The sequence below is a fragment of the Gambusia affinis genome, linkage group LG13, assembly GCF_019740435.1.
Source record: "Gambusia affinis linkage group LG13, SWU_Gaff_1.0, whole genome shotgun sequence".
Taxonomy (NCBI): Eukaryota; Metazoa; Chordata; class Actinopteri; order Cyprinodontiformes; family Poeciliidae; genus Gambusia; species Gambusia affinis.
The window spans coordinates 15,983,199-16,113,368 of record NC_057880.1 but is presented as its reverse complement, the minus strand read 5'-3'; the positions used below and the strand labels follow the sequence as shown (position 1 = coordinate 16,113,368).

Here is a 130,170-nt window from a genome sequence, read left to right as displayed (position 1 = left end):
ATCTGGCTTTTCTATTTTTTCTGCTAATGTGATAAATACCACCCTTACAAAGTTAGGATCCTTGAAATCCCATGAAAGGAAAAGAAATTACACAATAGCAGGTGGATTTTAGTAAATTGCACACAGCATGATACATTAGTTAATTTTTATTGATTTAGAACATTATTGGTTACAGGTAAAAAAAAAAAAAAAAAAAAAAAAAAACACATCATGTAGCTCTTGTGAGGTACTAAGGAAACCCAGCCTGTTTTAATAGTTGTTTTCAGTTTGTCTGCTTTGAGTTTGGTGTTTCTTATCTTCCTCTTAATTCCCAGTTTCTTAATGGGGTTCAGGTCAAGTGAGTTTATTGGTCATTAGTGCTCTTTACTGTGTGGAAAGATGCCAAGACCTGCTGAAGAATGAACATGTCTACATAGCTTGTCAGCATGAAGTGCTCTAAAATGTTCTGGTAGTTGGCTGACTTTGGACCTGATAAAACGAAGTTGTCCTACACCAGCAGGTAAGATGAGTCACATCAACACTGACAGTGGAAACTTCACACTAGACTTCAAGCATATTAATTTCTGTTCTCTCCACTCTTCCTAGACCCTTTCAAGTGCAAAGTTTAGTTTGATCTGAAAAGATGACTTTGGAACACTGAGCAACAGTCCAGCTCTCTCTATCCTTAGTCAAACTCTAGTACAAGAGTGGCTTAACACAAGGAATCAGAAGCGAATTTCTCTTTAATTTTTGAATGACTCGTTGCCCTTGTTGCTTGTGAACATTTTTCTTCCAATATTTTTCTGCCGTCTCAACTTTCTATTAATGTACGTGGATATATCATTGACCTTGCGAGACTTATCTCCCTTGTGGAGCGTATCGGCGACCTTTCGCTGGACAACTGTCAAGTCAGCACACCATGATTGTGAAGGGCATAGCATCCAGATTACTGTCAAAAAAATATCTGCAAAATTTCCATAAAAATACTTTTATTCTATTTTTCCAATTAAATCTTGGTGTTTAACCACCTAAATTTCTGTGGATAAGTAATTTAAATATATCACTTTGTGTAAAAAATGTCTAATAAGTTTCAGTTTTTAGTTGAAATTAATAAACTGTTCTATAATATAAATTAAAATGTACCTCTATTTGGAAATTTCAAACTTATTAAATTCAAAATAGTTAAAAGAAATATTAAAAATATTAAACTGTAAAAAAATTACTTTTATCTTTGTTGTTTGTTTTACAAAATAAATGCATTTTGGACTTACCTGCAAGTTTGGAAACTATTGAAAGTGGGTTCATATTACGCAGGTTACAAAAGTTACAAGCCAGTCTTACAGCTTAGGTTAGTGTGTTGCTTGAATGACTTGTTTATTTCTGTTTATTTCTTTGGTGATATCAGCAAGAAAATCACAACCCACATCCTACACTTTTTATAAGAACACAGCTTCACTATTAACAACAAATTTAAAGTGCTGCAGTGGAACAAGTCACACTTGTGATTTCTTGTAGGGAATCCATGGAAACACAGGGGACTATGGAAACATTGGTGAGACAGGACCAAAGGTGAGCTCCGTTTCTATACCTGAGTGCTCCACTATTTTGCTGTCTAATGCATGAACTGAATTAATGACGACTTGTGCACATCCTTAGGGCGAGCAAGGAATCAAAGGAGAAAAAGGGATGAGAGGACCCTGGGGACAAAGGGTAATTTATTGCTTCTACTCATCCTATCATTTATAATGAAACAGTACAAGTGTGCATGAATGAGATGTTGTGTTTGCAGGGAGAGAGAGGTCCACAAGGGCTGAAAGGACTAAAAGGAGCTGCGGGCTTTAAGGTATGCTTGTTGCTGCAGTTGCATAATTTCAAAGCTAACTTTTAATTGGACTTATTTGTAATTAAAGGGAATTCGTGGACTTCCTGGAGACATTGGAGAGGCTGGGAAGCCAGGAGAAATGGTGTGGTGACTTGTTCAGTTTCAGGAGTAAACCCTTTCAACACAATCATATAGCTACTGTATTAATTGCTCTTTTATCTCTTTTAAGGGTAGTAAAGGGCTTCGAGGATATCCAGGGATTCCAGGGTTTGAAGGAGTGAAGGTATTTGTGTGTCTTTCCAATTTAGATGATTTGCTTCTCATTTTAAAACATCGGAACTCATCACTCTGGATTTTCAGGGCCAAAAAGGGAATTCTGGGGCTACGGGGCGGCCTGGACCCAGAGGAAAGCAGGTGGGTTGTGGTGGGATTCCCTGTTCCATTATCAACAGTGGGACATGGTTAATGTTTTGTTTCTATGTTCGCAATCCCCCATGTGACCACAGAGGGCTATTAAATCATCTCTGACAGGGTAAAACACTGGAATCAGACTGCAGTGGGTTTTTGGCTGATGTGTCGTTTCCATGAACAGCATTAGTTCATGTGGTTGGATTTTGGCGCAGATGTAAAGGCCTGAACTGCATTAACATGAGCGAATGAGTCACTGAAAGAAGAGCCTAGGCCGCATTGATAATCCCCTGTGCTGTAAACAAAAGAGGACTTCCCCATTCATTATGTCGTCTTATGGATGTTGCGTTCAGAGCAACTTTCTAATCGGTTTTGTTTCACATGCTGACTTGACAGGGTATTGTAGGGGATCCTGGAGAAAGGGGAGCTCCTGGAGAGAAGGGCAAGCCTGTGAGTATAAAAAAGATATCAAAAATGATCAGAGAGAACAAATATATGTAAAGTGAAATTAATGTGATTTCTTTTTTTTTTTTTATTTACAAAATTTAGGGTATCCAAGGACTTGTAGGCAGAGCTGGGACTGTTGGATCAAAAGTAATGATAAAGCTGACACAAACACTGCATTACATAACACAATGGTTCTCACATTTTGCATCACAAGTATGTCAAGAAATATTAGGTTTTCTAAGTACCACCATCTTCCCAGATGTTTTTAAACGTCCTAACAGGAGATGGACATTTTCCATTTGGTGAAAGAAATGTATGTGCTTAATTGGACAATTTAAATTTCCTTTCTTCTGCTGAAAACTTTAAATTTTCCTAGTATAGAAAATGATGAGATAGGTCCTTAGAAGTTGGAATTCTGAGGTTAAAAAGTCTCTCAGCTCTAAACTCTATATTCACTGTGGTTGTCTTGCTTATAAAGCATTTATTTGCACATCTAACAGTTTCTCTCATTAGGTCTTCTGTACATTCATTACTTCTTGAATTACTTTAGTAAACATGATACTGCAGAAAACAAAACGTGGTAAATATGTTTTCATAAGTCTTTGTTGATGTTGTAGTTAGCCTGATCACTGAATCTAGTTGGGTTTTGAGTCATTTTCATATGTAAGTTCTAAATTTAGAGGTTGGTGGAACCCAAGTCATTTCAGCACCATCCTTGGTCCAATTCTGAGGGCAAATTATTGACTACATTGATAGTTGGTTTACATTCAATGTTTCTCTCTATTTTAAAGAGTGTGGTGGGGGAAAAAACTTGTTCTTATTCACTCTGTAGTGTGACATTGTCAAGTGTTCCTCAGAGTCACCTGCTAATCAGTCTCCTTGTTGACTCCTCCTTTTCCTACAAACGTGCTGAAGTTGAGGTTTGAGACGAATCAGAGAGAAAAACAGCAAGAAGATCCAGGCCAGATCATCTGGCCTTAACTTGCCAGATTGAGCAGTAATAAATGTTTTTATTTGCAATCCACTCTTTCCATCATTTATTTAATTTTTGTGTGAATGTCCTGCACAGATATAAGTTGTCCTTGCATACTACAAACAGGCTCAGCATCGCTTAGTGACCTTCCACTGAGTCACATTTAAAATACTTTGTTGTTGGGAAATCGAGCATATCTATTATTAAAACAATTCTTGATTACATCAATTCTGAGTTGCTGATGGGTCTTCCTGTTGTAATCCTTAACTGAAGCATTATCATTTTAGTAATGTGGAATAAATCTAAAATCCAAAAAATATACTAAATCTCTTTGCTTCTTAAACTCTGTTACAAGAATCATTTTATAGCACACTTTTTTTTATTTAACTTTACATTTTTCTTAGATTTGTATTTTGCCTTATGCTACTTTGCTTTTAAATAGCTTGTTTACAGCAAGTATCAATGTGTTTGAACAAGTCATCATTATGTTGTTTAAATTATTTGTATTTATCATGTAAAAAATTTATACTAAGACATTTTTCTTTTCACCACCAATGGCAGCAAAGAACCACCAGTCTGAGAATCGGGACACTAATATACATCTGAAATTCTTAGTATACTTTTTACTAATGGTTTGGACATCTCTAGGGTATTATTGGGGATCCGGGTTTACCTGGCAGAGATGGTGATCCAGGAATAGAGGTATTAGTTTCTGTTTTATAAATTTCTCTTGCGTTCTTGGAGTGTCCTACCATTATCCTGTAAATGTCATCTTTTTTCTTGCAGGCGTATCAAGGACCCCAGGGTCTCAGTGGAAAAACTGGGCGTAGCGGTGGAAAGGTTTGATCTTTTTTTGGTTCCGTAAATAAATGTGAAATGGAGTTGTTTTTGGCAGATTAATTTATAGCCATTTGTGTTTTTGTACAGGGAGAAAAGGGCACCCTGGGGCCAGCAGGAGAAATGGGTCCCCAAGGCCAAACTGTAAGTCACATTTTCAAGCCCTTCAGTCACTGCAGACAAGCATATAATACATTTTGTCTGTAAAGTAGTTTGCCATATTAAAGGGAAGCGACAAAGAATAAAGCAGACTCTCCATTGGTTTATAAATGTCTAATTCCCAAGGGGCTGAGAGGTTACAAAGGTTCTGCAGGAAAGCCAGGAAGACCTGGATTTATTGGTCCACCTGGACCTATTGTAAGTGCTCCCAAAGAAATTTCTTGACTCTTTCAAACACCAGTTAATTTTCCTCAATCAATTAAAGCATGTCAACTCTTTACAGGGTCACGTGGGTGTACCTGGAAAACCAGGAATCAAGGTAAAACATCCTCTGACCATTAGTGAGAGAGCAAAATGTTTTGTGGTGGCTACTCAGGATTTATTTTCTGAGCCACTGAGTCACAAAGATTACACGTTTTGCAGATGTACTTTCTTTCCAAACTGATACGTTTTACTGGTTTTGAAAGAAATGTTGCACTTTTAGGAATTCAACTAAAGATTCACTGAGTTAATATACAGTCTACTTTAAAGTGTCATCTAAATTTCTGCATGCAATGCAAGCAAATGGTAAATACACAGCTAATGTTGAGGTTTTATTATCCTCGCTTGTAATGAGAGTGCATAATTATCAAAGTGCCCCTCTGGGCCTGCTCATGATATTTACAGACTAACTCAAGCCAATGAAGATGACAGATTTTCCAGAAAGCACAAACAGTTGTTTGAGTTTCTTTGGCATACTATGCCAAAAGTAAACAAATCTAATCAGAAAGAACTGACACTTGAAACAGAAAGTTGCCTCTACATATACATATAGAATATAAATCAACAAAAATATATATTTAGAGGCATGCAAGTCTGAGTTAATAAACATTAAAGTGAATGAGAATGAACTGGACTGTTCTTTAGGGATTGAAAAGTATGCCAAATTTTACATATGAAGATTAGCACTTGTCAGTGAAAAAAATGAAGCTGATACACTCTGCAGAGAGAAAATGAAAGGAATTTTGTTGTTTGTGTTCAGTGTTACTCCTCCATGAACTTGCAGCTTTACAAAGTTGATGGTTTGACCTGAAATCTCGCACTTTGTTAAGTTGAGCCTCAGTCCCACACATACTGGCTTCAGTAAGGTAGAACATCTGTTAAGTGCTTTTTCTGCATAAGATGCAGGACTGAGGAGTTGAAACACCATAAAATCTAATCTCATCGTTGCATTTTACAATAATTTCCAACAATTAGTTAAACTTGTGCCACAAAAAGTGAAATTAATAAAAAGAAAATTGTGAGCCCGAAGTTTTTCTTTTCTCATTCCTATTTTTTTTTCAAAGTAGGACACACAGTTTCCCTGATGGAGACCTAATCTACTGACAGTTACACTTTTTGGAGATTAATTGAATTAAAATAATCCATTAAAATTTGTATCATTAGCTTTAAATCATGATAAGATAATGAATCAAATTGAACAGTAATATACGGTCTAAATTAGTATTGTAACTATCCAACTTAATTCACAAACCAATGACTTCTAGACACTATCCTGTGTAGAATAATGATTTATTTGTAGTTTCTGCAAGATGGCTTTCTTTTTATAAGCCTAAATACTACTTGTTACGTTCAGCTACGATTTTTAGTTCACTCAGATTTTGCTCCGAGAGATGATGTTTTTATCTGGAGCAATTACCTCAGGTAATTGGTAAAGTCATAGTCTTTTCTGCTATGACTTGATAATTACACCAATAATATTATTTTTCTGATCATACAAGTGCGGGTTTTTGCAAATAATGTAACCCCTAGCCAACATGGCTAGCTGAAGTACGGTAATATTATGCATTTGGATTGTGACACTCTTGAAATGAAGCCTGACCCACCACATTCACAAAACATTTCCTAATTTAGGCATCTATAGAGAGGCAAAGAATCAACATTAACATCCAGTGTCTCAATATTACCCATGTAGCTAACAAATGTGTCATTCTCTCATTTCATTTGTGCTCAAACATGTAAACAATGCAAACCCTAACATTGTAAAAGTTGCATGTTGCAAGTTTTGGGGGGGGGGGTTTAGATATTTTTACAAAGGTACTTTTAAAAGTACTGTTAAAAAGTTCTGATAGTTGTTTATTTATTTTTGGAATATTTAATCTACAATCTATTATTAGCAAGTTCTTATATTTAATTTGTTTTGCGCAGGGTGACACAGGAATCCAAGGAATTAAAGGAGTTAAAGGTGCAGAGGTAAGCCTTCATGTATTGAATATGTTCTTTTTGTTTGACATTTTTTCTCCTACTTCTGTCTTTTCAATACTTAATTACTTGTTTTTACAGGGAGAAAAAGGAGTGAAAGGTCTAAATGGAAGGGTGAGCTTCAGCCTAAACTTCTGACAATAATTGTAATAGAGTGAACAATCTCTGAAATTGTTCATCTTATCTCTTTATTGAAAGAACAGAACTCATCTAATATAAATAGATTATAGCCAGGCGTACAGCCAGAGTACTGACCCATTGGAAATGATTTCAGTTTATAAAAATAAAATAATCATCAGTTTTCAGTGATGAGTTCGGTCATTCACCAGAAAACTCGAGCAGGTGTGTCATATTTAAATATGATACTCTTGGCTATATTTTGGTTGGGATCATCTCAATTTATTCGATGGCACTCGCAAAGTTAATAGTTGGAAAAGTCCAACATGAATCCATCAAATAACATTCCTTACATATCTAGAGCATCTGCAGATGCGATAGGAGCAGAAACGCCCACTGCTACAACAAAATGAGTCTTGCACATTTCTCAAATGTTATCTATCACATTTGGTTTCTGTTTTGAAATGTTCATGCAAATCTCCAAACTTGTATTAAAAAAATACAACCAAGCTCTAGTCTATGACTATAAGATCAGGATTTTGTTTTTATTGTAAGCAGGTTTGTTTTATTTTGGCTGTGATAGCTGTGTTGTAGAGGCCTAAATTTCGAGCTTACTTTTTTTTTTTTTTTTTTACCTTATGTGCTGCTCTATCCTCTCCCTGTGCAATTAATGCTCTGCAGGTTGGAGATAGAGGTGAGCCAGGTGCTCAGGGAGGCAGGGGGAAGCGTGGCACTGCAGGCCTTCCTGGTCGTACAGGTCCTGTTGGAGGAAAAGGGATTCGAGGTGAAGGAGGACCTGATGGCTTTCAGGGACTACCAGGTCCTCCAGTAAGTAATGAAAGCACAAAATATAATTTCTTTAACACAATAATGTCATCCGCTGCAAAGAGGATGCATTTTCCATGATTTACCAAATTTGTGGAGCATGGCATGGAGTTGATCAGCTTGAGGTGATCTAGCTTCCTTTAAAAGCAATCTTCAGCTCATCTGCAGTCCTGAGTCTATTGACCTTCATAATCTTCCTGACAATATATCATAGATTTTCAAGGTGGCTCAGGTCAGGTTAGTTTCCTGGTTAATAAAGCAGGAAACTATAATATGCAGGAAGTTATAATATGTTTATTGCACCACTTATTACACCACTTATTGCTACTTTGGTACAGTGTGGGCTGGTACCGAGTCCTAGTAGATGGTTACATTGATTTTGGACTTGAGAAAACACAGTGGAACAACATCAGCAGATGACATAGCTCCTTAAATCATCAACAATTGAAAACTTCATACTAAACCTGATACAAGACTTGGATTTTGTACCTCCACTCTCTTACCCCAGACTCTAGGACATTGGTTTTATAAATGAAATTAGCCACTGACCGCAGCCTACTATCCATCCATCCATTCATTTTCGAACACTGTTGTCCCAAGTGAGGTCGGCAGGAGTGCTGGTGCCTATCTCCAGCTAACGTGCCGGGCGAGAGGCGGGGTTGCAGCCTGTTAATTTACTCAAAACTGTTTAATGGGCTTCTCTTCCAAATCTTCTCAGGACTGCAATTATCTCTATGGGTAGTGTGTTTTTTTCCCCCACCAGAACTTAATTCTCTAACTCTTTTTTTCCTTACTATGTTTGAATACAGTCCTCTGGCAATAGACTTTGTTCTTTGCAATAAACTTTTGTAACCCATTGGTTAGTGCCTGTCTAATGGTCAAATGTCAAATCAGCAGTCTTTCATTAACATTTTATTCAAGCTGAACTTTGATTTTATTTTTAGCTGTGAAATGTAATCATCCCAATTAACAGACATAAATACAAGAAAAAATTACTCTTGTTCTAATGTTTTTTTTTTGTTTGTTTTTTTTTTTTGCAAAATACAAGTTTCATTTTCTGAACATTATTACTGAAATAAATTTGCCCTCTGATGAAATTTTAATTTGTTGAGGTGCAGTTATACTAGTGATTCAGTCTGTTCTTGTGTAATGGCACCAAGAGCAACAGAGTAGTATTTTTTTTTGTAATTCTATTGCTATCAAGCCCACACATTTTTTAGTAACACATTTACTGTCAAGAACACATGTAGCCAGTTTTTCGTTAACGCAGAGTTGTGTGTGAGTCACAGGAACACTTACATTTAGTGTGGCCGTAAACTCGCTCACTAAATCTCCTCAGAGACACAAGTAATTGCTCCAAATTGACCTGTTCCGCAGCCAAGTGACCTACAGGATTGTCTGTAGTAATGATTTTTCACACAGGGTCCAACGCTTCCAGCCGAACATGTGATTGAAGTCTGTAAGAAAGTGGTCCTGGAGCAGATGTCCACCTTTGCCAACTCAGTAAAGAGGACGTGTGCTGCAGTTTGTCCTCTATATGGGGACGTTCCCATGGGCGCCACTGGTCCCCCCGGACAGAAAGGACCCCCGGGGCCTCCTGTAAGTTTTGCTGTTGTTGATGAAGCATCATGCTGAACTCCTGTAGACCTTTGGCATCAAAGCTTTGTCTTAATGTTATACATGTATGCATTTCTCACTTTTGACTTTTGTTCTTCCAACGGAACCACATGCAACCACATTGCAAGGGTCTGGACTGGACTGGGAATGCTAAAGTATTTGGCAGAAAAACTCGGAATGAAAATTTTGCAATTTTCCACGTCTCCATGAAGACAAATAAGGAGTTGCAGACAAGACACTTGGTCTGTGTTGAGTGGTTCTTGGCTGTCTGTCCATTGGACAGCCTTCCTCACATTATACAATGCAGAATCAATTTATGTTCCACAGCTCTTCACTGCAGGAATTCTCAAGCTGAAAAATATTTTTGAAGCCATGACTCCATTGAATTCTTCAATATTTATAATTATGCTCAGTAATCTTGATGTTTGGCTGGTCACTGGCAAAATGCACAGCTCTTAGGTTTTTTTAAAGAAATGTATTTAAACTTACTACAATTTTTTTATAGATTTTTTTGTGTCATATAGTGTAACTAGCAGCTTGTTTTGTGATGGTGTTTCCAGGGTGACCCTGGTACTGATGGTGTTGCTGGGGAAATGGGCCTTCCAGGATTCTATGGAGAAGGTGGTGAGCCAGGTCGACAAGGAGAATCAGGTACTAAAATCCTGTTCTAGGAATGCAACTTGTTTATAGCAAAAACTATAAAACACTGTTTTCAATACAGTAAATCTCAGTTTCAGACAGAATGCTGGAAAAAAATATGTTTTTAGCAGTGAGTAGAGGAAAACAAGCTTTTGGTGCACTATGAATGCACAGTACTGTCGCTATATCACATGGATAAGTATTTTATAGATAAACACCCGTGGGTCACTTTATAAGGTGCACTTGTTTTTTTTATGCAAAGACCATCTCAGCTAATTACATGACAACAACTCAGTTTAATGTGTCACACTTGGTGGAAGCATTTGGGTTTATCCAAGTATTTTAGAAACTGATTTGTAGTAAATGGCCTGTACTTGTATAGTGCTTTATCTAGTCCAGAGGACCCCAAAGTACTTTACATTACAATCACAATCACACTTTGAAGGTGGTAAGCGCAACTGCGCTACCAGGTTCTCTCACCACAGTCAGCAGGCAAGGTGGGTAAAGTATCTTTCCCAAAGACAACACTGGCACAGACAGAGCAGAGGGGCTAATCTACAGGGACTGTCATGCACAACCCCTGGTCAGAAAAAAGAGCAAATATCCAGTAAACAGCAATTAATACCTTTTTGAGCTCAAAGAACACCATGTAACAATTTGCACATTGGAGGTGTGTGCAGTTTTCTCCACTCAGAAGACCTGTTAGATGAAGAGCTTAGTATTTAGCCAACATGTGGCTTTGTGTAAGGGACCTTATCATGACACTATGTTTAATGGACTATTTGCTCCATGGCAAGAGAGCCAAAACAATGATGGTATACTATACTATCTACAATGTCAGTGTTGCCTCTAGAATTTCAATAAATTACTTGGGGCTCTAAGGTTAAATCACTGTTTCTCATTTAAATATTCTAATCTACACTTGTACATGTGTGGGTCACCTATTATAAACAATTTTTTGATGCTGCTATCAGGCTTCTCTAGGTCACTTACATAAGGTGACCATGAAACTCACCATGATCTGTATAAGGTGAACTACCACACCATCTTCACAGAAATATTCTTTATGAACTCAGGTCACATAAAGGTGTCAGGGACCCTGGGAAGACCATGTTTGTTTAGCATGAAAATCTGTGAAAAGTAATTCAGCCAATGTCAGCTCCTCATAATATGAGACAAAAATGTGAATCTGATTGAAACATGAACATTAAGATAATGCCTGCAGTTGTTTGGGATGTTGTTGCTTCTGTGTTTTTCAGGAGAGAAAGTCATAAAAAAAAATATTTAATAAAAATCTACTACAAGCATTTGAAATGTGATTTAAATACCTAAAGATGCTTCTCAGTGGTGAAGTTCCAGCTGTAGATAATACATTTCAAAGTATGTTTTCACAAGCATTTTAGGTTCTTGTGCAAGCTGTTGAAATAAATTATTCCCAAACTGTACCAAGACATGTATCTGACAGTAATCACTGAAACATACTTTCTTTCATCATCATGAATGATGCTGATACCCATGTTTGCAGTTGGTCCCTGCAAAACATTTAATACTTTTGGATGAATTGCAGGTGACAGAGGAGAGCATGGTGATAAAGGAGTCAAAGGTTATGGCATTCCTGGCTTCACCGGTGATCAGGGGCCAAAGGGTAATTTAAGCTTTTATTGAGTCTCGGTTGATTATTTAGCTATAAAGAAGAGATATTAAATCATTTCCAGATTTGGGCTTGTTGTATTTTTCAGACTGTTTCCTGGGCTTTAAGTTCCAGGAAAACCATGTGGAGGTTTTTCGCAGAAGTGTTGTTACATCACAATGTGTTGTTTGCCAAAACAGAAATAATATTTCTGTGGAAGTTTTCTTTCTCTGGAATCTGTAGAAAAAACATCTTTACTCAGCTAAACGAACATTTCTGCCCCAATCACAGGTCAGCGTGGACGTCCCGGCAGAGCCTTTAATGGTCAGTCTGGAAAACCAGGTGAAAGGGGACATGCAGGCCGGCCGGGGCTCAGGGGCCACCCAGGTCTCAGGGGCCCCCCAGGCATCTGTGTGACCTCTGGATGTGCTGAGCAGAACTCACTCAGTGGGACACGCCAGCCAGCACCACAGACGCTGAGAAATCGCTCCTAAAAGGACAAGAGGCTAATTAGGAGGATAAACCTTTATCAAAGTCTTCATAACAAAGTGGTTACTTTTTGTCTCTTGTTGGGTTGTTTAATACATTTTAATGTAAATATTCTAAATAAACCTTTGCTGTTGTCTTGAAACAAATGTCGCCAGGAAACATTCAGTGGGACAAAATATGATTGTTTGAAAAAAAACAACTTTATTTGACTTATTTTGGAGTTTTATATAAAATGTTTGGTCACCTCTTACTAATCTTTAATCATCTAGTTTTTTTAAATTTGTATTTCAAGACAATGATAATTGAATCAATGCCATGGTGTGTCATAAAAGGGGAAACACTAACTCCTGTTGGGAGATGTGAAAAATGTATACAAATATTATGCCATGAAGTTTGACGCTCAAGTGAATAAATAATTATGAATAGTTAAACAGCTTATAGTGTTTGACATATTTTCCACAAATATTTGACAGACTTTTGATAGTTTATTATTCAAAAAGGCCATTTTTTGGAAGGTTAGGCTTTGCAGTAGCACTTCAGTGAAAGTGATAAAATGAATGAATCATCAACCTTGTTGTATTTACAGTTTAATTCAATGAAGTTAAACTCCATAAATTCTTTTTTTATTCATAGCAAATGTCATTTCACTCTTAAATCAACTTCTTCAAAATCTCACTGAGCAGTAAACAGGCTCACTCTGAGCTAAAACAAAACAAGGTAAGACATCCATTGACTGGATTTCTCAGTGGCTGTCCTTTTCAATGCTGTTTTAATTTTTCCACCATTATCAAAAATATATTTACTCATTAAAAAGACTTTCACGATAACAAATTATTCCCAAAATGTACCAAGACATGTACAAATAACACATCTTGTCCCAAATGTGTTATTTGGGAACTATATTAAATGCAGATAGCTATCCTCCTATCATTTTGTTACTGCTGCATCATGTGTGCCTTCCTTGCAGCTCTCGTTTATTCAACCAGAGTATCCACCTCTGTCATGGAAACTATTCCTAATTCATAATGCTAAATTTGCATTTTGGGCTCAGCAACAGACTTCAGACCTGCTCACAACTTTTTTCTGTGGTGAACCAAAAGAGCTCATGATGAACATAACTTGATTCTTAGAAAATGTCCCTGAGCAGTTGAGCCTCAAAGTAATAGCGCTAAATCAAAAGTTATTTGAGGTTTTATGCCATCCACCAGACAGTTATTTCAACATTTAAGAGTGACCGCCACACCTTGTTCATGTAAGCTTGTGCAAGTAACAAGCCAGTAGATTTTGGTTTTGTTGGCGTGAACGTGAGAGCATTTTGAGGCTGTTACTGTAACTGCAACTGGAGATTTGTCTATTTATACTAACAAAAGCTGCACCGCATCAACCAAGTAAACATACAGGCAAAGCATGATGTACCAAGTAAATGCATAACAATCTGTCACAGATTTAATTTACAATTAAACATAATGTATTATGCGTGAGTTATATGTATGTTTTAGACATTTGTTTAATTTTTCTTTTTTGAACCTCTATGCTGGTTAAGTTGTTTTTCACAAAGACCACACATGATAATAAAGTCAAGTAGAGTTCAGTTTTAGCTGAAAAATGTGATCTGCTAATGATCATGAGGAAAGTAGATGGAAAAACAAGAATTGGAGTTAAATTACTTTTACATGATTCTGTTTAAAGGTCTTGATGAAGGTATTTTGAGGCTTAGAAGCAATGCCAATCTGCGGATCATCATTGCTTCAAGGCAGCTCAAATGCATTCTAAGTGGATAAAGGTACAAATTTTGGGGCCATCAGTTGTAAGGATGTTACATGATTTCATTTAACATTCTATGTGCTTATCATCAGAGGGTGACACTCTTCCAATCTCTAAAATATCACTGCATTGCCTTCTGAATCCGAAACAGTTCAGTAAAGTATGGTGACTTGCAAAATTCTTTATTTATGAAGTAATGCATTATTGTGTTGCATTATGCAACACTGTTAAAGTTCCAAGTGCTTAATATAAAGAAACTGATAATAAATCAAATCACAACATCTTCCATCTTTAATGCAAAGGAATCTTGTTCAGTTTAACCAATAAACATACAAAGATGTTGCAAGGAAATATACATAAAAAATAATGTATTAACTTGATTGCAAGTCTGCATACCCTAAACAAAACTGTTGAAGCACATTTTGATAGGATTTTAGTTTAGCGTTCAGCCTTCTCCAATATGTGTCCTCTCTATATTCTTCAAATTGTTTAACCTTTGTGGACATTTCTTGTGCAGAGCCAGGGTGAAAACTATGCCACAATTCAGACAAGACTCATCTTTTTATTACAAAATGTGAAACTGCATCTGTACACTAATCATGTCTGTTGAGGCATGTCCTTTGGTAAGGAAAATTATATCTAGGCCAGTGATTCAAAGGTATGAATCAGTCAGAAGTCAGGCTTCCGTCCTTAGTCTATTCTGTGTCAAAACTACCAAAAACAGACTATGAACAAACAGCAGCAGACCTACACAAAGTACATATCCAAAAGTCTTCGGCAAAAAGAAAAGCAGAAGGATGTTACTTCTAAGCAATATTATATCAGTTCTGTCCTCCCACCATGAAATATTGTGGTGGCAATGTCATGCTAGAGGAAAGATATTTGGCAACAAGCATCGATCCTCACTCATGGAAAGGCAGATGGAGCAAAATAGAGGGGAAACCCCTGAAGTAGGAATGTTATGGTCAGCAAATCTGTATTACCTGTTTTTGCTCCAGTTGCTTGTTTGGTGATTATGTCCCTGGCATTGCTTGCCTCTGGCAAATAATTGATTTTGTGATATAAGGATTTAACCAAGAGGTTTCCATCTAAAAGAATGCAAGCTGAATGTATTTTTGTTTCAATTCAGAATACGTGGCTTCTTTGCAAAAATATAATATACCATAAGACACAATGTTATTTGAGGAGCACAAATCATTCAGCAATCTTTGCAATTACAACCCACCATACCATCTTGGAATGTTTTTTCTTTTTTACTGACATCCATGATCTTATTATCATATAAAAGTTTTTTAAACCTGACATGCTACTTTTGGAATTTTTGTTAACAGAAAATGAAAACTCTTAGATGCTGCAGAAGTCTCCATGCTTCAGGAGATCTGATTTCTGTAGAAACAGATGCCAGAGCAACAAGGAATAGTTAAATAAACACATGTGCATATGTTAGAAGGGCCTAGTTGAAGTTCAGACCTAATTCCAATGCAGACCTAAGACTAATTTTGAAACAAAATCAGTATATATAATTGGAGTGACTGATTGAGTGACCAATTTCATGAATATATGCATTATTTCCATATACAAACGATCAACATTAGCATTATTGTTTCTAAATGAATATTAACTGGTTTTCTTTGTATTACTTGGGGTCTTAAAGCATTGTATCTTATTTGTTATGTTATGTCTTTTTATTTTCTGCAAATAAATACTAAAACTTTGCTTGGAATTTCAGAGGCATGTTGTTAGTAGTTCATAGAATAAAACAACAATGTTCATTTTACTCAATTATATATCTATAAACCTCAAAATCAGAGAAACTGATAATTTTGCAATGGTCTCTTAACTTCCAGAGCTGTAAGTGCATATTTTACCCTGCACAATATGGTTCCCACTTCTAAGCAGTTTTGCTAATGTTCCTTCCTTCTAACTAACTGCTGTATTCCATTAGAAGTTTGAGAAACGTGCAAGATGGAGAGCACATAAAAAGCCACAAATTCATTTGAAATCATGTCTCTGCTCAAATAGTCATTAGAATTGGGTTGCACACAACTTTTTGATTTCTAGTCTCACTTTAATTTATGTATGTTCTTACAAATGAACATGGTGGCATTAAGTTCCAAACAAATGTCATCTAATTACAGCGGTTTCACTGAAATATAATTATGGTAATGTCTTCTTGCTTATTTCGTTATCGTCATGTTTCCAGATCTGACCTCAAAACTCCCATTGGCCATCTCAGTGGAAATGAATAGACTGGTTCTCAGCAATGTCGCTTCCTTTGAACACATGCACCTCCTTCAGAGAAGACAGAAAATTACTCAGCATCGGAAAGTCTGGTGTGTCAAACAGAATGGCCACTCCCAGGATCCAGGATACCAGCCCAGTATTTGCATTTGAAAGCCGCCAGAGTGTGCTGAGGCTCAGGGTCAACAAGGCCATTGCAATGAAATCCCTGTCATGCTCACACAAAGGGAAACGCTTTAGGAACATCAGTCTACAAAACAATTTTGATTCATTTCAGAATGCTTGATAAACAAGGTGCAGATCAAGTCAAGCGATGGTTTTACTTAAATATGCAAGGCGTATAGTTTGGTCAAAGCAGAGAATTACTGGCAGAATAATACGTTGAATTGTAATATTTTTCTCTGAAATGTAGCTGAAAATGACCTGAAAAGAAAATTTTTAATAGTAGGCCACCAAATATTACTTGGGAACCTGATATCAGGACCTGGAAATTTTCCTCTCTTACCTTGCCTATATAAAATTTTATTAAAATTTCAAATAGATAAAAAAAACAACATTATTATTAGGAGTCTTCTGTCTGTTTCTGTGAACTGTTCTGTTCTTCGTTCTAAATGTGCTTGGAGCCTTTATAACCAGAGTCCAAGCGTGATAAGACATGTTCAAGAGGATTAAAATGAAATCTGCCTGCTCCACAGATAACAGCTGCAGATCGGCTTTTCTAATGTCTTCCAGCTGTTCATGGAAGCCTCTTCACACCTTGTCCGCTCCTAATTCATCCAATGTAATTTGTTGTTCCCTCCTAATATCTTGTGAAATTGGAGTGATAGAATGTAGAGCAAAGAACAACAGATGCCGTTAAGTTTTCCCAGTATAGCAAGATTAGCCTGTTTGTCAAATAATTGTTCTGCTCAAGAAATAATAAAAAAAGAAACTCCCTGTTCTTTGATTTGCTCTCTGTCCAGACCATCAACTTTTGGAAGAAGATTGTGTTCATTACTGCTATTTTCCTTTTAGGTTGACCAACACAGGCTTTCTTCTTTACTATTTTTATGCTCCCCTTATCAGCTTCTCTTTCCACGCATGATAATTGAGTGTGGCTGTTGGCCAGTAAAAGTTGGGAGTAAAAGCGGGGCGTCGGAGGGTGGATAGCAAGACATAGAGCAACAGAAGACAGAGAGAGCGTCTACAAAGGGCAGGCTCTCATTCAGTTAGAAACATGTGCGCTTCTTTCCAGGTCCAGTTTCTGAAAACGCAGGGCTCCGACCAGTAATGATCACTGGCTCTTAATGAGAGGATTACCAGGATTCCAGTCAAAGGTTTGGACACTTAATGGTAAAACTTGTTCTTCTTTGTGCAATTTATTCCATTTTTATTTTTTATTTTTAAATTTGTAAGATTTTTTTTACAGTTCTGCAATGCTATTCTCGTGTTATTATACAACTGTGATGTAATATATACAATAATGTTTTAGAAAGGGTGCAAGCAAATTATTGGTATGAATTTGATGTATTTTCCTTTTGCTATTTCTTCTTAAATGCTTTCCAATACTACATATATATCTTAAGATTTTGTTTAGTGAGTAAGATTCTGTAGAGTTTTTGCAACACCTCGATACATGAGGGAGATATTAGATCTGTCATCACCTCTTATTCTATCACCATGCAGAGAATGAATGAAATCATCTGAATATTTTTCTGCTATTCCATTTCTTGGAATTAGAATGTTTTTTTTGTTTTTTTTTGTGTTAAATCTGTCCAAAAGATTTGCATCACAACATTGCATGACTAATATCAGTTTGTGTGTTTTCATACAAAAGTTCTGCATCCAGCAGGACCAATTTGACAACAGAAAACATTTACTTGCAAGGATGTTTTGAGAAAAGCTGTGAAAGCCAAGTACCTAACAAGATAATGTTTCACATGGCACTATTTAGCTGCTTGGACATGTTGAACAGATTTGGCAGCATTACATCCCCCTTGGTCTTGGCAAGGGTTCCACATGCTGAACAGCAGTTGTTTCTGGAATGGAACAACGTTCTCCTGCCAGGTTTATAACAGATTATGTGTATATATGTAACTTTAGTTGTCCAAACAGAGTTCAAATCTTCAGTTTCATAACATGAAAACCTGTTTTAGTGTGTTGTACTTTAGTTGCACATATTGTAATAAAGCTACTGGCAAGTGGAACTAAGTATCAGGTCTGATGCAGTCTTAAAATCAGTGTGATTGATTTCACTCATGCTGAACAGATGCGACTTTCTGTGGAGAAGTTTGGTCAGCAGTTTCCTGAATGACATCATTAGCAAAACCAAAATCACTACTAAAAAATAATCCAAAAGATTTTAATATTTGTGGCTTGGCATATGGAGAATGTCAACCACATTTCCATAAATTGTAATTCTGCAATTATTGTAGCTTTTACCAAAAGTTGCTTTGATACATTTTATAGGTTCTAACTTAAAACACAGGTGTGCCTACACACCTCTCTCATGTAAGCCTCAAAACACTGCACCTGCAATATTGCATTGGGTGTTGTTATGATTGGATGAAGAAGGAGTCACTTCACCATGACTACATGTGTTTAGTTACTGTCGGCAGCAGGAATTTTACTGTCCAACAGTGTAAATTAATTCCATGTGCCTCAAGTAGAGACACAGAAATACTTGGTTTGGGGAAAGTCAGTCGAGGAGAAACTCATCCCAGAAGCTGGATGCTGCCAGTGAGGGGGTTTTCCAACAGCCTACTCCAGGTCTCTAGAGGGGGAAAAAATTCAGAGGAAAATGACTTACACAACTACAGCAGCTGAACGCCTCCCCCTGCCTTGAATGTGTTGCTACGGATTTACATGGTGGAAAAATGCAGTCATGTTGAAGTGTCTGACCCCTGTTTGGCTACACTGGAATAGAAGCCTTTGGGAAGGGCAAGGGTTATTCCCTGGCCACCGTTTTGGTGATATACGAAGACGTGTCATCATTTAAAGAAGGTTGACTCCTTTCCAGTAACTTTCTTTATCCTGTGTTTTATTCTGTGTGGCATATCTGGTCCTCATTTACAAATGCTTTCGTTTAGGGAAGTCAGCAGTTTTACAAACTGGAAACCAGTAAGAAGTATACAGCCAAACAAACAACTTTAAAAAATAAGTGCTTTCTGCTGACTGAGCTCTCCTCTACAAAACTTTCCATTATTATTACACATGTTGGTTGCAGCACAACCAGGAATTACAGTAGTTATGCATGTAAGGCAGAGTTTTCTTTTTTAATTCATGTTTTCCAAATTGGGCATTGTGTTGTATGCAAAGGTTTTCTTGCCACTGCACTTTTAAACACCCTTCTCACATTTTAATGTGAAGTGATTGGTTGAATGAGAGGCAGGTCACTGCTAAGTCAATAGAGAGACACAATTGGAGGAAAACTGAAATTTTGCTTTTCATTTCTAATCAAGGCATGTTATTCTCTCCCACACCCTTTTTTTAAATGACAAAAACTGATCTGTAAACGGTTACTTCAAGACATGAAGTTGTATAGTTAGTTGTCAATTCATCCACCTACTATACCCACTTTAGGGGATTAGAGCCTAAAACCTTCTTTCTGTGACAGATACTTGTTATAATAACTTCATTTTCTGAAGATCACAAAGTCCTGCAAGTGGTTTTCTCCATCAGAGAAAAAAAGCCTGAGAACAGTTTCCAAGTAAAGAGTAAGAGCAAAGTTTTCCTAGAGTGGTCTGTTGCCCCTGGGTCAATAACAGACTGATTTGAGGAAGCAGATAGTAAGCTAACAGAAAACTATAAGATGTTTATTAAGTAAGACTGGCACTGCCATCCATCCATCCATCCATCCATCCATCCATCCATCCATCCATTTTCTTCTGCTTATCCGGGATCTGGTTGCGGGGGTAGCAGCTTCAGAAGGGAGGCCCAGACTTCCCTCTCCCCAGCCAGTTGTTCCAGCTCTTCCGGGGGAATCCCAAGGCATTTCCAGGCCAGCTGAGAGACATAAATAGTCCCTCCAGCATGTCCTGGGTCTTCCCCGGGGCCTCCTCCCGGTGGGACATGCCCAGAAAACCTCACCAGAGAGGCGTCCAGGAGGCATCCTGACCAGATGCCCGATCCACCTCAACTAGCTCCTCTCGATGTGAAGGAGCAGCGGCTCTACTCTGAGTCTCTCCCAGATTACTGAGCTTCTCACCCTATCTCATAACCAGGACAAAAACCACACTGCTCTTCCTGAGTGTGGGGCTGCTGTGTATAGTAGAATTAGGGAATAAGTTAAAGAGAAAAGTTGATCTATTACAACTATTTCAAGCTTGTTATTCTGTGATCTTGTGGAGGAAAATATTTGAATTATTTGTATCTAAATATCCATCAATATATATAGACACTTCATTTGTACTCTACTTTGATATGACTCGTAAAAATTCTCCCTGTAACTTAACTTGGTGCAGCTCAAGTTAATCGTGTGTGGGCAAAACCTTTAGAAAAAATTGTTCCTCCCTTTAAGGTACTTGGCAGTTTTATTTTGAATGTTATAATTCTCAATAACAAGGGCTTCAGCTTCATTCTGTGCAGTGCTTTCTCATACACTGAAAGCTCTCTTTGGAAATCTTAGTGCAGTGGGGAGCAGGTATATGTGATTGGGATCACATATACCCAATATGTGATTGGGATCACATATACCTGCGATTGGATCTGGGAGTCCTTAATAATTGCTGTCAGGAATGATTCACACAAAAATTACATCTGACATCTTTTTCTCTTTTCCAAAACACACAGTAGTATCTATCATGTCAGAAATAATAAAAATCACATCCTAAAATATATGATACGTCTGTTCTTTATCCTTGGAACTGAAAGCATAATTTCCTTTTTATTGTAGGTGCACCGTTAAAAATCAAGACAGCTGTATGATGGGTTGCAAAACGCGTAGGCTCCTAAGATGCCTGTGCTTTGTGCTTCTGTCTTTGATCAGCGCAGCGCAAGATGAAAACTTGAGAAGTAAGAGAACTTCATTTTATTGCACTTAAATATACTTATTCATGTGTATTAAACAGTCGATTTTATTCATTTAGTAAAAAAAAAAAAAAAAGCACTTTGAGTTTGGCAAACTGATCATAAGTCACATTTATTCCTTGGTGCTTTTTTTTATTGATCAATTTGTTCTGTTTTATGTCAGGCTGCAGGACCGCTCCATGCGATCTAGTTTTTATTTTAGATGGCTCATGGAGCGTTTTGGATTTCAACTTTGAAATTGTAAAGCGATGGCTTGTCAACATTACAACCAGCTTCAACATTGGACAGAAATTTACTCAGGTCGGTGTGGTCCAGTATAGTGATGACCCAATCTTAGAAATACCGCTGGGGAAGTTCTCCTCAAACAAAGATCTCATCAAAGCAATGCAAAAGATTGACTACATGGGAGGAAACACCAGGACGGGGACCGCCATTAAGTTTGCCACTGATAAATTGTTTGGACTGTCCGAAAGGGGCCCAGCAGGCATTTCCAGAATTGCTGTTGTCCTCACAGATGGGAAATCTCAAGATGAGGTCATGAAAGCAGCAGAGGAAGCAAGAAAAAAAGGAATAATTCTGTTTGCAATTGGAGTTGGGTCAGAGACAGAAGAGAATGAGTTGAGGGACATTGCAAACAAACCTTCCACAACTTACGTGTTCTCTGTGGAGGACTACAAAGCAATTACCAGGATTATACAGGTCATTCGTCAGAAACTATGTGAAGGTAAGTATCTTCTGGTCAGGTGATTCTCATCATGTTGTAACCTACTTCTTTGCTAATTCATGGTGTTTTTCCTGATACAGAAACAGTTTGTCCAGCAAAAATTCCCATAGATTCCCGTGACGAGAAGGGCTTTGATATTCTGTTAAAATTAAATTTAGCTAAGAAAACCAAAAAAACACAAGGACCATCTTATGGCACTAAAGCATATGAAGTCACATCTTTCGTTGACTTGAGTGAAGCTACAAGGTAATAATAGCAACAATTTAAAATTCTTTTTCATCTTCATCTGATAGTTAACCACTTTCCTCTTAACTCACACAGGAGCCTTTTTCCTGATGGCTTCCCTCCATCATATGTATTTGTGGCCACATTGAGGTATAAAGGATCTGTAGCCGTGGAGAAGTGGGACCTGTGGAGAATACAGACTCATGACGAAGATCCTCAGATGGCAGTGACTCTAAATGGTCTGGATAATACCGTCATGTTCACAACTACCAGTAATACACCAAATGCAATTCAAACTGTCACATTTTCGCAACAGACTGCAAAGGTAAGTCACCACTGCTTATATTCTGAAATGGCTTCACAGTTTGATTTAAAACTTTTAGAAAATCTGCTAAAAGAAAAAAAGCAACGACTGGAACTCTTATAATAGATGGTAAATTGCTAAAACTAATTGCTAGATATTAAAAGTTCTGGTTGTTATGGATAAATAGGCAATACATCTTTACTCACAGGACATCTAAAGAACTTTTTCAATTAAAACATGCAAAAATATCCAGGCGGAAATTTGAAACTGAGGATTCAAAGGGTAAAAGGAAGAAAATCTAAATAACTCCAAAGTTCCCCCCCTCTGCAGTACTGTAGATATTGTGGTTCACATAGACCCTCTGTAGTGCCATTCACTCCTGTTGACAGGTAGTTTTCTCACATGTCATTTGACCCTGAAAAGTCAGTTCAACATACTGCAGCAAAGGTGGTGAGTGGGAGGGAAGCTAAAATGATTATAAGTAATCAAACAGCAGCTGCAGTCAACACGCCCTCATCCTTTTTTGGCTTAAACAGTGTGAAAATATGACTTTCTGCTACATCCAATTATCATGGGTAAGATCATAAAGGAGAAAAATTTGAAAGAGTAGTTAATGCTTTTCTTATTTATGTGAATTGGATGTAACTAGATATTATGTACTGACAGATGGCACATACAAAGCAAAGTTTCTTTTAAATAATACTGTTAGACAACGTAGATGGTTTTTCTGCATTGTTTTTCTTTTCCTTTTTAGCAATAGGTGGTAAAGATATTTCATTTTCAATCAATGTTGATTTGGGCTTTGTGGTTCTAATTGATCCATCACTTTATGCGTTCAGTAGTACAAGTTCCATATTATGAAGCGATAGCTTTATTGAATGTAAACAAAACAAAAAAAAAAGCTGTTCTTTTTACCTAAAGATGTAGAAACTATGAAAACAATACAAAGCCCCTGACTGGCATTTGTAGAGGAAAAAGGTCCATGTCCACAAGTTAGTAATGAGTGGCTTTTGTGATGTTGTAGCTGACCACCTAATCAACAACTTACAGCCACAAATCAATAAAGTCTGAATGTGGCCCTCTGGTTTTGATAGTATTTTGTGGGCTTTGCTTTTAAGACAAAGTTAATCCACATACTGAATAAGAACGTATATGCATTCGCCTCACTCTGAAACAGCTTAAAGGCTTAGCTTGTTAAACCTCCTTTCTATGTATGCATACCTTACACTTATAAGGACAGCAATCTGATTTTAATTGGTCTATTGCAATTGTAGAGGAAACCTGTTATCCATTCGCTAGTAGTCATATTGTCTCCCAGACATGTTTAACCATAGCTTGATATATATATATATAAACTGGTGTTATGTGTTCTGTCTACCTGGTTTTAGTGAGAACGCGAGCAGCAACATTTTGGATCAGCTGCAGCTGTTTGATTGATTTGTTGGACAGACCTGTGATTGAGACTGAAGATAAACGCATGGATGAGTTTCTCTAGATCTGGCTGAGACATTAGTCCTTTAATCCTGGAAATGTTCTTCAGGTGATAGGAGGCCGACTTTGTAACTGTCTTTATGTGGCTCTGAAGTTCAGGTCAGAGTCCATCAAAACTCCCAGGCCTGATCGCTGGTTTTTAGTTGTAATAACTGAAGCTGTGCATTGACTCTAGATCGCTCCTCTTTAGGTCCAAAAATAATAACTTCAGTTTTGTTTCTTTTAAGCTGGAGAAATTTATCTGTTCTAAGAATCTTTTCAGTGATTGGATGGGTTCTGAGTCTCCTGGTGACATTGTAATGTCATCTGCATAGTTATGGTTGCTAATATTATTTTCTGTTACAACCTGAGCTAGTGGGCGCATATATGGTAAATATCGAATAAGAGGGGTCCTAAGATTGAACCTTGGGGTCTCCCACATGTGACCTTTGACCTCTTTGATAAGAAGTTTCCAATTGAAAACAAAGAAATCCCTGTTCTTTATGTAAGATTCAAACCAGTTAAGCACTGCACTGTGTTTTTTATGTGTTTTGTCTGAACAAAGAAGCTGTTTGATGAAAAGTGGCACCAGTTGAGGCTACTGGTAACCGAAGAGGATGTTACTCTTTATGTTGATGACCTGCAAATGGAGACACAGCCTCTCGAGCCCTCTGTCGGCATTTTCATCAATGGGAAAACCCAAGTTGGAAAATATGTAAACAAGGAAATAACTGTGCCTGTAAGTGTATCCTGATAATTTTTAACTTGATCAATTACCTAAATTATTATTAGTTAAATCTTCTGTTCACAAGATCTTGGTACTGGGTGTTTTATTGATTTAAATTAGCACAACCTTTTCAAAAATAATGCGTGCAAATGTTCAGTTCTCCAAATATTGACTGTTGATCATTACAGCAGTAAATTGTTCAAAAGTGCATGATCTTGTAGCTCAGGGTTGTCGAGTTTGATGATGTGTTAAGTAATTCAAGACATTTAACAGAGTGAATGCACTTCTGTAAGAAGATTATTGTAATTGGATGCCAATTTTTACTTAGCCACTAAATAAATAAATTATAGATAGAGTATAAATATTAACAATAAAATAACCTTTAGATACAGCTATCTCTACCACATTGAGACTGATGCTTGGATAAAATTGTAACTACTTTGCTTTTTTGCTGCACAATACTGTATTGTTTTATTCCAGACTGATTTACATCCCTGATAACACAGCTGTGTGTGTTTTTTATGAGGCTAGAAATTTAACAAATGGGGCTTATATGAAACAGATTTTCCGGAGCCTTTTTACCACCAGCATCGTCAGAACACCAAATCATGGAAGAATGGTGTAATGTTGCTTGAACACCAAGGGAGGTCTGGCAACAGGAAGCAGTCCAGTGCCTGAGGGCACTTATTTGTTTCTTTAGCTCCTATAAAATGGTCATTTCAATTCATTGGTGGCACTGCTCGAATAAAACTCAGTCTAATGTTACACAATTACTTCCCATGTTCAAATCAGCTTCTTTTGCATAGACTTCTTGGGATTCCCAAAAGTCAAAGTTTTATATTTAACACTTTTTTTTCCCCTAAACCATTTATGTTTAGTTTGAAATCCAGAAACTTCGCATTTACTGTGACCCTGAGCAGAACACCAGAGAAACTGCATGTGAAATACCTGGAGTTGTGAGTACATCTTCACCTACCTATGACCTTCTCTGACCTTTTCTCTGAGGTATATGGCCTATAAGGATGTCAAAGCATCTCAGGATGTGTTAAATTCTCAACTTCCACTGCTTTACACAGCATGGCAATTTCTTGCTTTATATTTCATCTCTGTGGGATACTGACATTCTTTATAAGAAAGTTGTAGACTCGCCATGTAATCCTAAAGCCACATCTGGCATGCATTAATTGATCTGCTGAAGGAAGACTTATGGCTTAGAGTCAAACATGCTGCACTCTGTATAGATAGAATTTTATTGCTTCTTGGCTGTGAATCTTTGGGCTGTTTTTATTTAGGCTTTAAACTGATAAAGACTCAAAATTATTGCCAAATTACTATTTCTAATGTGAAGATGTTCAAAAGAAAGATCAGCAGAAACAGTGTAGAAAGATGTAAAAACAAAATCTTCCCATTTATTAACAGCTTTTGTTTCCGGTGTGTTTTCTATTGTTTATAGCCTGTTTAAAGTGTGTATAATTAAGCTTTCAAAAATATAATTCATTTTTGGCAATTCATGATTAAAGAAGATTTATTTACTTTTTAACAATGACTCAAGTTGATTTGTAAAACATTTTGCTTGCCTGTTACAGTGCTCCAACAATGCTGATTTTACTGAACCAACACAGGAACCTTGTTCTTGTCCTCCTGGACCTCCTGGACCACCAGGAACAGCAGTCAGTTTTTTCTTTTTTCTTCTTCCCACGCCCCTTTTATCTTGTGTTGTGAGGATGCTTAATTGTGTGATATTTAAATGATGCAACTGTAAATACAAAACCTTGAAAACAATTTTGACCTTTCAGAGCAAAGGATCCTGATTGTTAAAGTGGTACTGACATCATGCACACATAAACTGAAACAGAAATCTTTCAACTGTGGCAGATTTTGGGAATGATTAGCATTATATGGCTTATATATATATATATATATATATATATATATATATATATGATGTATTGGTAAGCCTGGTAGAAATCAGGTCTCCAACTTCTTTATGCTCACAGGGTTTGAGAAAATTGTGTTAATTCCCAGGAGTTGTCTAGCTGCTGTTTCAATCAGACAATGGGTCCATGACTTTACACTTTGCAAATAGGTCAAATTAAACGGCTGCAATTACAGTAATTATCAGACTTAGAACAGTTTGAGAGGTGTTAGTACTTTAATGTCTAATGGGTAAACAGTTCTCAGCAGTGAAATTGAAGCTGGCGATTTAAAATAACGTAAAGTTCTTTTCAGATCAAGATGTAATGTATCCATTCCTAAAAAATGGCAGACCACTTGCTTAATAAGGAGCACTTGAAAAAGAAAATGAGAAACAAAGTAGAATAAGGCTTGAGTATTTTCCATTTTTTCCTGATAGCAGATAATAGTGAATTACAAAAGTAATTCACAAGATTCTTAGATATCGCCAAGAAAAAAAAAAAAAAAAAAAAAAAGACTTGTTAAGTAAAACCTATGCATGGTTTCAGGGAGCTTTTTTTATAAGGTTACAAAGTCTGCTTTTACAACATTTCCTAATAGATCCAAAATGCCTGGAGTGTAGCTGGCTTGCAGATGTTCCATGTGGCTCTAAACAGTAAATCTTACATTAGACAAACCCTCTTGATCAGCAGTTGATGGATAAATAAACAACTACTCAAGCAGAAACATGTTGACACCATTGATGTTTGTAATAGTGCCATTGTACAAAAAGGTTGTTCAATAAAGGACAATAGTTTTAGTCAAAATGACTAGAGCACTTTCTTCTTTTTCTTTTTCTTTCTTTTTTTTGGCACTTTTTTAGGGGGAAAGAGGAAGCTCGGGTATCCCTGGACAACCTGGACCTGCTGGTGCTGATGGTAAGCCTGTGAGTACTACATAAATAATTATACAAACACACAGCAAATAACCGGTAATAGTTTGATTAAAAATAACAAAAAAAATGTAATATGATACTATTGTGATAATATTGTACAAATGAGACAATTATATTGAACATATGAGATAATGACATTTTGCAAACATAACAAATATTTTGTACAAATATAATAATACATTGTGCCAATGTGCTTATTATATTGCATAAACACTATTTCTACCATATGGTGGCAGTAGTATGCTTTTAGTTTGCATTGATGAGACATCAATGGTTAAAAATATACTTTGTTGTTATTCCTTAGGACACCATACCATACGTCACAATAAGTATATTGAAACCTATCATGTTTGTACAATTTTCAAGTTTTACTCCGAATTCTCAATTGGTTTCAAATTTTGAATTTGACTTGACCATTCAAGCAAAGACGTTTTTATCTAAACTCTATTGTACCTGAAGTTTTGTTCTTAAGACCTCTGTCCTGTTGGAAGAGAAACTTCACCCTAGTCTCCTACTTCTTACAGGTTTTTGTTTCAGGATTCAAATGTATTTACTCAATCTACCTTTAAACACTAAGCATCTGACCTGCCCCTGTGGAAACAAGCTTCTCCTCTCCATGATGTTGCTACTTCTATCTTTTGCCAAATCTCTTTTGTGCTCAGGATGGCTTAAAGTGTCAGATCATGTTAAACAGAATAAATTATATATCAATTAAACTTCACCTCCTGCTGTTTTGATACCCACTTTGCCTGTCATTGCATCTGATCTATTTCAGATGGTAAACTCATCTCCTTCGTCGGGTGTTTTTTCCCCAGGCTTAACAACAGCTTTTGTCAAACCAGTGATAAAAAACAGCAATCTAACAATTTTTCAAAGTATGTACATTTATCACATACTGCGGTTTCTACTTGATTTACATAGCACCAATTCACAACAAATGTTTTCTTCAGGCATTTTACAAAAAAAGCAAAAACATTTTAGTTCAATCACATACATCCCAATTGACCCTAGTTATACAGTACAGTAAGTTCAGTTAGATAGAAGGAAACAACTGTCTAAGAATAGATGGTTAACCATCTACGTAGATCTTTGTCTTGGTTATTATGTTATGTTGTCTTGTAATGCACTTTGAACTACCCTTTTGATGGAATGTGTAATACAAATAGACTTGACTTGTTGACTAATTACTGTCCTGTCCCCAGTACTCCCACCTAAGCAGTAGATCTGTGCAGCTCCTCCACTGATACCCCTGCTTGTATGAGTAGGAGCAACTCGTTCCATATCCACATAAAATACTAGACCAGGGAAATCCCAGGCAGTCCCAATCCTCGAGAGTGGGTTTCCTGCAACTCTTGGTTGTGTTCTTGGTCTAACACACTTCAATTAAATAGCTGAATTATCTCCTCAGTGCAGTCAAGTTCTCCACAGTTCTGCTAATGACCTCACTATTTGTATTGGAAGGAGAAATACATGTAAAACCTACAGGACACCAGTCCTGGACTAAACCTTTGAGTATTGTTATTAGTATCGGATATTGTTTTATAGACTAATTTACGTCTCATGATGCTGTTTGTTCTCTTATGTTCTCTAACAAAACTTTTGATGCCTTCACAGAACAGTTGTATTTATACTGACATTGGATGACACACCAGTGGATTTGCTAATTAAGTTTAATTCTTCAGGCAATTGGTTTCACAGGATGTTATTTGTGGTAGACATAGGCTATAAATAAATTGGTAACTGACTGCAATTATCATTAGCTTTGATAAATTATTGCTACCTTAATTCTCCAATTTTCCAATTGGAGATGTAAGATTGGAGAACTACCTAAAATAAAACCTTATTTAAATGATACTTTCTGTTAGCTTTCCCTCCTTTGCAAATATCAGGGTGATTAAAAACTACCAACGTTGCATGTTGATCTCATCAAGGTTCTTATAAAGCAGTTGAGTGTCCATGATGCTAATCTGAGAAGTGGCTCCATTCTGCTCTTTTGTAGGAAATTCCATTGCATGAACGAAACTTGCTGCCTGGTGAAGAAAATGAAAGTGTTCAAGCACAATTTGTATTGCAGCCTATACAACTAAGTCCTTGCTAATCAGAATGTGTTTCTTATTATAGAAAATTAACATGTATACAACTTTATCTAAAGTTCAGTGGAAGAGTTTAATATTGTCTTGCCTCTGAATAGATGCAATTAAGTGTTTAATCAATAATGAATAATTTGTTAAATTTGAAGGGTATTCCTGGCCTTAGAGGACTTCCTGGGCTTCCAGGTCCACCAGGACTTAAGGTAAATCAGTATTTTGTTACTGTACCAAAAATATTCATTATGTGATCACTATCCTGAAATAAAGGTGCCTTTTTGTGCCAATTTCATTAGGGGGCACAAGGAGCAGATGGGTACAAAGGCGAGCAAGGGAGACCGGGTGTTTTGGTAGGAAGGTCAAAACATCATTCATGGCACAGTTAATTGAGTAGAAATGTTCTACCTTCTGACTTTTTAGTGTTTTAGTTCAAGTCTGCTTTTTCTTTTGCTTAGGGCGAACGGGGTATGCCTGGATTACCTGGACTGCCAGGGCAGCAAGGAGAGAAGGTGCTAACGCTGAATCATTTACCCAAATTAACTATATTTCTGCTCATTCATAGATAAATAGTCTTTATCTATAATCAGACTCAAACATAGACATCATGTATGCAATCTGACAGCACTGACCAAACAGTTCTGAAAAAATAAAAATAAAATAACTGATCTATATAGTTTTGTTGTTCACAACTCTATAAGCAGCTCTTGTTTAAGTCTAAGTCAAAAAATATTTTGAAAAAGAAAAAATTATCTTAAAGATGAGACAAAAAACAAGGGAAACATCTCAAATCATGTTATATTCAATACAATATTATATATATATAGATATCTATATATATATAGATATCTATATATATATAGATATCTATATATATATAGATATCTATATATATATATATAAATAGATCTATATATAAATATAGACATATCTATATATATATATATATATATATATATATATATATATATCGATATATATATATATATATATATATATATATATATATATATATATATATATATATATATATATATATATATATATATATATATATATATATATATATATATAATTTCTGGCCAGGGACAAACAAAAAATGATTTTAATTTAAAATAACAAAAATTACACACACATACATATTCTATCATGAGAACATCTGTACTCTGTATTTTGTCAGTGCCTTGTACTGTTTTAATGTCAGACCTCTTGTTTGCTGTATTCTGACTGTTGAAGTAAGAATGGATATACTAAGATCAAAAGAGATGTCTGAGGAAATGCCAACCTGCCCAGATTTAGCAAACCAAGCAAGTTTTGCCTGGAACCAGACCACAAAATGTAAATGAATAAAAATAAATAAATAGAAGTGAAAATAAATCTTTTAAATAGCTTCGTAAAAGAAACAGCACTACAAGATTCATCTCCATTCAATGAACAGTAAATTGTATTTCTGGAAAGACCAAAACTATATTTTTAACTGTCAAGGCTTTAGGAGATAAAAGAGACAGGATTTTCTCTTGATTCGCACATCACTATTGATTTGAACATAGTCGCATCAATCGTAATTGTGTCCAAGATTTCTTGAGATTTTTAAAAGAATCCATTTGAAGTCAAAGGCAAATTTCCATATGTATTTCTGGACAATGACAAATATTATAATTAAAATGACCCTTTTTTGTTTGTTTCCTTTTTTGAAAGAATGTCAGTGTCACCGGTACATATACTTGGTATCTTCTTTGATGCAAGTTTCTTGGAGCAATACACGTAGTGTTACATTTAGTCCAAAAAGAGGATTTTCCTTTTTCCTAAGTTCATTTTTCTTCAAATGACACAAATCTCCATTAATAGCCATTTTATGAGTCAGCAATAAGAGATGTCAAAAATGTTTGGCTCAATCAGAACAGTAGAACAATAAAACATTTTGATAGCCTGAAGATTATAGAATAATAATAAAAAAATCATTCAACAGTATTTTTATTAAATAATGAAATTTTATGATGGTTTGGATAAAAGCTAAATCCTTCAAGTGGTATTCTCTGAGCTCGTGGAAGGAAAGACATCCTGAGAGTGTCTTGGGATTGATAATATAAAAGAAAGTTATTGTCAACCCTTGTTTATTGACTCATAAAGTTGGTATGCTGTCTTGTGTTCAAGATCACATATGTCATGGAACTGTGACAAACAAGATTATTTTCTTTTACTTAATACATATTCGGTTTCTGCATAGCACAATTTGAGGGCTTTGTCTTGTGATATTTGTTTTTTGTCAGCTAACTAACAGAAATAACGATTTAACAAAAACTAGTTTGAAGGAAACTGGAGTAAGACTTAATAAAACACAAACAATTTGTGACCAAACTTCTGGGTTTGTGGCTGTATTGTCAACATGGATGGACATTTCTCCACTTGAAAACAAACTCCGTCTACTTAATACAGAGTTATACATGGTTCCTCAAGTCTCATTTCAAAAACTTTCACTTATAAGCAGGACCAGACTCCAGTGCTTTTGGGTCCTCCACAAATAAAATTGTGGCCAGCTGGCAATCAATTTTTAAACTAGTCTTCATAGGTGCCAAGTGAAAAAGAAATATTTGAATGAGAAAACTGATTTTCCACTTGTTCAATTCTGTTTGCCCTCAAGAAAGAACTTTCATGATGGACAGAATAATAATAATTTAAAAAAATCAAAAGAATCCAAGCGGTACTCAAACTTGATTTTTCCAAACAGCAAAGAACCATTTAAGTTTCTCTTTATGTTCAGAGGTATTTTAAGGTAAAGGCTTTTCCCTTATATCCATACACATTTGCATCTACCTCTAAAAGTCTTAGACATTTATAATGCTGAGTAAAGAAAACATTGTCATTGTTGTTCACCAAAGAAAACCATGTTAAGGCATAATTCAAAGCCATTTGTATTTATAATATTACCACTTTTATCTGTTTAATGAATAGTTTATGGGCTCTCCATCTATAATATAATCTCTGTGGTTAATATTTATTTTTATCTTTAAAGAAACAGCAAACTCTCTGACCCTCCACCCATGACGTTGGCCAAGTTTTCAACAAATATTGTCAGCTAATGAAAATATCAGTTGCTGAGTTTCCATTCCATAACATTGAATGAATTGATATAATAAAAATACATTTGCTTAATGGAAACAGGTTAATGAAAAAAAAAAAAAACCTCCCTTTTTTCTACAAAAAGTTTTTGCACTTTAATAAAGAGGTTTTTCAGTCATATCAAAATAAGTGTATTTCGCAAAAGTGTAGCAGAATGACTTTTTACGCATTAGATGATCAATAGCTGGCCATTACTTCTGGCAAAAACGACGACAAGTAGTAGTAGGAGGATGATTTTTTTTTTTTCTCGAATCACAACATTGCCCAGTTCATGATTCTCTAAAATCATGGTCTACAATTTCCCCAAAACATTGCATACGTAGCCACTCCCAGATATAAGCGGTCGTTGCTCCAAAGGCTCATTGAGATACTGACGTCTCCTCTGATGGCTGATAGATGATGAACTCTAGCACTGTGGTTGAATTCTGAATATATGTAATGTAACTATTCAGATCCGTCACTGCCATGATTTTTAATGACTTATCGCACGAACAAGCTTATTCACTGGTGATGTTAATTTTATTAGTTATTTAATGGAAATGTAGCAGTTGTAAAATTGTGTTTCCTCATTATTAGCCGAATACAGACAGATTTGCGCACAGTTGCAATGGAAAGCTAATGATATCTAGAATATGTCACTAAGTGAGATTTTCTGATAGTTTTTCAATTCACAGTATACTTCTTACATGCTCAACACTATTTGCTCCATGCGCTAACTAAAGTAGCTAAAGTACAGTCATATTAATTGAATGGTCATGGAGTTCAAAAATGGGCTCATCTATGCAACTATACAGAGATTTATCTATGCAACACATCTAATATTTATTTTTAATCTTTTGCCCTCATTCAGGGTGCAATAGGTTTACCAGGAATTGCAGGGTTGCCTGGTATACCTGGTCATTTGGTAAGAATACAGAATGTCCTAATGGCTTAAAAAAGCTCAGATGCTACATGGGTTGTCATATATATTTTTTTTAACTGGATGTTATCTTTCTAGGGTGCAAAAGGAAGCATAGGACCTCCTGGGCCACCAGGTGTTCCTGGAAATCCTGTACGTGTGCCACATACAGAAGTATAAATCCAGATTCCTTGTGCCTGTATTGTATAAAAAAATGTCTCTGTGTAATTTCAGGGATTTCCTGGGAGAGAAGGAAAAGATGGAATTCAAGGAAGTCCTGGTCAAAAGGTTTGGAAGTGTTGACAGTGTTGCATGTTACAAAGATCATTCTGATTTGAGGGGTGTAACAGAGGCATGTAGTTGGAGAACAGTGAACACAAATGAACTGTTTCCAAGAAAACAGCTGTTGTTCTTAGGCAACTCAATCAATTGGAAACTCATGTCTTTGTTCAGAAGGACATCTATAATTTTTTTTCATTTTATTTTCATATTTAGATAAAATGTTTAGTGCTTCATAAAGCATTCAGAAATTCACTACAGCCACATGACTTGATTTTCAACCAAAACTGATGTTTTTTCTCTATTAGGGTGAAGCTGGAGCCATCGGCATTCCTGGTTCAGATGGAAGACAAGGCCATCCTGTGAGTACACATGTTAGCCATATGCAGTACTTTGCAAAAGCATTTGTAAGGCTTGAAGTCTTTATGTGGTTTTTGTTTGCAAACACACACTACAATGTTTTGGATTTGGATTTTAAGAGAAAGACCAACACAGATTAGTGCATAATTATACAGCAAAGGAAAGTGAAAACAAGGTTTTCAAAATATTGTAAAACTAAAATCTGAACACTGAGTTTATAATCCGAATTCAAAACAGACTGATCTGGATTTGGATATTTAAAAATTAAATCAAGTGCTACAGTTGCCTAAATCTTCTGGTAAGTAAAGAGTCCACTTATGTGTTATTTAATGTAAAAAAAACTCTTTTGTGAAGGTCTGTTAGGTTCTTTATAGAATGTTTGTGAACAAGCATAGCAAGGAACACACCAGACAGGCCAGGAAAAACACTGCGTGCGTTTAAATGAAAGAAGTCTACAGTAGAAGCTGTAGAGATCCACAGTCCAGGTGAATTAATCTGTGGATACCACAATTAATTGTAATGTACAATATGGTAATATGGTACAGAATTAATTCTACAAGTCACCTTGAACACATCATTCCCATTGAACTATAGTGGTGAAGGTGACATCATCAGATTTTTTTTATATAAAGTGATACAAAAATAATGCATCCTTCCATGTAAAATTTAAGCAATTGTTGTGTTCTATAGATTTTAAGAGCAATCATAACTTAATTCAAACTTGCAAACATGACAAATGTGATGTGATTGATTTCTAAAACTGTTATTTACCGTGTTGTTGTTTTTCGACTTTAGCAAAAATGACCTCTTTGCTTGAATGATCGCAAACCCATTTCAAACATGATTACTAAGACCAAGTTTGAGATTCATGTTTTTCAAGTTTCATGAAGTATAGAGTGTCATATTGAGACCATAGTGTATAACCATCACCACAAAGACTGACCGTGACAGCCAGTAAATCAGAAGTGCTACTCCACTAAGTCACTCCAGGATAATCCTTATATGGCAAAAGCGTGCACTTTGTTAAAGCTAATCGAGAGACTGTTTGTTCCTAAAACTGAGAACTTCATCACACAAATTATAATCAATGGTGATGTCAAAACGTTTGCAATAGGTTCACAAAACATGAGTCAATAGTTCCAGAAGCTTGCTGACCATTTGTGATCTAAATCAGGGAGACAGACTTACAAGATGGACAAGATCACACTGAATGTTTTAAAGTTGAACATTAGACATTAGGAAAGCTTACTTTAAGAAGGAGAAATCATTTTCCACCATTTTTAGAAGACAAAACTTGACCAAACAACATCTAATGTCTTATGTTCTCCTTTTGTAATTCTTGTAAACTTAACTTCCATATCCGACTGCCTCCAGGGTGTTCCTGGTTTGCCAGGAAATGCAGGCCTGAACGGACAAAAGGTAAAATTGTGCTGTTGTGCAAAAATTAAAGCATCATACATCGCAATCCTCTTTGACTGGAATGATTCTCATTCAAGGGAGAAACTGGTGAGCCTGGACCAAAAGGAATCAAAGGATCAGCTGGCCCATCTGTGAGCGCAAAGTCCCTTAATTACATTCATGGTCTGGTATGGATTATTTCTTAAAAATAAATTCTCTTGCAGGGGGAATTGGGCTTACCTGGTGAACCCGGCATGAAGGGACCAATTGGACCCAAGGTAAATAATTTAGAACTGCTAAAAAGCAAGATTAAACTTTTCTGAAATTGTTAGAATTTGAGGTAAATTAAAAATGCTGTAAACGTACTTTTAAAGAGAAAAACAGTCCGGTATATAATGACCAGGATTGTTGTGCGACATTAGCATGATCCAGAGATTCACATCACATGCAAACTTTTGCAGCAAGAACATGGAAACTAGAGTCATGTCTTAATTTCATCTGACTCTAAGCAAAGTGCATAGCTACTGCCTAGCCGTTCAGATTGACAGAAAGGTTATTTCACAAACAAATGTTTCTTTCTGAGGTTTCTATAACATGCTCAAGTTTTATAATTAACATTTCATCAAAGTTTCTAATCCTTTGTAGATCAACATTGATAATTCAATAAAATAATAAGAATGATCTTATTGTCAGATCCTACATATTTCCATCTTGAATATATTTAGCTTTGTTCTTGGTCTTGTTCATACTCACTTAGTGCCAAACTGTAACTTTGCCTATAAAAGCTGTCACATCTCTCTGCTGGCATTCCTGAGCCAGGGTTGCACTGGTGGCAACTTGATATCTTAGAGAAAAATGCTTGGGAGATTCCATAGGGCCTCCACAGGCTGAAGTTGTCCCAAGTAGCTTATTCTCAAAATAAAAAAATAAAAAATGCAAAAAAAAAAAAAGCTAAATGGCAACATTTTTGGTTTAGCAGGGACTTTGGAAATTAAGTTATTTTATACTTCTAGACTTGTTTAATTGTGCTCAGTTGTGCTTATTTGTTCAATAACTTTTAACTAAAAGTAAAAATGTTCTTCATTTATTTGCAGACGTGTAGTTTTAAAGTCCATTTAAGTGGCAATAAAAATAATTGCAAATAATAGGTCCAAGGGAATCATACCATCAATATAACTGCCTATGAAGAATTTATGTTGGACTATCACATTTATATATTTGGGGAAAGCGGGCGGGCACGACAGTGTGTGCTTCCTGATCATGTTAGATAGAGAAATTCTCCACTTCAAAGCAGACATAACTAAGTCAAAAGCACCAAGTGATGTCAGCCACTTGGCCCTCACTAAGTCAATTATTTTAACTAACAATTAGGTCTTTCCAGCGATTGTAGCAAGTATTTTTGAGGCAGGATTAAAACTCAGTTACAAAAGACCGTTTCACTAATTGTGTTCGACTTTGTAGGTCATTACATATAAACTGGCTGACATAAGAGTTACGGTGATTTCTGGCACTTTCACTTTCTTGCACTGCAGCAAAGTACAGAGCATCACAGTGTTAAGTGAAATTATATTCTAAAAGTAAATGTTGCATAGCCTTCACAAAATCCAGTTTAAATTACTATTAGGTTGGATATTTTTGGCGCTTTCTAGGGGTGCAGATTAAAAATCTGTGGAAAATAGTGTGGTTCAAGAGCATTACATGTTTTGCTTGGTCAGGGGTTTAACGAAAAGAGACCGTAACAAAAAGCACTCTTAGTGGAACAAAACGTAACAAAAATCTGGACCCACTTTTCAGGGTAATTTTTAGTTTAAAAGCAACAGTTTTGGTCTCTTCTTGGGTTCATAGTCTGTCTTCTAATAATTTATGGCTGACACTAATTACTGGACTGAGGGAAAAAGCCTTTAGCTTTGCACATTTAATATGTTAGGCTTCAAAATCAACTAGATCATATTGGTCAAATGTAATTATGATTACAGTCATGTATTGCCTGTAACCTAATGATTTTCTGCAAAATAATTGATCTCTGGTTTAACAAATCAAGGGCAACAAAGGTGAAAGTGGAAAACCTGGGATGAGAGGATCACAAGGGCTTGTGGTGAGTTAATTTCAAAACATTATAATTCATGCCTAATTTGTTGTTCATCTAAAAAGAGCAAATAAATAAAATTTATTTGTTTACTAAATTAGTAGCTGTAAGTATTTTATTTATGTTCTACTTCCCTATTTTCCAAAAACATATGTTTAAAGGGAAACTCAGGGGAACCAGGAGTTCCAGGTCAACCAGGACACCCAGGCATGCCAGGCCTGAAGGGAAACAAGGTATCAATCAATCAATCAATCAATCAATCAATCAATCAATCAATCAATCAATCAATCAATCAATCAATCAATCAATCAATCAATCAATCAATCAATCAATCAAGTACATTTTTCATACAGACATTACACAATGATCAAAAATTATTATTTCATGATAGTCTCCTCGCCCTTTCTTATTCAAACACCACTGTTAGTAGATTTTGATCCTTAGAAATCTCCAGCTTACAAATGTATTCTGTTTTTCCTTTTCTGTCACGTCTTTATTTTCTTCAGGGAGAAAGAGGAAACACGGGTGAAACAGGAATGATGGTAATCTTTAACCATGACTGCCTAGCTCTGCATTAATATTTCACATCACCACCGACTCCTTTTTAAATATTTTGACAGCTACTATAATGTGGAACTCTTGTTTACACACAACAGTCAATATCCAGTGCAACATATTTGAAGACTCCTCCATGGGAAACAAAACCTTTATTTTTTTTTTGTCACATTTCACATTTAGTTGATTTGTATCTTTAACTCTGCATTATATATTATCTATTAAAATTGCTTCAAATACATTTGAGAATGTATTACCACAGAGTTTATTCTACCATGAACTGTAATTTAGACATTAATTTGAATCTATACATTTAATCTCACCAGGGAATGAAAGGTGATCAAGGAGAACATGGACGACCAGGAGTTCCGGTACGTGTTTTTTTTGTATAATTGTTTCAGATAAGAATACAGAATTAAAATGTTGGCTGGTGAGATAAAATAAAATGTCAAAACAGAACAATAACATCGTTATAATCTATTACAATTTAGTTTGGTCCGGTCTTCTAAAACATTACAAGCATATACACTAAAATAAAATAATGTTTCCAGTTTTGGGGGGGTATATAAATGAAACTTGGTTGGCTTTTAAATCCAGAAATGGCATCTTGAGCTACACATGATACAATGTAAAAAACAATTTCAATAGGGTCCTTTCTTGTCTAGGGAAAAAGAACAGGTGCTCTAGCACCTCCTAGTGGCTATCTGTGCATGACTCTGAGGTAACCTATCAAAAACCTACAAAGCAATGACATCATAATCTGAGCTTCCTTAATGTCCAAAGGCATAGTAATAGTAGCATATTTATCTTCTAAAACAGTGTAAAAAAATGTTTCTTATTATACTCTATATTGGCAATTAGAACACATTTTCAAACTGATGTAAAACCAAAAAGGTTTTTATTTAATTTAATGTTGGTCAGGAAGAAAAAATGATTTTGCATTCGCCTATGTAGTGTATGTAGATATCTGAGTTCAAAAGTCAATACCAAAGCCGACTTAAATCATTCATTGATGCTATACAAAATATTTCTTAAGCATCAGTGCATTTGATTCATCAGAAAGATTTCTTTAAACATGATCCCACTGTATGTAGTTATGAATGATTTTATTATTTTGACTCGGTCCTATAATCAGTATAATGTCGGTTGGTGTGCATTTTGAAATAGATTGAATTTTAATGTCTTTGATGACTTATTCTGATTACCAGGGATCACCTGGCCCAGTGGGATTCAAGGGGGAGGTATGTTGAGATGAAGAACATTTTAATAATATACATCAGCACCACCTGTGTAAATGCATGCATTTCTAACAAGAGGGTGGTATTATTGCCAGAAAGGGACAGCAGGGGATCCAGGGCAGAGAGGGCCAGAAGGTCAAATGGGACGGCCTGGACAACCAGGTCAGTCAGGGCCAACTGGGCCCCAAGGAGTGCGAGGGGACACAGGCCCCCCTGGGCCACAGGGGCCCGAAGGCAGATCTGTAAGTTTGACACTTTCTGAAAACAGAATGTTTTTTTCAGTCGTTGTGACATGCAGTAATGACCAACAAATCATATTGATCTACTATAGACGAGTGAAATGTCAGACAGTCACATTCGGCAAATCTGCAGAGACATTCTTAGAAGTGAGTAGCCTTACAAACTAATCAATGAGCTGTGTCTGCACAACTGCACCATGTAAAATCTCTTTATTGTCTCTGATTCAAGGTGAGCTGCCTTTATTACTGCTAAGCAACCAGCAGAGTAGCTGTACAAGATGTCAAGGCCAGCCGGGGTCACCTGGTGCACAAGGTCCAGCTGGTCCCCAAGGACTCAGAGGTCTTCCTGGACTTAGTGGTTCTAGAGGACAACCTGGTCGTCCAGGACGTCCAGGGGTTATTGGGCTAAAAGGTAAAAGTAGAATAATATGTGCTGTACAAAAGCTATGTTGTACATTTGTTCTAAAGGTAGAATGGTGTTCGTAGGAGAACCGGGTTACAAAGGTGAGAAAGGGAACCCTGGTCAAGTTATGGTTGGGGATCAGGGACCTCCTGGGCCACCAGGTAAGAAAATGTTGCTTTTCATTCAGTAAAACATTATTTACACAATAGCTTGGAAATATGCTTAGGTTTCGACACCTAAAATTTATATGTTAGCTTGTATATGTGTTTAGTCTTAGAACTTTTCCTCAACTGTGCACATAAGGTTGTTGTTTGAGACAGCTATCCACTTTTAAACAAAGACTGGGAAGAGATCACAAAGATTCACATTTCTTGAGGTGATCATGGCCAGATTTTATGTACATTTTCAAAATGTAAAAAAATAGAGGAAAAATAAGAAAACAAAGAGAAGACAATATTAAAACAAATTCTATTGAAAGTGTTTGGGATGGACTGCAAGGGTGGTGAGCAAAAATGGAAGACAGTTCTATTCCACAGATGCCCTTTGCTAAGCTATCTTCACCTCATGGATCAACATTACAGTTGGAAAACTGGAAACACTTACATCAAGCATGTCTAAGCATATTCTTGAAGTGAGGGTGCCATTCACTACTGAGTTTATTTTTGATATTTTTAGCTATCTCTTTGGGGTGTGAAACTTTTTATCAGCTGTGCAACAGCCTGCTGAAGTTTAAATGTCATTTTCAATAAAAATGCTTTTTCTGGTTTTGTGGTTTACACCTGCTTCTTCTGCATTTAAAGGTGAGCTTATAACCTGATTTCAATTCAGCAGAATGACAAACAAATACTTGCAACTTTTTTCTCAGTTTTAAGATCTTTCTTAGATGTTTATTTTTTTCCATGCTCCAAATCAAGAAATATGAAAAGAAGTGTGAAAAGCAAAAAACAAACAAAAGTGAGGTAGCCAAGGAATGCTTGTGACAATAACTATAAATTGAAATCACTTGCGTTCTGGAGGCATTGAAGTTATGGTGTTGCAATTTTTGCGTTGGTTCTGACCAGCATTGTTGCCCTGATATCTGTGTTCATCAGTCTCCTATAGCAACTGTTATGGCTCAATGTTTTTATCTTGACAGGGCCTGTTGGTCCCCAGGGGTACAGCAAACCAGGTCCTCCTGGTAAGCCTGGATTTCCTGGTCAAAATGGAGCAGAGGGTAAACCAGGTAATCCCGGTGTGCCTGGCCATCCCGGGGTATGTGACCAATCCCTGTGCTATCCTAGCATAATGAGAAGGAGTTCCTTCAGCAAAGGCCCAAACTATTGATGGATTGCAGTGTCACTAACGCCTCAAATCTCAAGCTGATGTGGATCAAACAGCCATTCTCAGGAAGATTTAATCTCTGCAGTTTCTCTCTGTCATGAAAACTAAAAGTACCTCTTCAACTTTTTTGTGATCTCATTCATCATTGTATATTTTTTTAATATGTGTATTGAACATAATGAATAATATTATTATTCTTTGTCTTTTAACATTATTCTTGAGGTTTTCAGGGTGTTAGGTGAACTGAAAATTGGCTCATTTGAATACCTCCATCTGAGCACCTTGAAATCTTGTATGTCATTGTGGCTGGTACACTTCCCTTTAGTGCCCCCTGGTGTTGCTTCAGTGCATGACGCTTTCGACCAACTTCTCAACACTGTCAGTGGGTGCTATTTAAAGTTTGAAACTAAATAAAACTGTTATATAAATTACATGTTTTGTTTTTAATCTTGACATACCTTTTCTGTAAAACTGGCATGTTTTGATTTTGTCTTACTGATTATCATCTCCTGTGAGCATTTCTTAACCTTTTCAAGCAGCCATATTGTGTATTTTCTGAGATAAAATTAGACTGTCCCCCACAACAGTTAGAAGTCTGTAAGACTTCTAACTCTAGACTTCTAAATATCCTAGATATTTCCATCCTATATCTAGGATGGAAATAAAAAGATAAAAAAACAGTGACCTTTTTGACATTTTACTTAATTTACTCTCCACAGGTTCAGTTTTAATTTCTGTATTAGGTATTGTATTGTTATTTATAAGAGTCATATCTGTGCATTGCAGAAGTGATGCATCTTTAACACATTTGTAATGTAGATATTTTGTGACTTTTGTACGTTTTTGTCATTTAAAAAAAAAATAGAATTAAAGTTTTAGAACAATTTGGGAAATTAATTTGTCACACACATCCACCCATACACACATATATGTGAATGTTAAAGCTTAAAAGGAGGAAGTGTTACTGGCAAACAAGCTAAAAACAAAATGCTCACCATCTAATATTTCCACTTAAAACCCTTCAGTCAGAAAACTGGACAAACTCAACTGCCAAAAGTGCATTTGGTGTTGTTGACTATGGTGTCTTATATACACACTCTCAGAAGTTTTTGCAACTTGTCAGGTTACAACCAAAAACGTTAAAACATGTTATTAGGATCATATGCACCAACACAAAAAGATGCATGATTGTGACATGGAAGTAAAAATGCAAGGTTTTACATTCTTTTTCATTAAGTGAAAAATAAAGGATTCTATTACTTTTTGCTGCGTTTATAGCTGTAGGTATTTTATGTGTCTACCAGCTGTGCACATGTAGAGAGTTAGAGTTCTGCTAATTCTATGCTATAGCTCTGCATCCATGAACATCAGCTTTTTGCATGTAGCTCCATCCATTTTTTCATAAACGATAAAGTCTGGCCACAGTGTGTGTTCGTTTAGTCTGTATTCAGCCACACACTAACCATTTTGCAAGTGGGGTCTTTAGGATGTTTTCCTTTGCCCTACATAATTTGGGCAATCAGAAAATGGGACTTCTTATAAAATAGAATAGAATAGAATAAAATAGAAGATAAGTCTTCACATCTAGGCCTCAGTAGGTGATGTCCTGTAACTTTTAGATGTGTCTCTGCTTCAACACACCTGAGTCAAATTATGAGATCCTTAGCAAGAGTATGGAGAACTTGTAGTAAACAGGGTTTATTTTATGGGCTTCAGGTTAAAGGGGGATGAATGCACATGCATGATATTCTTTTCAGATTTTCAGCTGTATAATAAATTAAAAATCGGGTATGGCTTTCCTCCTGCTTCACAGTCTTTTGTAACTTGCGTTGATGTTTCAAACATGATCACCTTTTCTAATGTGGGGGAACAGATGTGAGCACTTTTTAAGGGGTATGAATACTTTTGTTAGGCGCCTAACTATAGCGGAGACTGCAGATTTAATAACGATATTTTAGCTTCCACTAGATGTCAGTGCAGGGTAACGGCTCAGTCGAGGAATGAAATTAAACGTTTTCCCCATGTGAAAACTTTGTTTGTGTCTCATTCTAAATATTCTATTTATGATTTTCCTCGTGATTGCTTGTTTAATTAGGCCAACCAGAATGCATTTTCTGCATGCTTTTGGTTGCAAATACTTTTCATTGCAGTAAATATTTAAAGCTCAGGGTAACCGTTAGATCGGTGGTAGATGTACTAGTTTGCCATATTAATGAACTCTATTATTACGTTTTGTGCCATTGGTATACAACTACAAAACACTTAATTTGACTTCCTCTACGTTTAAAGTACTTACAGTAGGATCAAAAGCGTTAAATGCAGCTGGAGCGCTCACCTATAAACACCCTGACTTCAATAAGTTGAGGTCATTAAAAGGCTCTGTCATTACTCTTTCACTCGTTAAGACTGGGTTCTCAGATTTCAAGTGTCTCCATTTACACTCCGAAGCCGCCACATTCATCATGGGACCCGGCTGAAGTTTTACTGCGACCGCTAGAGGAGGATGCGAAAACAAGAGCAGAGTGTGGGATGGACCCAAAGGGCAACTATAGCCCCAGTTGGTGCACATTCTCCTGAAATAAATATATATATTATATACGAGCCGGGGCATGACTGGAGTGTTCCTCTGTTTTTATTTTTGACACAGTTCACCACATTTCATCCACTTGGAAACGTATAATCCCTTGACGTCCTGGGCGTACCTACCTTTTTTTTTCATGTCAGAGGAGTAAGGTGAGGGACGGGGTCACCGCTTCATAAATACTCGGAGAATCTGGATAGACCTTGGAGGAGTAAACGGGCCTACTGCCAGACAAAGTTCTCACACAGGACAGGAGTACCGATTTTTCCTGCAAACTTTGTACCAAAACAGACTCCTGTCTTATTACCGTTATACTTGTGGCTCCACTATTTTTATGGAAGGTTTATGAATCCGTATTTGTAGACTTTTAGAAGACATTTTTTTTCTTTTTTTTATTATTATTTAAATTTTTTAATTTTTACCCTCAGAGATTGCAATGTAGTTCATCCTCTCATCTCTAAGAGAGCAATTTGCCAGGATGACAGCGCTTTGTACTCTGAGCCGCGCACTTTTCGCACTTGCTTGGAGCAGTCTGAGTTTTCTTTCCTGCGCTCAATGCGCTCTCACTGACAACCATGTGCACTCCAGCTTTATTTACAGGAGGTTGCGCAATCACGAGCGCAGGGAGATCCAGAGAGAGATCCTCTCTATCCTGGGTTTGCCTCACCGTCCGAGGCCGTTCTCTCCCGGGAAACAGGCGTCCTCCGCACCGCTCTTCATGCTCGACCTGTACAACGCCATGGCTGTTGAGGAGGAGGAAGGGGTGGCGGTGTTAAACCGGAGCGTAGGGAAGAGCTTCAGTGCCAAAGCTCAAGGGCACTCCAAGAAAAGTTACTACAGCCCGCAGCACGCCGGCTACTCCCGTGTGCCGCAGCCCTACAGAGCGGCCCCACTGCTGGGGCACAGTCCTTCACTAACCACGGCGCACGACACCAATTTCCTCAATGATGCTGATATGGTTATGAGCTTTGTCAATTTAGGTGAGTGTCTGACTGGCCCGTGCAGTAATGAATCAGTTTAAAAGGTTAACAATGACTAACTAAAATTAGAAAACTTTCAACCATGTTCAAATAACGCACGCAGTTCGTTTTTAGTTTCAATTTGACTTATTTTTGTAATTTTTATTACGCTCTTGAAGAATTTAAATTATTTCAAATTTAAACCCCAAGAAAATCCTCCTTTCCAGATTTATTAATATGTACGAAAAATTGTGATACATATTTTATTTTGTTGGAAAGCCCGCTGTGTCTGTTGTATAAACTGCTTAATTGAAAACAGGTCACATAAATGACTAATAAAATAGAATCTTCCCTTCTCCTTCACTCATTCGTTTTAATGTAAAATTCAAACACTATTTAAATTTAAGCCTTGGTGGTTGATTGATTTATTTTATTTTTTATTTATTTATTTATTTATTTTTGACATCATAGATTCTAGCATTCCAGTTTCATTTGTGCACCTTTCAATGAAAACAGCAGTTGATTTGTATAATGACTGTATTTGTTCGGTAGCTGCAACTCTGAACCCAGTGGTTCAGAGCAGCTTATCAGATGACTGTCTGACCTTGAGAAAATTGATCTCAATTATTTCCTGTTGTTAAAAGAGAGAGATGACGGTGATATTGATGGATGCCTGCTTGTGAGGTTCTTGCATTGTTATAGAGTTGTACAACCATTTGGGAAATTTGTCTGTCGCCCTGTAAGGATAATTCAAGCACATGGTGAATTACTCAGAAGGTCAGAGCATAATGACACTATTTTTTTAAAAATCCCTGGAAATACAAACTTCTTACGATGTAACATAGTACTGGCATCTCAAGGTAGAAAATTGTATTTTACATAAAACAGAGCAAAAAAAAAAATGTCTAAAAAAAAAAGTTAATCTGTGCAGTATTGCCTGAAACAATAATTCCTCACCTTGGTCTGAGGCCATCTGTTTCCACTTACCACTCTACCCGGGCATGTACGCTGTCAGCCTCGAAAGTTCTCGTCTCATTCTGTGAGATTTTCAGTAAAGCTCTCAAAGAGGCTCTTGTATTTATTACAGTATCCAGTGGTCCTCAACTGTTTAAACAAAAAAACAAAAAAAACTTTTAGGTTCTCTTTTCATGCATTTAATACTGTAATGAGCCATGAGTTGGTATGCAATTCTCAATGATTGTATTTAAAAAAAATAGCACACAGTGATCTAATTACTTTAATTTAATATTGGAAAAACAACTCATGCTAAAATGATTTAAAAATATTATTATGACTACATCTAATATTTATGTAACATTTATCTACTTTTATTTTCTTAAATAAACTTAAGTAAAAAATATCTACTAAACACCCATTAAATCTAATGACAGCTTAAAATGCTTATTGTGCAGAATATATTTTCTTGCCATTCTTTGCATATTAGTGAAACACAGTATGTCTATAAAGCTGCTATAAGGTTATCTGCTGCAATAGCTAGCCTGCAGTCAGCAGCTGTACACAAATGCTGCTCTAAGTTTAACAACTTTAGTTTGCAAACATTTCCTATGGTGATAGGTGGCACTTTGATTTCCAAACAATGACTCCCCCAGTTTTTCCATCCATCCATTTTCTAACACCCTTGTCCATAGTGGGATCAGGAGGGGTGCTGGTGCTGATCTCCAACCCCAGTTTCTATTGATAGGAAATATCTCCACTAAGCCAAATTTGTCTTTCTTGTAACTGACAGTGCGGTGGCATTCTGCAGCTAGCTGACTAGCAGTACACAGCAAGGTAGAAGGACAGCACTGCATTTCTTTATGTGCAGGATAGCCCAATCAAATTCCAGCTTATACACTACTTTCCAGAGCATATTAAAGGATTTTAAACTGTAGGATGGTATTGAGAACTTTATCAATTGTAACATTTTAAATAATTGGAATACCTTGAGACTATTAACTAGAACATGCTTAACTATATTAATTAATTAATGTATTATTATTGAATAACATTCTCAAAGAGGATTGAAGATTTGATCCAGTTGTCTGTTCTGATGACCTTACTTAATCAGCAGTTTGCATGCAACTTAGTCTTAGCATGGAGAGAACTTATTGATGCTTTAGCCATTCAAAGTTAAAAGCTCTTTCCTCTTAGTGGCACTTCTGCTTCAGATTACAGCCTGTGGCTAATTTGATAGAAGTCACTCAGTGGTTTAAAGTCAAGTCTGACCTTTGACTTGGTTGTGCTAAGTAACCACAGGTGCTCTCTCTTGATAAAATATCAGAAAAACACCCCACATGATATCACCACCAATCTCAGGACGTCCGCTGACCTCAGCTGCATTCCTCCTTGCTGTTATGGATGTGAGACAGTTGAGGTCACCCTCTCTAGCTACTTGTTATCTTTCATGCTGTTGCTCAGGTTTTATTGTGTTAGCAAAAATAATTCAAAATCCTTCTCAACAAGGGCTATTTCATTTTATTTCCGAATCGCAAACGACTCCTTGGGGATTTTTTAGTAGAGGTGAGTTGCAGGTCAGAAATGAGGTCAGACCAGACACTCACATGGGCTCTGAAGAGTCCTGTCTGTTCTTTACTTTCTGCTTGGCAGCAGCGGAAAGTGTCTTTAATTGAAATCAGCCTGTTTTTCTTAACTGACAGCCCATTCATCATGGCTGGAGAATGCAGTAAGGCACACAGTAGAGGGCCTGTCTGGGAACTGCTACCTGTATTCAGTTGACTGATTTAATGAACTGGAAAGTGCTTTTGTTGGTACTCAAAATGTTTGGGTTGGATCTTAAATGTAAAAGAAGATGTGATAAATATTCTTTTTTTCCTTCCTCTGCAATTCATGCTGGCTTTCTCTGTCATGCAACACAAGAAGCAGTTCAGGAGGTGAACTCATATTTTCTGTTGAGATTTACTTGGCAGTAATACAGAAGTTCATGGTAATTTTTTTTTCTTTTCTCAGTGGAGAAAGATAAAGATTTTTCTCACCAAAGAAGACACTACAAGGAGTTCCGTTTTGACCTGACTCAGATCCCAGATGGAGAGGCAGTGACCGCAGCAGAATTTAGGATCTATAAGGACCGCAGTCACACTCGCTACAACAATATCACCCTGAAGGTTTCCATATATCAAGTTATCAAAGAATATCATAACAAGTAAGTTTAAATAAGCTAAAACACTCACATTAATGCCACTAACAAATAGAAACTCATGAAACTTTTTTCTGCCACTTCATTGATTTATTGTGAACAATTTCAGACGCAACTCTTATCTCTAAGTACAACTTAAAGCCATTACCACCATGAACTTTTAAATTGTTATCATACACTGTATATCATGAAATATAAATACAAAAGCTATTTCTGTCATGTAATTATAGTTGTATTACATGAACTTCAACTGTATTAGAGGAGTAATCTTACGACAACTGCAAAATGCCTTTTTGACAAAAATATATTTTTTTGTTGAGACCATAAACATCATGTGTATCTTTTTTGGTACACTAAAAAGAGAGATATTATGAGACTTCCATAATATTGGCACCTGATAGCTTTTTATTGTTTTATTTTCTTATTTTGTTCAACACTTCCAAAGAAAAGGAGTTTAAATTAATATTCTTAATATTAAATATTTCAAACATTCAACTTGGCTTGAATGTTTTATGTGCCCATCTACGAGTTTCTGTCATTAATGGAATTCTGTCCCATTGACAGAAATGGTGTAGCTGTCAGGTTGTTTAGACACACCTTTTCAAATCTGACTACAAAATTTCTGAGTCTGAGATCAGGCTTTCTGATGGCCACACCAAAACACTGACTTTGGTGACTTTAATTTATTTGGTGACATAAAAATTGTCCCTATACAAAAGTAGTCAAATAAAAATGGAGATATATATATATATATGGTAATGATGAAGGAAAAAGTTAAAAGCAAGAGAAGAAGAAAATTGTCAAATGCATTTAGAGACCCATATATGACCTACTTCAACCTCTTGGCTGATGGTTGGTGATGTTAACACTTCAGTATTTCAGTATTAACTTTCTGTATTTTATAACGTATACTACTCACTGAAGGTAACTACAAAAATATATGTTGTTCTCATGCTGGACTTCAGTAGATTTGCAAACTATTATCTGTATTCTTATGTTTTTGGAGAAATTTCTCCTTCCTTTCTGCGTGGCTTTTCAGCCCACTGCTGAACAGGCCTTGTAACACCATGGATAATGACACTTTCTTACCATCATAAACCAGCATCTTCACAAGGTCTTTGGATTTTATTTAGATTGCATAGTGGAGACGATGGTAGGAATTCACCCTATGACCTAATGGTCATAGGGTGAATTCCTACCATCCAATGGTTGCCAGTCTGAACCCCCATTCTTCCTGTCTCTGTCTTTGTGTCCAGGCTAGACACTTGCATTGCCATTGATGGTGGGCAAACTGCTTAGCTTAGCACCATCAGCGAGGGAATCTGTGAATGAATGGGTAAATGACTGAATGTAGTGTAAAGCGCTTTGAAGTCCTCTGGATTACATAAAGTGCCATACATGAACAGGCCATTTCATATTAATCTTGTCTCTGAGTGATTTTTCGGCCCCTAGGCAAATAACATTTGTTACAACCTACCGTCTTATCATCTTAATTCAGCATCTTCACAAGGTCTTTGGGTTTTACTTGGAGTAGATGTGCACTTTTCTCGCATAAACAAGGTAATATCTGGGACATAAACTAACTTCTTCTGAAATATTATTATGGCTGGATATTATCATGCTGTTTATAGTTTGAAATAATTGCTCATTTGATGAATGGGAAACATTTTACTATCTGGAAATTGTACTTGAGGAGGATCCAGACATGTGCAGATCTACTCTTCTTTTTCCTTTATCTTGCCTGATGTTTGTTTATTGGCAGTTAGCAAGTAGAAATCATTTAAGTAATATTCAGTGATTGAAACATTTGTTTTGTGTGTGTGTAGTTTAATATTCAATTTTCAGCTGTTTTTTTTTTTTTTCTTTTTTTAAAATTTGGTTGCAAAGACATGATTCAGTATTATTTCACATTTAAAAGAGGCAGAAAATTCTTCAGCTGTTGTCATGTCCACCAACAGCAAACATCCTTTTATCAGAAACTCTGGTCTCCTTCACAGGCGCTGTCTGCTTTTATAAATATAGTTTGTGGATAAAGTGAACCCCATTAGCAAGTCGAGCACTTGTGTATAGATTGGAAAGTTTGTCACTTGTCACTCATCTTGCGTTGCCTACCGAGCTGGCTGTGTCCCAAATCAAAGCATTAGGGACCACACTTAGAGGTCAGGGGGGTTCCCATGGGTGAGCCCATTGTCAGTGTTTTGCCCACCACCTGCCTGTCTTAAGAATATTCTGTAAGTTTAAAGTACGACATTGCTGAATACACAGGGGTGTGCTTAACAGTGGCCCCACATTTGCTTTCCAGAAATGTGTGTGAGTGATTCAAGGGGAGATATGGCCCTCCAGGGAGTTGAAAAGGTCTGAGTCAATGGACTCTGCCATCTAAAAGGTGAAGGGGGTTCAGTTCATGTTTTTACACATGTTTTCAACAAGAAATTTTGATTAGTGTTCACAGGCAGGAATGAGACTTTACTGATGCTTACAACTCAACAATTTGTATAACTTCATTTCTCTTCATTCCATTGTGAAGCTAATGTTCGTTTAATCTAATATCTTTCATTCAAGTAAGTAAAAGTTTCAGTCACCGCTAAAATGATAACCTACAATGGCATTGAGCAAAGTTGCTTCTAAGCTGAACAACTGTGAAGCTGAATTTTTCTTTAAGCTTGTTCCCAGAGTGTATTGGTTCATAAGATTAAATTCAAGAATTGATGTTGCTGTGCAAAGAGAGGTTTACTTTTTGCAGCATCGGTGAGGTATTTAAATTAATGTAAAAGAGAACAGAAATATAGCAAACTACCACAAAATAAATTATTTTCTATGATATGTCGATCCAAATTTGAAGCTTATGTGCATAAGATTTTTTTGTTTTCTGCTCTTTCACACATGTGATCACACTTATGATGGGAGGGCTTGAATAAGTATTTTATATATAATCACTTAGCATAGAGTTAATGTTGGTTTTTAAAAACGGAAATCATTAATCGAAAACTACAGAGATTGAAAAGTGTCCTCAAGATGCTGTATAGTGCATCTCCAATATTGTTTATTTACAGATTGTCGAGAGAGCAAAGCTTAGACACTTACTGACATCACTGTCATCTTGCAGAAACACCCAAGCCACTATCCTCATAAAAATTTTGACAAAATACATCAAGGAGCCTACAATTAAGGTGACAACACCTTTATAGTCAGTCAAATCAAAGTAACCAATGTCACTCATCTTTGCGGATCAAACATCTTCCACAAATGTTTCTAAATTTTGCTTCTGCACTCAATTGATGAAACTCAATTTGGTTTTGCAAACAAAACCAAATTAGGAGTTCATTTTAGTACATGGGGAAGTATATTTAGCAATGTTAAGTGTTATCATGTTATATTTGTTTCCACCAGCACAATTCTTCCTATTTGATCAGTGCTAATAACCATTCAATAAGGAATAAGAAAAAACATCTCCTCATAAATATGGTCATTCGATCTGTAAATGTTCACTGTAGCAGTTCAAATTACGAAACAAAGTAAACTTGATTTATTTATTTTTTTGCCCCTTAAAGGGGAAGTTCAACACTTAGTGCCTCAAAAGAATTAATCTAGAGTTTTATTTCACCTTTGAAAAACATATGACTAGTTCCAAAACAATTGAGACCACATGGAGAACCTCTAATGTCTCCAACCAACTCCGTGAAACCACAAAAAACTAACAGCTGCTGCCTTATCCGATCTGCCACTTGAAAGGAATCGAACAAAAACTGCACAAATTTTTCTTAATTGTAATTTTTCAAAGAGAATGGATGATTGTTGCCTTCTGTTAAGCTCATGGTAAAATACACAAAAGCTAAAGTACATGATTCATTGCCCTAAAAATGTTTTGTTCATCAAATGGCTTAAGTACTGGCACAGATCTTACCCTATAAGTGCAATTTGTCACAGCATGCAACTTTTCAACAATAGCTGCATGTGTTTCAGTCTAGTTTGTTCTCACTGGCAGTCCTTTGAAAAGACATGCTTAAAAAACATAATTTTTAAGCAATTTTTTTTTTTAAATTAAAAAATATGCTTCTTTTGCTCTTTTGTACTTCCAGAGATGCGGAGACATTTTTGCTCGACGCCAAAAAGGTGCAGGCATCTAACGGGGGCTGGCTTGTGTTTGATATAACAGCCACCAGTAACCATTGGGTGATAAACCCACAGCAAAATTTTGGTCTTCAGCTCTGTGTGGAAATGATGGATGGTAAGCAAAGCTAATTCTGCTTTTCACAATATTATTGTGATCATTCAATGAAAAAGTTATCTTTACGTAATCCACAGATTTGGTTTGGGCAGCAGAAAAAGCTTGAGTTTCATCTTCTGATTTATTCTATATGCCAACATTTTATATTAAACAAAAATATAACCAAAGAAAGTATGATTAGACCTCTGAGAAACTGACAAAAATCGAAAATCGCCAAAGACTCATCAAATGTTTTAGGCATTGTTAATATAGGCTTACAATAAAAGAAATAATGAAGTGTCCCATTTATTTTAAATGGTTTTTATTTTTTATTTGTAAAGGAAGGAGCATCAACATAAAATCTGCTGGAATCATCGGGAGGAACGGGCCTCAGTCCAAACAGCCATTTGTCGTTGCTTTCTTTAAGGCCAGTGGAGTCCTGCTCCGCTCTGTGAGAGCTGCTGGTGGAAAGAAAAAGAACCACAATCGCAATAAATCAACTAATCAACAAGAATCGTCAAGGATGCCAAAACCTGGAGGTGTGCAGTGAGCATTCATTTATGATAAAACGTATTTAATAATTTCTTCATCATATACAATAATTAATGATGATAAATATGTGTAAAAATCTTTAAAATAAATGTATCTTTCATCAAAAAAACATTGTTTCACCCCAAAATGTTATCCTGGAAAGCAAACGGCCACTAATTTCAGCACATTATTTTAGTTGGAGAGAAAAATGCTAGAGTAAGAAAATTCAGCAAAATTCCCAATGCCATTATTAACAATGTCAAAATTAATTTGAAAATGTACACATTATCAAAGTATTTGTTCAATGTATGCTTTAATTTGATCAAAGTATCTTAGAACCTTTAAGAAGAAATCTATTACAAGTTCCAATATAATTAGAAGCAACCCTCCAGTGTATATATACAACTACTGGAAACTACGTGAAATATCTGGAAGTGTGACAAAATGATTGCCTGAGGACAAATCTTTATCTGATTACATAGAGATATGCAAGATATTAAAAAAAATCAACAATTCAAAATTTTACTGATAAAGAAATTTGTTTTGGGCGTATACGGCCCCATAAATATTTTTTGAGTTTTTTGAAATATTTAAGGGGAACCAAATCATCAATATACTACACATACGTAGGGAATAATTATAGATGACCTCTCTCAAATATACAAGCGTTTATTGACAAAGAATTCCACCTTACAGTCAAATACTTTATTCAACAAACTCACTATGCTAGTAATACTCAAGCAAACTAGTGAATTGAGGAAAAGATTAAACTATCTCTACTAAAGGTTAAAATAGAAAAACAATGACTTAACAGTCCAGACTCTATAGTTAGCTTTAGCTGCAACATGCATGGCATGCATTATAAGAAACTGGCTCTTAAAATTCAATGTTTTACTGCATCAGGAAGGGGTACATTACTTTTCCAGTGATCCTGTTTGAGTGCCCCCAAATGTTCAAGTAATTATTACATGAATTAATAAAAAAACATAAGTCAAGTAGCCTTTAAGTGGAACCGCGTGGAGTTTCGCCATGCTGAGTTGAGTAAATCTTAGGGTGTCTGCACATGGTTTTATGACCTAATCGTGTTAGTAATGTAACATTTTGGGGTGGCAATCGTAAAGTTCTGATCTCAGATCCATTGAAAATTCACTGGCAGAGCTGAAGGTACTTTCTGACCATGGTGGCCTAAAAAAGTGACTCGGTTTCTGCCCTTTTTGGAGGAATGAGCCAAATTTCTTGGAAACTCATAGGAAGTTCATATAGTTTACAAGGTAATTTTTCCAAATAATAAGGGAATGCATGTAAACTACTGAATTTGAAGGTAGTACAAAACATTGTTCTGGCATTTTGCGAATAGGTCTAATTTTGGATATTGTAGCTTACCCAACACAAAAAAACATTTTACCGATTTCATTGACAAACTGTTGAGAAAAGGGTTGTATGTCTCCTTAAAAAGTGAGGGTAAATTTCAGGTTTTAACTACTTGTTCAGTATATCTGTGAGGCTCAGGTCACATGTATTTGACATCACAGGAACTTCAATTATTCATGTTACAAGAAAATGCATATAGATAGGTGCTCCTGAAACTCTATTTGCATGATACAGAGTTTATACCAATCTGACTGACCGCTATAATGATTAGTATATAATGCATTATTTCATTAATTGTACTTCTTCTGTCTTAATCCTTTTTTCCCTTAGACTATAACGCAAGTGAACAAAAGCAGGCCTGCAAAAAGCATGAGCTCTATGTCAGCTTCCGAGATTTGGGGTGGCAGGTAAGACACAAAGATTTCAAATCTCTTGTAAAACAATATTGACACGGTTACCACATGGTGGTCACATTAAATCATACGAATATGGAAAATCGTATCCAGGCTATAAACTAGAGAAGCTAACTGTTGTATTTTTTTTGCCAAGGATTGGATCATTGCACCGGAGGGCTATGCTGCTTTTTATTGTGACGGCGAATGCTCTTTTCCACTTAATGCTCAAATGAATGCAACAAATCATGCTATTGTGCAAACCCTGGTAAGTGCTGTTTAAAATACATTGTACATGTGCTTAGCCTTACAATATTCTTGCCATTAAAAATTTATACTTCTTATTTATAGGTTCATTTAATGTTTCCTGATAACGTGCCAAAGCCCTGCTGTGCCCCAACCAAGCTCAACGCAATATCAGTGCTGTACTTTGATGACAGCTCTAATGTTATTCTGAAAAAATACAGAAATATGGTTGTCAGATCATGTGGGTGCCATTAGTTTTGACGCAGTTTAATTTTTGGAGCCTGAAATGGAGATTGCTGGGAAGCACATTGGCTGCGGGTGTGATTTGATGTACAGTATTATGTATATAAGGTTTTCTTGGTTAATTTATTTCCCTTTAAAAGAATAGCACTGAATACTGTAATATTTAAATGATTAGTACAAAATGATGATTTGAATTTATGTGCATAATCTTTTCCCTTCTGTGTCCTCTGGCATATATATATATTTTTTCTGTACATCTTCTATGATTAAACACTTCACTGGAGTCATTGTGACATCTTTGCCTTTTTCTTCTAAGTTGTGAAATTGTGCTGTAAAATATTTAATCCAAAATTTCACTTTTGTGGTAAATTCTGTGAGAAATGGTTGTTGTTGTTTTGAATCATTAATACATTCCTGAACGTACAGAATGGTGTTGCTGATATAAATTTCCTTAGCAAGGGTTTAAGCTCTGTGTGAGACCTTGTCAGTGTTTTTAAAAATGTGTCATTTCAAGTCTGACTTATTTCACCAAGAGTGCCACATAAATATATATTTTTTTTTTAATCAAATATGTATACAGTTAAAATTTTAAATATGAGAGCTTTACCATTTATGTTATTTCAAACAGTTTCTGCTCATGTAATCCTCCACATCTAAACACTGTCATTTTTCTGTGAACTTCCTCATTGCAACAACCATCTTAGTGCCACACTAACTTTTTTTTGTGTTTAGAAAGCATCAGGTAATGATAGAATGTTTTGTATGTTTAATAAATATTCCATTAGAAACATTTTTTCATTGTCTTCACTGCTTTTCGTGGTCACATTATCAACCGAAATCTGATAAACATTTGCAAATGTAGTCCTGAAAGAAAAGTCTTCTACACTGTATACTCCTCTACCAGATGTAATTTGTCCAGACCTTTTCAAACTGATCTTGTACGCCTTGTATTCTCTTGGGAGCTCTCTCACTGTTATGCACTCTGTTGCTGGACTACCGTCCCAAATTTATAAATGTTTAACAAGCATTATATAAACTGCTGACTTGTTCTTGCAGAATGGTAAATCTAGTTGTAGTAGTAAAGGAAAAAAAGATTGTGATCTCAGTACCTGCATTGATTACCTTTAAGGTTAAAGGACTTTATTGGGACTTCATGTAATAGATTAACACAAAGTTGTCAATAGCTGATGTGCAAGGAAAAAGATTTGTGGTTTTCAATGTCTAAAACAGATACAAATCTGAAGTATGGCATAGATTGACTAATTACTACTTGCTGCATTTTTAAACTTCAGGCTTTTGGGGATATTTCTTTACCAGCTTTCCAGATTCATTCAGATTTGATGCAGTTGGTGAACAAAAATTTGGAAGTCTTGATACAGATTCCCAACTGTAGAACTAGACTTTGACTCTAAAAAGAAATATGATGGGATCTAAACTAATCACTTCATATTTACCCCAGTCTCAAGATTTTTACAGCCTCTAACAGATTTTCCAAGATTGTCCCATATTTAGCTTCATCCATTTTGGCATAAACCCTAGCCTTTTGTTCATGCATAAGAATGAATTGCTGTGGATCTATGCAGTGCAAGCAGAGTTAAAACAGATTATGGACTCCTATGGCTGAGTGAAAAAAAATCATTTTAGGTTGGATGAAAGGACATGTCTTAATAGGTGTGCACTTGTGCCGAAAACACAATCATCATTAGTCATTCAGAATTTTTGTAAAGTTCAATGTGCACTATCACTTTAATGCATATTGGAAAACTGAATATTTAATATTTTTTTCAGCCTTTTTAAAGCTTAAATTAACCTGGAGTGGGGGTCATTGCAGTTTCCTTTCATTCAGGATCAGCATAACTTCCAGAAAAATGGGCCAAGAGATTGAATTGCTTCCATGGGAGTATTCTGATTACTCAGGGACTTCCAATGATCCTGGAAATGTAGAGATTAGCTGAAGGTTTAATATTTATTTACACATCTGTGCTGACCTTCGCTGAACACAGTATATGTACTGTCAATTTTTTTTCCCTTCGCACTTCACCCTAGTTTTCTTTTTTTTGCTCCTACATGGCAGAACATTGAGTAACTGTATTTCACTTAATTAAAAGCAGTGGCTGACATGCCCAGATGTTATGTAGGCTCCATCTAAAAGAAGTGTTGACATTCGGTGAATAGAAGAGGCCACCTGCTAGCTTAAACTTTTGGCTTGAGGCGTGATTTGCATTCCTGCGGCCTGTTGCCTGGCATGATTACTACTCACAACTTACAATCCCATCTACTGTTTTAATTCATGAATTTTTCCCCCCCAATTCAGCTACATGTCTTTAGTGTCAGAAATACAGGAAGTGCTGTGAATGAAACTCTATTAGTTTACCACAGAAGCGCACAACCTTTATGACTTTGCTCACATAGAGAAAGGTCAACAATGCAAATTCATAGTGCGGAATAATATTGTGACTTAGCAACTCGATAACAAGCTGTAGTGAATCAGAAGTGCCTTTACATTCATCCAGTCAATGGAAAGCTATGCAACTTGCTAGAAAAGGTAAAGACCTGTGGATCACCAATGGGAGATGTGATGCTAAGCAGTGCTGCATGGTGTATGTCAGTCATGTTCAGCAAAACAGCTGTAGACGGCAAAAGAATAAAGTTGTGCAGTGTTATCCAAACAAGACATATAAGTTGAGTAATGTTGCGTCTTTAAATGCACTGGTTTTGTTCTGAATTGTATTTAGGGGAATCTGAGTAAAGTGGTATAACTGCAAGCAACTGGCTAGGCTTTTCCGATTCTATTTATAGAAAAAAAATTTTGAGATGCATGTTTTTAAAAAGCTTTTTTAAAAATATGCATCCTTTTTACCTTGATTTTAGAATGTTGTGTTACTTCTTAAGCCTGTAAAATAAAACCCCTTATAAAATGCATTCAAGTTTAGAGTTTTTGTTCAGGGGGTGTGAATATACTGGATAAACACCAAGTTTCCAAGTGCTGATATAATTCATTTTCTTTCACAAATGTGTTTAGACTTATTGAATGATTAAGAAAACAGACACATCCATGTCAGCAGCTGCTAAAAACATGTGCTTTCATTCAGTCAACCTTAACTCTGACCCTTCTGGACCTGGCTGTCTGTCAAAAGCCATAAGTGCTGGAAGATTCAAGTCATTTTTTATTTAATTTAAACCATCTCCAACAGCAGTGGATGGACGCTATTCAGTTAATTCAATTCGAAAATGATGACATAACAGCGGCCAATCTTGTCAGACCACCAAGGACAGCATTTGTGCCCGAGGCAACTCAGATGTCCTGCATGATATGAGAACCAGAGATTACAGTCATGAATGATGCATTTTCAGTTTCCTCTCTTTTAAACACTAGAATTCAGTAATGTCTTACCAACTGTCATTGAAGTAAATTCAGGAAAAATAAAAATCAGAGGAGCTGAAGTCTTTGAAAGCACGCAATAATATAGAAAATTTGGCCTCTGACAGTTTTACGCTGTTCTTATTGTTATCTTCCTTTTTCCATTGGAAACATTCTTTGCCTTTTTTAGAAAGTTTTTCAATTATTAGTAGACTTTTCTTTTGCAAACCAATTTTCAGAAAGCTAACATTTGCGGAAGGAATTATCTTACTCTTTCAGGTCCTAAGAAGAGAGTTAAATTATACGCAGATAAACATGGACTGTGAACCATCTTATCAGAGTTCATTATTGATTTTTGGCTAATCTACCATCAGTCCCCAGCTTTGGCAACGTAAATGACAGAGATGGTGCTAACTGTCGTAATATTTTTAGATACAAAACTATAAATTATTGTTAATTTTATTTAGTAAATACAGTGTTTCATTGACTTTTCCTGTGTTAACCTGGGATATCTTTCTAAGTTTATTTTCAAAGTGTCACCTTCCAGTCCATTCACATGGCAAGTGAAATTGTATCTAATAAAAATGTTGTGCAGTTTACCTAATTCATCTCACCACATATGGTTCTCCTTATTCGCCTTCTGTGGGTGGGCTATGACTTCCATACAGCTCAATCAGTGCTTCTCCAAAGGGAGACCAGATGGGTCACATTTTTACATGTTGTTTGGTATGACAAGGCTGCAGCAGGACAGCGAGGAATGTGTCCTCACAGAGGGTGGCGCAGAAACGTTGTTATACTTGCTTGTTATTCATATGTGCCCAGAGGGGAAGAGTTCAGAGCTCTCTGAGCTACAATGGAGTATTTATGAACGAAGCTGTCACTTCCCATTAACATTAGTCCTGGCACCTGTGGATTGAAACAGTTATTCAGTCTTTAAAAAGTGTTTTCTTTTCATTTGACATTAAAATTACATTTAAATGCATTGGTTAATGCTTATACCCCCTCGGCCAATTTGATAATAAAAAGCCAGAATTATATTTCATTATTTTTGCAAGCCCTATAACATAGATTTACAGTTGTTGTTTTCCCAATTTCTTTCCACTGCTTGCCATCTTTTGTAAAACACATTTTCCTTGAAATCCTGTAAAGGATTTAGGTCTTTAATTATTTTATTTTTTTTGTTTGTGTGTTTTCTCCAAGCAATAAAAGCTTCTAAAATCATATTATATACAGGTTAGTCATATCCTGTTGTTTCCAAACTATAGAACAATTTACATCAAAGAACACATAAAACTAAATAAGAGGCTTAAAGGTAAAATTCAAGCCAAAGCAGACAACCAGGATATTAAACAACTCCCGAGGCCAAAATAATGTCTTATTTTAGTCATGCTAATTGATTTAATGGCTGAAGTCTTTTATTATAGTTCTAAAATGAGCCTTATTATTAAAGTCAAGGCATATCTGGACACAGTCCTTGACAATCAAAGCAAAACAAGCACATCATTAAGCCTTGCCAGCTCTTCAACTTTAAACAAACATTTGGATTTCCAAAAGTACCACCATTAAATCAAAAAGGTTAAATATTTATTATGGAATTACTGACAGAAACCTATCTGGAAACTGAATAACTGACTGAGAATAACTTTTTAATATGCATGTAAAAAAAGATCAAAACTAATACGGTACTCTGTTTAAATGCTTTAAATATATTTTGACATCTAATCTAATCTAATAGAATAGAATATAATATAATATTTAAAAATCACAATATACCAGGAAATTTTAGGCTTAACTGGGTGTTTAAATGATGGCTCAATAGACAGACAGGCAGACAAAGAGATGAAAAAGTTTTAGAACAAATTTAATTGTTTATTAATTTGTTCACATTTAGGTAATTTAAGTACTTGTTAGTAAACACATATCAAGAGAAAATAAATGTAATTATATGATGCAATGCATTATTTCAAACTGCACTTGCAAAGTGGGAGAAAGAGATGCAAGACTCACATCTACTCTCATGTGGACATAGAGCTAAAACCTCAGTGAGTGCCTGAGATACTCTGTGCTGCGATTACCACCATGATAATCTCTACTGCACATGGTGTCTCCAAGGAGAGCTGTGGAAAGTTGACTCAGAGATCTCTTCCTGAACAGCCGTATGATACTCTTCTAATTGTTTACGGCCTGTATGTTTTATATGGTGAATTTGTGTGTTAATTGTTTGGGTTTTTTTTAAATCTGGAGCATATTTGAATATGATGATTCAAACCTAATCAAGGAAAACTGAAAATGTGCTATGTACATTCATTCTGGTGTGAATACATGTTTTTTTTTTGTTTGTTTGTTTTTTCCAATTACAAATAGTTTAAAGGAAATGTTTCTGTTGGACTTCACCACCAACTGGTTAGCAAATCCTTTCATTTCTCCAGTGTCATAATAACTACTTTTAGGGTGATAGTGACAGGCAATTCTCATCAGGACCAGGACTCACATTCTGAACAATTTGGTTAAATATACGATGTAGAAATTTAAAACGGATGGGAGATGAAAATTGATTTAATATGGTACCCTCTACATTTTCAGTAAACATCAGAGCTTGAAACTACTTTCATGCCTTGATGAAATCTGGACTCCATAAAGTAATTTCTTACATCTGTGTCCTTTTTTTATAGTCAGAGTTTCATTTGAGCATAGACAACTTTTCTTTATTTTATTTTATTTTTTTACATTCTGCAAGGAATGGATAAATGAATGGACATTTTCTTTCTCAGAAATTTGGTAAAATTTTATTTAATCCTTCACAATTAGTGAAAGAGCTTTTCTTTTTTAAAATTCTAGTTTAAATGTTGTACTATTACAGTACAATGAAGGAAACAAATTATGTTAAGTTTAATTTTAAACATACTCATAGTTTTTAAGATGTCAGATTAACTGCTGTAAAATGACAAATTGTCAAACAAATTTAATCCACATGCTAACATAAATAGAGTACTCACCTGCAATAGATTTATTTCTGAGAGGAGAAAGAGCCCTGCAGGCCATTACTTAAATGTGACCCTCTGCAGCTGGTTTCTGTCATCATAAATCACCATTACTAAGTGTTACTGAAAGACAAAATGTCAAATTCTACATTATGTCAAACCCAAACAACAGAAACCGCAAATAATAAAAATCTAAAAGTATGTATTTGTCCTGAATAACACATTCAATGAATATTTAAAGTGACATATAAACAGGGATTGTTATGGTAAAATGATTAAACACAGACAGAAAAAGTCAGAAAAGTGTTTTAACATTTAAGGCAACTGATATCTCTTTACATTGAATTTCCAAGTTCCTCCTTTTTAAACCGGATCCCATGAGTTTCCCACCTTCCTAGTACAGAGAAGAGATGGTTGAAGGTGAGGGCTTCATTAAGCCTCTCTATTGTTAACATCTGGGTTCAGAAAGACTCAAATCTTTTTTTTTCTCCCCTCCAGGGGGTCTTTAGTGGGCTCTAGTGTCCCTTATTTGAAAGTAGGCTGACAGGAAAGGGGGAGGGCATGAGACATGCGATGAATGTTGAAAGGTCCGGGAATCGAACCCGCGTCAAGGACTCAAGGCCTCCAAATGTGGGTTCCGCTATCCCCTACGCCACCACAGCACGTCTCGAGCTCTGGTAAATCTTGACCTGCCTTATCAAGGGGTTTTATTACACCATGCAGTTGATATTGGCAGCAGTGGCAGGTCAGGGAATGAAAGCCTCCAATGATTTAGTACACAAGAGATCAATGTAAGCAGGCTGTTTCCCTGCAGCCTTCAGCTCTAAGCTGAAAAAGGGAACAGAACGTCTCTCCTCTTGTTAACTCAACATAAACTCATATCAAATGTGAATAAGTCAACTCCTATTGAATGCTTTGAAGGTCAAACATTGTGAATTTCTTTCATTACTTTTTTAAAGGTTTGGCAGAATATTGTTATTATTTGACAAAACATATTTCTTAAATTTCTAGTAGTTTCAATCTTTCATGCACACAATATTTCCTCTCACTTTTCTTTTGGCATTTTTCTTTCTCATTATTTGTCTCTTTTTTTCTTCTTTTTCTTTCTTTGTTTGGTTCTTGGCTCATTTATTACTCTTACTTTTCTACACCGTCTCTCCTTTATGGCAGCCACCCTCCCTCCGTTGCACCAACTCTTCCTGTCAGAGATGTGGTTGCCATGACAACTGCTGAATCACTCGCCACCCAGTCTGCAGCCCTTCTCTAATGTCATCTTCCTATGCAGCATGGACGTCCACCATACAGGCCCGAATTAGTGTGCAGATTATCACAGCGATTTGCTGACACATTTTCTTTTTTCCTGAGGAGTTAAGCAGCAATCAGCCTGATGGGTAACGTACCCACTACAGTGAAGCACTGCCTGAGCTATAAGCAAATCATCGAGGAATACCCTTGGCTTAGAAGCTGGCTACAGGATGAGAAGGTGGGCATAACATTTTCCGTTCTTTTGTTGTTTTCTAATCTGCTACACATGTTCTGTGACATAACTTCCTCATTACTGAAAGGCCTCTTAGCAGCCACTCATCATACTGCTAATGCTGGTAACTTGGTAGTAGCAATTCATTGAACTGTTTCTGCTTTTCTTGATCTGTGGCAGTAATTTCACATTTAGTAAAAGCTTGAATTCATGTCATTCGGACTGTTTTTGTGTACTGGTAAGTATTACTAACATAATTGTCTAAATCATTCCATCTCAACATTTTCTTGGTGCATTTGATCTATCTACAGAAATCAAGATTTTCTTGTTTTAAGTTGGAACAATTGAAATAGACTGCAACTTTAACTTGAAATATGACTCGGAAAGCAAATTTTCCAGATAGGTTCTGAGTTCAAATTTTATATGGCTGCTTTACAAATAAACAAAGTTAAACAGATCTAGCACTTCATTAAAATTACTCATGTTTTTGAAAGTTGTTTTGAAAGTTTGGTGAAAAGCATTCCTTGTATTGATTGGCAGACTATTTATTGTTTGCGTGGACTTACCCTGATTCTTATCTTTAGCTTTGTCTTGATGACATACATTCTGAGTTTCCCTTATAATGAGTTGACAGACTTATGTATAGTTTCTCAGATTTCATGTGGCTTTGAGATATTAAGTAATTTATGTTCAGAAAAGCATGCCCTGGGGTATTCCAACACAACACTGTGGATAATTTTACAAGCTTTCATTATTATGCTGAGTAAGATTTTGCTTTAGTCAAATTTCTGTTTTCACTGCAGATCATTACCAAACATGACTATCCAGAGTTTGTGAAAATTGTTGAAGTTGGGCCAAGAGATGGACTTCAAAATGAAAAGGTATACTTTGAGTTGTCACTCACAAACCTCATTTATTTGTATGGATACTTTTTACAATTACTACATCTCTCACCCCTGAAACTATTTTTGTTTTCCATTACGCATAAACAATTTAAAAATGTCTGAGTTACCTACAGTGGAGTTTTTACTATTTTTAGCATGCTGTACATCCATTACTGCCTTCTGCAAGGTTAGGGTTTTTCAAATTAAATGCTTATACCATTTGTGTGACCCTCGCAAAAACATTGTTTAAGGATAAAACTATGGTGACCTGTATCATTGTTCCCCAGGAAATTGTTCCAACAAGGGTGAAAATCCAGCTGATAGACATGCTCTCAGCAACAGGTCTGTCTGTGATTGAGGCCACCAGCTTTGTCTCTTCAAAGTGGGTACCCCAGGTAATAGCTCTTTTTTTGTGCACAACAGCAGAGTGCTGAGTGATTTATTAGGAACTATTTCTTGCTGCTTATGTATTGATGGAAATGTGCTCCTGTGGTTTGATCCACTGACGGTTTTTATAGTTTGTGGTCTGCTTGTTTTAGCATTCCATGCCATAAATTGCACTCCATTTATTTACTTAAAAAGAAAAAAAAATGCTCTTCAAAATTTCACATGAAACTTATTCTCTTCGTGGTGATAAATTTGTGTCACAGAACATGCTATGAAGGCTTATTGTACTTTTTCACATCTTTTTCCGCACACATTTAGATGGCAGACCACACAGATGTTGTCAAAGGAATCCAGAGAGTGCCTCATGTTCAATATCCTGTTTTGACTCCTAACATCCAAGGTTTTGAGGATGCAGTAAGCTTTTAGAGTCTTTTCAGTGTGGTCATTTGTGAAATATATAATTAAAAGCAGAATTTAGACACTCTCGTATGTTGGCTTCATACTAAGTTAGGACTTAAAAATTATTTTGAAAATAACATCTTTGATGTTTAAAGGTTGCAGCGGGTGCCACTGAAGTGGCTGTGTTCGGGTCGGCTTCAGAAACCTTCAGTAGAAGAAATATCAACTGTTCTATTTCTGAAAGCATGCTGCGGTTTGAGGAGGTCATTAGCACTGCCAAGAATCGACAAATCCCTGTTCGTGGGTTTGTATTCTAAATGTTTAATGTCACATTTAACAAAAGATGAATTACACATCTCACTATCCATATAATGTTATACTGAGTAGTAAATCTACAATGAAGGACAAAAAAAGTTTCCCTAAAGAAGAAAAACAAACCAGATAGCACAGTTCCAGATGTTAACCAGATTATTTTGAACTATGCCTAAACCACAAGTCCAAATGGACTGTAAATCTTTCCCAGTAAAGACACCACTGAGTCTTTGGAATCAAATAAGCAAAAGCTTTTGAGGTTTTTCATGTCAAAAAAAAATTGCCGGTGTTTTAGAGATTGTTTAGGTTTTTGACAGTTAAGCTTAGATAAATATACTCTTTTGTATTTCAGGTACGTTTCTTGTGCCCTTGGGTGTCCCCATGAGGGACACATCAAACCATCGCAAGTTGCTGAGGTAAAAATATATTTACACTTTTAGCACGCCTTCCATACAAAATTACTTTGCGAATTAACCACCACTGATTTCATTTTCTTGGTTCTTACTTATCAGTACGTTTCTTTTTGTTTCTTGTTCATATATTGAAGATATAAAGTTGGCAGTCTGTTTAATTGATGCTTTTCAGTGCAATTGCCTCCTTGTGACAATATTTACCACATTTTTACTATTCTTTAGGTAGCAAAACAGTTGTATGAAATGGGCTGTTATGAGATTTCCTTGGGAGATACTATTGGTGTTGGTACACCAGGCTCCATGTTCAAGATGCTGCAGAAGGTGATGAATGACGTCCCCATCAGTGCTCTTGCCGTTCACTGCCATGACACTTATGGTCAAGCACTTCCTAACATCCTTACTGCTCTTCAGGTAGGTTTCTTGATCTATGGCATGGACTATAGATCATGCCATGGATCAGCCATCATAGTTCCCTGCTTTTATTATCTCAAAAGCATTATTTTACTTCTTATAATTATTACTTTTACACATCAACTTTTGTTGTACCATTTGTCGTACTTCTGTACTTCTGTACCAAAAATGAAGGTATTTTAGGTTAGATATTCTTAGACATCCAGGATGTCTTGGAATTGATTATAATATCTGCCTTTAAGTATCTATGAGTACATTTGTTGATCTAGAAAGCTGTTGCTTAAATGTTTAATGTGGATCTTGATCTTATGACTGCATAAGCTAATATGAATGAATAATACTTTCTTCTAACTGCCAACAATGTAGAGATCAGAAGCAATGTTTAAGGTTGTGATGCATACTATCAGTTGCTAAACTGTTCCCAATCTATCTTGTTTGACATTTTTATTTAAGTTAGATTATCAAAACTAGAGACAGCATTCACTTTTTCCTTTTCAGATAAAATAACATTAACTATTTTCTTTTTTCCCTTGAAAAATGCAAAACAAAAAAAAGTGAAATTCACAGTCCTCCTGGAACAGTGAAACAGTCCACAGACAAATAGAGCTTAAAAAAAATTTTCTGTTTCTGCAAAAAACAACATTACTCATAAACAATCTGGTGAAAGAAATGCAGTAATTTGAACAAAATAAAATATTTGTTGTACTCCATATCTTGAAAATAACCTGTACAACAGGGAGCAATCACAGTGATAATAACTCACAAGAGCATAACTGTAATCAGTGGACAAGGCATCATTTGGGGTCTTTTTCACCACGTTGCCTGTAGCAAGTGCAAACCTGACACACATCCAGACATAAAACAGAGGTAAATGAGATATGGCTGTATCAGTTCTCGGGAGCACATTGTCACTGCACATGAGGAAGCTCATTGGGGGCTGGGTGGGTCAACAGATGTGAAGGGGTCAGGACAAAGGCTCACCTATTCGGTGTCTGTTGGACAAAGCAACTGGGAGTGAGGTGGATGGAAGGGCCCTGGGGGGCTCCTAACTTGTCTGTCGCTTGGCTGTTGAACTCTCTGACAATGCTGTGCTTAAAGCTGCTGGAAAATGATCCTTTTATTTGCTTTGTGCTGGGAATGTGGTGGATAGTGCTGCAGACTCAAACTCAAAAGTTTTCAAACCACCTTCTTTTCTTGATTATGCAGAAGAAAATGTACATTTTAACTGCATAATAAAATGTATAACTGCTGAAACATATTATCACATTTACAACTGATTTTGTAGTCTAAATAAGTTACAAGCTTTAGGCTGTTGAAAAGCTCAACATTGTCAGTTTTAAAAAGCAAGCATTACTAAAGCTGTTATCTTTAACAGTGGAGTGAAAGAGCATTGTGAGTCAGTGAAATTCTTTTGCGGATCGCACTCGATATGATTCATCACAGCTGCGGAATACGCAGAGAAAATAATAGCAGCCAGGGATATTTAGCTTACCGTTTGCTCACCCATAAACAAGAAGGAAATGAAAGATTTTATCATAGTTTTTCATTACTGTGTGCCAGAACTCCGCACCACCAACCGAGAGAGAAATGAATTCCCCCAGTGCTGTCAGCCCGGAGTCACCGCTTTTGTTCCTGATAAAGACATTCCTTGGTCTTTGTAACTTCTCTTTTTTTTTCCAGGAGGTCGGGGGTAGCTTTGTCTGAAACCTACTGGGGCAGATCCCACAATGACAATGTATATGGTTAGATTTCACAGGCTTGGCATGGAAATTTTCATATCCTTTCCTGCAATTTTGTTATAGTGTGCACTACTGTGTCTGGGATTTACAGTAGCCCATGTTCTCTTTACAGAATGGCTGGCACTCAGGTAGCATTAGGGGAACGTGATGTTGATTTTATTTCTTCAAGATGTCTTGCACATTTATAACATTTTGTATTATAAGAGGCAATGATCAGATTATCATGGTCAGAGTGTCAGTTGTTGCTACCTGAGCAAAGCATTTGAAAAGTTTTTTTAATTGAAATTCCATCAAAAATCTTGTAATTTTCTTTGGGCCCCCCAAAAAATAAAACAATCCCCCCCACATAAACACAAATTTTAAGCAATTACTGTATTACAATCTGCTAAACTTTAGTACTTTATTTTTCCTAATCACATCATCTTTGAATCCAGTTCTGGAATCTGTGGTGTTTAGTTTTTTACTCATAAGGTTAAATTTAAATAATTCAAACATTTTGTAAAGTCATAGTATTTATTTATTTACAAAAGCTGGTTTATTTCAGTCTAACTCTTTCTTTTGCTTTTTGTCATGTTCTGTAGATATATGTATGTCCTGACAATATGAAACACATAATCTGTGAAAAGATCTTCCCTGTGGTCACATATCAGCAGAAATGCAAATCTCTGTCAGTTTGTGCTGCTCAAGATTCTTGGTTTGCTGCACCTTTGGTGACAGAGGAAAAACAATTTACCTTTACAGGAAAACTGTTTATCCTTCGCCATCAGTGTCCATGCTAACAGCATTGGGCATTAAGAGCAGGTTCTGTTTTGGAGAAGGAGAGGTAGCCTAGCACACAGCAAGGGGCAGAGTGTGATCAGCAATTACAGGGATGTGATTGAATGTGATAAGGTTGTGTTTTAAGCCAACATTACTATGTTTAAACAAGCAAATACCAAACGTATAAATGTTCAGTTTTTCCCCAAACTATTTATTTATGGTAGAACGTTGCATTGAAATGGTATTATTTTCATTTTTAATTATTTCTCTATTTCACAGCTTTTTTTTTTTGATAGGCTCTACATTAAGATTTAAAATAATAAAATTAAAATATTTTCTACATTTTTCAATTGCATGATTCTTTGAACTTTTTGAAAGCGTTTTACTTAAGACATTCTGTATTTGGATTGAGGACATTGTTTGTTCTGGATGCAGTAAACCTACCAATGCATGAAATGGCTTGCATGAAACTTCCTTACATTTCCTTAATTTTAATACCTAAAGAAGTCGTAAAGTAAAGTGATATCCTGTGGGTTTCTTTGGCACATTACCTTTTTCTTCTTCCAGTGCTCTTTGGTTTGCTTTCTTCTTGCGAGTTTTTTTTTTTTTTTTTTTACATTTTAAGAACAAGGAGGTTAGTGTTTCACTGTAGGACATGTGTCAGTTTAGTTTTAGCTCCTTTGTTTATGTATCTCAGCTTCATATCCCGTTTTAAATAGACACTGCTTTTCCTGTGACCCATTTTTAATACTAAATTGTGATTATGTCCCTCCGAAAGCCTCATTCAGTCGTAGTTTATAATGTCGACATGCTTACCCCAAATCATTGAAGTTTGAAAAGGCACATTGTCTTTATCCAGGAATGCATTGTTTTCCACACAGCCACAGCTTAGTGAATATTATTTTTTTATGCTAAGCACACATCTGGTTTCTGGGCACTGCAAGTCTAACTAAGCGTTGGAAAGCTTAAGGACTGACCACCAGTTCCTGCATGATTAGCGGTACAGGAGATGCTGTTGAGGGGCTACATTCATGCTGAAGGCTTGTGACCTTATAGTGGTGGCAGCTTAGAGCCGGACGATTGACATGGAAGATTACAACTCTGTGTTTATTTTACAAAATAAAAAAGATCTGCCTTGAAAAGTATCCTCCTCTGGCTTTTACCAAGGCCTGGAAACCTGGTGCACGGGTAACATACACCTCCTTCTCTCCCTTTGCCAACACAAACAGCAATTACTGCTGGCTCAGACAAACCCTGAAAGAAGCAGGTTCTTGTCTGCAAGAAAAGCACCCAATTAGCTTCATTGTTCCAAAATAGCTGTAAAGGTCCTTTTTAATTTAAGTTGCCTGGTCGTGCTCCACAGGGTGGAAGCTCCATGTGACCCGAATGCCACTGAGAGGACCACTGTGTTAATTTAGTCTCACTGTAGGATCCGCTGACATCTGGCTCTGACACAGAAGCTGGAAAACAACTTTAATATTCTCATGATAGTTCCATGGACATGTGGAAAACATCCACAGACTGACTGAAACCAGAAGTTTTGGCTTTGGTGTCTTTTGGTGTGAAAATAATAGTAAACTCATGGTGACTTGGAGCATTTGCATGAAAAACAAAATACTTGTGTCTGTGGTGTCCATGTTCCCAAAATATTTTTATTTTTCCAATAATAAAGGACTGGAAACTTGATTGGCAACAATTTTTTGGCAGAATAGCTATTATTGTACTATTCATTTTTATCTGTATATTTACACTTAAATAGTGGAAGAACATATATTAAATCCTGATGCTACTGTTACTCTGAACATTTCAGAGAGAATTATTGAACAAACAGAAACTTAGTAGACAAGTGCAGGAAAATAAATTTAATTGAACGAACTAGATTTTATTTGAACTGGACAGTGATCAAAAAATATTTCCGCAAATACACCGGATTTAGCAAAATGCAAATCTCCACAGTACTATAAAACAAAAAACACAACAAACACACACACACAAATAACACATTAATGCAAAATGTTGCTATTTTTGAAAATACAAGAACGCACAAAGAACAACTACAAAAAGCATATTAAGACAATTAAACTTGGTTCTAAGATACCTATATCAAAGCGCTATGCTAGTAGGTTTATAAAAAATATCTGTCAGAAATACTAAATAAAATAGGAAGTTCTCAAAGATGCAAAGGGTGATGGAAGCATTTTAAACTATTAGTTATTAGCAGTACAGATCTAGCCTTTGTGTAATGGTGGTGATAAGACGGTTTAGCAGAAGCACTTTGTAGTTTACCCCAAGCTCACATAGGAAACAAGTGGAAGAAGGTGATATTGTCAGATATTTGCTTTACTGAAATGTAAGTGGTGATTTGTAGGTATTATTTATCACCCTGCTCACAATTTACCCATGATGAGACATGGTGGTAGCAGCATCATGCTGCATGGATGCTTTTTCTTTAATAGAAACAGTAAAGCTGCTCAGAGTTAAGGGGAAGATGGACATAGCTAAATAAAGAAAGATCCTAGAAGAATATCTTTTCGAGGCAGAAAATACTTGAGGTTTAATTAGTTATTTACCCTCAAAGGATCACAGCTTCAAACACTAAGAAATGTTTACATCAGAATCTACTCAAGCCAAGGATTTTGTTATTTACTATTCTACATGCTTTCCAGTTTTCAGTTATGCATTACTTAATGTTAGTCTGTCACCTTGAATTTTAATACAATACATTTAATTATTTCAGTGAATTTAAGTGTTGCATTTGATTCAACATATTCAAACAGTATTAAATGTATAAATATTTTTTACATTTCTATACCTAAACAAGTTCTTTTTAAACTGCAACAATGACTGGTTTGTTTTCAGTTTTGGAGACATGTCACACTGACAAGTCTGGATGATGAAAAATGGCAAGAAAGATAATCCCTGTGGTCGAGAGCAGAATAGTCCTGTAAAAACATGAGTAATCAGGAGGATCAGTAACACATAAAATGTCCTGTTCAGTATTTATAATATTCCTCTCTCAGGAACAAGACCATAATTATATAGTGCTGGCAGTGAACGATGGCAGAGAGGATGACTAGGCCATACTGTGGGACTTTTCTTTGCCCACTCATCTTCAGTAGCAAAGCCCACAGTTCTCTGGAAAAGCCGTAAAACATGACCGCAGGTCTGGCGAGGTGCAGCGCACCAGACAGAACAATTAAACAGAACAAGATTGTTCCTGGATTTAATATGATGTGAAGGTTGCTCAGAGGTGCTGAATGTCCCTGTTGTTTGTCCTCACAGATGGGAGTTTCTGTGGTGGACTCTGCAGTAGCAGGTCTTGGTGGTTGCCCGTACGCCCAGGGTTCATCTGGCAATGTTTCAACAGAGGATGTTCTTTACATGCTCCATGGCATGGGCATTGAAACTGTAAGTTTGTCTTTATAGTTCAGTTTGGCAGACCTGCTGTATATCATGTCTCAGTAATTCCCCAGAAAACCAAACCCACACAATCCTTCAGACTATATTGACATAAACTGATTGCTCTGCAAATACGCTGCTCTGTAAACGTTTATTTTTCCAATATCAATGTCTTTACACAACTTATGCAAGAGCAAGAAGGCACTGGACTTGTGCTCCCTTTAACTCTTTAACAATCCCTACCCCTGCTGGTGGAATATCTCTATTGCAGATTCATTTTTTGTTGTGTCTTTCTTTGTGCTGGAATCTAACCTGAATTGTTACTTTTTTGTTTTGCCTTGAGTAGTAGAAATATAGAAATATATTATATGCATGCTCTTTCTGTTTCGCAGGGAGTGAACCTTGACAAAGTCATAGAAACTGGTGACTTTATATGCAACGCTTTAGGTCGGAGGACAAACTCCAAGGTGGCTCAGGCAAGAAGCAGGACACTTTGAGGATGCTATGCACATTTATACAACACTTACTTTTACTGTGTATTCTGTTGTTTTTCTTTTCAGATCTGTTTTCTGCATCTATGTATTTGAATTTATTGATTCTTGTTTTTCATTTAACAAAACTTCTAACTGCTAGGACCTTGATAGTGTTCAGAACCAGTCCAAGTTGTTATGGCACCCTAGGTAGAAAGTTGATCTATGGGCTCATCTACCACCTTCCACAGCATCACTGAGCATGCTTGCGCTGTGCCTGATCATTTATTAGTCCTGCATTAATTGCAGCTAATGTTAACATTAACCAGAGTGTCAAATTCTGTTTAAATGTCCAAGAACAAATGTTTTCATCAACATGCTACATGGGATACATGCTACCATGTCTTGTTGTGAATTGTCACAGTATGCTTCTTGACAATTCACAGCAGTACTACCCAATGGGTTAAAGTATTTATTTTCCCTGCTAGATAGCAGCTACAATCTAAACCACCCAAAGAATTTTTCTAAAAATGAAGGAATCAGAGGTCCTTAACTGTTTTTGATTTTTTTTTGTCCCTGATTAAATTGACTATGATCATATTAAAGGTAAAAGTTAATTTCTATTTATTTGTGTGTCTGTGCTGCATATATAATAAAAAGATGGTGTCTAAAAAGACTCTGAATTTCAATTTGATGTTATCTAAAATAGATCACACCAGTGTATGTTTATTTTGTGCAGGGCCTTTTGAAAATCCGATAAGAGAAGATTTGAGAGGAGGAGCTCCAACAGTGCAAAGTTATGTTTCCTGTGGTTGAAGTATGTAGATGTGTGACATTTACAACCATTAATCATGGAAATTAGATCCATTTTAATTTTGGGCTTTCAATTATTCATCTTAACTGTTTTGTCCTCAGAGTTGAAAGATGATACACACTACAACTACAATTGAGCACACAAACGTAAGTTCAGTTTATCCAGAGTTGCTTTCGGGAAGTATTTCTATACCTGCTGCATTTTTAAAATTATCTGTATGTAATTCGAAATTTCTCCAAAATGAATAAATCGAATGTTTTATCAAATATCACCAATAGTTTATTCAGCTCTGCCTAAAAAATTATTATTGACCATTTTCAAATAATTTGGCTTTCGTCCAGGAGGAGTGAATGCTGCAAGTCAGTGACCTGATGCAATCTGTTACATTTTCTTAGACTTTCTTTTAACTACATTGAATAATGAACTGAATTTAATGGACTCCATGTTCAACAAGTAGAATTGATTGGAATATACAATATGTATGATTGAATTGAAATAACTTTTTTGTGACGTGCCTTGGGATCATATGTTGTGAATTGGCTTGATACAAATAGATTGAATGAGATGGCCATATTACTGGAGAGTTTTTAAATGAAACTGTTAACTATCAAAAATGTTTAAGGATTATTTTCCATAATTAAACAATATGTGCTCTTACTAATAAAAACATTTGAGAAGTTTTTAGAAGTTTATTTAATGTTTTATGTCATTTTGAAAACTGACCAGTGTAGAAAAAAGCAGATGTTTGTTCAGAAGGTACTCTACTTTTCACCTTTAGCTGAAAGATTCATAATTTTTCTGCTTACCTTGGAACTAAAATCTAATAAGCAAACAAAGTAATAATCCAGTCCTTTAATTAGATAATTATACATGGTCTTATTGAAAATAACCTTGAATCATATCAAATTACTTTCTTAGTCAGAAATCTTTTGAAATGACGTGAACATTTATTATAGGCTAAGGGGCTGTGAAACTTTTATTACGTCTGTAAATACTGCACCAGAGGACATAAAGTTGATCTTGGGACTACATGAGCAACTTTTGTAAGTCCCTGCAGCTGCAGCACATTCACTTCACATTTTTAACACCAGAAATATACCGTAGATTAAAAACAATGTTCAAAAACTTCCAAAACAAAAACATAATTTTGACATTAAGGAGTAGGTAAATAAAATGACATATTTTGTTTTACAAAATTTGGGCAATAAATCTAAAATACTGAGCATGCATTTTCTCATATCTCATTATTAAATACTATTTGTGATGCTGCATTAAAAAACTTCTCTTGCTGATGTTAAGTGGGGGGAAAAGTTCAGAACGGTGTAGTTTTGTAAGGCGCTGAATGACTCCAGGATGTGATACTCAAAATAAATTGAGTAGGGAATTTATTTTGCAACATAATAACTTCCACCAGGCAGCTACTTCCAGATACAATTATCAATTTAAAACCAAAAGGAGTAGTGACAGATACAGTTGCTAATAAAAATAGTCCTCAGAAATCATCAAGAACCAACTTCAGGTCACAGAAAATGTTCTTTCAGTTTGATTAACTTTGTGTGAACCTGACTGCTTATACAAGCTGGTAGCACCTCTTTTAAATGTCTAAAACCTTCAAACCTAATGTTCCATAAATTATTATATGATGATGAATGTACAAGGGAATAAAAACCTTTGAGAATCTGAAAAAAAAATAAACTTAAAAAATAGTCATGAAAGGGATGTTATATTATAAAATGACATGATTCACCTTCTGTTGATGGTTAGGTTTTATCTGATCTCTCCTTTTCAACCTAAAACAAAAAATGATGAAAAACAATGTTTTGCTGTTGCAACATCAGAGAAACGTCAGTCATTTAAAAGAAAATGTATACATGGTTGACATACCACATCTTACTGAGAAAAACCAGAGGTGATATTATGACAACTCCAGCAAGGAAGAGAGATGAAAAAGCATACAAGAGGTAACCTAAAAAAAAAAAAAACAATTTTTATCACATTTGTTTTATGCTTTTTGGTATTTATTATCTATTTTAGAATGAAATAAAAATAATTGAATTTCAAAAGCTGCTTTACCATATGACCACATGTGAGCCTGCTCAGATTCATTGACTTCAGGTGGTTTGGAAGGGCCGCTTTTCACCGGTTTTACTGAAAAAAACGAAAGGTTATTCAAATTCTTAGAGATATTGAAAATAATTATTTGAAACTCTTCTTTAAGGAGTAGTAAATACACTACTTACTAAAGTGCTGTCTGTTGTGGAATACTTCACGAATCGTGTTGCACATCCGCAGATGATTGCCATACACTCCTTTGCATGTGCAAGGATGATGAAGCACTGTACCCAAAGTGGCTATGAAGGCCTTTCTACATTCAGAATTTGCGCCAAGGATAAGAGCTGGATCCTTTAACGTAAAACATTCATTTTCTTGGAGATTTCTTTCACTGCATAGGATTTCTTCATGGGTCCAGCATTTGTCTTGGAGTGTTTTCAAGAGGTACCTAATGAATCAGGAAGAAAAACAACCAAACCGGCAACATGTTTTGATAAGAAGTTGACATTCCTAACAAGCGTACTGTTCTAAGAAATAACTTGAGAATGAGAACAGAACTGAATGTTCTGTGTGTACAGAACATTCTGGCATGCCCTTCATTGCAATGGGCAACATTTTTAGTAGAGATGGAATTCACAAAGTTGTATTTGTCAAAAAAAAACAACAAAACATTACATAACCCATCCCGTATTAGTAATAGATACCTACTAACTGTGCGCGGGTTAAGAAAAAGCATGCAAAAGCTCATTTAAAATTTGCTACAAAAAATGGATAAGTTCATGAAATACTGTTAAATATATCTGAACAGTTTGTGAGTCATTGCACACATTACGTTTGGAGGGGAATGGTCTCCCAGTGTACTGTACGTAAATGGTTAAATGTTGAATGGAGAATTTCTCTTAAATATTCTTGATACAAATCCAAAGATAAAATTAAGCTTCTGGTTTTGCTTTTTCAAGGGATACTTTGCCAAAATCAGTAGTATGAGGTAATCATCAATGTTTTAATGTGTTTTTTAGAACATTACAACTCGAGCTGCTTCAACCTGAACCTTTGATGTTATGTCACTGCCATCTACTTGTGGAAAGGTGAATGAACAGCAAAAGTGCTAAACCTCCATTGCCACACTGTGAACAGAACTGGAATACTTATGACCTGAACTGGAATACTTATCACAAGGAATGTAGTTACTTTTTATTTTAGAACTGGAGAAGAACCTACCTGCAGTTGCTGTCTTGGACACACTGAGTGAGCCTTTCTTGGCAGATTCTTGTCTCAACTCGACAAGCACCACTCTGCAGACCCGATTTCATGAGCAAACAGCTTTGATCTGAGTCATCACACTCACACATCACCAGCATCTCGGCCAACTGTTGAGGCATGCCTCCGTAGAACTGTTGAATTTCCCGCCGACACCTTTCATTGTCACACTGATCAGCCATGCACGCTTGAAGGACAGGTGAGAGGTGCCTGTTGCAAACAGACTCGCTCACACAAAGACCAATGCGGTCCACACAGGATCCAGAGCCTTCATGCACTGTAAGAAGCACATCTATAGCAGAGAAAGATGATATGAAATTTATGCTAAACAATAAATAAACCAGCTGCAGTTAGTCCACAACTTAGATTTCATAAAGGGACAGAGTTGATGACTTATGAAAACTCAAAAAAAAGAAGGGCTAAGAAAGGAACTAAAAATGGTTTAAGAATGAAATATCTAAAATTACAATTTAACATCAGCTAGTTTAGGGGCTACCAACAGAGTGGCACCATAACATGACAATTGGGGTTGGAAGATTATGTAGCAAATATGATACAATGTATCATATTGTTTTGGTAAACTTTGTACAATTAAGGTAAGGAAAAACAGACAAATAGAGATATTCTAGAGACTAAGGAAGAATAGATTGTTTCCAAGAGAGGAAACAAAGCAAGGCAATATAATTTCACTAAGAATGTGTAGCATTTATTTCCCTTTTCATAGATACAAAAGGGACTGAATTGTTTTTCTTTGTATGTGTGGAACAATACATTAGGCCAGTTTCTAAAAGCAGGGGATAAATATTTTTGATTTGTCACAACCCAAACCAGAAGTCTCTGAGTATTTAGTTAATACCAGAAAATGTGTCTAAAACTGTACCATTCTAATAATTTAGGTGTTAATTATTTGAGTCGTTACAGACATCTGGTGTGGAGTTCATATCAATATGCCTATTTGAAAAGGATGTACTGTATATCCCATTTTTCATAATAAATAAATCATTTTCACCATTGTCTGCTAATGTACTTGATTTCCAGTCAGTTGGTGTGATCTTCCCCTGCTGAATTGCTGTTCAAACAAGAAGACAGATAATTAGTTTTCAAACAGCAAATACTCATTAAACTGTATGCTTTTCTGGACGTACTCTACCATACATCAACCAGTGTTTATATATCTCATCACCTTTGGTAAACAAAACCATAATTTCAGACACTAATGCTTAACCCAAGCATGAATGAGAGAATACAGCACCTGGCTTTTGGAGGCATTGTGTGGCCAATAATTGTACGGAGTCACAGAGCTCCTCCTCCCATGTACACACACACCCTTGCAGGGATGGAAATTGGTCCAGTGCAGCCTGGATGGTCAAGTTACAGCTTTCTGAACCCCTTATTTGGCACCTGTCATCTTGAATATCACAAACAGAAGAGTAAGGCAGATAAACAAGGTTTTTCAGAAGCTGATGTGTGCAAGAGGTGTTTTCTACGTCATGTCAGTTTTAGATGATAAACATATTAATGATCTTTATAAGGCTCTACTATTATTGAGACTTAACCTGAGCCAGAATAACACAGAACAGATCATAAAATGCCATTATTAACTAAATGACATAAACTAAAACAACAAAAAAGTAAAGGTTTGCTCATTATTAATAATCTATTCAAAACACAAGACATACATAGAAACCATAGCTTTTGTGTAACCATCAATTATTCGGATTAATGTTAGAGAAACAATAAAAAAAATTTTAAGATTGCAATGATAAATTTCCACCTTGTCCACCTGTTATTATTTTAAAAGGAGATTACCAAAACAACATTTTATAACTACAATATCAATAAAAGGCTTTTTGATTTTTCTTAAAATTAGTGGTGAGACTGTCACTAAATTTTAAATAATTAAACAACTAAAGAACACCAAGTGTGAAATTCAGTTGTATATTAAATTTCATAACTGTGAATTAGTGAATTAATTTCAGGTTTCATAAACAAAGCTGATTTAGATGGAAACATAGTCCTTACATGGCACCTGGTTTCAAAAATCTATACCCAAAAGTAAATTTTTTAAGAGTGAAAATCCAACTGTAAGCATGTAATTTTATTCTCCTTAATATTTTTACCCTCACAGTCGCCAGCGACAAGTGCCCTCTCACAGCTGCACAAGTCTGACATGCAGGTCTCCACTGAAGCCAAAATCCCAGAAGCTGGAGATGAGAAGCTGGAACTGGATATCTCCATAAAAATAATTCCTAAAATACACATTGAAATGACATCTTTTAAATAAAATTCATTAACTATGCTGATTACAGGTGCATTAAAACTAATTACTTGTCTTGTTGAAAAGCTATTGACAAAATTTCACAGACAAAAAATGTTAAGTTTTGTTATTTGTTGAAGCAGCTTTTTGTAAAGTTTACTCACCAAGAACAAGTCCAACATCCAGATGTATCAACTGCATGCTGGCTGCTGTGATGACGACTGATTCCTCCCTGAGCCTGATCTGCTCCTGAACTGTTCCTGATCTGCTCCTCTCTGTGGAGTTCCAGCTGAAGCAGTGATTCACCACCCACAGAGTCAACATGATGCAACACATTTATTACAGCCTCTACTTGTAATCCCAAAACAGACACAAAGATGCAACATTCTGAATTTATTTACACAATTAGAGTTCTACAGTATTTAAAGATTTGGAGAATATCAGTTAATGATTTATCCAATTAAGGGTTCTGCCTTCCCATTTGGGGTTTTGGGGAGCTTCTATATTTGTGCTGTTTCTGTTTCCCTTATTAATTTATCTTATCTTCCACTTGTTTCATATGACTAAGCCATTAAAATTACATAGTCTTGCAAAACTATTCATACTTCTTGAACTCTTTTTTTCATGTCTAAATTTTGGTTGTGTCCTAATGTAAGGTAAACCTCTTCTCCTATCATATCTTTTGCAACGTTTTCTATTGCCCTGTATTCATCTCCATTCATCATCCCACTGACACAGACTCCTTGTCTCTGCTGAAGAAAACTGTTTTCATCAACATATTTCAGAGTAATTGTGATTGTCAAACTATTCAAAGTGTGCCCTGCCACTCACCCAAAGTATGACAGATGGTCAAACTCATGGAGTTTTCCAAATGGCAGCATTATGTATGTGAACCATCTGACAAGAGCATCCATGTTAGGTAAGGTTTCCATTTGTGCCATACTCTTTTCATTCTCAGATGATGGACTGGTCAGCGGTCCGTGAGATTTGCAAAGCTTGGACCATTCTCTATTGTTCTCTATAAAACCTTTAAGGGCCTCACGCAACTGCAATATTCTGATCAAACTCCACACATGGGATACACTTATTAATTTTTCTAGCACATATGGCCACGTCATAGCACAATCAAGTAATTACGTTACCTCCAGTTGTTATAAAAATGTTGTATATATCAAACATTAATTAAAAACATTTGACACCTTGAAATTGGCCTCTGTCTCTTTAAGAATCTCCTCCTCCTGCCATAAAACATTCAAGGATTCCTCAAACATGCGTGAAGGATTAAAGCAACACTTCAGTTTTTGATGACGGAAAACATTTCAACATGGCATAAAGCTAAAAAAAGAAGTACATTTCACATATTGCCCCTTGAAAGTATTTTGAAAGTTTTGCTTATTTTAATTAGTCAAGAAATACTGTGGAAATTGTGAGCTGTACATAAATGCGTCACAATAAATGTAAATAAAAAGTGAATATCAATCATAAACTGATATATTGCACACTGAAAAACTAATTTATTTAATCACATACAATGTAAGCACTTTGATTGCAATAATCAACTGGGATGAAGAACATTTCAAAACCCATAGAACAAATTAAAAACCACAACATCCCTGTATGGATTACAAACCATAATAAACAAAAACAAGATACATTTCAAATCAAGTAACATTGTACATCTGCATGGAAGAAGCAAAAGAATTTGTTTAAATAAATGAAGATCAACACACTAAGACTTCAAATTATTGCAAACTTTTTATAACAGTAACATCCATAGTTGATAACTTTCAATCAGATGATCAAAATGTTAAATTATTTTTTCAAACCTATAACTTTAACATTGCAAAATAATCACAATAGTAACAAACAAAAAACATAGAGTCCACAATTACAGAAACACGGTCCAGCATATGTAAATGAACAGACATAAAGCAGGTCCTTTGAAGCTAATTTTCATATTTGTTTTCTTTGATTATAACATGGTTGTTGTAACCTGTTGACATTTCAACTGATGTAGTGATTGCAATTATGAATAACATTGATTAAGCAATAATTTATTTAATTATTTTGTGAATTTAGTCTCCCTAAGAAAAAAACAATCATGCATGACAATCAACCCTTAATTAGATTTTTTACACAATTTTTTGTAAAATATTTTGTGACAGAAAACATCTTTTACCTTGGAACAATTTAAAAAATTATAATATTAATATTAATATCAATAATATCAATAATAACATTAATAATAATAATAATAATAAGAATAATAATAATAATAATAATAATAATAATAATAATAATAATAATAATAATAATAATAATAATAATAATAATAATAATAATAATAATAATAATAATAATAATAATAATAATAATAATAATAATAATAATGCTCTACACAATCTGGACCTATGTAAGTTTATATAAACTGCCATGTCTTAGTATGTTTGGGAGAAAATGAAAAATTTTAGACAAGGACAAAACCTTGTCCCTGGTTTTGATGAAGGTTTTGGTTAACACATTACCACCTTCCAATTTTTTAAAATAAAGAAATATTTGAAAAACAACAAAAAAACCCAAATAATTTTCCTTTTGGTTTGAAAATTTGCATGTTTCAGTGGATGTAAATACTTCTGCCCTGCTACCTGCCTGTTAATAGATTTTTCTTTCTTTAGCAGCCTGACATACTTTTCTGGAGGATACATTCTAATGATCGCAAAGTTAATAAGACTACCTTAAGATACCCTGAAACATCCACACAAAATGTTATTTCCATAAAGTAGGAAATTGCCTTTTTACATAGTTTAAGATTCAAAAATCTGACTTCTGCGGTTTGCATGTTCTAGCTAAAAGGGAAGCAAGGGACTTGATCTTTTCAGCCACAACTCTTCCACTAGAGTAGAATAAATAATTAAATAAGTAAATAAATAAATATATTGATTGCTGAAACAAAATATATTTTTAAAGTCAACGCAGTTTTAATATGGAAAAAACTGGAACCTATTTATATGTGTAGCAAAAAAAACATTGAACATTAATGTTGCATCATTTACAGTTTATAGAAATCTATCTTTTAAAATTAAACAGATTTTATCACAGTCTCCAGAAAATAATTTTTGAAAGCGCTTTGAAAATGTTCACTGATGTCCCATTTACTCTTTTGTAGCAAGTCCTTAGAGAGGTTTTACATTCTTCAGGGTGATTCTTTGCTATCTCCGTGTCCTGGAGATGGATTTTTAAACCTCTCACATGCATTTAAAGTCTACACAATCTGGTCTGATAGCCGTGATAAGTTGTCCACGTTATTAACTTGGGTTGACATGGACTTCCGGCTGTCTCTGTTTGCTCGCGTCCTCATCCTTGTATTGTTGTCTTTCTGTTGCCCGTAACAAGAGCAAGAAAATGCTGATTTAAACTCCTCACGGAACTTCCCTGTAAGGAAGGCAAATAATATTAAATGCTTTGAATAACAGGCATTTCATATTTGTTTATTTAAGAGGGATCATGCATAAGAAAAACATTTTGTTCTAAGAGTTAATTAATTTCTAGCTAATTGTAATCTGCTGTCCCCCTGTCTGATGCAGAAAGGATCGGTAGTGACAAAATATTAATATAAGAAAGATAAAATGTTGAAAAACCACATTAAATGGAAGATTGAAATTGTATTACTTAATCTGAAATTCATCCAGCCATCCATTCTCTAACACCCTTGTCCTTTAGTGGGGTCGGGAGAGGTGCTGGTACCTATCTCCAGCTAACGTTTCAGGCGAGAGGTGGGGTTCACCCTGGACAGGTTGCCAGTCTGTCACAGGGCAACACAGAGACAGAGAGGACAAACAACTACCCACACACACACTCACACCTAGGGAGAATTTAGAGAGACCAATTAACCTGACATTCATGTTTTTGGAGTGTGGGAGGAAGCCAGAGAACCCACCCATGCACAGGGAGAACATGCAAACTCCATATAGAAACACCCCGGGCTGGGAATCGAACCCAGGACCTTCTTGCTGCAAGGCAACAATGCTACCAACTGTGCCTCTAATCTGAAATTCAAAATCTAAAATCCTAAAAATTTGTTTGTTTTATACTAAAAATTCCTTAAAATGCATGTTGAAATTTATAAAACCATTTTCTTATTTATTTGCACAAAGAGTATTTTCATGCCCATCATTTTTACCTCCAGGACCAACATAAAATCTAAGCCAGACAAATTGACTGACTGTGATACTTCACATCCAATCTGACTGAGCTTCAGCTATTTTGCAAAAGAGAATTGGCAAAACAATCTATCTCTAGATTTTCAAACCTTGTAGAGACACCCAAAAAGACAGAAGACAGGTTTAATTTTACAAAGTATTGACTCAAGACAACTGAATTTAAGTCTACACCACACCCACCAGATTCTTATTCATAAAAAAACATAAAACCCACTAGACCTTTTTCTTTCACGTTGCAATTGTGTGAAGCTTATGCATATAATATGAACAAATTCAAAAATGTTAAGGGTTTTTGTCACTTTTGCAAGTCAATGTAACCTATTATTGCCCCTCAGAATTGAGAAATGTTTCAGAACTCATAATTAACAGATAGAAGTCCAATCCGTATGTGAACAAGTAAACTCAAACATGTGAAGAAATTTATAAACTGTACAGGTTGGATTATCAGCACACTGTCTATCTATGGGAACTCCAAGGATTTGGGTAATTGTTAATATAAAACTGTTCACTAGAGGGCAGTAACAGACCTGCTCTTTTGTGAATCAACAAACGATAGAGACAAAGGAGATGGAAAAACTCACCACTCAAAAAATTATAGATGATAGGATTTGCTGCACTGTTTGCGTATATTAGCCAGTGTGAAAAAGTGAACCATGCATATATTGTTTCTCGGTCGTTTGTGTTCTTAAAGGTCCCAAAAACCCTGGAGGTGCACAAGGAAAAATGAAAATAGGCATCAAGTTTGTTTTGTCATACACTGTTTTGTCAAAATAAGCCAAAGTTTCATGCATTTAAAAAAATCTACAACAGTCAAAAAGATGAGAAAGGAATTAGGAAAAATAACAATTTTGATGCATAGGTCCCCAATACTTTAGTTCACAGTGCATTTTCATTGGCTGTTGATGCTGTAAACAGAGGAGCTGAAGAAATTATTACCGTTTCAGGATATTGAGCACACTGATTGGTAAGTAGCAGAGAGCAAACACAAAGAGCACAACCATCAGCATGCGAGCTGTTTTGCGTCTGGCTCTGATTTGTTTGATCTCAGCGGAAACTGTCTTCACCCCTCCAGACTCTCCTGATCCTGAACTTGAAGCGGAGCACTTGATAGTCCTCCAATTCCTCTGAATCACCGATGTGTTTCCAGGAATCTAGTTAGTGAATATATGCATATTTCAGAGCCTTTCAACAATTACCATAAACATATAATAATATTGTATGCTCATTTTTGACTTCATGAGATGAGGAAGCACATAATTTAAGGCTTAGTGAGGCAACTAATGGTGTAGTTGTTGGCTTTCTTGTATCATGATGAAAGTGGTTAATTTCTTACCCTGGTTAATATCTATTATAATTTTTGCCCAACAAAATAGAACAAAATGCTATAATGCCTTGAAGACTGTTTCTTCTTTTGCATGTGGAGTTCAGATGTAATCTAGATCATTTGGTTTTCCCTGATGAGATCTTTTATCATGTAAATCCTCTCTCTCAGCTTAGATGAAGGAGCTGATTAAGGCTAATGAAGAGTTTAAAGTTTAAAGCTAAAGTCAAAATCTACTTTTTATTTATCTAACACAACATGTACTAACTGGATACTTTATTATGCTCAACTGTACTCATTACATGTAGGTATCTACACAGGGAGGGAATTGAGCTGAAATGTAAAACCATCAGAGGGTATTTAGGTTGCTGTGAATGTGACTGGTTATTTAAGCAACTACTTCCATTTTCACACAGCCTTTTCCCTGGGTTATACAGAATGGTTCGACCAAGAATGTCTTGGGTTAAAGTGAATTTACCCTTGTCTGCCTGAGTCACAGAAAGTAAAGGGATGAGATACTCAGTTTAGTCGTTAGAATGCAGGTGAGTTTCCCCAATAACCAGCTAAATGGATCCTCTATGAGACCTGAGATGACTAATACTCTGCAAGCTCAGGGACCTCAAGAACCCTGGAGTGGAGAGCAGTTTAGATGTTTACTTTTCTGAGTAGGAAAAGATCATAGTACTTCGGAGAGTGAAGGAAATTAAAAGGAAGGGGATCAACACGTCATATAATGAAACCCTACAACAGTGATACTTGCATGATCTTTACAAGGTTGTGTACAGATACACATATATAGGAAGATCATTCAATTTCACAGAGAGTATTTTGAGCTAAGGATCAAGACAAATGGTGAAAATAATTACACCAGCTCCCAAAGTAGACAGTAAAAAATAAACTCATACTGACTAACAATTGAAACATGATAAACAATTGAAATAAAATAGAGAATTAATCAGTACATAGCACAATATTGAATATGGCTTGTATACATTAACTTTGTGCATATCTCAGGGTCTCAGTGTTGAACACAGCTAGTAAAAACTTCCTGAATACTATACAAACATATTCTCTATACTGAAATTAAATTATTAACCTAAACTTTTAATTTTTATTCATTTTATGCTGCACAACATAATGTATTTTAGAGAGTCACTGAAGAATGATGATGTTGAGCAACTTAACAGCTGTTCCAACAACAGAAAGCAAACATTTTAAATTTGCTCATCATAATTATTAGAAACAGACATTTTTAAAGTTTGAGATACACACCTGTTGGCACCACAGCTTGTGAAAAATCTGAATATAAGCCAGGACCATCAGACATAATGGAGCAAAATATGTGACAATGAAGAAGCCAGTGTGGTAGATTTTTGGGTAGACCTCAGCTGTAAAAAGAAAACAAAACAGGACAAAATAATGAAAATAAGAATTATCAAATAATAAAAAAAAAAAAAAAACAGGTATAATGGGTTGCTGAAAAAACTGAAAAAAACAATTAAAGTCATTTTGACTGCAGACGTGGGAGCCCTGCAGTGTAGCCTATACATTAATCATTGCATTAATAAAAATTTGCAACTCATCTTAAAAGAACCATGAAATTAATAACTCAACTTCATTTGACGTAAACTGTGAAATAATACTCTATTTCTGTTTATTCATCAGTAAGTTCTTGCTCCTCATTAGAAAAATTAAGCAAAAGGTTTGTGATGTATCAAGGCAATCGTTTTCTGCAGTCACTTTCACAGGGAATTGGTTTTAAAAGCCTTTCTTTCTTTGAAGGCTGTAATTACAGAAGCAGCCTGACAGGATAACCCTAAAACCATTTCAAGCCACTCTATGTTCTGTTTTCTAATTCTGCACACAGCAATCGCAGCATCACAACATTTTAGTGATTCTATTGTGCCATGTCCAAATTCATAAAAACTAATCAAAATGCACTTGATTTTAATTTTGATTCACGGATGTCACATTTAATCTTCTGCTTCATGGAAAGAATAAGAGGTACCGTTAATTTAATTTAATTTAATTTTATTTTATTTTACATGATTCCTGAAAATTTTTAAGGAAATAAAACAACAACTAACCTCCCCAGTGTTCATCACAGACTGTGAACAGGCTGGTTTTGTTTGTAAGTTCAGGCAGCAGGCTGCTGCACTCCATCACAATGGCCTGTGGTATCATGATGATGCACGACACCACCCAGATGGCAATGATACTTTTGCGAGCCCTCTTGGCTGTGCTCTTGAACTTAAGCGGGTGACAGATAGCGTACCAACGGTCTTGAGCAATACAGCTCAGTGTCAAAACGGACACCGAAACAGAGATGGTCTGTGGACAAAAACAAAATAAAGCAGAAAGGAGCAAAAAGATATTTTGGTACTTCAAATGTTTTTGTTTTTCCTGCACTGAAAGTGTAAAGAAGACGAATCACATTTTCCTTTTGCTTGGAGTCAGAAAACTTGATTTTGATAAAATACGCATTTAAACTTTATTAGCAAAACCCAAAAAACTAAAGTTATGTTGTTGTCTCTAACACATTTGGTGATTCGATCGATCATCTATAGCGCTCACAACTGAACATTCATTTCTTCAAGTATTCTATGACTGGTTGTGGTATGTACATGTTTTTTTAGGTGTGCCACCTTAAAAGTTTTACTGGCCATCAATATGAATATTTTCTAGGGGTACGACTGATGGAATTAATATTTGCACCTTGGATCCATATCCTTCCTGCCCAAAACCTCCATTACTTTATGGTTTAAAAACAACTGAGGTAGGCTCATGTAACATTTACTTTGTCCAAATAATTCCAAATAACATAAACAAAGTAGCTCTTCTGTGCTCTGATTCCTTCTTCTACATTAAACATTAATTCAGAATGAAATACACCTCTTAAGATGTGTATTTATTTTTACCAAAACCCTGTAGATAAGAATGATCAAAACAGAGTTAAATTCAAGAGCTTTAATTCAAGGGGTTTGCCTTGTAAAGCTGCCGCATATAACATTTATGAAAAATATGTTCATTTCATATTTCTTGAAACTGTCACTTTGTCATCACAGTATGGTAGGAGACAATCTGTCAAAAATGTAACTCCTCTGCCTACACACACTGCAAATATGCAAAAACATATTTTTACATATTACAGACTGCATAAAAGTTACAGAATGCAGCTTAAAATATTTAATGCAATAAAGTGTTTTAGAATCCTTTCCTTGTGTTTAATCAGCATTTAAAACCTATGATTACAAATCTAAACAATACACATATTTCAAAGTGCATAATAAATTATAAAATTAACTGTGAAATGAAGGGGAAAGAATGATACATTTTAAAGTAACATATCAGCGGGTGCATCTTGTATGATGACCCAGAAGTATCTTTCTTAATAAATTGTCTTTACAATTCCAGATGAAAGGTAAATTTGTGTTGGTTTCAAAATATCCCCCAAAATTCTGAGTTCATTTTGAATTCCAGTTATCAAGCTTCCCTGCATAAATATTTTTTATAAGTGTCAAACCTCTATTTCTGCCTCTAGCCAGTTTGCTGATTTTTTTTAGTTAATTTACAATTTAATACAAGTTAACATTATGCACTTCCAGTCCTCATCTCCACTTTTGGGACCTTATTATAAACATAAAATATGGTCTTCTTAATATGCAGATATGGCCTACTATACCTGTGTGACTCTCAGAATGCATATAGATAGAATAACTTTGAAAAGTTTAAAATGTTACACGCGAGTAGTTCTAAGTACACTTTATGAGAATTAAATTAATCTGACAGTGAGTGAAGAGGACACACTGCTCTCACCACTATCTAAGCCCCTGCTTTGGTGCATAGGGCATGTGGGAGAATGCCAATCTGCCAATCTGCAAAAGGGCTTGTTGTTGCACTGGAACTCAGTTTGAAGGTGCACTTCTACAATTTGCAGTGAACTTTAGTCAGTATTAATTTCTATAAGTCTGGAAGTTCAAAATCTGTGTGTTTCCTGTGGGAAATAAATGTTCAGTTCAGTTTTTTTTTTTTTTTTTTTTTTTTTTTTTTTAAATACCAAGCATTAGGTTGGCAAATGCGTACAGATGTGCACCTTTTCTGGCCACATTCAAATATTCAAATGAAATATTTAACAAGTACAAAAAGGAACACCAGAAAAGACTCAAAAATATGAGTCTGTGAAACCCCACCGTTATTATTTATTTTTCAGAAATGACAATGCCATTCTAAGTTATTGTTGTGTGCATTTAAGCCTGTCCTTATCTGGATGCACATGTCAAACATTGGTCTGACATTCCACAAATGAGCTTGACGGTGCAGTTGATCTGAAATCAAAGTGAAGTTTAAGATTTTATGTCAGAAAATTGAATATTAAGCAAACTAAATTTTGAGCAAGTCATCAGAAGTTTGATCATCCATCTGACTGTGGTGTGAGTAAAATGTGCTCCATATATAATCTCCATTTTTCCAAATATTCATTTAGACTGTGAATAAACAAACTTAAAAATAATTGTGTTATCATAGTTTTGTGTTTGGATGTGAAGAAGAACCCATATCGCAGACTCGAGGCAGGGAGGATCAGCATGAAGTGCAAAAGGTAATGAAAGGTAAGTTGATCTAATAACTCCTGAAATCAAAGCAATAGTATAAAATCTGAGAATGGTCCCTGTTGAGACAAACAACAGCAGAATCTAAATACACTAATATAATAAGGTTGTGTGGGAGTAGAAGGAGGAAGCACAAAACCAGAGGAACCAACACTAATAATAATATAAACAATCAATCTTACTAAACATGAACAAACTAACTCATAGGTTACTGAAGTATACTTTTATACCAGCAGGAAGGACACAGTACCACTGTCTGTGACTGTGATGCACATGTAAAGTTTTTATTAAAGTTAAAAAAAAAGCTTCAGCAGCTCTTTGAACTGCTCACAGAAAATGTATTTGACTTCCAAGCGCCTCAGTTTAGCCTCCAGAACAACTGTTCTCATTGAACTCAACTGATGTTAAAAAGTAGGAAAATTGCATCCTGAAAACATTCAGCAATATTTAGCCTTTTACTACGTTTAAGACTTCACTTGTTTTTCAATTTTCAAAGCAGAAGACAATTTATTTTCGTTTGGGTTGCTTCAGGTGTTTTGCATTTAAAAAAGACTTGATAGGCATGGTCAGGGGAATGCAGCCAAAGAGGCAGACAGCATGAGAAACATATGAAAATGTCACATAAAGTTTATAACCAAATTAAGCCATCTTAGGTCCCCCAAAAGCAGCCACAAAAAAGCCAGAAGAAAACCATGAAGAAATAACTTCATTGTTATTGTTCTCAATAACAATGAAGACCTTTAAAATACTCCAAATCCACTAAGACGTACTATGAACATTTGAGCTAATTTCCAGCAAAGTAAAATTGCCTGGCTGGGTGTATAAAACTTTACATTGACATTCTTAAGTATATTTTAAAGGGATTGTTGGATTTTAATTCAGTTTAAAGAACAATCACCTAATAATTTCTTACCTGGAGATAGGGGACGATTTTGCAAAGAGTTTCACCAAAAAACCAAGTCTCTGTGATGTCAACCACAAGACTTGCAGGCAGACAAATGATGGTGACCAGCACATCAGCCAGGGAGAGGTTTACTATGAAGTAGTTGGTCACTGTGCGCATGTGACGATTTTTCCACACTGCAAAACAAACTGAAAGAAATGAACCATCAAAGATGACTTAAGATCTAAAAACAGACAAAATACTATCAGATGATTGTGTGACACCACAAATAAGTCCAGAAGGCATGCTATTAGGCAAAGAGTTTAAATTTAAATTGATTTGCACTTCTGCTATGATAAATGCAAAATATTCATCAAAAAAAGTTGATTTGCTGAACATGTAATGAAGACAATTTACCATTGTCTTCATTACATGTTCTTGTAAATGGTAAAAGTAAATGAAATATGTTGACATTTCAAATATATACCTATTTTTTTAAGGATGTTGATTTTCCATTTATTTTTATTTATCATCAATCTGCATATTCGAGTAAATATTGCCAGACTTTTTTCTTCTATTTATTTTAGACACTAGAAATTTCAAACATTGATGTTTACTCTAATTTTTGCACTGCTGCACCATATAGTGAACTTTCATGCAGTGTACAGAAAATAAAACATGTCTGTGGAGAATCTGTGTTTTAATGAGAAGACACAGATCAGCTGTGGTGAGAGCAGTGAAGAAACCCAAAGCAGGAGGAACTATCAGAAAGAAAGCGTCAATGCTGGGATTCATACTGATCGATGAGTGTTGAATGCTAACTGTAGCTGTAAACTAGAGTTCAAAAGTTGGCAAGGATGACTTTTTAATGTTGTGTATGTCCTCACACCAAACAGATGGATTCGACATAGGTCCTCTGCCTCCAGCTGAGACTAGCTGCTTCCAGCAGAAAATACAAACAAAGTTGGTCTAATTCTTGAACTTATTGCTAGCTTGTAAAATTTCTTGAACTACTGTAACAGTAGCAAAATTTCTGCTGATATTCACTAAAACACCCAAGGCTTCCTCCTGCAAAAACTTCATTTTCTCCACAGCATAGGTAAACTGAGACACAGCCTGCATAATATGAGTTTTAACCTCTTAACTGTCACCCAAAACACTGGCATGGTGGTATCCTAATGACAGCAAACATGCACCACTCTGAACTTTAATTAACATACTTTGAAGCTACAACCTCAACAATTTGAGTCTTAAGCAAACATGCAGCACTCTGAACTTTAATTATATTTTGAAGCTAATTAAAACAGCTAACAAGGGTCGGCGTATTGAGTGTTCAGAGTTCATTTCCTCTATTGAACTGAAGTCTACTGTCTTGCTTATTTTTCTGGAATTAATATTGCTATGTTCAAACATATAACTAAACATTTTCAAAATATAATAGCTTCAGTGGAACTCATATAGAGGAGCAAGTGGAGAGGCTACTATATCATCTCAAAACTTCCTGAATGCCTGAAAAATTTAATTACTTAAATACTTTTATACTTTTTAAACCAACCAACCAAACTGTTCCAAGACAACAAACACATATTTGTTGCATGCTTTATGGTATAGATGAATATTTACTCAACAATATAGATCAATAGTTACTTTCTGTGTAGCTGTAATTGGATTGTTAACTTTTGTTGTTACTATGCATCAATTTCAAATTAATTTGGTTTCTAATCATAGAACACAACAGAAAGCAAATTTATCTGATTTATAATTACTTTCAATCTATGTATGTTGGTCTAATTGATCAACCAGCACAATGATTATAAAGAACAAAATCACAGAATAAATCTCAAGTGTGCCGAATAAGTAGTTGTGCAAAAATAAAAAGACAAACTTCCTGATAACCTTTTCCAGATTTGTAATGCCTTCCAACAATTACACTGACTTGATGCCACAGTGCCATGTTCAAACAAACATACTGCAGTTTTCTATAAAGTTTTAAATTATGACAAGATCACACTTGGCAATATTTACATATTGTGAATACATCCAGGCAGGGGTTGAGCTCCCAACTTTGTGATACCATTCAAATGCAAACTGTGCAGTCCAATTTTGTAATTCCTGCTAATACTTTTATATTGGCATTTCTACCTAACCCCCTCAACTAAAATGTACAAACACAATCCAAAATCCAACATTCTGCTAAATAAATAGACAGCATGTAACACAAAATTAAATGGAGGTCAGGATACTTAGCGGAGGGTTTAGACCAGAATATGTAGGCACGAGACAGGTTGGGGTTCAGATAGTAGATATGCATACAGAATATAGAGTGGGCAAAGAAAAGAAAGAGGATATGAATCATGTTTAACCAAGAATCACAAGAGCAGGAAAAGTATGCTGAATTTCTACTGGCAAATATAGTCGATAATCTGTCAGGGGAGCAGAGATTGGAGAAGGTGAAAATAGTGCAGGGCACAGGTGAAACCAAAAGAGACAATTAGACATGGCACAGGTGGGTTGAATCTCACTGATTAGAAGTGAGAGACTTGCCATGAAAAATATGATGACTTGAAAACATGTGAGAAGTACATGTATGGCAGAACAGCGAATCATCACAGTTTAACAAAGACAAATGAGCAAATAATTTCTGTTCCTAGATGTTCAAAGCTTGTTGAGACTCGCTGTAAAATTTGGTTCTACAAAGTACTATTGATTTATGTAGATGTGCACAACACTTTTTAGTCATTTATGTTTTGTTTTTTTAAAAAGTAACAATGTAACAAAATGTGGGAAAGGTCAAGAGATGATGATACCTGAAAGGTACGGGTATACATCTTGTTGATAAATTGTGAAGTGATCAGACACTTACCAAATGTTTTAAATAATGCAAACCTTTATCAATCTAGTCACAAATATACAGTCCACGCTGTGCTAAAAATGTGTTGAAAAATCTGTTGCCTGATCATGGAATGTCTACGCAGTTTGAAATGTTGAAATAATTTGCCAGTGTTCATACTCTCAAGAGCTACTGTGTTACAGAGCTTTTAGTTTGTCAAGTAATTCTCGGCTGACCACTTTAAAGAATATCCTACCAGCAGAATAGTTCTAAGATGAGATATGGAAGTGTATTATCAAACCGCATCCTGCAACAACTTAGATTTCTTAAATCTGTTTTCTCTCTTTTTGTGCTGTTAACCCAAAAGCAATGAAGCAACGAAGCAACATATAATGGTTTAATTTTAATGTTTGATTTTGATTATTTATATCCATCTACCGTACTCTGTTACTGAAAGACAACTGTTTTAAATTATTAACAACAGAGATGAGTTATTTTCTTCATGTTAATTGATGATACACCTTTAGTTATTGTGTTTTTTGTATTTAATATTTGATGGTAACAGTATATTTTCTACATCAGTTATGCATTTTATGAGAATATCATGTGCTACTGAAGTGTATGTCTTTGTTTTGTGGATATTGAATTTGTAAGTGTTACAGAAACTTGTGTACCTCTCACATTCTCTGTCATGAATGAAGCTGTTGGGATCAATGTTGTAAATCATTACCAGATCAATAAAGTCAATACCTGTCCCAGATCCCATGTCTGAAAAGAAATCAAAAGCCTGGGCTACAAAAGAGGTCTCCCAAGCTGTGAAACCACAAAAGATTAAAATGATTTTTCAAAATACATTGAGAATCTTCATCAAAAGAAAATGTTCCAAATAAATCTGAATTCATATAGAAGCTGCAGATTCTTGTAAACTGCTATAGCTGCAACCTAATTTTAAAGGGATGTGCAAAGAGGCTTTATTTTTTTATAGATTACACAATCAAGTCAAAATTTATTATTATTATGGTTTTAAATTGCAAGTACAAGTTTCATAAAACAGGTGTTGCTACAGCTTCTCAGCTTATCTTCACATTGTGTCTGATTTTGTGCAACAATGTTATCAGTGATATTTTTAAGGCTTCAGAAAATATTTACCTGGCTTGGGGCTAAATAAAAAAGGCTATTGTGTGGATTTCACTTTCAGAAAAAGCAATCTGTCACAATTTTTTTAAACCCATGCCATGAAGCAAAAAAAGCAAAAAAAAAAAGAAAAAAAAAAGACATTTGCAAGATTAAGCTGTTGACTCTGAACTTATTTCATCTCATACAGTCTTAACACTCTCATTTGACTGGAAAGTCCATGCTGTCCTACAGAGGTTTTGTAGTTACAAACCCTAAAATGGCTGCAGCATCCTTGATGATGCTCTCTTTACCTCATGCAGACCTCCTGCAGTTCTCAAGTTTACAGCTGGTGCTGCATTTGTAGAATATTTATTTGCCAATTATATTTTGATCTCCTTGTTATGGCCATATTTTGTCCAACTTGCAAGGCATTTTTAGTTTTTTTCCATTCACTTCTTTTTATTTTTGCTGGCAGACATTTTTTATTGTGTTTACTGTTTCATATAATTTGAAAATGAATGAATGAATTAATGAAAGACTTAAATTACTTCAGACACACATTCTGTTGAGAATTTGTTTTGGGTTTAACCAGGATTTGTTTAGGACTTATTATTTGGGATATTATAATTTAATATCGGGTAACTATTTTAGTTGCAGTTAGTTCATAAATCTAGTTAGCATTTTATAGTTAGTATCTGGTTCAAAACTGACTATTTGTGATCGTTTGACAGAGTGGACTCAATATCCCATGATGCATTGCACAAGTTCTAGAAGAACTGGCGGTTAGACAAGAGGTAGAATTGAGGAGGTTTTTCCGAGAGAAAGAGCTATGTTAGCCGATCACCTACATTCTGTAGGGTATTGTAATGTATGATTCGTTCATCCCTTTTTTTTTTATTATTCACTAAAGTTCAGTTGAACTATCCACCCGACTCCTTTTCGTTTTTGATTCAGTCGAATATACAACACATTCTGCCACAATAAAGTTAATTGCATATTCCTCAGTGTGAATACAAGGCATTATTACAGGTTTATAAATTAAACAAGGTATGTAGACAGTAGCTATTATATAAAACTGTAAGCCAAACATACACAAATAAACCACCTTATGTGTCAGAAAAATAGAACTCATTTAAACATATCTCTTTTTCATTCTATAGTATTTGACAATTTTTCATTTTATGTTTTTCTCCTAAATCAAAAGTGTCAAATGATATGATATAAAAATTTCAATTTCTTTTTCATTATATTTTTTTTTATTGTGCTATGTCATAATTTTAGTTGCTTTCTTTTCTGTCTCTTTTCTCGCCTTTCTTCAGCTCCTATAAGGGCTTTTGCACATAATATTGCACTAGTCTACCTTTGCTGTGAAATCCATCAATTTACATTGTGTACTCTCTTCAACAACAGCTGGTTTTCCACTGAGCTGAGCAAAAGGACATGTGGAGAGCAGCTCTCACCACACCGTGGACTGCTGTGTTCAGATCTAACTTGCAATTTGTTGAACTTTGTGGAAGGGAAGTTCATTCAAAAGCTCCACATGACTCTGAATCATGGGGACTAATTCTAGTTTTTCTCTTGTTTCTCCTCCTCTCATTTCTACTATCAGGTTTAGTTCTGATATTTTATGTTTTCACTGCAAACAGTAATCAGTGTTGCTTTGAAGCTCCAAAGATTTCACCACCCACTACAGCCCTTGGAGTGAAGCCCCATTACAGCTTCTCCTCTGCTTTCATAATTCCTGAGTTACTGTATTTTTTTTTCTTGCCATCATATTGATTTCAACACAATTAACAGCTTTTAAAACAGCTTATAGTTATCTTATAGTTAGTCAGGCCACAGCCAACGCTGTTTGATTTGTAATCCAAGAACAAATTTGTAAACCAAGAACAAATCCCCACTGAACAAGACAGTCAAATTTCACCAGCAGAAACACAAGCACACTGAACTAAGGTTAATCCTGAGTAATGGACACGTCCTAGCATATAAGATCATTTTTATTGCTTTTCACTGCCAGCAGCTGTGGCTTAAGATATGTTCTAAAGGTTTATCTCTCTTCTACTCACATGAATATAATAAAGAATGAAAAAGTGTGAATTTGATGGAATTTTGCAGAAAATTTTTCTTTGGTTGTCAAAGTCTGAAACCTGCCTGTTTACACATTTTGCAGTGCATAATACACATTTTCTCAAGTCGGGCTTGATTTTCAAGCAAATTACCATTGGGGAAAAATATTGAAAAGATAGTAAATAAGGACATAGTGGATGCTAATAAGCGTGAGAGAAGAAAGACCACAGGATCTCAATCATATATGTCCGTATTATTAGATCCTTTTAAAAACACATCATGATCTCTACCATAATAGTTTTAAGGATTCCTCTTCACTCTACAGAAGCTGAAATTGAAAACCTATATACCCCTATGTAGTTCAGTTTACTGAAATTTAGCTTCACTGCACTCACTAGCCAATACTAGACACATCTGGGCTTAACCCTGTCTCATAATACAGGAGCTTTGTTAATCACTCTTAATTTTAAAGCAAATTAAAAGCAACACATGTTGAGAAACAAATTAAAGTTAAAGGCACAAACTCATAATTGTGTTAATGGGTTGCAGATCAACAATTACTTTAATAGAATAATCACTCCTCTTATTCCATAAAACAACAATCCAGGAGAGTTACTTCAAGAAAACTTAAAGAAATCTGCTATGGCATGTGCTAGAACGTTTCTCCATTATTTCTATCTTTATGAGAAATGGAGCACCTCTGTAACACAACCTAGGAACTGAACATCCAGTTTGATCTGTTTGATCTACTTGTTCTCAAAGCTGTACACAGTGGTGGTTTTCACCCCTGGTCCTCAGAACCCAGGACACTGTATATTTTTTAGGGTTTCCCTTCCTTCACACACCTGACCTAAGTGTGGGAGATTACCAGACCTCTGCAGAACTTAATGGCCCTCTGAGAAGACAGTTAATTTTCTGATTCAGGTGTGTGGTGGAGCAAATAAACATCTTAAACATCCTGCCAACTACCAGGGGAAAAAAATGTCAAAAAAAAGTTTCTATGATGTGTCTGATCCAATGGACAATGACTTTGATGCTGATTATTAAATTCCAAAGGGTAACATCAAAAAATGTCAGCAGAACAATGGATGAAACTTTTAAATCACTGTTTTGTATATTTTTACTTGACGTATATCTCATTAAGAGAGTTCAATATTCTAAAAGAAACTATTTATTTTTAAGTGCAAGGAATGCCTTAGACTTAGAGCTCAGAGTGCCAGATAAAATGTTGATTCAACCATCATCTAAATTTGAATCTACTTGAACATTTGTCTTGATTTTTTTAGTAAATATTAATTAAAATTTGTCTTTTGTAAAGCATATTATAGACAAGTAAGAAAATATACAGAAAGGACAAAATCCTTCCTGTACATTTTCTTACTTGTCTCTCAATATTATTACTCACTGTTTGTTTTCCTGACATTGATTTAATATAAAATAAACTAAAATGTAAATGTGGATTGGATACAAATGTATATGATTACTGATAAACCCCCACCCAGTAATAAAATGCTGTCACCCAGAGCTCAAAGAGAAGGAAGAGAGAGTTTGGGGTGCGGCAAACAGCATAGGTGGATTCAACAATGATTAGACTTTGACATTTCAACCATTAGAATCTGACCACAAAACACTGATTCAATGGCATCTTTTCAACATTAGTTAATTGGCTAGAATTGGATGATTGTTTAATGGTTGATCCACCATTAATCATTGACCTTAACCAAAAATCCATCCTTTTGACCACATGACAACACTGAATTAACATTTTTTGCTATCTGGGAAGATACCCTGGCATAAATCATTTGCACCACTGGTTTCTTTTTTCCACTCATCATAAATAATATGGCTTTATTTTGACAGGCTGATAGATGCAATTTGCATTTAAACTGCCAACAAGTAAATTCATAGAGTTCTTTTATCACTTATCAACAAGACAGTTGAAATTTACATGCAAAAATGTCCTTATCCATCTGGGAGACCAGGCCATTCCAAGAGACCTGATTGTGATATTGCATTTAGTGTTGTGGTAAGCACTGATTGTTCCCTGCAGGTGCTGTAGAAAATTCCTGTGGATAAGAACAGACTAGTCTTGAAGCAAGACAGCAGAAGTTGTGTTTGCATAATTCAGTATCAGAAAAGTTATTATCAGGTCATTACTTCACATTTTTCCCAGTTTTGCATTTATTTTTTAGCTATGTCATAACTGTAGTGTGTGCAGCGTCTCAGAGATGTGACGCCCCTGAGGCAGAAATTAACAAGGTACATATGGCACAGTGTGAAATATGTTTGTTACAACACTAAAACTAAATTATATAATATTAACAAAACTAAAAATACCAAATTCTCAATACTACTAAATCTTTTAAAGTGACAATAACAATAGTTTATAATATTACTCAAGTAAAATTAAAATATACAGTGCAGTAAAACAACTCCAATGATTACCTTTATTTCCCAAAAAGTTACTCCAGTAAATGTAACCAGTATTGCCTATATCTTAGTTGGGGGTGTTTATCTTTCACATTTTTTATTTAACTTTGCTTTTTAGCAACCATAGACCATCATAATGTCACCCTGTGAGCTCCAGCACTACAGGCCACACTGATGAAATCTGCTGAAACATGGTTTTCTGTTTGACAAGTTCATTATAAACACCATTTTATATTTAACGTCACTGTGACATTCATAATGGTATCTCTGTTGGATGTCTAAATAATTAAGTGAGTAGTCCAAAAAGTTGCAGTTCAATCATCCACTAAACATTGAAATTATTTTGTTATGTAGAAATGAAAATCTGCTGTATTGTTAGTGTACTTTAATCATCAAAGATCAAATTTTAAAGGTTCTGTTGATTGATTACACTTCACACAGATATGAACCTTTGACTATCAGAATGACAGTTATAAATGTGACTGGCCCTGGAAAATGACAATATCAAACTACTCACAAATTAATCACTCCCACATGTTGAGCTATAATATTCTAGACTTGCTGGACATGCATTTCTAGAAGGAACAAGGTGTGCTGCAAAGTGTTATCTCTGAAATTGCATGGAAAGTGTTCTGGTGCATAGAAGCTGGTGAAAGAATTATAATACTCGTTGTGAAATAACATTTATTTCCTGTCCATCATACTATTGTTTAATTACAATTTGGTATTAACAATCATTAAATGAAAGACAGTAAAAATTATATTTAATTTAAGTATGGTACTGTACTTTTGCAAATAAAAAAAACTGCACAACAAAGAAATCATATAAAATTCAATGACAAGAAAATGTATAGGGAGATTGGCACACAGGAGCTTGAATTGCAACAGTTTCGAAAAGAAAATGCCAAGAAAAAGAGCCTTCAGAGTCAAATCTGAGTGATGATTTAAATGAAAACATATACATGTACAGAGAAAACAAAAACAACTGTATTTTCCATCATATTTCTAACATGATGGAAAATATATTTCAAACATTATTAATTTATTGCTCTAAAAGCAAATAATTTCTTTTCTTCCAAGCTTTTTGTGTATGAAGGCACATGCACCTGATAAGTCCCCCAAGCTGGTTATATTAAGCCTCAGTTATGTAAATCAAACAAAATATTGAACATCCAGCTGCATGATAAAACTGCCTTTTCTACTGTCATTACTACCCGTGGCACTGAACTTTTCCAAGATTCTCATGGAACTGGAGAATCTTAGGAGGAGATGTGAGTAAAGCAGAAGATGATGCAGGTTAAAATGATGGTAAAATGTCAATTTTATGATTATTTAATGATCAAACCAGAATGAGAGCATATCTATATGTAAGAGTGGAAAATGACTTTTGTCAAGAGTACACGGCTGTCTTTAATATTAAAATACGCCTTAACATCGTTTTGAGATGCACTCTGCTGCTCTGCGCTCTGTGGCTGTGCATGCCGCTGCATCACCAGATGCGCATCTGACATTCTAATCACAAACTAACATTCTTACGGTTTTCATCAACATGGATTAAAATCTTACTTGCCTTTCACTTATAAGTTAATTTATTTGTTCGAAGTGTAATTTGAAAGTGTGCGTTAAGGCTTTCTGCAACATTCCTTACGCATGAATGGAGTGAGGAGCGCAGCTTGAAATTCCACTTACCAAGCGAGTTTCCGATCAGTGACACAAAGAACACAACTATGTAAGCCACTATTAAAACCCACTCGTACTCCTTTGGGTGTAAGTAATCGGTCCAAATGTATCTCAGAAGTTCGTCGTCCTCATCCATGGTGGAATGCACGCGCGATACCGAGTCATTTCCCCCGTGGGCGGGATAGTTACAGTCGTCACAGTCTGAATTCTCCGTGATTCTTGACATGCTTCGAGTTAATAATATATAAACTCTGAAATGCGAAGAAGGACCTGTGCGTCTAAGAGATCGGAGGTTGTTGTGCCGATTGGTACCCAAGACGCGGAGCCGTGGAGCGATGTTAGCGTAGGCTACTCCAACGACCTCGTCAGAATGATGATGGTGTATACCCCCCTGTCTCCATCTACGAAACAGGGCCACACTCGAAAGTGGTTACAGGTTATGGAGAATTTTAAGCGATAATGGAAAATAGGCGGAATATCAGGAGGAAAATAGGAAGTCATTAGTCCGCTACAAATGCAAATGTAAGAAAGGAAAAAGAAATGTTAAGACATAAGAATTAAGATATACCTATTTTTATCGTACTGTTTAAAATATAAACCCAAAGGAACTGAAAAAAAACAACAAAAAACAAAACAAAATCTACAATTTGTCCTTGAATGCACCACTGCATATCAAGTCATCTAAGAAAGACATTGGCTAGAGTCATGTAACCTGAACTTAAAACAAAGCTTTACCTGAAAATGAAACTTTTTTTTTGAAAGTCATTTCAGTTAAAAAGGAAAAGGGACTTACATTTTTCTAACAAGTTAGGAAGCATTTATGAAGTTGCAAATATGAAGCACCACTTTCCGTTCAAGACCACCCATGTTGCAGGGAGAAATCCGGGATTCCTTCCTCTGATTCAGGCAGTGCTGTGCTTAGGGTTATGGCTCCTGCTGTGTTTTCAACAAAGTCTTGCTGCTCTGTGGTTTGCATTTTGGAAACAGTCTCACTTTAAAAGTTAAATTGTTTGACTTTGTTGATTATCAGCACAAATGCAACCCTGCCTTATACAGGATTATCTGTGGCTCCATAGAAGCAGCTACATCATTTTCTGACAGACATGTCACAGTTTGTGACACTGAAGGCTCTTGTGTCTAATTAGCTGATCAGCAGCACAAAAGGCCTCAGAAATTTAAACTTGCCTCATTCATTTTCCCTAAGACTAAAGAAAAGATCATTTTTAATACAATCTGCTATTTTTTATAGAAAAAAAATTGTCAAAAACAAGGAAACTGCCTTAACAGTTTCCTAGTTGACTACTACGGACTTCAGCAAAACAAAATCCTTTTGGGCATGTTTACGGCTGATTTTAAATACATTACAATTTGTTCCTGCATATTTGCTATGCAACAAAGCAGTTGGAACAAAACTTTTATATTTTCTGGTGGCTTCCTTTCAGTAGCTAAGCAATTAAATGCGAGGCTTTGAATAAACATGAGTAGCACTATCACAAACATTGGATGTACTAACATCATACATCTGAATTTGTAAACTGGAAATTGGGAAAACTGGGAATGTTGCTTTGTTCTCCAAATTCTGGAGTTATAGACGAGCAACTCTGAGATTCAACGTCCAGTCTGTTTTTATTTGTATTTTTTTATGAACTGAAGCTAAGAAACTAGACTCAGGGGGAGAAAGCTGAATGACAGAAGCTTGTGTCCCAAGGGAGGGACTTTTCATCACAGCGTTGCACCAGAGCTGATCGAGGCTTATCTCTATGAATTTCCAACTGCTGTCACACGATATCGCCACTAGCTTACTTCTTTTTTTTCCCGATTGCTAAGAAAACATTCCTTTGTTTCTGATGAACACAGAATCTCATGTAATTTTTCTATGATTCACTATCCTCAACTAAGATATACATAAGGAAATTACACGTGTTGTTCAGTTGTTTGAAACGATGTGTGCCAAAGCAAACTATTACTGTTAGGATCTTGGTTTGTTTAATTCAATTTTGTTCATTTATGTCTTCCTTAGCTCCTTCTTTTTTATCAGCTCAGCCGTGTTTGTGTTTTACTTTGGTTCAGTCTTTTCTTAGTGATTCTAGTATATTATGTTTATTTCTTGTAGTTATTCCCTGTAACTCTAATTTAAATGTGTTTCTCAGCTCTAGTCTTTCTTAAGTGTTAGATTCATTTCTTTGTCTCTTGTGTACTCTAACCCCTGTGCCACTTATTCTCTCCTCTCACCTGCAACCTGTTAGTTCATCAGCCCAGATTTTCTGTTCCAGCATTCACCGTCACAGTATTTAAACCAGGGGTCTCAAACTCCAGTCCTCAAGGGCCGCTGTCCTGCAGTTTTTAGAGGTGCCACAAGTACAAAACACTGGAATGAAATGGTTTAATTACCTCCTCCTTGTGTAGATCAGTTCTCCAGAGTCTTGCTAATGACCTAATTATTCTATTCAGGTGTGGTGCAGTAGAGGCAGATCTAAAAGTTGCAGGACAGCGGCGCTAGAGGACTGGAGTTTGAGACCCCTGATTAAACCCTTCTCTTGCTCAAACTCCTTACTGCAGGGGTGTCAAACTCCAGTCCTCGAGGGCCGCAGTCCTGCAACTTTTAGATGTGCCTCTGCTGCAGCACAGCTGAATAGAATAATTAAGGCGCTGGAGAACTGATCTACTCAAGGTGGAGGTAATTAAGCCATTTCATTCCAGTGTTTTGTACCTGTGACACATCTAAAAACTGCAGGACTGCGGCCCTCGAGGACTGGAGTTTGACACCCCTGCCTTATTGGTCCTTACTCTGTCATTTTCTCTCTTTCTTCTTCCTGTGCCCTGCTGTTGTTTTCATTGGATTTATGGTTTCCATTCTGCTGTGACTCCCTGTCTTCCCTGTGGTTTTATTTGTAAGTTTTGTAATTTTTTCATTAAATAATTAACTTGATAATGCTCCCAGCTCCGGTCTGCATTTTGAGCCATTCTCAAACTCACACATCATGACACTTATTGTAAGAATTGTGTTTTGGGGTGACCCCATTACATTTTTTGTGATACAAAAAAACTGGTAGCTGTTTGTTAGCTGTTAAATAATAATAATGTGTAATCAACCAGTACCTTTGCTGCAAACACTAGATGACTATTGACATCTTTTAGTAGTTTTAAAAAAGTCAGTCTTTCTTCCTGTTAAAGACAGAAAAAGTAGGTTAAAAATTTTACTTTGTTTACCCAACATTCTGAAATTCTTTTAGAATGTTGCTTGATAGGTTGTGCTCATGTCACACTGAGAGAGAGTCCCTGCACAAGCTTAATAATGGAATAAATCTTCAGTATTGTAAATTTTCACTCAGTGTGAGCAAAGCAAAACAAAAACAAGTAGCATTTTTGGGGATCTTGGTTCTTTTAATCTCATTTGCACACACCATAAGAATAGCTTTAAGGAAACAGAGCTAGACAAAATAGAAATGTGGGGAAATATATTGATATGCTTCTGCATAGAGTATTCCCAGGAAGACTGCAGATGAAGTAATTGCCTCTGTTGTGCTAAATGCAAGTAAATTACTAGCAATCATGATGAAAGTTCAATTTTTGAGTTTTGTCAAAAATAGGTTCAGGTGTTGAATGTTATTGAGCTATTCTGAAATCTGAATATACATTGATGTAAACCACTTTAATGTGATTCTGGCCACATGTTTAGAATTAGTTTCTTAAAGTAATCTTTGATGCCTCATCAAATCATCTGCATGGTCAAAACATGTTTTCTCAAAGATTGCATATTCTCACGTAAAGTACTTTTTATGTAGGACATGGTTTAATTTTAGAGACATATTTGCTGTGTCTTGTGTCTTACAAAAAATATTTCTTAGTAGAAAGAAAGTAGTTTCAAAACCAAAAAGCCATATCAATGATTTTGGGTTTAATATTAAGTAAATTGTTGATGCAATTCAAGAATGTTCTACAGGGACTTTAAAACATTAATAATAATAATAATAATAATAATAATAATAATAATAATAATAATAATAATAATAATAATAATAATAATAATAATATATCTAGGTATCACTTTCTATTAAAAGAAAATCACTGCCTAACACAGTGGTTATTTGGTTTATCTAGAGGTTTGTCTTAAAGTTGGATCAAGGCGTGATAATATTTTCCATTGGTGTACAATTAAAAGCTCCAAGTTAAGCCTATTCTACTGTTCATTGACTCAGCAGGCAAATAGGGAATAGAAAGCGCATTCCATGTGCAAATGACATGGCATTACAAGAGAAAATGTTATCTAAAGGCAAATGCTACCCTGGGCAAAAAGCCATTTCACCAATATAAAATGTTTCACAGCAAATAATGTAGGAGCGTGTAAGAAAATTAACAAAATACTGGTGAACTACAATGAAAATGCTTGTCTATTGATTTTTTTTAATGAGGCCACAAATTATAAATCACTAGCCACCAAAAGAAAAACATTTAAACTAACATTCAAAATTAATTAGAAATATGTTTACTGAGATAATAAATAAACACAATAGAAAATAAAAGAAAACTTTTCCAGGCTGCAGTGCGTTTACTCTACAGTTACATTGACACACAAACCCTCATCCACCCCTCAACAAGACATTCATTTAAAAGTGCATTATCTCTGAGCACATTCATTTCATTCCCTAAGAAATAAAAACTGTCCACCAAGTCATCAACACCTCACAAGTGAAGCTAAGAGTAACTCTTTCTTTGCTTCTCATGTCCGTATATATAAAGAGTTTACTCAATAAGGTGCACCATTCTGTAAACAAAGTAATCCCATTACTGAAGTCCCTGTTGATTTTTCATGAAATTAATGGAAGATTAAGAATTATTTAAGAAAAATACACAATGTGCATTCTTTCTCACAGTATTGTGCCCTACTTCACCGTATTGTGAGCCTTTTTAAAACATAAATTAGTCAGAAATGCTTCTGTGGATGTCTGATGAGTTTGCATGCCTATTATATTTTTTATGTCTGTACCTGGAGCAGCTGTCAACCCTCAAGAACACAAAGTCTATACAGAAATCAGTGAGGTATGTTCACCCTTCACACCTGCATTTCCAGTAAAAGAAAGGACATATATGTGACCTGACAAAACGACCATCTGCTAATGCAAATATTTTTGACAGCATTTTAATTCATAGCAGAACAAAGACGGAGGTGGTATTTCTAAATCCCTGAAATCTGTAATGTACACCAGTGTACCCTGTTTTATTATCATTTTTCAATACAAAAGGTAAAACATAAAATGAAAAACTTGAGCTACATGGGGAAACTTTGCCAATCTAATGGGCATCAACAATAGGCAACCTATGTAGTTGAGTGTGCCAAGAAAGCAGCCCTCACTACTTGTTCTTATTTAACAAACTTCCCACTCTGTGGAAAAATTTCTCCAGCTTGTTCTCCTGGTGTCCTCGTGTTGCCTGATTGTGGCTGGCTTCGACAGCTGCTTCACCTCTCGGAAGGCTTTTGGACTGTGTACGTTTGGAACCAGACAACAGAGAGCTTTTCCTTTCAAGTGAGCAGAAAGGTTCAAACCTGCTGTACACACGACTCTCAGCTGCCGGCTTAGTGTTTCTACCAAATAATGAGGGTTTCTTATGTATGCTAGTCTTAGAGGGAGGGTTTACTTGGTGATCTTGTTGTTGTTCTGTTTTGACTTGTGGCTTTTCAGACTTTAAGTGGCTTTCTGGTGATGACTTGACAGAACTTGTTGAACTTTGCTGATGTTTTCCTCCACTTTGAATTGATCTTGTGTCATCATCAGCTGTTAAGGTGTCACTGCTTTCACAAGAATTGAGACTTGCTGTCTCCATGGTTCTGAAATCCTCTTTCCTCTCTGGTATGTTCAACAAAGATTGAATTTTCTTGGAGCTATTCTTTGGCATGGGCTGCGAATTCATACTGTTGGATTTGTTTGCCAATTCTTTGTTATTGAGATGAAGGGCTGCTGCAGAGACAGTCCTGGTTGGGGGTTTGTGCCAAATACGAATATTTGGGCCCTTTTTGTCTGCAATATTCTTAACATCATAGTGGGACAGAGATCGCTGATCTTCATTCATGCTTCTTTTATAACCACCATTCTGAACAGGGATCTCCACAGTGCTCCTGTTTACTTCTGTCCTGACAAAATGTCCATACATGTGACCCGAGGTTTCATATGGGTGCTCCATGCTTGACCTCGGATCAGCCACACTGTGCCTCTTCTGCCAACTGTCTGTCAACATGTCTGGATTTGTAATTATCTGCCCATGTTTACTTCTGCTTAAACTGGAATATGTAGAGTGGTGAGAGTTTTTACCTGAGCTGTAGCTGTCCAAGTTGTCTAAAATTTGCAAGCTCTTTCGCTTTAACATGATTTCATTGGCGTTCATTCTGTTCTCAGCTGCTGCAGCATCCCACTGCATTGAATTGTACTGCAGAGGAGCACTGGGTGCTGCTAAGTAACCAGGAAGGCATGAAGGGGGGGTTATTAGTCTGCTTGGCTCTAGGTGTTCTGGTATGGGGCACCTGAGAGCAATCGAGTTACGCATCTGCCCCTGCATGAAGGAGTTAGCTTTATCCACGGTTTCAAACTGTTCTGGATAGTGAAATGTGTCTGAAGATGGAGCGTCAGGACTTTTAAGATAAGATTCAATCCTCCATGTGCGCATGAACGACTTTGAAGTTTTCTCCAATGTTGGCAAGTTTTGTTGCATGGAAAGGACCTGTTTATCAAGGCCGTTATAAGACTGACGCATGTGTTGACCTCTGCGTATTTGTTGTGCTTGCAAATAATTATCCATTGCGTAATTGTGTGGTAGAATGCTAGAGTCTCTATGGATATTCCAGTTGCTCCCTCTAGGCCTCATGTTCTGTGGGATGCATCCATCCTGTGTTTCCCAGGCATAACTGTGCCTTTTAGACAAATTCATCTCATCAAGGGTTTCACGTTCCAATTGTGATGTCTTCATTATGGGACGAAGAAATTTACCATCCTCTTTAAAGAGCTTGTCTCTTATCCCAGATTTCATTTCACAGCTTTTCCAATTTACTACATCCAAGGAATGCCTCATCTGGTCATTTCGTCCAATCTTTGGGGCAGAATGATGTCTTGACAACATATGCTGCTCAAGAAAGCTGCTGTTGTTTGTTCCTTCCAGTGGGGTACCGAGCTCAGCTCGTTCAATCGACCGGGCGTAAAGTGTTCGAAACTCCTCATCGTAGGACTTGACAAGCCAGCCTGTGATGACTTGAACCATGCTCAGATGGATCTTCTCAAAAGACCAAGAGTAGCTGTAAAAACAAGACCAAACAAATATTTATTAAATGCAATTAATCGCTGGCTTTTGGTGCTGCCGTGGTTTTTACAGCTTTTTAAAAGCTTTGAATCAAATAAACAATTTCTAAACCCTGAGAAATGTTTATTATTCTCAGAAGTACAAGATTTAAACTTTTTTCCAAAAATGTCAGTGAAAAATTATTTCTATAATGTTTGAACTCTGACATTGAATGCGATATGTCTTGTGCACACTGCAGCACATACAGAGAGTTTTCTAGTTATAATGGTACATTATTTACCTGTACGAGCCATAAATTGCTGTGTGGCAATCGATTAAAAGAAACCTCTGCTCCATTGCTCCATGAAATTTGGCTCCTGACTGACAGAGGTAGTCAGGACCTTTCACTGTGCGCACCCTCATGTTCTGTTGCCAGAGAAGTGAAAGGATCATGTCAGCTTTAAAATCACAACAGCTAACAACAAACAAAAGTTCATGCAAGGCATTCTGCACAATATGTTGTCTTCAGTTTGATGAGTCACTGAGTTTCTTTTTTATTGGCATGTAATGTGCTCTCAAAGGGAAATTTTAAGGGTGTGTTTGACAGTTTTGAATACCTTGCTAATAATTATGACTCCACCCCCTAAAAAAAATAAACATGTATCATCAAATAATTATTCCTCTTGGGTCACAAAAGACCCAGACCTGTTTCACGCAACAGTTTTCCAGCATTTGTGGTGAGGTTCTGTACAATGTATAAAGTCAACTATCAGGCACAGGCATCTCTCTCTTTCAGTTCAGTTTCACTAAGTAACGTGACAACTTAGATGTAATTTGTGAACACCGACACTGTTCAAATTACCTTTAATTTGAACAGATGTAATTATAGATATGTTATACAGAACATAGCAATAAATATGTTCTGCTTACTGGCCATTTTTTTACATTTTACATATTTTATGGACTCACTCTTAGCTGCTGTAGTTTGATATTGTGATCATCTGCCATCTTGAGGAAGCTTTTAAAATTGTCATCATCTAACAACACGTAGACTGGCACTCCTCGCATAGAAGCATCCACAGTTTCTTTGAAAATATCAACATCTGTGAACTTGTCCATCACAATAGCAATGACCTTCAGAGAGAAAGCAGAATGAATTCAGAATGAATATAGAGCATTTTGTCATTCAATTGCAATTACATCTATGCATCTGAAAAGTAATTAAAACAGGACCTAGCACTAACAAATGTACACATGTTCTAACATCAAAGATCAAATGAGGACGTGCAATGTGCATTGCAAACAAAGTTTAATAGTAAAAAAAAGTGAAAGAAGCATACCACAGAATATTTATCAATAAAAAAAATACTATTTCAGGAGAGAGTTCAAAAAATTATTTTTACAAGTTCTTATTATAAAACGTGTAAAAATTCTATTTTATCACTGATAATAGTGGTAAAAATGTATTCATGTGATCATGGTGAAATTATTGATTAAACTAAAGTATTTTATTTTTCTGTGCATTCAGTAGACACAATTTGACAATAGAACACATACAATTTGATTTGTTCAATTTAAAAACCTTAAAGCAATTGTCATTTTAACAAAAACCCCTAATACATACTAAGTATTAATTTAAAAAAAACTAAGTATATTTAAATATTTTGATATGTCTGTCAAACACTTGATTTAAACTGCATGAGAAATAGTCATAGAAAGTTGAGTTTTGAAAGCTCTTTGACCCATTTAGAACAAGCCATTTTTTGCTTTAGGAACTTTGTATTTCAGCAGTCAGAGGTGTTACAAGTAACCTCCAGAATATCCAAATCTTACACAGTTTTATGAAACAGAATTTGTTTCTTATGTCCTCTGACTAAGTCTTATGTCGGTTACTGAGAATTTGGGAAAGATTTGGCCTTACAACTTTGTGGCATTTCTGGAAAATGGTTCTTTGTGTTTCCTTAAGAAACAAAGCTGTAGAACCAGATATTTCCCAATCCTGCCCAGAAGACACTCCTTTCCTCTGAAATGAAGCGCAGCAGTAGTTAGCAGCAATCTGGCTGAATAGAGGGAGGGAGAGCTTGCAACATACTTTGGACAATCACAGTAACAGAAATATTAGGGTTTAAATGGAGTTCAAGATTTATGTTGATCGATATTGTTTATAGTTTTGTGCTACCATTAAGTCAGTGGACAATATGTCCAACTACTCAGTTGCTTTATCCTGATACAACTACTTCAGGGCTTAAATGGAGAATCGCATGCAAAATCCTGAATAGGTGATTTTCAATTGAAAAGCATTTTCTCTTACAAATAACTATGTTTAATGTGGATGGTGGACACAAACCGTAGAAAGTCCATATTGTAAAATAACTGCTCTAGAGTGGAAGGGGCCTGAATATTTTTTTTAGTTCTGCTGCCTCTGTGAGTGTACAGTTGCAGGCTGTTTTAATTACCGTTCTTGCATCCTGAATATGCTTCCGGATCACCTCCTTTATGGTCGGGTTATTGAGTCTAGGTGGATGGTAGAGCAGATTGATATTAGTTGGATGTTTTTCATGCTGGACATGTGGCCAACCCAAATCCAAATTTGGCGTTTCCACATCTGAGTGAGTGGGCCAGTACGTCCCAGATGACGAGTGGCTGTCTGTTGGGTCAATGATTTCTTCTGTCTGGTTTTGGGATGGCAGCTGTTCCACATAAGAGGTGAGGAAGACAATCTCATCTTCTGAGAGGAAGCTCACAATACGTTCTTCTTTTAGGAACTCAAAATAACTGTCTCTGCCGTCCTTAATAAGACGATCGATCGCCAGGCGATATGACTCTTTATAATGAGGCCGGACAAAATCCTCATGTTTAACCTCGTCTTTCAGTGATGACAGCAGGGAAAACTCTGAAGAGTCCATCTCCCCGGACTGTTTGTTTACTACCTGTTGAAGGTAATAGAGACACAAGGTCCTGTCAGTGAGCAAACGTCAAAACAAAATAAAACATTCTGGTGCATTTATGGAAAAAGGGGTGTTGGTGTCAATTTCTTAAATGTCCTTTGTTGTATCAGTGTTTTAATTGCAGTCTATTCAAGTTGCTTATTTGATTTGGCAAGAAAAATAACAGTTTTAAATACAGATAAATTAAAATGGTGACGGCCCTATCCAAATGTAAACAAACATTTAAAATCTTAAAGTACTATAACAATGGAACACACTTGTCTTTTAAAAATAGAAAGAAAATCAATAGATCTCTGAGCAAATGATTTAAAAAAATAGTCTGTCATTCATAAATACAGCAAAATTACATGGTACTTTTGTGGTATGTCAACTACGGTTGCACCTGACAACACATAAATATTCTTGGCTTCAACTAGAAAAGCAAAGTGTGGTGAGGAATATTTGAAATACTCCAATTTTACAAGGAAGTGGGATACTTATGGCTGAAGTGCAACCATCAATCAAGGAAAAACTTTGACCCCAACTTAACCATGTTTTCATGGCAAGAGGAAGAATCAGTGGAAAATAAGTGCTATGCTCAATTACAAGCTAATTTCCATTAGATATGCACGTTGTTAATTATGTATTTGTGTATTTTATCTATGTTTACTCTAAAGGAATGTGTCTTCTTGCAAATGTTTCATACACAGTTGTCTGTGTATGAAAGAACTACTGAGATACAAACAATGAAAAGTACAACCAAGCATATTATTATTACATCAAACACTTTGTTTGGGACATATCGCAACCATCTTGGATTTGAAAAATTTAAGCTCCCTAACTTTCCCACTTGAAATTCACACCTCCGGGAATTTATTATTATTATTATTATTATTATTATTATTATTATTATTATTATTATTATTATTATTATTATTATTATTATTATTATTATTATTATTATACAGAACTCATGTTTTCTGCAATAGTGAAAAAGTATATAAAATAAACAGAAAAATAAATACAAATCATTTTCTATCAAATTCTTAAATAGTCTGTTTTTCATTCCCACAAACGTAATGATGAGTTTTTATGTTGAGCCTTTTCTCTCTATACATGAATATATTTTTTGAACATGTTCATGTTAGGCTGAATTAGTTCCCAAAATAGAAAAACCAGATCAGCAGATTCAACATTCATTCAGAGTCTGACAAGTAATGGCCAGACAAATTAGAAGGCATTTACATTTTTTGACTATTTAGAAGAACATTTTGAACTTTTCTTAAGGAAGATTGTTGTTCGACTAATAAAATTTGTACTTTGAAAAATAAAAATGTAGCTGTGAAAGGAGCATGTAAGCAAATATCTTAAAATGTCAGAAAAACTGTTGTAGAAGCATTAAAGAATTTTATCCACAAATTAAAACACAACCTAGAGAAAGACTTTTTAGTCACACATTTTATTCCAAACTCTCAGATTCCAGTGAAATAAGTTGCTATACTTAAAAAAAACAACAACAACTTTTTGTTGTTAAAGAGTCGCAAAGCACAAAAAAGTAGTCATAGGAATGCTATGTTCAACAATAACTTACATTTTGATAGCGACCTTTGTGGAAATCCCCAAGACTGCTTGTAAAATGTCCCACTTCCATTTAGCTTGTGTTCAATGTTGGGGCGGCTTCTGAGACCCGGCTGGGAGAGACAAAGACAGGAGGCATCTGAACTCGATCAGCAGTCTGAAGTGGGAGGGCATGGATTCCTGTTTCAACATGCAAATAGTCCGGTTTGAAACTGGCTTGGAGGGAGACATAAACCTGTTTGAGACATTAAGCCACTCCCCATTTTGTCTACAAGAACAAAGTTCACACTACGGATAATCAAGATAGTGACGACATGAGGCTTTAGTGAATGTTTCAGCATTAGTTCTTGTCAGCTGCTTGCACTGTTCTGGGACTCCTGGAGATTAAATCCCATCATCCATGACTGAATAATAACTAGTTAAGGTAGAATTTAGTTAATTTTATCAATTTTATCACCTTTTTATCTCTGTTGCAAACATTTCCTGGATGAGTACATTTTTCCAATTTGTTTATAAGTTCTTGCTCACTGTAGTAGAGATAAAAATGTCAATTTGTGAATTCTTGTTCAGCATTTTGTGCCCTAACTGTGTCAATACTTGGACAGAGAGTTTCTTTATATGGAGTCTGTATTCTTCATGGGAAGTTGAGGCTTTTTCACTTGATGTGACTTTATGGGAGGCACAGAGCAGAACAATACTGCAAGTTATCATTTTTCCACAGAAAAAAATATGTATCATTGTAAAAACAAAAAATGGTCAAAGTGTTAGTGCATGAAAATTTAGAAAAAAACAAAAAATTTAAAATTGAAACATTTTTTTTGTAGATCTTTACCTGTAAAATAAAAAAAATAAAAAACATAAAATTTGAGGTTATACCATATCTAAACTTTAAAATTTTAAAAAGTACATTTTGATTTCATTTAAAAGGCACAATATATTTTGTCAGAACCATCCTTGGTTTAACACAAAGTACATTTAACATGGTTTAAAACATTCAGATATGTTTTGATTAAAGAATCTCTGACAATAAATCTAATCAAATGTCATCATCAATGGAACCCCTACTTCTTACAAAATTGCTCAAATGTGCAGCTCACATTGTTTGTGCAGACATTAGCATATTAATTGACATTAAGTCTAAATTGTTTCCTTTAGATTGAATCAAAAATTATGAATAAAGGAATGTAAACCCTTTAGCAAACAAAAGATAAATGGAACATTACCTAAACTCAACAACAAAAGGTCTGTCTTGACTTTATTAATGGAGTTTATTTATTCTGCTACTCAAAAGGCAAGGCATGGCAGATTATTTGTGTTGCACTTTTCTGCAGGAAAGAAATTTACAATCTGAAAGAAAACAGACGACACCTTGTAAAATGAAATTGCATTCTGCATATTTCAAATGAATGTAACATGGTTGTGTTTCTCACAATAGTTAAATTGAGTTTGAATTAGTTTTGTGTATCTTCTGTAAAGGCCTCAACAGTAAAACATGTCCAGATTAGACATGACATAAGGACTAAGTTATGGGTCTCATTTTTCAGCCTAAACAGCCCTGCTCTGCAGATCCTGAATGTCGCTGGATTACAAAACAACCTGGTGTGGTAAATGGCACCAAAATGTTTGCAGCAGATCCTTTCAGTGCTGTAAGATGGGACCATCATGCATCAAACTTGTTTCCCCAGAACATGTTGACACCTGTTGAATTGGATCTGAGATCTGAGAAAGTTGGAGGTCAGGTCAGAACTTCCTTTTGAAGTAACCCAAGGACTTTCTGTAGTTTGGTTAAATTTCAAGATAAGGTTTCATTTTCCTTAGTCTATATCATAAAATAACACACACACAGACAAACCCAGAGCAAAAAACCCAAAAACAAAACATGACTCGACATGTTACATTATACCTGTAGAACAGGCTGCTTTGAAAGACAGCTGTTCTCAGATAATGTTTTAACGACCATAAGGTGAAAACAGCCTTACCCCGTCTATATGTTATCAGCCCTGGAGCTTTTTTATATGCCGGGCAAGCATGCAGGTTTTGCATTTCAAATTTCTCCAGAGGCTTCATATAACAATTGGTTAAATAACACCTCACACATTCTCAGCACCCTATAAAATGCCCTGGGAAGTTAAAGTACAGGTGGTTTATGCAGAGACTCCTCCTATCTGGAGCTTAAGATTCAATTCAATGATTAGCATGTGTGGGTGTGCGTGAACTGGTGAAAGAGTGTTGAATGGAAACCTTTTGGGTCCTCTTGACTTGGTGAAATGCTATCCAAGAACAGGCCATTTACCATTATTCATATTTATAACAACACTTTAACATTTTTGACTTTCTTTGAAAACAAAATGATTCATTAAATTCATTTTAAAAATGTTTAGATTTATAAGAAGCCACTGCAATTTGGGAGTTAATTAAGATGGCACTTTTTGTGCACAGAAAAATTAAGCAATTCATTGGAATACTTTTATAAGCTCTTGCTAAAACATCAGAAATTGATTTTAAGTAAAGCAGATATTATTTATGAAGTTGAGAAATGGCACATTGAATCACATTTATTCAGTTAAGTTTGCGATTGATAACAACAGTCTTTCAACAGTTTGTTCCTTCTGTGTGCTTCAAGCAAAAAGCCAGGAAGAAAGAGATATCTGCAGTACGGCCTGCTATGCCTTTAATCTTGGGTGTGTGCTGATAAATGTTGTTGCTGACTATTGTTTCAAGACTATGTTGAACTTTGGCCTCTTGGTTCTTTGTCTTCATGGGTTATGTCATGTTTTCAGTTTATCATGTTTATAGACTCAGCGGGTATGAAAGAAATTTACTGATTCTGTAGGTAAGAACTTACAGGATAGAAGTTTTGTGTTGAACTCTTTGCTCTCATCTTGTATAAGAAACTTTAATACAACTGACTGAAAGATTTTCACCTTGGCAGTGTCCGGATATGCTTATTTCCCCACCACAAAGTTATCAAGAGTTTTTTTGTTTCCTCATAAGTTTCCTCCTTATGAGTCACCTCTGGTGACACCCAAGTCTTCAGGCTGTTCTCAGCTGCTGCTGGCAAGTCTTAGCAAGTCCCACGATCAGTTAACCGCTTCTCTGACATTTGGGTAAACATGAATATAATCGAGCTGTAGGAACACAAAGGGTTTGTGTTATTTGTGTGTTTTTGTGTCACCTTTGCTCTGTTTCAGTACTATTTGTTTTTGACAGTAAAAACAAAAGTACAGACTTCACAGCAGATTCAGGAATGTCATTCTCAGACGGTTATTTACAACCTATAAAAAGAGCACCATCAAAGAAGACAACAGATGTGAAGTATATGTTTGACAGTAACTCCTTCAATTACTGAGAAACATGCACAGTTTAATCTGTACTTGTCTGCAGAGGTGCAGCTTAAAGAACTGTAACAGAAGCTGTTTAACTAGTTTTTGATGTGTGGTTGTCACAGTTTGCACGGTGGTTTATATGGGCATAACATAACTTGGATTTAAATGTTGTGCAAATGTGTGGAGACCGCAACATTATGCAGTGGGTAACCACAGCATCATTTGCCAATTCCTAACATGAAGAAACAAAGAGAACTAACTAATAAAGTTAAGAATTTATACATATAAATATACATTTACTGATTGCCTTAGTGCCTCATTACATCTCATTTTTTCTCTATGGATTCAACAAGCACAGCATCTATCTAGGATTTAATTACTGGCTAAAAGACACTCTGGCCATGGTTGCTGCACATAAGCCTATTATAAAGCTGAATGGTACACTGACCCTGCCCCTCTCAGTAATACCATGAGAATTGCAAATCCACATAGCATTGAACAATAGCAGCAGACCTCTAATGCTATATTTTTGCATTCTACTGAGGCTTGCATCTGCAAAATAAATAAACAGTTATTAGACTTCCACATGAGCCATCTGAAATAAGTCTTTAACAATTAAAAGCATAAAAGACAGGCATCCTACATGTGCAGCTTTATTCAGGGTCACAGTTAGAAAAGAGGTGAAATTTTATTTAAACATATGACATTTTGAAGATGAGTCAAGAGCTAAATGAGACACTGGTACCAGTGCACACTAGTCACTGGTCATGCTATGCTTTTTTCTCATCAACTTTTACTTCTAAAGTCTTTGTGAAATAAAGTCATGTTTTGGTTGATACACATATAAACGTGGAAGATAAACAAGTATGACCCAGTAATCAGTTGACAGAAATTTACCTAACATAAAAGCTACACTGGATTAGATTCTATGTTAATCCATAGACTGCAATTGAAACTATGCAAAATTTAAATAATTGACACACAGGATCACCATTATTGAATACGCTTTATTTATGTACATATTATTTTTGTGACTTATCATGCACAGCTTTTCACAATGTCAATCATTTTATTATGTTATCTTTTTCTTAAAATGACGTCAAAGGGAGTACAGGCATGAATACAGGCATGTAATCATGAATATATGCATGTAATCATGCCTGTATTGATGCAGGTAATTTGGGATTACTAATTCCCAAATTAGTTGAAATTAGTTGGAAAGATGTCACATCCCATTAGTAATTTGGGATGTGACATCTTTCCAACTAAAACAAGGATTAAGACGATAGCTCATTGATTGTAGATCGCCTGTGTTTGATTGAAACATAATGAATCATAAAATAATAAGGATAATAAGCAAAAATAACAAAAGAAGTGAAATTCCTTTTGCGTTGTGCTGCAGGTTAGGAACACTATACTCTCAAACAGCATTACTAACTCATTCTGTCAGACAACACCGATCTCCAGCCAAGAACTCTTGTTAGAAAGAAGAACATCAAAGCACAGTTTGACACGCAGCTGGTGGGGCGCACGTCCATTTTTACAAAGCTGTTCTTAAACCATGGATTTTTTATTTATTTTTATTGTTTTTGCCATGCTTGTATGTCTTGATCTGATAAAATGGAAAAAATAAACTGGCCTTTAAGATGTAACCTTCCATAGAATAATAAAATGCTCTTCTTTTTCAATAAAGCTGAACATTCAGATGAAACCAAGGGTGGAAAATATGCTTTGTAGCCATCATCTGTTAAGAGCCCTCTTCTTCTGTAATCTCTCAGCCAGAACACAGTGCATTTTTTAAGTCTCTTACAATGAATCATACAGATGGGGATTTGCTTGTACTCATACCAAAATTAGAACTGCATTAAAATCAAGCTACATGAACTACAACAAGATTGTTTCATTAACACATAAAGAACGCAAGAAGGGGGTGCTGGAATAAATAAACAAACACATCCCTTGCACTCTTGAAGCTTGTAATGTTTAAATTAGTGTTTTTGTTGTTAAAGATTTTATGACATCATCTCATAGTATTTTGGCATCCTATAAAGAAAAGTCCTTCATCAATAACAGTAATAAATAACACAGAGACATTGGGACTTTTGTGATTTAAAGGTACATTATTGTGTTTTCTTTTTTTTTGTTTTTCATCAGTAAGGTGACAGATGTTTTTCTATAAATGACGAGAGCAATGGGATTAGGAGGTAAATCCAAGATTCAGTAACTTAACACAGTCAAATGAAGCATGATTTAATGCAGCTGTAAGGAAACTAATTTATATGTGTCTATGAAACTGCAGCTGGTGATATCACTTCATTGTTACCATCTATTCTCTGAATACAAACAGTGTAAACAGACGAAATCTTTTATCTGACTGGGAGTTCGTCTGACCCTCTAACACTGTCAAGATCTCATTCAGAATGCCAAACAGACGTCCTTATCTCATTCAAAGACATCTTTATCATTTCCTTGCTGGCTAGAAATGCCCTTCACAATATTATGTTAAAAATCCATCCAACCAATTTCAGCAAAACTGATCTTCCTGCTCATTTATCTTTTTGCCACAAGTGGCATGATTGCAAACGTGCTCACAAGTAAGCCAGGTTTTAATATTAAAAGCAGGGGAGAGGGTGTAGTATTGTGTAAAATCAACTTTTTTGAGATTTATTTCATGCTTAATACTCTTTCATAATTGACATACCTGAGGTGTTAATTAGATTGTTAACACATTTGAGGAATCCTTGAATTTCCCATGGCTCCCATTCAGGAGTCTCTATATGGTTTTTCTACATAGCAAAGCTTATTTACCCAAAGCTGCAGTCCCCACAAAAGCTTCCTCCCTCACACAGCTCCTCAAGACTAGCAGCTGCGGCAATTAGCAAACACATGATGTAACTGTGTGTATACTGACATGCTTCTGTAAACTCCTTTTGAGCACAAAGCTCCTAGGAATGGTTTTAAATGTGCTGTAGGAGGTTCTTAAAGAGACAGAGGCCAATTTCAAGGTGTCAAATTGCGAAGTCAAAAATCTTTTACATCAATTTTAACATAAACAGCCTTTTTATAGCAACAGATGGTAACATAGTGACTTAACTGTGCCATAAAATTATATATTTACACCCACTTTTTTTCTTATTCTGTGACATTAAATTAGACTTGTTTTAACTCTCTAAGTGCTACAATAATGAGGCATTTCTTGGGCATCTCTTCATATTCTGAGTATTCTGCAGTCTTTAAGCTGGTGTAAATTCTCAGTCATCCAGGACCCGACAATCCTAAATGCTTAAATATAGAGGTAACTGGACTTTTTCTTTTGTTTTTTGGAGATGTTTTTACATCCAAAGGCTTCTTTGGTCTTTGGTGTACTCTTGTAAGAGTCTCTCCACAGAAAAAAAGGCCCATCCCATCAGTAGTTCAGGATTACTGTGATAGTGTTTATGTTTCTGACGAGGTCATTCAGACGAAGATCTAAATGGTGAGACAGTTGTATTATCATAAGAAAACTCAGGTTATATTTATACTCTAAAATTATATGTATTTTTATACTGTTCCTGAAAATATCTGGTTTCAAATGTGTATTATGAATCTTGCCCTTAACCTTTTCAGTTTTGTTCATGCTTCCCCAGGAGACCCAGGAGAATAACCAAAGGAACTGAAGAACTGTTAACATTTTTTAGGAATTAGCTCATTGAGGCATGACATAATCACCACACACGACGGAAGTAGTGAATGTGCTTGAATGTAATTCCAAAAAGTGAAAGTGTTTGTACAGAGCGTTGTTCTTTGGCTCAGACATTCGGGATATCAAATTACTGCTGCAGCAAAATACCAAGGGGTAAAAGAAAAGTTAGCAGAGAGCTGGTTAAATTTAACAAAGCAATTAGATGACATCCACAGGTGTTTCGTACCAGTATTATTACAAGTTCAGAGGAGGAAGAAATAATGATTGGCAAGCTTCTACATCTAATTTTGCTTTTCATATTACCAAAGAAGGCACTGATGGGACGTTCGTGTGCTGTATTGGACCAGAACTGAGCAGGGGCAGTTCAGTGTTTTAACCCAACAGTTGGTGCTTTCTTGGGACCTTTTGTTTGCTTTACAGCATGATGAAATGTACAATTTTAAGTCAACTACTACACTACTAAAAGTTTTTAAGCAAAAAAATAAAATATCTGTAACCAAGTCACTTCAATTTTTATTGTAAGCGTATTGTGAATGGCTTTAAATTTTTATTGCATATTGGTTCAAGACAACCTCAACGTTCACATTTGGCCTTTAGCCACAGACAAATCTGAAGTTTATTAAATGAAGATGTGCCCTTTTGAGATCTGAAATTTAGCTCAGAATTATACGCCTGTCACAGGCTGCTGAGGGAGAAAACCCTTCAGTGAGCCTTAGTGTAAACTTACAGACATGTGGTAAAACATCAGAACATTATTAGATGCTGTGGTCAGGTGGGATTCTAGTTGTTTGGTTTTCTCTTGAGAATTGCTCTGTTTTATGGAGGTGAAGGCAAAGACCTGGTTTTAAAGAATCTAAAATCTGAAGAAGTAAAATGATGATTCTATAGAACTCTATAGAATTCATATAATTCTATAGAATTCTATCAAATTCATATAATTCTATTTATTCGATAAATAGAAGTACAATTTAAGGTGCTGCAGGATTTTATAGTCATCATTTAAAGATATGCATTTCTTCCTGTGTCATTAAGTCCAAGAGAAAGTTGAAGTGTATTTTCAAACCTCGGATGCTTTTCTTTCCATAAGCACTCAGAGTTTACAAAGCTTAATGAAGTACTTCTTCAAGCATGTCTTCAACTTCGAGAGGAATAATAGCTGTAGTGATGCATGTAGTCATAGTATTTGAGAGTGTATAAAAGGCGTGCCATGACACCACTTTAAAATACAAAAAATATTATACACTGCCATAGAGCTGGGGGCAGTCTTTTAATCGGATCCACTATCAGATCAGATCAGGCCACCAAGTCATCAAAGCAACACTGTCCTTTGTTGCTAGAGGTCATACTTTAATTGATTTAGTTGTAGACATTTTAACAGTTCAAAAGATTGTTACATATGTAAATAAAATCTGTAGTTTCACATTCGTAGAGCTGATTTAAACACAACAATGCAAGATTTCTGTTTTGTGTTTTGTGCAAACTTAGCTTTAATCTCCTTTTTCAGAGCTGTTTTATTTTTTAATACTCATTGTTTCTATCTGATGAATCTGTAGTGTTTATTATTGTACAAGTAGGTTCAGCAGACAACTGTAAAATTTTGTTCAGGATCAACTTTATATGTGTCATCCAGCTGCTACATTTCACTGGATGAAATAGATTTCAGACTGTTTTAATATAAAATGAGAGTAAAGCATTTGCTCCAGTTGTCAGGATTCTGGTGTATTTGTTTGTTTTTGTATACACAAACATTTCTCTGGGTTACAGATAATAGTCTGATTTAAAAAAAATAAGTGTGCAGAGTGCAGCAGTTGCTTAGGGGGAAATACTAATGACAGATGCCAGAGGGGAATGGATATGAGAATAGGTTCAGCACTGAAAATCCAGAATGTTTATATTATTCTGTGTTTTAATTCAATGCAATCATGGAGGAAATGCACTCATACGCATTTACCTTTAGGTAACACTGAAGCCAAAATAATATAAAAAAAAAAAAAAGCTCATGTATTCAATAACTCAACTCACAGGTAAACCACACTGGGTACATATATTAACTACACAGAATAATGTTTTGAAGCTTTTATTTCTGCCGATTTCTTCCTAACAGCTAAAACATGATGTTACAGCCTCTGGCCTCTTGAGGCTGTGCAGGCTCCTTTTTGTTATGCAGGTGTGGCTGTGAGAGCACACCTTCCTGATTGGCTGCCTGGAGGCTGCTGGAGAGCAGCCACCCCATTGGATGCTGATGAGGCCCACCTGCATCATATAAAAATCTTGGAAATCGTTCCTCCAGTGGGGCAGCAAGCAGGAAGAGGTTTTGTAAAGCTGACACCCACATTTGGTATTTAACAACTGCTTTGGGCCGTTTGACCAATTTTGTTCTTGCTATTGCTAAGTAGTTTGAATCTGCTTTAAACTTTGTACAAGCTAGAGGCTTGTGTTGGGAGGTTTGGTGCTCCCTTTTGTCCTTTCTTTTGGGTTGTTTTTGAGTTTTCTTAAGACTGATTTGTTTGAACCTCTAGTAATATAATTTGCATTTACCCAATCTTGAATTTGTTAACCCTTTTCTTTTGTTTTAATTTGGCTATGTTGTACTGTGTTTTGGTTCTGTGAAACCACCTTTTTTGTAATAAATCACCTTTTTAATTAACCCCTTTTTCTCTGGACATTTTTATGTTACCGCCCCTGGATCCCCAGACCTTGATGGCGTAACAGACTAGATTAGAATGTCACGTCAGGTATATAAAAGAAGTCTAATGCAGCTATATGGGTGTAATGAAAAATATGTTTAATACTTGCTTAAAAGTAAATATTTTCAAAAAATACTTTTAATCTGACCAAGAGCCTAATTGGAACCATAGATTAAATTATTGAATATGATTGTAGATCATAGATATGAATCACACACAGGAACAGCCTTTGAAGTAAAGCTACTGATTCATCTACCAGCCTGATGTCATCCAAGTGTCCAACTGTAATAAGAAGTTACCATGGCACCAGACAATAACAAAAACATTGTACCATAACTGCGCCATGTGTACTTAGAGCTGTAAGTAATCCGTCCTACTATTCAGGGGAATAACGTCAGTGGGAAACAGCTCAGGTGTGGTTACGTCCTGCTCTGACCTGGAGAACTCTGTGTCCTTTCAACCAGTCACTAGGCTTCTACTCAATAAACAAAAAAATTTATTAATTATACATCAAAGGAGCCATCCTGTTCTCCTCTGAAAACTGTAGCATTGTAGCACCTTGTGTCAAAAAGAAACACATTTTTTCCCAAAGCGTCATTTGATACATTTACCTAGAAGATCTGTTCAAGCCATGATGTTTCATGATTGATGGCTTTTTATTCTACTGATAGAGACAAGTAGAAAAGTATTATGACTGACAATAAACACACTTCCTTCCCGGAATGCAATCTGATTGTTGAAGAACTGAGGATATTCATCTATCTTTCCATTTTTTTTTTCTCATGCTTTAATGATTTTGGATGGAATGTTTCCTTTGTTCAAATTTCAGCTTCAAACTTTATGTTGCTGCTGGTTTATGTTTTAAAATGTTATTGCTGAACTCAGGGACATGAATTTATAAGAAACTTGTTAGTTTAGTAATTGCAAACCTGCATATCTACTCTTCAATGATAAGGACAAAAATGGTGGGAAAAAATCCATGTTAAAAGCTGAGATCCAACAATAGTAAATAATATAGTAAAGTAATTCGATTCGTACACACTTCATTTCATGGTCACGCAATTTTACTCTCACCTAAGAACCAGACGCGCACACACACACACCACCTTTCTTTTTCTTTCCAAATAATCATGCAGTTCCACAGTTGTCTTAGAAACCTTCCCTCTGTCTCTGTTATTCACACACATCCTCCAACCCCTCACCTCACCTCCATACACATTTAAAGCAAGGGTGTGAAATCACAGCCCTGCTTTAAACCTGTCTTAAGAGTATTATGTTGCATTTGATACAACAAAGCTTAACTAGAGCATAATGTAGCTTTAAATTGACTTTATCTATGAAACTGTTCATTTTGAGAAGGAAGTTAAATTATTATTGTGGGTCAGTTGTCATTTTCAATTGCTTGAAAAAATTGAAAAATGAAGTCCACAAGTTTACAGCAGAAGAAAAAATTAAATATGTCTTTGTATCATTTTTAATTACTTCTTGTCTTTTCCACTTTCAACACGGTGATTCAAAGTAGAATATAAAAGAGAAGGAAAACACTTTATTTAGTTAGTTTTTGTAATTGCAAAGTAAACATGAGAACAAAGATGACGACAGCTTATTGTGCAGTGTGTGGTAACAAAGTGACTGAGTGGAGGATAAAAGGAGTAGTGTAATTTTTAGTGAAGAGCAGATGAACAACAAGTGAACAGCATAAACTTCTACAAAACCTTGGGAGCTACAGAGAAAGACCAAACATACAAAGGACAGCACAGCTGTTTGTGAACAAATTTGAAAGAAATTAATTCAAGGATTGCTGTGATCAAATATTTTACTACTTGCATTGACAGAGGTAACCTCTTTAATGCCTTTTTTCAAATGTTGGCAAATATTGACAGGATTTCTCATCTTCCCCCCAAACTCACAGGGATTATCACATGCTGCTACTATGCTGCTACTGCTACAGGTCTCTGTTTTTGTTAGCTTCTCCTTATCATTGCAGAGCAGCCAAAGGTGTGTGTAGTTAGCTTTGATGCTATTAATATTTGTGTTCTGCAGTGCCATTAAAATTGTGAAATATATAATTCCATAGTTACAGTAAACTAAAAGTATAAATGCTCAAAAAAATACAACTGGATTGTCTTTAAAAAGTCTTCAGTGTTTTAAAAAAAATACATTTAAGAGTCATATTCGTCTATAAAACATATGGAAAAAGGTATTTAGTTGTATAGGATTAACTAATTGCTTATGTTTTAAGAAAGTTCTGATCTCAGGCTTAAGTTAGGGATAATCTAAAAGCAAACCAGGCAGCACAATTGAATATGAATAATTTTAAATTTAAGAAAAAAATCACAACATAAAAAATTGCAAATGTGCAAATATAAACTATAGCTCAGTTATACTGAAATATAAAATCTTTAGACTCGATTTAAAAGCAGAGACAGAGGATGAAAGAGGATCTTTATTGGTGAAACATCAAGTGTGAAATGATGCTGCAGGTATTTTTAAATTTAAGTATCGAATACGTGTTGCATTTAGGACTAATTTAGATTAACTAAATTAATGTATATCTTAACAATAGCATAGTTATTTGTTTTTGAAGGACTACATTGAAAAAGCAACAATTAAGCTAACATTAGAAAACATATAACCATGAGAAGGATAATAAATATATTTTTTAATTATTTAACCTTTACTTTATCAGGATAAAATCCTACTGAACTTAAGATTAAAAATCTCTTTTTCAAGGGAGTTCTGCCCAAGAGGCAGCAATATTATAATATATAAATACCAATATTAATATTAAAACATAAAAATGCCTTACGCATGTTGTAACACCTGAATGTCGAAACAGTGAAGCAGGAGTGAGTAACTGCATGTATTCCTGTATTGGGAGCTTTGGGTCCTGATGGGTCGCAGTCTTGTCTCAGAGCAAAGTGACAAACATTTAATGACCAGAGTGGGTGGCCACTCTTTTCCTGCCAATCTAAAAGTCCTGGAGACATGCATGTCTGTTAGCCTTGCCAAATTACATCCAATCACCTTCTCTGCAAGCTGAATGACACATCAGAGCCTCATTTTATCCCTGAGAGTGGCAGCAATGTACCAGACAGTGGTGGATGAGGAGAAGATACAGTAAAAATGCATAGTTTCTGCATCAGTTTCTTTTGACAGGGTAAATTTTACTTTGAGTGACGAACAGTTAAGGCAGGGCCTTCTTAAAGTCTGAATTCATTTCGGTTCCTTTGACCGTATTGAGCTCCAGGTGGTTATTTCTTACATCAGGTCAACAGGTTTTCCATTCTACATTACAGGAAGACTCATTCTATCATAGGATGAGCCCATTGTGGATCCTGTCAACAGGAAACTTCTGGAGTTTAACAGCAGAAGCTCTGGATCAGTCTGATACTCTTCATGTTAAGTGGAGATCTGAAAAAGAAAAAGGAAAGGAAGAAGGAGGACCTAGCCAAATTGCCCAAAATGCCAAAAAGAAAGGAAAAAAATCTGTTAGACCTGGGGGCGGAGGGAACACAAAGACATTGTTGCAGGATGAAGCCAAATGTCCCAAATTAACTAATAATTATCCCTGGTAGTGGAGTCAATGTCAGTGATGACAGGGGACCAAGCACCAAGACTACTGTAGATTAGCAAGCAATACATCAGGGTGTCAAACTCCAGTCCTTAAAGGCCATTGTCCTTCAGTTTTTAGATGTGCCACCGGTACAAAACACTGGAATGAAATGTTTTATCGCCTCCTCCTTGAGTAGATCAGTTCTCCAAAGTCTTGCTAATGACGGAATAATTTTATTCAGGTGTGGAGCAGCAGAGGTACATCTAAAAGTTGCAGGGCAGAGGCCCTCCAGGACTGGAGTTTGACACCTCTGGCCTACATGGTTCTTCTATACCAGACGTAACATACAGTATGTTAGTGTTTTTGGATGTGTTCAGGGCACACCGAAAATTAAAGGCTGCCTATTAGCAATGCCAAACTTTAGGTGCACAAATAATTAATTTGCTTGATCGATTAAAATCAATTATACTGGACGATGAGAAAGAGGCATATATTTTTTTTAATCCAGAAGAAAACATTTTATGAGAAAGTCTGTGTTCAATCTCTGAGTATACAAACTATACGTCTAGTTCCCCAATTGTGTTTTTTGATTAGTATTTTTTTCTACCATCTCAGGACAAACACAAATAAACACAGTAATTCACTTCCTTTGTGTTTGGCAATTTTCTTAAGTTGATTTTTATATTATTTTTGTGTTGTAGCAATATAAAATTTTTGGCAAAGTGTTACAAAGTTTAGTATTGTTGCTGTTAAGTGGCAGAAAAGGACAGATTGTGGAGTTGTAAAAGAGGGACAGAAAAATATGCCAGTTAGAGTAGTGAGGAAGAGGAGGAGGACGAGATGGCTGCAGAGTGACAGGAGAAGTTGGTGAAGATAGAAGAGAAGGAGAAGCAGAAGCTACTAAGAAAGTGCCAAGTACAGGTGCAGTTTGCAGGATTGTGTTGACAACATGTCTTTGTTTAGGAATGTATTAACCTCCTAATGGCAAAGGATTGCGATTTAAACCTTGGCTTTTTAACATCTAAAAATAATCTAAATAAGTAATTTGTCACTTATTTAGACATGTATGTCTATGTGTGTACATACATGCATATTTAAATATAAATGTGTAAATGTGTACTTATGTATATGGACAGAATATTGTTCATTACTATAGGATGAATAGAGTAGGCAAGTATAAGCCTTTTTTGCCAAATTATTGGTTAGTGTTTTGTTTTCCTTTTGTAAACAGTTTACCTAAATATACAGAATATGACTCTGAATGCATTTGTGGATTATTCTGCATCCATTGTGGCATTGCTTACATAATTGTCAGCCTTTATGTCCTCTGTCATTTGAAGGCTTTTAGAGTCTTTGTCCTCCTCTCAAATGGCCATTGGTTTTGTCCTCAGCATCTGTCTCATTGAGAATCCTACTTTTCCCAATGTGAGCATGTAAGAATATCAACAATGAATAAAATGGTGTAGGATCTCCATGGTAGACACACAGGATGATAAGAGCTTTCTGTGCTTACTGTGGGTGAAGAGAATGGTGATTAAGAAACACATTTCTATGCATCTCATGGAATACAGATGAGGATTTAAAGGAGTTGTAAAATGGTGCACAGAGCATTTGCCTTTTAGTGCTCTTCTAAAGCCTATCCAATGCTTGATCAACGTCAAAAGAATGTCATCTAATAGGCTGAATTGAAAGAGCCACTTAAAGTCAAGCAAATCTGGGATGACATAATCCTTTTAGTCATCCAAACATGACTTTGGCTGACCTGTTTTAGTACTATAATTGACATTAAGCTCAGTCTGAGTTTTATCTCTGGTATTTACCACTGGCATGCAGGTGCAAACCTTTATGGGGCAAAACAAAAATTATGTTCAATCCTTCCACCTAAGATCTAAATGTGATGTTAATGATTGGTCCTGATTATGAACAATTGCCACAATCATTTAGAACATAAATGACAAATTCCTTCACAGTGTGAGCTGACATTTCACCATTATGTAATATCAAAAATATTTTTGATATCACATCTTTTTTAGTTTTTTTTATTATCTCTCTCCCAATGCAGACTGTTGTTATTTAAGACAAAATCATGACATAAGGTAGACTCATTTTGAATTTGCAGCATGATCTGCACCAAATTATGCTTGACCAAAAACTACAAATATTGAAATACAGTACAATGCAATTAGATTATAAAATGTTGTGTTTACAATTTAGAAAGCCTACATTACCTACATTATGCTAACGTAGTTGAGGGTTGTGGGGCCAAGTAATGAACAATAAAGGCTTCAACAGAGGTTGATTAATGTGCACAAATTACTGATACCTTTGACCCTCCTTTAAATATAATGCTCACTGCCATAAAGTTTCAGCTAAAAGAAAAATGTGAACAACATGTTGATTCCTATTCCCCACAATGATCCATTATATTATTCTGCTTCAGGACTTGCTGAATGATGTTGCAAGTGGAGGGTCCAAAGAAGGAGAATGCTTTATTTTGCCAAACTCAATACTCACTGATGGAAAATATGTAAAAAAGAATAAATTAATTAATTCCTGAAAGCAAATGCTGTGGTATTGCTTTTTGCATAAAATGTAACATGACAAGTATAATGGAACCAGGTGGAGGATGGATTCGTAAATGACACTGTAAAGTGTCCACCATAGAGAGATGTGGTGGTCCATATTTAAAGTTTTAGCATGTCCAGTATCACTTGAAATTGATTTTGCAAGTGATTTTGCCACAGTTTATGTACAAATGTGCTGCTAATGCTCTGGTTGAATGAAAAATTATCTCAAGTAACTGAGATGAGAAAACCTTTCAAAACAAAGAGCCAAATCTTTGCTATTCTTAGGGTTATTAGTTATGAGTCTATATATTTCTTGCCATTGGGCTCCAAGATGGAGAGAAGAACCCACACCTCCAAATTGCCCCTATAAGCTGGCTACTTTGAGAACAAGAGTTCAAGCCTCAGGTAAAACACAAATGTATTTTTCTCAACTGGAAGGCAAAGGTATATTTAGGCAGAAAGAGGATGAACAGGGGAAAGAATGCCAGCTAAAGGGTTACATTCTGAAGCTTTGTGTGGGAGTTCCTTGGCCTTTAGACAATATTTTTGACTGTCAGAATAGAGAGCATCTACCATGTTGCATAATTGTAGAATATTGTTCTCTCTCCTTCTAGATTATTGCTATGTCATGGTCTTGTTTAAATGCCTGACCAATATACGCAAATGCTCTCAGAAGACAAAAAGAGAAACATATTTATTGTGCAATGAAATATGTAGATGATCTTGGTCCAGGAGAGGTTTTCTGATGGGTTGGGAACAATGTTCCCTCTAATTTTTCATGAGTCTGGGCATGCACACAAGCTTCCTGAGTACACTGACGGCCACTGTGGGCATCATCAGATGTGCACGCCATGGCCACTCACCAGAATTACATCTGTTATAAATCTGGGATCGTTGCAAGTTGCATGGCTTATTAAAAGAATCAGATTACATCAGCAATTTTCATTTGTTTGCTTTTAATATAAGTGATTTGCCCCACTTAAAAACATTGCTGTTCATGAGATGCATAGTATAAGTAAGAGTATAAGTAAGAGTCCTGCTTTAGCCAGGGTGAGAAATGAGACATTACACCTTTCAGACATAACTTTTTGTTCACATTAAAACATTCATATTTTGCACATTGAAATGTGTTCGGTAGCTTGTGATACAGTATAAATTCTTGTAAAATATTTAATTACACAATTTTTTTACATCTGCCCTTCTCACTCCTCCAGTGGTTGTACACTTTGCCCAGGTTGATGGCTCCGTCTGCTTCTTGCTTTGACTTTATGCGCATCAGCTGGTCCAAATGTGCCACTTTCGGTGATTTTGATGATTTCTGGATGCTGTTTTGATATGATTCAGTAAATTAAATGCCCTACCACATTCAGTACTGGATGTTTGAAATGTAGTACAAATATCCACAAGCTGTGAGATCTCCTTTAGCTCCTCACATCTAAGTGCTGCATCACCATATCTGAGAATGTCCTGACTGACCCCTGCTTATGTTATTGCTTCATTATGTACTTGAATTCAGCATATTGACTGCTGATGGCCTCCATAGTCTAAATCGGAGGGGGAGAATGGCCTCATACTTCTTTGCCAGTGTACAAATTTCTGTTGATCCATAGTCAAAATGTCTGAGCTCAATGCTTCATTGTCAAATGGCTTTAATTCATCCTCTGAAAAACGAGCATCAATGTGATCACAGAGCTTACTAATAAAGAGCCTCCTTGCAACGGTCACTCCACTGTACACTGTGTTCTTCTATTTGCACAAAGTCAGACAGTCATTTAATCTTGAAAGAAGCACTTTTCTGTTTTTTACTTTGGGTTGGTGAGTGGATGTCCCACTGCCCGTTCGCTTAGACATGATAAGGTGTTAGCTTTCACATCTCTTAACTCCGCCGCACTTACCTAGCTAATCTGCACGGTGCCACAGCGCATATAACCAAGGCACGTACACACAATAGCACGTGATGATTAGCTGTCATTGGCTGGACACCTATCACTCACTGAGTTAGATCGCAAAGTAGTAGCTACAGAAAAAAAATTTCTTGTGCGCTGACAATATGCAAGCAGTGGGCGATTGCGCAAGCGTGCAGCTTAGGGAGAAGCGAGTTGAGCAGAAAAATGTTGCTTAGAATAACCTTGATAATGAACAAGATGAAGTGAAGTGAAGAAAGGAGTTTGAATTTATTTAATGTGAAACATTGCTGCACGACAAGTGACAAAATTTAGCTGCCATTGTTCAGCTGTTTGGAAGATAAAAATATCTAACATACTTTGGATGAGTCACATTAAAGGAATTATAATCAAACTGAATTGTGTGACCAGAACAAGAAACAAGACTGATAGCTTTAATATGTAGGGTACTCTTTCATCGCATTATGTGTGATGCGATGAAATTTGTATATCAAATAAACTGGTCATGTAAGACCTGTTCATTTGACCCTGTTTTTCTTAAGGTATTGTTTTATTTTTGTCTTTAAAAGCTGCTGGATTAGAATCAACAGAGTACCATGAAGTATGTTTTTCAACAGCCTTAGAGCTGCACTTGAAGGCAGACCAAAAATATTTGTTGAAATCATCACTATGTCCTGACAGTATCTAACAAGACACATAATTTGTGACAAAATCAAGCTTATTTTCCGTCTCCCTGTGGTTCTACTGTCATTTCCAAACATATAATACTCCTAGTCACAAACAACCAATCATAGCCAGGAGAACAGTTTTAGTGCTGTCTATTATGATTGTTTACATGATGCTCACACCCTCCCCTCGCACAGCGTGCACCATCATTCTAGCTCAAGATTATAGATGTGTTGCAGCTGTCCCAACTGCAGAGAAACAACCTTACAAGAAAACTGTAAAAACTTTCACGAGTTCTCAGCAGTCTCTGCTATGAGGGAGGAGG

At 35.8% G+C, this 130,170-nt stretch overlaps 7 protein-coding genes across 10 annotated transcripts in view; 4 read left to right on the top strand and 3 right to left on the bottom strand.

The window, feature by feature from the left end:
• Positions 1-12,485, top strand: part of zmp:0000000760 (collagen alpha-1(IX) chain) — an 18,107-nt gene extending 5,622 nt beyond the window's left edge. The window contains exons 8-27 of the mRNA XM_044136130.1: positions 1,495-1,548; positions 1,636-1,689; positions 1,769-1,822; positions 1,890-1,943; positions 2,031-2,084; positions 2,162-2,215; positions 2,606-2,659; positions 2,759-2,803; positions 4,278-4,331; positions 4,416-4,469; positions 4,557-4,610; positions 4,752-4,823; positions 4,909-4,944; positions 6,813-6,857; positions 6,948-6,980; positions 7,665-7,811; positions 9,231-9,407; positions 9,986-10,076; positions 11,632-11,709; positions 11,986-12,485. Coding sequence (XP_043992065.1) covers positions 1,495-1,548; positions 1,636-1,689; positions 1,769-1,822; positions 1,890-1,943; positions 2,031-2,084; positions 2,162-2,215; positions 2,606-2,659; positions 2,759-2,803; positions 4,278-4,331; positions 4,416-4,469; positions 4,557-4,610; positions 4,752-4,823; positions 4,909-4,944; positions 6,813-6,857; positions 6,948-6,980; positions 7,665-7,811; positions 9,231-9,407; positions 9,986-10,076; positions 11,632-11,709; positions 11,986-12,188 — 1,467 coding nt within the window. The 3' untranslated portion in view covers positions 12,189-12,485. The remainder of the gene's footprint in view (positions 1-1,494; positions 1,549-1,635; positions 1,690-1,768; positions 1,823-1,889; positions 1,944-2,030; positions 2,085-2,161; positions 2,216-2,605; positions 2,660-2,758; positions 2,804-4,277; positions 4,332-4,415; positions 4,470-4,556; positions 4,611-4,751; positions 4,824-4,908; positions 4,945-6,812; positions 6,858-6,947; positions 6,981-7,664; positions 7,812-9,230; positions 9,408-9,985; positions 10,077-11,631; positions 11,710-11,985) is intronic.
• A 4,845-nt stretch (positions 12,486-17,330) lies between these two features.
• On the top strand, positions 17,331-42,370 carry col21a1 (collagen, type XXI, alpha 1). Of its 4 annotated transcripts, none has more exons than XM_044136127.1 (29): positions 17,331-17,504; positions 21,062-21,180; positions 21,359-21,919; positions 22,000-22,165; positions 22,241-22,469; positions 24,484-24,657; positions 25,524-25,601; positions 26,232-26,315; positions 27,422-27,484; positions 29,733-29,786; positions 29,877-29,930; positions 30,036-30,089; positions 33,548-33,601; positions 33,695-33,748; positions 33,830-33,883; positions 34,183-34,236; positions 35,609-35,653; positions 35,731-35,784; positions 35,857-35,910; positions 37,674-37,727; positions 37,880-37,951; positions 38,225-38,260; positions 38,600-38,644; positions 39,482-39,514; positions 39,607-39,753; positions 39,843-39,897; positions 39,980-40,162; positions 40,237-40,314; positions 41,289-42,370. In XM_044136127.1, the coding sequence occupies exons 2-29, from the start codon at positions 21,090-21,092 to the stop codon at positions 41,474-41,476; spliced, it is 2,868 nt and encodes a 955-aa protein (XP_043992062.1). In that variant the 5' UTR covers positions 17,331-17,504; positions 21,062-21,089; the 3' UTR covers positions 41,477-42,370. The 4 variants fall into 4 exon arrangements, with proteins under 4 accessions (XP_043992062.1, XP_043992063.1, XP_043992061.1 ...); XM_044136128.1 differs by having other exon boundaries at positions 17,331-17,520; positions 24,487-24,657; XM_044136126.1 differs by having other exon boundaries at positions 17,331-17,520.
• A 1,722-nt stretch (positions 42,371-44,092) lies between these two features.
• On the top strand, positions 44,093-55,947 carry bmp5 (bone morphogenetic protein 5). Its single transcript, XM_044136125.1, has 7 exons — positions 44,093-45,034; positions 47,981-48,173; positions 52,247-52,395; positions 52,716-52,913; positions 54,607-54,683; positions 54,826-54,936; positions 55,020-55,947. Exons 1-7 carry the CDS (start codon positions 44,533-44,535, stop codon positions 55,167-55,169), a joined length of 1,380 nt encoding a protein of 459 aa, XP_043992060.1. The 5' UTR covers positions 44,093-44,532; the 3' UTR covers positions 55,170-55,947.
• A 6,797-nt stretch (positions 55,948-62,744) lies between these two features.
• hmgcll1 (3-hydroxymethyl-3-methylglutaryl-CoA lyase-like 1) lies at positions 62,745-73,538 on the top strand. The gene is made up of 9 exons (XM_044136124.1): positions 62,745-62,982; positions 63,780-63,857; positions 64,148-64,255; positions 64,566-64,661; positions 64,802-64,950; positions 65,311-65,374; positions 65,594-65,782; positions 71,563-71,688; positions 72,072-73,538. The coding sequence occupies exons 1-9, from the start codon at positions 62,887-62,889 to the stop codon at positions 72,174-72,176; spliced, it is 1,011 nt and encodes a 336-aa protein (XP_043992059.1). The 5' UTR covers positions 62,745-62,886; the 3' UTR covers positions 72,177-73,538.
• A 696-nt stretch (positions 73,539-74,234) lies between these two features.
• On the bottom strand, positions 74,235-78,745 carry gfral (GDNF family receptor alpha like). Its single transcript, XM_044136123.1, has 9 exons — positions 78,697-78,745; positions 78,396-78,524; positions 77,528-77,683; positions 77,285-77,344; positions 76,237-76,567; positions 75,204-75,463; positions 75,037-75,111; positions 74,848-74,929; positions 74,235-74,753 (listed from the first exon to the last, which is right to left on the bottom strand). The coding sequence occupies exons 1-9, from the start codon at positions 78,731-78,733 to the stop codon at positions 74,690-74,692; spliced, it is 1,194 nt and encodes a 397-aa protein (XP_043992058.1). The 5' UTR covers positions 78,734-78,745; the 3' UTR covers positions 74,235-74,689.
• A 2,238-nt stretch (positions 78,746-80,983) lies between these two features.
• On the bottom strand, positions 80,984-100,032 carry hcrtr2 (hypocretin (orexin) receptor 2). The gene is made up of 7 exons (XM_044136122.1): positions 99,696-100,032; positions 89,594-89,760; positions 86,161-86,404; positions 85,346-85,461; positions 83,689-83,903; positions 83,334-83,455; positions 80,984-81,964 (listed from the first exon to the last, which is right to left on the bottom strand). Exons 1-7 carry the CDS (start codon positions 99,910-99,912, stop codon positions 81,795-81,797), a joined length of 1,251 nt encoding a protein of 416 aa, XP_043992057.1. The 5' UTR covers positions 99,913-100,032; the 3' UTR covers positions 80,984-81,794.
• A 3,021-nt stretch (positions 100,033-103,053) lies between these two features.
• Positions 103,054-111,661, bottom strand: fam83b (family with sequence similarity 83 member B). The gene is made up of 5 exons (XM_044136121.1): positions 111,471-111,661; positions 109,409-109,882; positions 107,922-108,086; positions 107,254-107,378; positions 103,054-106,968 (listed from the first exon to the last, which is right to left on the bottom strand). Exons 1-5 carry the CDS (start codon positions 111,528-111,530, stop codon positions 105,039-105,041), a joined length of 2,754 nt encoding a protein of 917 aa, XP_043992056.1. The 5' UTR covers positions 111,531-111,661; the 3' UTR covers positions 103,054-105,038.
• Between the last annotated feature and the right edge of the window lie 18,509 nt (positions 111,662-130,170).

Coding starts and splice junctions, on each gene's coding strand:
- col21a1 (XM_044136127.1), top strand. CDS start 21,090: ATGATGGGTTGCAAAACGCGTAGGCTCCTAAGATGCCTGTGCTTTGTG. Junction 21,181..21,358: donor GCAAGATGAAAACTTGAGAA/GTAAGAGAACTT, acceptor GTTTTATGTCAG/GCTGCAGGACCGCTCCATGC. Junction 39,754..39,842: donor AGGGGCCCGAAGGCAGATCT/GTAAGTTTGACA, acceptor GATCTACTATAG/ACGAGTGAAATGTCAGACAG.
- bmp5 (XM_044136125.1), top strand. CDS start 44,533: ATGACAGCGCTTTGTACTCTGAGCCGCGCACTTTTCGCACTTGCTTGG. Junction 48,174..52,246: donor ATCAAAGAATATCATAACAA/GTAAGTTTAAAT, acceptor TTGTACTTCCAG/AGATGCGGAGACATTTTTGC. Junction 54,684..54,825: donor TCCGAGATTTGGGGTGGCAG/GTAAGACACAAA, acceptor TTTTTTGCCAAG/GATTGGATCATTGCACCGGA.
- hmgcll1 (XM_044136124.1), top strand. CDS start 62,887: ATGGGTAACGTACCCACTACAGTGAAGCACTGCCTGAGCTATAAGCAA. Junction 63,858..64,147: donor ATGGACTTCAAAATGAAAAG/GTATACTTTGAG, acceptor ATTGTTCCCCAG/GAAATTGTTCCAACAAGGGT. Junction 64,662..64,801: donor TCCAAGGTTTTGAGGATGCA/GTAAGCTTTTAG, acceptor TGATGTTTAAAG/GTTGCAGCGGGTGCCACTGA.
- gfral (XM_044136123.1), bottom strand. CDS start 78,733: ATGCAGTTGATACATCTGGATGTTGGACTTGTTCTTG. Junction 75,112..75,203: donor CCACAACAGACAGCACTTTA/GTAAGTAGTGTA, acceptor CGTTTTTTTCAG/TAAAACCGGTGAAAAGCGGC. Junction 74,754..74,847: donor GTTTTTCTCAGTAAGATGTG/GTATGTCAACCA, acceptor TTTTTGTTTTAG/GTTGAAAAGGAGAGATCAGA.
- hcrtr2 (XM_044136122.1), bottom strand. CDS start 99,912: ATGTCAAGAATCACGGAGAATTCAGACTGTGACGACTGTAACTATCCC. Junction 83,904..85,345: donor ACAAGCTGTGGTGCCAACAG/GTGTGTATCTCA, acceptor TTCACTAACTAG/ATTCCTGGAAACACATCGGT. Junction 83,456..83,688: donor GTGCTCAATATCCTGAAACG/GTAATAATTTCT, acceptor GTGCACCTCCAG/GGTTTTTGGGACCTTTAAGA.
- fam83b (XM_044136121.1), bottom strand. CDS start 111,530: ATGGAAGTGGGACATTTTACAAGCAGTCTTGGGGATTTCCACAAAGGT. Junction 108,087..109,408: donor ATATTCAGGATGCAAGAACG/GTAATTAAAACA, acceptor TTCTCTCTGAAG/GTCATTGCTATTGTGATGGA. Junction 107,379..107,921: donor TCAAACTACAGCAGCTAAGA/GTGAGTCCATAA, acceptor CTCTGGCAACAG/AACATGAGGGTGCGCACAGT.